At 53.2% G+C, this 117,593-nt stretch overlaps 1 protein-coding gene across 7 annotated transcripts; it reads left to right on the forward strand.

The window, feature by feature from the left end:
• The first annotated feature begins 1,626 nt into the window (after positions 1–1,626).
• Positions 1,627–113,146, forward strand: TBC1D14 (TBC1 domain family member 14). 7 transcript variants are annotated; one of them, XM_043573031.1, is made up of 14 exons: positions 1,629–1,710; positions 13,197–13,935; positions 51,308–51,428; positions 78,395–78,513; positions 80,275–80,357; positions 81,524–81,641; positions 83,620–83,726; positions 86,738–86,818; positions 87,744–87,838; positions 90,638–90,709; positions 91,428–91,556; positions 95,475–95,584; positions 106,492–106,750; positions 110,522–113,146. In XM_043573031.1, the coding sequence occupies exons 2-14, from the start codon at positions 13,214–13,216 to the stop codon at positions 110,585–110,587; spliced, it is 2,082 nt and encodes a 693-aa protein (XP_043428966.1). In that variant the 5' UTR covers positions 1,629–1,710; positions 13,197–13,213; the 3' UTR covers positions 110,588–113,146. The 7 variants fall into 7 exon arrangements, with proteins under 7 accessions (XP_043428969.1, XP_043428968.1, XP_043428966.1 ...); XM_043573035.1 differs by lacking the exon at positions 1,629–1,710 and adding an exon at positions 2,049–2,178; XM_043573033.1 differs by lacking the exon at positions 90,638–90,709 and having other exon boundaries at positions 1,628–1,710.
• The last annotated feature ends 4,447 nt before the right edge of the window (positions 113,147–117,593 follow it).

Consider the following 117,593-nt stretch of genomic DNA (forward strand, 5'->3'; position numbering starts at 1 on the left):
TCCGGGGTCCAGCCTGCACGGGGGAGCCTGGATGGCTTCGCCAAGGCAGTCAGCAGTGAGGCGGCAGAGGTGGGACACCCTACATAATTGTGTCCGTATCACAGATGGGGGCTGGGAGATGCTAGGGTTCCGGGAGGAGTGCGGACGCCCACGCAGCTTATCTAGTTCCTTGTACTTTTAATTTTGTTAGACTCCCTGAGGGTGTCAATGACTGGGGCGGGGGGGCCCAGGGAGGGACTCTGGGCTTGGGCAGGGAGCTGGGGGTGGGCAGCAGGATGGGGGAAAGGGTGAGGAAAAGGCAGACAGAGGGCGCCAAAGGCAAGTCTGTGGGTCATACATTTTTTTGGTTCTGGATTCAGAACAATGGTTCCCAGTCATTGTGGGGTTTTAAAACCCTAAGACTCAGAATGAGGGCTGGAAGGGATTTGGGGAGTTGCAAGGAACACTGTAAAAGCAGACGTTAATCCTGTTTATTAAATTGCTAATTAAGTCAGGTCAGAAGCAAGTCTGTACTTTCCTGTTAGTGGGGGTTTTTTTTTTGTTGTTGTTTCTTTAATAAGCTGGGGAAGGCATGTTGGGGTTTGAAGGAGACCTGGCATTATTTTTCCTTAATACCACCCAGAAATGTAGGCATTTGTAAAACTTCTGTTATGCACCAAGCACTGTAAGAGGCCCCTCCTGCCATTGTAACTAACAGTTGCTGAGTTTTTAGACCTAGCACGCAGGCAGGAGAAACAAGCTAGGGGTTCCTTGGCCAACACTAATGACCACAGCTCCGGGCGGAGTAATCCTCCAATGCAGGCTTCCAGATGCTTTCCGTGAAGGAGAGATTACCCTTCCTGTCCCTGACCCTCTGCCAGTTCAAATCCTCCTTTAGATTTAGCTGATCGCCTGAGGTTTCCGCTCTGGTAATTCTGCTAGTGACAGCCCTCAGGGCTCCTGGGTCCCAGCCACTTAAGTCTGTCTTCTGCTCTCCGTGTCCCCAGAATGTAACAATTCAACAAATATTTAAGTGCCCCAGCTATGTGCCAGGCCCAGGGAATCTAGCAGTACACCGGATAAGCCCGCTTTGGCCCCGGGAGCCTAGATTCCGGAAGGGGGACGAGCTAGGATCAGTTAACCAGCTAAGGAGAGCGTTCTCATTCAGGGCTTGGCAGGTCCTGGAAGACTGTCCGGGCCCAGCATCTGGCTTCTGACCTCTCTCCCTGCCTGTCCCTCCTGGGACCTGCGGCCTGCGACCTCCTCTCCCACTCTGTATGATCACAGACCCTGTCTCTGGAGTTTCTGCAATGCTGATGCCAAATAACGCACATACACGCCAGGCCAGCGGTTCCCAAACTATCTTGCCTCTGGAGACTGTGATTTAATCGGCGTGGGGCGCGGCACGGGCGTCGGAATTTTGAAAATCCTCAGGCGATCCTAAGGTGCAGCCAAGTCTGGGAACAACGGCGCTAAGTACCGTGTCACAGCTCGACAAAGGAGAACTACCAGAAAAGCCCGTTTAACAGACCGAGAGACTAAGGCCAGGCAGGCCCGGATGACCGGGGCCTGGCCTGGAGCCGCCCGCCTCGCACACCTGCCCCAGGGCAGGGGAGCCCATCGATGCGCTCCGCCGCTCGGCTCCTCAGGCCTTGGTCCCTGCCCGCTCGTGCCCCTTCCCCCTCCCGGCCGCTTCCCACTTCCAAGATGGCCGCGGGTGGAGCCGACCAGGTACGGAGGCCCCTGGCGGGTGTCCACCGGCGCTGTGCGGACACGAAGATCCTCTCGGGCCGCCCCTCGAGGCTCCGCTGGGCCCTCGGGAGAGAAAAGGGTCGGCGACGCCGCTCCGGGGCCCGCAGGGGGCGGGCGAGCGGCCGAGGAGTGGCAGCAGGGCGAGCGTCGAGCTCGAGGAGCGGCGGCGGCGCGGCGGGGGGCGGCAGCCGGGCGGAAGAGCGGCGGCGGCCGGCAGGGGGCGGGGCGAGGGCTCGCGGGGCGGAGCGGATCAGGGGGCGGACCGGATCAGGGGGCGGGGCGAGGGCGCGCGCCGCTGTTGGCCCCGGGCAGCTCGCGCGCACCTGCCTGCCCGGCCCACAGCCTGCCGCGCGCCCAGCGTCCTCGCCGCACAAGTCGCGGGTCCCGGGGGTCCTGGGCTGCGGGCCCGCGGGCCCCGGAGATGGCGTCGGAGCCGCGCTAACTCCGGTACTGAGGGCCTCCGGCGGGGGCCGCGCCGCGCGGGAGGGTGGGGGACGGGACGCGCGGGGCTGCTGCCACCTGCTGCTGCGTCGGCGGGAGCGGGAGGCGGGCCGGGCCCGGGCGCGCGGGTTCGGGTCCTGCACCGGCGGCCCCCTTGCCGCCTGGCCGCCGCCGCCCCCCGCACCGGGGGAGAGCGTGGGGCCCGGGCGACGTTGCGGGGCCCGGCGGCTCCCGGCTCGTCAGCCTCTCCGAGAGACGCGCGCGCGACACGCTCCTTTTCCGGAACTTGACGAAAAGTTTTGTCCTTCAGACGCGCGGGGCTCCCCGGGCCGGAGGGGAGCTGGCTTGACGCGCGCATGCTGCCCTGCAGGGACCCCTCCACCTTGCGGGTCCCTGACCGCCGACCTCCAGGAACCTGTGCACCATCGGGGGGCCATCGACCCCCGGGAGACCCCTCCACTTCGGGACCCTCTCCACCTCGGGGCCTCCTAACCCCGGGTCCCCCTCCACTTCGGGGTCCCCGACCCCTGTGCGCCTTCCACTTCGGGAACCACCGAAACCCGGGGCCCCTCCACCTGGGGGCCACTGGCGTCTGGGGGTTCCCCCCCACCCCGGCTCTTGGGACGGAGCTCCCGACCTCCTTCTTTTTCGGACCTGCTGTCGCTAGACCGCGGAACCCCCTCATCCTCAGATACCCCGTCCCTGTCCAGGAACTCCTTCGGCCTCAGAGACCCCCTTTCCTGGGCCACAGACTCCCTGTGTGCGGGAGACCCCGAGCCCCGGGCCCCTTCCCGGCCGAAGGGGCGGGAGCTGGTGTGGAGCTGGCGTTCGGGGCGCTCCGCAGGCGGCCCTCTCTGGGCGGGGAGCTGCGGTGAAGAAGCAGGGGTGAGGCCTTGAGGAGTTAGCTTCCGCAGGAAGCGGGAGGACTGGCCCCCCGCAGACCCCAGGCCGCAGACCCCAGGCTGGGCGGTGCGCATTTTAGTGGCCAGAGCCTTACCTGGCCAGAACCATCCCCCGCCCCTGTTTTTCGTCTTAAAATTGCACAGCACCATTTTCTCCAGGACGGAATTGAAAGCTTTGCTTTGGAAAGTTCTCTGTGCAGGAGGCTCCTGCGCATCGCCTTCACTTTATTTACTGACGCTAGTTGAGGCTGGCGTGTTGGGACCCTACCAGCAGGATGTTGGCACCTCGTTGTCTTGGCTTCCTTTATAGAAGGGTTGCATCGGCACACTGTTAAGTGCTTTGCTACGCCTTGCAAAGGGCTGGTCCTTAGAGGAGTTCTGGAACGCTGCCCCTTGCCCAGTTTATCTGGCCAGTACCAACCCATGTCTCAGTTCTGGAACGCTGCCCCTTGCCCAGTTTATCTGGCCAGTACCAACCCATGTCTCAGGTTTGCATATGATTTCTTCCCGACTTCTTAACCACCTGCCCGCCCCTCCCCCCCAGGCTTAGTTGTGTGTGTGTGTGTGTGTGTGTGTGTGTGTGTGTGTATGTGTGTATATATATATATATATACTAATGCTTATTTATTTTTGACAGAGAGAGAGAGAGATAGAGCATGAGGGGGGAGGGGCAGAGAGAGAGGGAGACAGAATCCGAAGCAGACTCCAGGCTCCAAGCTGTCAGCACAGAGCCCGACGCGGGGCTCCAACTCACAGACTGTGAGATCATGACCTGAGCCAAAGTTGGACACTCAACCGACTGAGCCCCCCAGGCGCCCCCAATTGTATATATTTGACCCCTTTGGATTGTGGGCTCCAGCTGATCCCCAACCCTAATGAGCACCTGGCATGTACTTGGGCCTCAGGGTTATTGAGTGACTACATCCTTTGGGAGACATTAAAGAAGTGAAGTAAGTGGTCGAGCCACCCAGCTGGCGGGCCGGGTCACTGGGCCTTGGTGTCCTCCACGGTCCCAGCAGGTTCCCGCTGAGCACTTTGCTTCGTGCTTGTGAAACTGAGTTTTCAAAATCTGCCTCCAGCCCACCCTCTCACATTTAGCCTCAGTGCTGCCCCACCTGGCTTCTGTTGACCCTGCCATTCCTCTCCACCCCTCCGCCCCTCCACCCCTCCACCCCACTGCCCTCCTCCCCTCTGTCCAGTGTGTGAAGGCCTGTCTTTCGTGCCCACGCGTCCCCTCGCTTGTGTTCTGTTGAAGTTCTCGCTGACACTGAGGACCTGCTTCTCAGGGCAGCTTGTTTCAGAATATGTCTCCCCTGTTGGTCAAAGCTCCTGATCATCGTGTCCCCAGCCTCAACACAGGGGACACCTGCCCAGCACATTGTGGGTGCTCACAGAGCTTTGAGACCTTGGAGAAGATGTGCCATCAAAATAGGTATTCACATGTAACACGAAAAGAAGGTTTTAGGAAAATGAGAGTGTGTTATCTGTTAATGCTTCAGGGCGGTTATGAAGTTTCTAGGGCCTGAATTGTTAAGAATTCTCGATTGCCAAGCCAGAAGATAAGCTGGGCTAATCACCTCAGTTTACAAATGGGAAGTGGAGGCCCAGAGCTTAGTGCCACAGAGCAGGTGTGAGATATTAGTGACAGGAAGGAACTATACAGTACGGCTTGGAGACACAAAGTGGCCGAGTCTGGGCTTTATGCAAATACGTTACTTAAATAGCAGGCCTAAGCAGACTGGCCCCGTCTAGTACCCAGGAAGAAGTAACACCATCCAACATCTGAGGTTCAGCCCATGCCAGGCTTGATTCTAAAGGCTTTATGTAGATTTCTTGCCCAATCTGGCCCATTGCCTGAGGAGATACGGTCTATTATCGTTCCCATTGTACTACTGGAAATTGGGGTGCAGGGGAAGTTAAACTATTCCAAGGTCACACAACTTGTAAGCGGGGGAGCCACGATTTGAACCTGCGCAGTCTGCCTCCAGAACCTGCATTATTTTGCCCTCTTGTGCATTTCATTTTTTTTTAACGTTTATTTATTTAAAAAAAAATCTTTTTTTTAACGTTTATTTATTTTTGAGACAGGGAGAGACAGAGCATGAACTGGGGGAGGGTCAGAGAGAGTGAGACACAGAATCTGAAACAGGCTCCAGGCTCTGAGCTATCAGCACAGAGCCCGATGCGGGGCTTGAACTCACGAACCGCGAAATCACGACCTGAGCCGAAGTCGTGACCTACTTAACCGACTGAGCCACCCAGGCGCCCCAATGTTTATTTATTTTTGAGACAGAGAGAGACAGAGCATGAACGGGGGAGGGTCAGAGAGAGAGAGAGGGAGACACAGAATCTGAAACAGGCTCCAGGCTCTGAGCTGTCAGCACAGAGCCCGATGTGGGGCTTGAACTCACGAACCGCGAGATCATGACCTGAGCCGAAGTCGGACGCTTAACCGACTGAGCCACCCAGGCGCCCCTCATTTGTTTAAAAAAAAAACCCTTTTTCTTGCAGTCTAACCTACAGAGAAGTGTAAAAATTGTTCAACATGTAGCGTATCGATTGTCACAAGGTTTAGGGTCTGAATCTTTAAACGTTCCAGCAAGTCCTGCGTGGGCTTTGATGTCAGACCTGGTTTGCATCCGGTTCCTGTTGCTGTGTGACCTTACGTGATGTACTCACCCTTTCTGAATCTCATAGTTTCTTCAGTGTGCTTGGCAGGCTTGCGATGATTAGAGCGTGTGATAGCACCTAGCGTGTGTTTGGTGCATGGTAAGTGTTCAGTGAATGGTTTCTCTTACCAGCAATCGAGATTATAAATTGCACTGGTTTGGTTAAGTGGTCTGAGTATCTTCCTAATCTGTCAGTTGCCCGTCAGTCACTTTATAGGTACTTACGATGAGTCACTTTGGTAAATCACTCTGTGTAACTGAAATACTTTAGGGAAGGGGGGCACCCCGGCCCCCACTGCCCGTGCAGTGAAAGTCCTTAATTTACAATGTCCCACCTATGCCTTTTTAATATAACTACTTTTGGGCAGTGAAAGTTAAATGTCTTTTCCTTAGGGTTGTGAAGGAGCCTTTGGGGACCCTCAACAGTTTACCCCCAGTTTCTACCTGGTTTGCTGATGGGCCAAAACTCGCTTAAACAAGGGTGTCAAGTTCCAGGCACCTGCCAGTGGCCATTCACCTTCCAGAGGAGTATATTGAGCTCTCAGGAAAGTCTGTCTTAGGGTTATTTTTATCCTGAAGAATAACCCACGTAAAAACCAACTTACTTTTGTAGTCGACTTTCCCATTCTGCATAGTGCAAATTAACCCACCATCGTAGGCTGCTTGCGTGGCCGCAGGAAGAGGAAGGCTTAGTCGGCCCTCGCACAGCTACTTCGTGACCTGTGCCCCTTGTGCCTTGTCTCCTTGTGTGTGAGCTGGCCGTGAGGGTGCCTTGAACTCTCGGGGTTGCTGAGGAGGTTACAAAGATTGCGGGTGTGAAGTCTGAACGCTGTGCCTAACGTCTAAAGCTCACTTGGTGAGCAGAGGCGGCTCATGTTAATTGTTAATGCCAAGGAACACGAGTTCCAAAACATCCTGTGCCTTTCTTTCCAGGGTCCTTTCTGTGTAAGCCATGACATTAAAGAGAGAAAGGGACTCTCAGTGGTTGGTGTTTGTGGGGCCCTGTACAAAGCAGGCTCATTTACATGGGAGATACCACCTAGATCAGGGGGTTCACCTTGGTGTTGGAACCTCCTTTCAGGGGTGCCTGGCTGGCTCAGTCGGAGGAGCGTGACTCTTAATCTCAGGGTCGAGAGTTTGAACCCCACGTTGGGTGTAGAGATTACTTAAAAAAAAAAAAAAAAAGGGGACCTCACTTCAGAGGCTTAACTAGCCTGTTTCTCCTGACTGGTCGTGTCCTCCAGGGTCAAGGTGAAAGCTTGGTGGGTGTGTGTGTGTGTGCACCAGTCCTGCCAGGAGGCTGGCGGTCTCACCAGACTTCTTCCCAGGAAGCATGAAGGACCCGGAGGGGACTTGTACAGAATGACGTGGGTGTTGGAAAGAGAAGACTCAGGTAGGGCCTCGCCTACCCAGCCGCAGCTCAAGCCTGGCTTCGTTCCCATCTGGGAAACGGCGGAAGGCAGTCTGCTCTTTTCACGGGAGGGATGAGGATTTGGGGAGGTTCCTGACGTCTGCGTTAGAGCTGTGTAAGTAGCAAAGGAGACCGAGGGGCCTGGGAGTCACAGATTTGGGTTCAGGCCCCAGCTGCTGCCACATAAAAGTGGAGCTCTTGGGTGAGCCACGAGCCTCAGTTTCCTCCTCTGTACGGGGGGGGGGGGGGGTAATACGTAGCACGTAGGGCTATGAGGGCTATGAAAACAGAATGGTGATGTTAGGCGCTTAGAACAGAACCTGGTACTTGTTAAGTTGTAGTTTTAGTGATGCTCTGGGGGTGTTGGGTGCTGTAGACCTGGTCCTCCCCTCTTGAAACTTTGACCCTGTGACAGGTGTATTCCTAGGCCATGGTTGACGGAAAGGAGCCAGAACCTGTCTCCTCTCAAGATTAAGGGTACGGAGGGGCCTCTTGGCGGCTCGGTCGGTTGGGCATCTGACTCTTGACTTTGGCTCAGGTCATGACCCAGGGTCGGGGGATTGAGTCGCCCCCCACTCCAGCCCCCGCCCAACTGAGTGAGGAGGCTGCTTGGGATTCTCCCTCTGCCCCGTCCCCCACTCGTGCTCTATGGAAAAAAAAAAAAAGATTTAAGGATATGGAACTCAGTGGTGGAGCAGGGCTGATGGGACGTCCGGCAGCAAGGGCAGGTGTGCCCTCCTTGGAGGGTCAGGGAGAGCAGAAGTGTCCCGGGTGCTGACGGGGTGTGAGAAAGCAGCATCCAGGGAAGAGCTGGGACAGGGAGGGCGGTGGCGAGCAAAGGCCTGTGGACAGGAGGGAGCCTCCGAGTGGGTGGGCAGTATTATTTCTGCCCCAGGCCACCGACGAGTGGAGGTGTTTCTGCCGGGGACGTAATTGAGTCATTTGGGTTTGGCCTTGTAAACTGCTTATTGACGAAGACTCGGTCAAGACTTTGTGCCTCTGCTTTTTTTTTTTTAAATTTTTTTAAACATTTATTTATTTTTGAGAGACAGAGAGACAGAGAGTGAGTGGCAGGGGAGCAGAGAGAGAGGGAGACACAGAATCCAAAGGAGGCTCCAGGCTGTGAGCTGTCAGCACAGAGCCTGACGGGGAGGCTTGAACCCACGAACTGTGAGATCATGACCTGAGCCGAAGTCGGACGCTCAACTGACTGAGCCACGCGGGTGCCCCACCACCGCTTTTTAAAGAGAAGAAAATTAGGGGAGCTTGGCTGGCTCAGTCAGTAGAGAGAGCAACGTTGGATCTCAGGGTCGTGAGTTCAATCCCCACTTTGGGCACGGAGCCTACTTTAAAAAATATATATAAAATGTATATACGCAGTAAAGAGAAGAAAGTTAAACTTCTGTTCAAGATGGAATTGTGTTCCAGAACCTCATTCAGAGTCACTGCCGTCTGCTTCCTGACTTGTGTTGCAGACCTACCCCCGTGGGGAGAAGGGCATTCGAATGTCTCGGGCCCCTTCCCTCTTTGCTCGCTACAGAACTCAGTTTTGTGACTGGTAAATAAAATGCGGGTGGTCTTGTTGCCTGGGATAAAAGCCTTCCTCATGTCTGCACTTGACGTTTTGTGTGTTTTTCCAGGTCTGGGAGGTGATGACGGCTGGTCATCATTAACCTTGTATCGCGTGCCTGTGGCTGGCCGCCTGGGCCCGGAAGAAGTGGGGAGGGAGCCTGCTGCCACGGCCACTGCTGCGGGCGAGGGGTTTTGTCTGAGGCTCTGGGGAGCAAGTGCAGAGGGAGGAAGTCTCTTACTTTCCGAACCATCACGTGCCCGCTGGTGCTCACCGGGTGGCGCGGTAGCCCATCGTCACTCCTCGTCACTCGCTTGCTGTGTCTCTTGTCCGCACACGATGCCTGGACTTGACGGTGGGGATTTTCTTCCTCATCTTGTGACCTCCGCTGCTCACCACGTTCTTGAAGCGTAGCCCAGCTCTCAGCAGAGGTTTCTTGGATGGACTGTCCCAGAAACCTGCCCTCTTAGGACATCGTTGTTAATAATGATTAACTCCGCAAATGGATTTTTGAGTCCTCAGTCCCTGCCAGGCAGTGGCATCTGGAACCCGTTAGCTTAGCGCTGTACCTGCCCGAAGCCTAGAAACCAGCAGAGAGACATGGGGACAGCTGTAAATACAGTTGTGTGAGGGGTGTGGCCAAAAAGAGCCTAAGAGGAAGGGGGATCCGCAGCTTCCCGGGGGGGAGTAGGGGAAGGCTTCTCAGAGGAGGTGGTCTCGCAGGTGGGCTGGGTCTCCTTGCGGCGTACGTACCAGATCCCCAGGGGCGCCCGTGGCCAAGCTGGGGAGAGCATCCGGGCAGTGGGGCCGCGCGGCTGGGTTTGGAGAGGCGCGAGGGTGACAGCACGAGGCTGCTGAGGCTGGCAAGGATGGGCTCGGGGGGGCCCCGTGCCGGCTCGGGGAATTCAGGCTGATCCGGTCTTTAGAGAACGTGTGACTTGGAGGCCGGCATCTGCAGCTGGCCTCCTGGCAGGCTTCCAGAGTCCACCCTGCAGCCTCTCTGAGAAGCGGGCGCTTTGTGTGCGCAGCCTCGGAAGGCAGGTGCTCTGGACCGCGGCTTCTGGCTTCATTGTACTGGTGGCCCCAGGCGGAAGGGCTTGAGGACAGGTGGCCTTGGCCCTTGCGGGGTTTGGTTTAAGAGTGTGTTGCAAATGGAAGTACGTTCTTGCTTTTCCGTTTATTTCCCTGAAGGCTGCCACCTTGTTTGTGAGGCTTAAGGAACTTAAGTTGGACTTGGAAGCAGTGGAGCCTTCAAAGGTCATTCGTTTTCTCCTCAGAAGAGGCCCTCGTCCCGCTGTCCTGGCCCCCAGGGCTCTGCCAGACCTGCTTCGTTCTCCTTCCGCATGCTTTCACCTGGGCGATTCGGAGCAGGGGTCCTAGTGTTCACTGAGCACGCTTGTTTTATGTTCCCGTTTTAGTGTCAGAAGCTCAGTCTGAACACAGTTTTTGCAGGTACTCAGCTCTTTATGTGGCTGAAGGAGAGGAAATTCGCATTTACCGGGCACCTGCTGTGGTCAGACGTGGGGCGTGCCCACGTGCCCATAAACGAAATGCCTCATTTCATTTATCCTCAGAGCAGCCGTGAGTTTCGTGCTGTTGCCCCATTTAACTGCCGGGCACCAGGAAGGTTCAGCTTCTCCCCGTGGTAAGTGGCAGGGCCAGAATTTCATTTCAGCTGGCCAGGTCACCAGGCTTTCGGCTCCGCTCACGGTGAAGATTTCCTCTTGTGTTGCTGGCTTTTTGCCAGCCTGACCTGTCAGAGTGTTGATGGTGTTTTGATAATTCTAGGAACTTTTGACATTGCCAGACGTTAGCTCTTAACTACGTGCTAAAAATGTTTCTTACCGTATTCTCCTTTTGATTAAAAAAAGAAAAGCGTACAATTCTCCAGTCCGGGTACCTGTGACTCTCTCTGCGTCTCGCCGTTGTGAATCCTGTTGCTACAGAGAGGGGTTGAGTTCGGGCACTTTCCTAGAGCAAGGTCTCAGGGTCTCAGAGTTTGCCGTGGCTTTGCCTGGAGGAGCTCGGGGCTGGGGACGCAGAGTGGAGGCTCCAGCCCAGGACACCGAGGGCGGCGGGCACCGCGAGACACCGAAACTGTGTTCACGTGTGCCGAGGTGATGCGAGATTCTTTCGGAGAATAAACCGAGTTTTTGCGCTGCAGGTTAGAGAAGCACTTCAGGTGACACATTTATAGTTTTATATTTGCATTAGAGACTAATTTGGTATTTTTGTTTTGGTGCAGTGCGGTGCGGTTCTGCCTTCTAAGAAAAATTGATAATTGATCAGTACAACATCATGATTAAATAATCCTTACTCACTCGGTCATATTTCAAGTTTTTATACATAGTTCAGTCTATTTTTGAATTCTGCATTTTGATTCATTCCTTCACGTTTCTATTTTGGCTCCAGTGCTGCACGGTCGGTCTGGCTGGTTCCTTCGATTTCTGGGAGGGAGGGAGATCACCCCCGCCCTCTGGTTCGCTTCTAGTGAATTTGCTTTTGCTGTGTTGACGTGGTGGAGGGGCCAGGCTTCCTGAAGGGGTTTAGGAAGGCCCAGTGACCCCCAAAAGGGGGTGGTTACCGTTGTTGCCGCCACGCTTCAGAACCTTCCACCGCTGCCTCTTTGATGACGGCTGTTGCCAAGAGAGTGCCTTTGGAATGCTTTTCTCCTGCTCCCTTTCTTAATTCTGCCCAGGCAGTCCAGCGCAGCTGGGGTTAGAGCCCAGGAAGAGTCCCATTGGAACCCAAGAAAGTACCATTCTTTATCTTGTCTTATGCCACGGATCAGATTTCAGTAACCCCATCAAGGTTCTTTAGTTTTGACATTTTATTTATTTTATTTTTAAAATTTATTTTTGAGAGAGAGGGAGAGAGAGCATGAGTGGGACAAGGGCAGAGAGAGGGAGACAGAAGGTCCGAAGCGAGCTCTATGTTGACAGCACCGAGCCCAATGAGGGGCTCCAACTCAACACACCGTGAGATCATGACCTGAACCGAAGTCAGATGCGTACCCGACTGAGCCACCCAGGCGCCCCAGTTAGTTGTGGCATTCTAAAGGTCAGTAGAAGGTCGCATCACCTCCACCTGGGTTCTCAGTCTCCCAGGGGCTCTGCTGTCCAGGCCTGTGCACCTGCCACCCCGTCATTCCCACCCCAGCCTTAGGCCAGAGCGCTGTAGGCAGGGGTGTGTGTCACCAACAGCTTTGACTTGTCACTCAAATCTCTATTGTGGGTCCGCGGTCTGTTTTTCCTATATTGATTATGTGTCTTCCCCGAAGCAACCTTCTACCTGGGTTTTGACAACCCCACACTAGGCTTTTCATCCACTAGGTTTGGCCCGTTTTGGGGTCAGTCCAAGCTCTGCCACCAAGTAACACTATGATCTCGAACCCGTTTATTACCCTTGGAGCCTTGGTTTCCTCCATGGTCATGGGGGTGATATGCCCTGCCTTGCAGACGCAAGTAAGGCGACCGCAGCATCATGGGGGCCGCGGCCGACTTGGGTGTGCTTGGGGTCATCTTACCGTACACGGCATACCTGCTTTATCTTGGTTCCTGTCTTGATGGCAACATCTTGATTTTTATGCTGTCTCAGAATAAGTAGAACTTGACTTATATACGGGTTATGAATTCATGTACTTTTTTTTGAATGTTTGAGAGAGAGGGAGAGAGAGAGCAGGGAGGGGCGGGGAGAGAGAGAAGCCCAAGCATACTCTGTCCTCCCAGCGCAGAGCTTGACATAGGGCAGGCTCACAAACCAGGAGATCGTGACCTGAGCCGAAACTGAGAGTCAGATGCTCAACCGACTGAGCCACCCAGGTGCCCCATGAATTCACGTATTTTTGATGGAGGTATTCTGTTTATCGTTAAACAAAACATAACGTGAAAAACAACTCTCTCTCCCTGCCTGGCCTGGTCCTCATGCCCCCAGTATTGTCCTGGGGGCCAGACATGTGACCGGTGTGGTGCTGGTGATGAGGAGGAAGGGGATGGTTTAAGTATTTTTACCTTAGACGTATGTAGCCTTTAGGTTATTGCCCTATCATTTTTTTTTTTTTTTCAACGTTTATTTATTTTTGGGACAGAGAGAGACAGAGCATGAACGGGCGAGGGGCAGAGAGAGAGGGAGACACAGAATCGGAAACAGGCTCCAGGCTCTGAGCCATCAGCCCAGAGCCCGACGCGGGGCTCGAACTCCCGGACCGCGAGATCGTGACCTGGCTGAAGTCGGACGCTTAACCGACTGCGCCACCCAGGCGCCCCTGTCCTATCATTTTATATCGTGGTAATATATGCCAAAACTCTAGCTTCTGGTCCCAAATGAAAACTCGAGTACGTGGGACTTTTTCAAGGATTCCTCTGTAAAAAGGGCATCAGAACATTCGAGCTGTGCACTAGCAGAGTGGTGTCTTAGGATTTTGTAGCCACGATCTTACTTTCCATTTTTGTATTTTTTTTTTTTTTTCCTAGTTTCTCCTTGGACCAAGATGACTGATGGAAACCTCTCCACCTCTACAAATGGCATAGCCTTGATGGGCATTCTGGACGGTCGGCCAGGAAATCATATTCAGAATCTACAACACTTGAATCTCAAGGCACCCAGATCCCTCTCGTTGCCAGAGTACGGGCCCAAGCTGAAGCTTGGGCCTTTAGAAGATCAGCACAGCCTTAAGTCCGTGGACTCGGGCATTCCCACCCTAGAGATCGGTAACCCGGAACCTGTCCCCTGCAGCGTGGCCCACGTGAAGAGGAAGCCATCTGAGTCGGGGACCGTCCCGGAGCGAGCCTGCCAGAGCGCGTGCCCGCTACCGTCCTACACGCCACCGGCTCCCGGCAGTGCCGAGTGGGAGCGGGGCGTGCGGAAGTCGTCCACGTTCCCCCGGACGGGCTATGACGCGGCCGAGCTCTACAGCCCCGCCTCCAAGGCCCTGAACCGCAGCGACGATGTCTCCGTTTGCAGCGTGTCCAGCCTCGGCACGGAGCTGTCAGCCACGCTTTCCGTCAGCAATGAGGACATCTTGGACCTTGTGGTCACGAGCAGCTCCAGTGCCATCGTGACCCTGGAGAATGATGACGACCCTCAGTTCACTGACGTCACCTTGAGCTCCGCCAAGGAAACCCGGGAGCTGCGCCGGCAGGACTGTGTCGATGGAACGGAGGATGGGAGTAAATCGAAAATACTGGGACCGTTTAGTAACTTCTTTACCAGGTAACACCATCTTTGTCTCTGCAGGGGTTAGGTGACCGGGCCAGCCGCATGTCCTCATCGAAAACGGGGGTTTCCTGCCTTGCTGAGCAGGCCCTGTGTCACGCAGGCAATCGCGTCTTTTCCCGGTGGCCCAGGGTCCTGTGGAGCTGTGTTGGTGATTCTGCTGTCTGAGTCCTCACCGCTGTCACTTCTGTGTCCCTCCCTGGCGCACTTGCACAGTTTGTTGTCCCTTCCCGGCCTCTGACCTGCTGCTGTGCCTGAGGGTGATCCACAAGGGGCCGGTGCCACCAAATCAACCTTGTCCCCTGAAGGGCGTTTTATGCTAATAACTTGAGCCTCTTGGGCCAAGCACAGCGTGCCAACCTGGGTGGTCTCGGCATTAATAACCCACATTTCCACCTCCGGCCCCCGTGCCCTGCGTGGCTGTGCTGTGGCGTCCGTGCTGTGGCCCAGGCCCTGCTGCTGGGGTGTGTGCTCTCACGGCCCCACAGCCGCCGCTCTCCCACTTGCGTCAGGACCAGGCCACGCAGGCGCCAAGCCGGGGCCGCTGGGGCCCTGGGGGCCCTGGCTCGCAGAGGACCTGCCTCTAACCTGTGCTCTCGTGGTTTTGTTCAGCAAGCGTGTATGTCCCCTGCTCTGCTCTTGGCAGGTAAGACGGGAGTAGCAGGACGATGGAAGTGGTGACAGGTGATGACTTTGGGGAGGGCTCACGGGCCGGGGGCGGTGGGTGGGGACACGTCAGTCTGTCACACAGCCGCTGTGAACCCCCACGCCGTGCAGCGCCGTGAGGAAGGGCACGGGGGCTGTGCGAGAGGGGGTGCGGGGGAGTGGCCACCTCCCCAGCTGCTCGTCGTGTGGGCTCCGGGCCTGTTTCCGTGGTCCGCTGCAGCTCCCCCCGAGCGTGTGTACCGTAGCAAAGCCCGTGTGGGACACTTTGTGGCGCTGGGGGTCCCCGTGAGGTGGTGTGCCGTGCTGGCAGAGTCAGCTGGAGACTCCGTGACTGCGGGCGCCGATGGTGACTCCCCGCCGCGTCCGCTGCTTCGTCCTCTGCGTGTGCGGCGTCTCGAGTGAGCCTGGGACCAGACTCGAGGGAGAAGATCTTTGGCACAGCTGCGGTTCCTGAGGCACCTCTTCTCCCCGATGTGCCGACAGACAGGCGGCAAGCTACCCCAAGTGGCATCCCTAGTCCCAGAACTCAGCAGAACTCAGGACCGCCTCAGGGGGAGGAGCCCAGGAGCTGTGGAGGAGACGGTCGCCGTCCCTTCTGAGATCAGAGCCCTAAAGCAGGTGGTGGTTCAGATGTGTGTGGCCGAGCTGTTCTCTTTACTCAGGTCGTTGTTTTCAGCGTTTCCTGGTTACAGGTACCACCTGGGTGCCTGGTACACGTGGCTTCTCAGGATCCACCCCAGAGCTCCAGAATCAGAATCTCAAGGGAAGGGCTTGCGAGGCAGGTTTTCAGAGCCACGTGGGGTTCTTGGCAAACTTGGGAAGCCTGGTTCGCAATGGGGGTGGCTGGGAAGCAGCCCGGAGGGAAGAGCTAAGCTTTGGATTTAACAGACCTGCGCCCACATCCTAGCCGTGTGACCTTGAACAAGTTGCCTCACCTCTGCGAGTTCACTTTCTCATCTCTAAACGAGCATTAGAAAGCGCCCAGCACAAAATGTGTTGTTGACACACAAGGTACTCTTCTGAGACCTGCTTCACGTGTGGTCACGGGGCCGAAGTGGGTTCACACGTGGGAACCTGGATGGACCCAGACAGAGTAAGCTCTCAGGTGTCAGTTGCCCCCTGGGATTGTCAGGACCCTGCCTTGCTCCGCTGCCTCGCCTCGCGTCTGTGTTGGAGCCTCTTCTCCTTTGGAAGGAAACACCGTCGATCACTGTGGATCATTGCTGAAGCTGCCTTTTTTTTTTTTTTTTTTTTTAATTGAAGTGTTGTTGACACAGTGTGATGTTCATTTCAGGTGTACAGCAGAGTGATTGGACATTTACGTATGTCACCGAGTGGTCATTGAGGCAGATCTCACTGGCATCTGTCACCATGCAAAGTTGTTTCCTGTTACTGTGTCGTGTCCCCCAGGTTGTGCACTGCACCCTGCATCTGACTTGTGTTATAACTGGACGTGTGTTCCTTTTAATCCCCCTCCCCTGTTTTGCCGTCTCCACCTCCTTCCCACCAGGCTGTTCTTTGTCTCTGAGCCTCTTCCTGTTTTGCTTTGTTGTTCAGAGTCCATGTATAAGTGAGATTATATAGTACGGTAAAGCTGCCGTTTCTTGAAAATCTTTCATAACTTGGTGCCATGGAAATTGAATGTCCCACGTCTGTGTTTTATTCTTTGCTTCTTGTCCCCATGCCGCTTAAAATTTTTCTTTTAAAGTGTATGTACGTATGTGTGTATGGATGTAATCTCTACACCCAATGTGGGGCTTGAACTCCCAACCCCAGGATCAGGAGTCACACGCTCCACTGATTGAGCCAGCCAGGTGCCCCGTCCCTTACCCTTTGGATGGCTATCATATTATTGTGAGCCAGTGTTAAGTACGTTTGGGAAGCAGGTGGAATATTAATGACACATGGATCAAAATATGTGATACCATGTGCTAAGTCTAGTGAGTTTTTTGTCCTAGAATCTTAAAGTGTTGGAGAAGAGTTTCAACCTAGGATTCCTTTGAGGGGAAAAGGGTTCTGTGCCAAAAATGTTTGGAACCCACAAAACATTTTACAGGTGGGTTACAGAGAGGGCCTGGTACACAGTTAGGACCATATGAGTTGCGTTGAGGGCAGGGCTGAGGCCGGAGCTGGTCCTCTGGGGTTTCCAGCCCAAGCTTCTGAGTCCTGTTTCTCCATTGTATCCCCTGCCCCCAGGCAACTTCCTTTACCCTAGCCTCTGTCTGTTAGTCCTTGTCCTCACGGAGCCGATTTCTAGGAAATCATAGGAGGAAACGTAGACAGTATTGTGGAAGGCTGGTCTCGAGAACGAGGTTCCCAGGAAGGGGTGGAGACAGTCATGGGACTTGTGGCCTGAGGCAGCAGACCTGTTGGTGGCCCTGACTGCTTAATGAGGGCGGCTTGGGTAAGACAGGAGCAGAGAAGTGACAGGGACCCGGCTCCCTTCGTTCTTTTGATCCGTTCTTCACCCAGCCTGCAGTAGGTGCCTCTGTTGCAGATTCCACCCTGAGCGGAGAGGTCCCGGGCCTCACGGAGCTCACAGCTGCTGGGGCACACAGACACATGGGGGCGGGGTGTGAGGGCTGTGTGAGTTCGTGAGCCTGTGAGGGTACTGAAGTCGAGTGCTGGTGGCAGGAGTCAGACTGGCTGGGTCCAGTGTGAGCTCTCGCCCTTAAAAGCTGTGTGACCTTGAGGAAGTTATTTTACTCTACTCTTTTTTTTTTTTTTTTAATGTTTACTTATTTTTGAGAGAGAGAGAGACAGTGTCAGCAGGGGGAGGGGCAGAGAGAGAGGGAGACACAGAATCCGAAGCAGGCTCCGGGCTCAGAGCTGTCAGCACAGAGCCCGATGCGGGGCTCGAACTCACGGACCGTGAGATCATGACCTGAGCTGAAGCCGGACGAGTAACTGACTGAGCCACCCAGGAGCCCCATAAATATTGTCATTTCTAAAATACGTTTTTCTAAAGTTTTCTTTAGTTCTTCTCTTAACGTTGTGCTTACTTTAATCAGAAGTTATTCAGAAAGTTAAATCGGGATTTCTCCACTGTTGACGCTTTGAGATGGATGGCTCTCCCTGGCCTCTGCCCTCTAGGTTGCCAGGAGCGCTTCCCGGTTACGACAGTCAGACATAGCCGTATGTCCTGGGGAGGCGCGGGGTGGGGGGGGGGGGTGGGCAAAGTTACCCAGCCGTTGAGAACCACTGGGCTAACAGGTTGTGAGTGTTGGTGTTCGTCTCCTTGAAGGAAATTCACTAATACAATACAACTTCAGGAGGATCCTCATCTCGTTTGGAGGGAGGGACTGTTGTGGGATTCCGAGGGCCTGCTGTGTTTTAACAGTACTTATCTAGACACCTGGGCGGACAAGGGGAGAGGAAGTCAGTAACACACTTGTCTGCAGGAGAAGGGTTCTTTCTGTGAAGCCAGGGGTTCAAGGCTGCTAATCTGCGCCGGCCCGGAAGGTGGTAATCAGCTTTGAGCACTTGCAGCTGCTTTGGGGCGGCCCTTTACGAAGCTGTCCGAGGAGGTGATCTGGGGGAGATGCTCGGGCCGCACCGGAGGCAGGGGAAGCAGAGGGCGTGGGGAGGAGGGGCGGCTGGGGCGGTGCCGCCTCGGGGTGCCCGTAAAGAACCATAGTGGTGCCTTTTTCCGGTCTGCCTCCCGACCTGGCTGCGGGCCGCTTAGGGGCGAGGTCTGCGCCCGGCTCGCCCTGGCACCCCTTGAGTTGTAACAGAGGCGAGGGGACCCAGGTTTGACCTGTGTGATCTCACGAGCTCCCCTCGCCTCCGCGGTCCCCGTGTGTGCCGGGGGGCTCATCACACCTGTCTTAAAGAGCGGTTGTTAAGAATTCAGTGAGGCCGTGCGAGAGAAGCTCTGGACAGAGCAGAAGCCCAGTGTGCAGATCACATCTCTGGCCCTGCTCTCTGCTTCTGTCGGAGTTTCGCGTAAGGTCTCACCTTTTTTAGGGACCTGCCATGTGGAAAAATGTGAAACCCTTGTTTTAAGAAAAACAAATCTTTAAGGCATCTTGACTTGGGGTGGGTGCGTTGAACTAAACTTTTAGTTCTGTACTGACCCGGGCTTTGGGGATCTGATCATTTGGGAGCCGCGCTGAGGAAGGAGTGGGGTCGTTGCTTTCTCTCTTGAGAGGTGAGTTTCCCAGCAGGGCGGCCGTACTTGAGAAACCTGTGCCGGCCGGCACCCCCTGTGCGGGAGTAGCAGGCAGCGTCTGGAGCTTGCGCGGTACCGTTCTCAGCCTTGTGGCACATCACGGGAGAGAGCACGGTGGGGGGCGGGGCGGTAGGCAGATCCCGCCGGTGGGCTTGTTCCTCCTGCAGGCCACCTTCAGTCTAGGCCGCCTTCCTTCCTGTGGCGGCCAGGGTTAGAAGTGTGCGTCTTGGGCCTGGGGTTCTGGGCAGGAATCGGGTCCCAGCGTCAGCCGAGTATTCATTTCCTGGCCGCTGAGAGGCAGCCGCGGTGGAAGGGGTGGCCGTGGTGGTGGCTTCCTGATCCTGCTGCATTCTTGAATCCCGTGGTTCTTTGGCACCTCCGACGCAGGCGCGGTGTGGGGAGCTGTTCCTGGGGGCCCAGCTTAGAGCCAACTACTTGAGGCCTCACGAGGATTTTGAAATCACCCAAGTCCTTGAGTTAGATCCCTTTCTGCTCGAAATTTGTAGAGTAGTTTTTGTATCCTGCACTGAAAGCTGATAGATTTAGGTAAGTAATTCTTCGTCATGGGTGAGGAAACCGAGGCAACGGGTAGTTAAGTAGCTTAACATAGCGGGGATGCAGGGCTTGGGTTTCTGGACTTAGGTTTCTTGTCTGGAAAACAGAAAGAAGTTCGCGTGTCACAGGGAGGAAGTGTACGTGGATGTGAAGCCCCGGGCATCTAGGAGGCATATCGCTGTCTTATTTGTTTATTTTTGCCTGACTTGACTTTGACCGCTTTAGGATTAGCATGTTCCCTTGCTGATGTTCTGGTGGCTTTGACCTGATGTCAGGGTTTACAGAAAACAGCCGCTGGTGTGTACGTGCACGCACGCCCGCTCATGCGTGTGCACGCACTACTGAGATACTTGGGCGGGAGCGCTGGTTGGCGTTCCCTTGACCTGCTATTTGCTGGCATGTGGTCTCGGGTAAGGCAGGCACTCAGCCTCTCCCGGGCCTTAGTGTCCTTGTTTGCACAATGAGCTGAGGGCCCCTCACTTACGGAGCCGTGAACAGGAAAGTGATCCCGGTGCTGAGCTCAGAGTGCTAGGGGGCCAGGGAAGCCAGAAGATACGAGGCTGGGCTGACTAGTGCTGGAGGCCACCGGGTAAATCCGCGTGCGGTGTGATGATGGCTTGAAGAGAGATGGGAACACGGCAGCAAGCCCCTGGGGAGGTCCAGAAAGAAATACAGGGGGCAGCGGGTCTTTGAAAGTATGCACGAGGTCGGGACAGTGTTCCTTAGGCAGAAGGATCGGCGTGGGTAGAGTCATGGCAGCAGGAGAAAGCTCAGCATTGCTGGGAAAGCGCAGAGGTAGGAGAGGTGACCAGAAAGGTGTGTGGGAGCCCAGATGGGGCAGGGCTTTCAGGACCGCATTCAGACCCAAGACCCAGCATGTGAGAGTGGACAGTGAGATAAAGGTCGGCACCGGTGCTGGTGAACTGCCTTGGGGACAAGGCCGGGGGCGGGGGGCGGGCTCTGCAATGCCTTCCGAGCAGCTCCCAGGGGAGGCAGTAGCTGTCCTGCTCCGAGTGCGTGTTCTGCACCGGGCACTTGACCTGTTCTCAGGCACTGCACAGCCGTGAGGTGGGGCCTGTCTGCCCACCGGAGACCACATGGCCGAGCTGGGACCTGAACGTTCACTGGCCCAACTCCAAAGTCCCTGCTCTTTCTATAAGAGACACACGACCTCTTTTGAAAAATTTACTTCTTTATTCTTAAATAATCTCTGTGCCCATCATGGGGTTCAAATCCACCACCCCGAGATCTGGAGTCGTATGCTCTCCTGACTGAGCCTGCCCCCACGCTGCCTCTGGTAACATGGGGGTGCGGACCTGGGGCCGGGAGGGCAGGAGGAGATGAGCTGTGGTTAGAGGTGCAGTGCAGAGCCTGCAAGCATGTCCCTGGAGCAGACAGGGGCACTGTGCAAGGGCAGGCTGGAGGAGACTGCAGCAGGTCGGGGAGGTCACTCTGTGGGTCTCCGTCAGGGCACGGCATTCCCTGAGTAGGAAGAGGGCGTCGTGTGTGAGCGGATTAAAAGGCCTTTCCCTCTCGCAGTGTTGGAGTTATCTGGGTGTTCCGCCGGGTGTGAGTGAGGCTGCGGTCAGCCCTGTGTCCCGAGGCCTTCCGGGGCGGGCTGTGGGGAAGGGCAGGGTCCATGACAGGCCCGGGAGGCTGTGAGTGGGAGAAGCAGAGAAGATTTTACCAAGGCCCCCTAGTCGGGTGGTTGACATTGTAGTAACCAAACGTCTGTGAGGCGTCTGGGCTACTCGGACTGTTGTCCTCTGTGCTGTGAGTGTCTGCACGGGCACACGCTTAGCCTGGGTCCTCTGACCCCACCCCGGGTTTTCCATTCCTCTGTGCGACTTCCTGTGCCAGGCGGGTTGTCAGCAGCCCAACCCCTTGATTATGGAATGCCTGCCTTTCTTCTCCAGCCGCTGATTTACGCAGCGAAGCTGTTACACCCACCGCTGCAGCACCCGGGAGGTCACTGGAGCCCCGACTGGAGAGGTTTCTCTGGCTCCAGGTAAACTTCATGTCGAGGTGGTTCTTCCAGCGTGGAGAGGGTGTCCCTCTGCAGACGTGGCTGCCGGGAGCCACAGGAGGCCAGCTGTCCGGGCGGGACACACGGGAGGTTGTCTGGTTGCTGCTGCAGGAGCCGTTTGGAGAGCCTGTCCGTCAGCAGGAGGCTGTGCTCAGAAAGAGCCGCGGAGATCATCGGGGGTGGGCTGCCTCCCCGTGCCGGGCTGTGCTTCGTTTGCTTCCTTTTGGCAACAAATCGCAGCCATAATTTATTGAGTGCCTGCAGTGTACCAGGCACTGTGCTAGGCCCTTCAACACGTTTCTCATCATACGTTTTTCCCAAGAAATACTTACTGAGCACCTGCCGTATGCCAGGGTGCTGTTCTAGGTGCTCGGGATTCGTCTGTGAACAAGACAAAGACACTTGTCTTTGAGGAGCTTCTGTTCTAGTGGAGGGAGGTGGGTGGTAGCCCGTGAGTAGGGGAGCACAGATGTCGGTGCCGATCTGGGAGAGACGAGGCAGCAGAGCCTGGAGGGGCCGGGCCATAGAATAGGCTGGTCCGCGTGGCCCACCGACGCGGTGCCCGTCAGGTGCATGAGGGGGAGAGACTCGCGCAAAGACGAAGCAGGGGAGGAAGTTGACCAAGCAGACGCCGGGCAGAGCAGAGTCCCAGGCCGGCCCGGTGCAGTGGAGGGACAGCACAGAGGCCCGTGAAGGGCTGAGTGAACGATGAGGAGGGTGGAGGTCAGGGCGGTCCCACCTCCGGGCCTGTAGGCCAGCGTAGCGCTGCCCTCGGCTCAGAGTGAGGGGGGCAGCTGCAGAATTTTGAGTGGAGGAGACCTACTGGTCGTCTGCTAGTTTGCTACATGACAAATGGCAAACAGATATGTAGTGGATTAAAACAGCATCAGTGGGCCATCATCGTGTGGGTGGGTTCTCTTTCGATGCCCTACAAGGAGGTAATGGCCTTGTAACCGAGGTAATGGCCAGCTCACAGGGATCTAGAGGCTGGGGTGAGGAACGAACCACGTCCAGGTTCAAGTCCGGTTACTGGCAGAACTCGGCTCCTTGTGGTTTTAGGACTGAGTCCTCAGATCCCTGATGGCTGTCCGCTGGTGGCTGTTCTCAGCGACTAGATGCTTCTCCTATTCCTTGCCGTTGTCCCCTGTGTCCTCAAAGCCAGGGACAGAGAATCTCCCTTGTGTAGAATCCTCCTCGCGCTTCGAATCTCTTTTGCCCGGGGAGAGCCCCCGTCGGTTTTTATGGGCTCACTGATGACACAAGGCCAGCCTAGTGACTGTCCTATCAGTTTCATAGTTTATGCCCACACTAAGGGGGGAGGAGGGGGTGAGGTGGGGGGCAGCGTGGAGGGACTTTGAAAAGGAGCAAGAGGAGAGAAGGTGCCAACAGCAACACAGATGGGAGTAAACACACGGGGTGACAGCTGGAGGAAGTGCTGTGAGGTCTCCTTCTTTGAGGTTGGAGGTGTAGGTGTTTTTGTTTACTGGTAAGAACAACCTCGTAGCGGAGTAGGAATGGAACGTACTGGAGACAGTGGGACACACAGGGACTTGTGCAATGCAGTGTCCTTCAGCGGCATCTGAAGGGGTGGGAACTGGTGCTCGTGTAGGGAAACTGGCTTTGGCTGGGTGGAATCATCTAGATTAACGAGTGGTAAAGCAGGGGCTGTGGGCAAGGGTGCTGGAGGATGGTTGTGGCCGTAGGGGTCTGTGGAAGTCTGCTTCCTTTTTTTTTTTAGTGCATTTGGACTACTTTATTATTTTCAGTGTTGCTCTGTTGTTTTGCTGTGTGTGTGAATATAGATTTGTCATTTCAATGTATTTCCTTTTTTTTTTTTTTTTTTGCCAGACAGCCTCCTTTTTTTTAATAGACTTGATTTGTTAGAGCAATTTTACATTCACAGCAAAATTAAGCAGCAACTGCAGAGTTGGGGTGCTTGGCTGGCTCATTCGGTACAGCATGTGACTCTTGATCTCAGGGTCATGAGTTCAAGCCCCATGTTGGGTGTGGAGCCTACTTAAAAAAAAAAAGAAGAAGAAAAAATACAGAGTTCCCATATAATCCCCATCTGCGAACACAGGCAGGGCCTCCCCCATTATCCACATCCTGACCAGAGAAGTACCTTGTTACAGTCAGTGAACCTGCACAGACACATCACCATCACCCAGAGTCCGCAGTTCGCATCAAGGTCGCTCTCGTGTTGTGCTTTCCGTGGGTGTGGGTGGATGCATAGTGACACGTATCCATCACTGTCATAACACACAGAGTGGTTCCACTGCCCTAAACACCCTGCACGCTCCACCGTCCACCTCCCTCCCCCTCCCCACACGCCCTTGGCAACCGCTCATCTTCCCGTGTCCACGGTTTCGTCTTTCCCAGAATGTCACATAGCTGGAATCCTAACAGTGTCGCCTTTTCAGATTGGTTTCTTTCACTTAGGAGTGTGCATTTCAGGTTCCTCCCGGTCTTTTCATGCCTTGATGAAGCTCATTGCTTTTTAGCACTAAATAACATTTCATTGTCTGGAACGGACCCACTTGGTTTTCCATTCGTTTGCTGCGGGATATCTCGGTTGCTTCCGAGGTTTAGCCGTTACGAATAAAGCTGCTGTAAATACGCGTGTGCGCTTTCTGTGTGGACATGAGTTTTCAGCTCCCTTGGGTAAATACAAGGAGCCTGATTGCTGGATCGAATTTAAGAGCATGTTTGACTTCGTGAGAAACCACCAAACTGCCGGCAGCCGGCCGCCCCGTTTTGCATCCCCACCCCCGGTGAGCAAGATTCCTGCTGCTGCCGGCAGTGGGTTTTCTTGTGAAGTAGGAAGCAGGGTCCTCTGCTGACCGTGAGGATGAGGATGAGGATGGGCCGATGGGGTGAAGGAGGAGGTGTGATGAAGGAGGAGGTGAGGAAGTCACAGTCGTAGTGGCACGTGGGGAAGTATGATGGGGGAGCGAGGTGGCAGGGGGCGGGCAGGGTCTGGCTGCGCGGTGGGAGAGCTAGGTGTGCGGGGCACAGGCATGCGTGCGGGGCGTGGGTGTGCTTGGCTGAGTGAGTAGGGTGACCCGAGAGGCGGCAGGGGAGGGGAGGCAGCGGGTAAGAGTGGGACTGGCCTTCGAGCTGGGTAGGGGTGGGGGGATGTCCGGAGGGTGAGCGGCAGCTGGAGGGAAGGACCGCTGGGGGCCTGGGCGGGTGGGGGACTTGGAGGAGCAAGATGTGAGGGCCCAGGCTTGAGGGTGCGGGGGTGCCTTTACCGTGCGGATGAGTGGGCTTAGGTCCTTCCATCTGGCAGTGCAGCCTGGAGGGGTCACCTCCGCCTCAGCCCCGCCCTGGTCTGTCTGACGGTGAAGCTCTGCCCTGGTTGGTCACGTGCTGTTCCAGCTGCGTCTGGTCGGTCCGTCAGGGGGTCCGTCAGGGAGAGCGGAAGAAGGGAGGCAGTGCACCCTCAGTTACCCGCTCCGGGGCTGGATGGGCGAAGGGGGACGGCGGTTTTGTCCCGGGGGCGTTGTGATGACGGGCGCCCTGCTTTGGTGGGCGGGTGCGGGTTCAAGAAGAGGCCCATTCACGAATGGCACCTTGTTCTGGGGGACGGGTTGGCCTGGGGCGTCCTGCTCTGGGCACTGGGCCTTGGCATACATGCAGCCCCACGTGACCCTCTGCAGAGGCCCAGGCCGGGACAGCAGGAGGGGGAGGAATGTGGACCAGCATCGTGCAGGGTGTGGGGTGTGGAGCGCCACTTCCTCATCTGCTGTCCTTGGCCTTCTCCGGCCCTCCTCCCCATCCTCACTTCAGCTGGCAGCTTACAGTCAGTGTTCCTTTGGCCTTCCCCACCGGCCGCCAGCCCAGACATCTTCCCTGCCCAGGACCAAGCCTGGGGACAGTGGGGGCCTCTCACTCAGGAACACCTTCTCTGTGCTTCTCTGAGGATCTGTGTCCTTGAATCGTTTCTGCAGATGCTTGATTACTGTCAGGAGGGTCCTCTGCAAGGCCGTTGTGTGCTCGGCTGCAGACACGGGGGAGGAGCTGTAGAAGCCGCAGGAAACCTCGCAGAAGTCGGCAGGGGTGGCTGTTGTCCCCGCTCTGCCGCTTACTCCCCGTGTGTCAAATGGAGACTTGGGTAGGTGGCCTTCTCCAGCAGGAGGCACCTTCCTGATTCAGGGCCTCATCTGTCTGCAGCCCTTCCTCTCCCAGGCTCGGCGAGCCCCTTCTGGAGCAGGTTGCGTTGCTGCACACACTACACGAGAAGAACCCGCCAGAGAGTCCCAGAAGAGCGGAGAGCGGTTTGCTGCCGTTCCCTGGTTCCCGCCCAAGCAGCCACCATTGTTGAGTGCCATCCGGCGGGTCCCCCAGACTCGGTGCCTCGTGAGGGCCTGCTTCGAGCTCGAACCATGCCAGTTAGAGCTCAGTAGACGTTTGTCAGACGGTCGAACGGGATGCCCCCCCGGGACCCAGTGCTGAGGATGCAGCGGCCAATGACCCCGTCCCCCAAGTAGAAGTAACACACGGCGCGCGTAGTCCGCCGCGGGCGAGAGCTGCGCCGTGTCAGGCTCTGAGTGCTGGGGAGAAATAAAAAGCAGGGTGTCAGGAGAGGAATGAGGGGTGCTGGAGGAGGTCCCAGCCTCCTTGAGAAGCAGAAGCCAGTGGGCTCTGTGTCCCAAGCCCCACAGGATCTCGTGCACGCTTTGGCCTTGCCTCTTGGGTCGTCTGGGGTGTTGCGCTGGGCGTGCTTGCTGCTCGTGCTGGAGTCCAGACCCGTGCTGTCTGGTCTGTTAGCCACTGGTCACACGCAGCTACTTAGATTGGGTTGAAGTTGGCAGTCTGATTCCTCAGTTCCACAAGCCACACCCAGTGCTTAGTAGCCACATGTGGCCAGTGGCTACCTCACTGGCTCAGACTCGTGCTTTTCCATTAGTATTTTTTAAATGTGTATTTATTTTGGAGAGATAGAATGTGAGCGGGGGAGGGGCAGAGAGAGAGGGAGACACGGAATCGGAAGCAGGCTCCGGGCTCTGAGCTGTCGGCACAGAGCCCGACGCGGGGCTTGGACTCAGGAACCGCGAAATCACGACCTGAGCGGAAGTTGGACACTTAGCCGACTGAACCACCCAGGTGCCCCCGTGCTTTTCCATCACTGTGGAAAGTTTTGTTGTTCAGCGTGTCTGGATAGTCTAGGTGACCAACTGTGACTTGACTTTTAGCCTTTGTTCTCGTTGACATATAAAAGCAGCACACAGTGGTTGGGAAACAGGTGAATCAGAAGTGAAGTTTATGGAACCAAAGGAAGCCTGCAGAAGAACCTTCCGCTAGGGTCCGGGGGGAGGGGAGGAAGCCGAGGCAGGGTGGCCTGCTGGTGAAGCAGGCCGGGTGGGGAGGAACGGCCTGCTCTCTCCCCTGGACTGGGGAGACGGCCGCCGTGCAGTGTTGAGAATCTCACATGAGGTCCTGTTTGACACTCTCTGAGCTCCAGTGCACACTTAGTATCTGGGGAGTTTCACATGGCGGAGGGGCGGGGCGCTCACGTCTCAGACGTGTTCTGTCGTGCCTCCAGCGTGGGGACAGGGAACTCGGAGGGCATTCAGAGAGTCCAGTCGTAGAGCCAGGTTGTGAATATCTGTTCTGCCCTTCTGGTGGGTGGCTGGGCACATTGCTTTATGTCCCTGAACCTTGGGTTCTTATCTCCAGCATGGCGATAACCAGGCAAAGCATATAAAGTGCTTGGCATGGTGCCGTGCCCTCACTAGAGTTTATGAGGGGGTTCTTGCCTGCTTCTCACTTGAACGAGCGAGCGAGTGAATGCTAGTAAGTGCCGGCTTGCCCAGGAGACGAGCAGCAGAAAGGGAAAGCCTAGAAACCAAGGATTCCATCAGGCCTGGAGGGTGAACAGGGTTGACTTCTTTGTGTCACTGCTGACTTGCGTCAAAGTGGGCTACCGTCGCTTTCCCACGATGCACCCCACCCTCTACTAGATGTTGAAGTCAAGGGAATGGGAAAATAATTCTGTGTCTCAGTGGGTCTGATGATCTATTTTCCTTGCCTCGGATGGGTTAGGAAACTTCTCTGTACCTGTGGAAAGAAGTTTTTAAGGAGACTTCATGGAGCCCAGCTCAGGGCTTGAACTCCCTACTGTGAGATCAAGACCCAAGCTGAGACCAAGAGCCGGATGCTCAACTGACTGAGCCACCCAAGCGCCCCTGAGGAAAGAAATCTTTAAAGTTCAGCCACTTTTTGTTGGGTGTGGACATTGAAATTGCTGTTCATCTCTGGTGGGGAGGGCAGGCACCTTCACTCTGGAGTGTCAGGGACAGTAGCGTTCAGGAGTGGCAGGAACTGAACCAGGAAGGAACTTATGCCTGCACATCTGTTTATTTGTCCTCAGTAGCCATATTGTGTTCCTGATAAACCTTTCAGGCTACACTGATTTCTCGGTAGTGTTTCTGCCTGGCTTCTGGGAGGTGCTGAGGTCCTTAGAAATTTCACATCTGGGGCGCTGGGTGGCTCAGTTGGATAAGCATCTGACTTTGGCTCAGGTCATGATCTCACGATTCGTGGGTTCGAGCCCCACGTCGGGCTCTGTGCCGACAGCTCAGAGCCTGGATCCTGCTTCTGATTCTGTGTCTCCCCCCTCTCATTTCCTCTTTCTCTCTCTCTGCCCCTCCCCCACTTGTTCTCTGTCTCTCTCTCTCTCTCTCTCTCTCTCTCTCTCTCTGCTTCTCTCTCTCTCTCTCTCTCTGAAAAATAAACATTACAAAAATTTTTCTTAAAGAAATTTCACATCTGTAAGCAAGGGGGCTTTGGGGAGTGGGGGAAAGGAGAATGTATTTGTGCCAGACTCATTGGGCTCTGAGTTTACGGAACACCCTCGGTGTGCTCTCACTATTGGGAAATCGAACCCTGTGTCCTTACGGGAACTCCCAGATTTCTGTGTTTCGGTACTTTGCCAGTCGGCTGCCAGTCTGCCTTCCTTCTGCCCTTGGTGAGGTTGTGGCCAGCCTGGGAGGGGTGATTCCATAACAAATGCAGGCCACTTTGTGGGAGGATAGGGGGTTGGGGGTTTGGAGAGACCCCACGGGCAGCCCCATTCCTGCAAAGCAGCTCTTGGGCCACCAGCCGCTTGCTGCTCACAAATCAATTTCCCTTTGCCCAGGTGGGCATTAAACTCTGTTCTACTTAAAACATATTCGTGGAATAACGCAAACATTTAAACGACGTTTAGTTAAAGCCATTTGGTTCTATTTTGTACCCAGCACTGCGACACTGAATATTTGGCACAGGTGACATTAAATTCTGTTATGCCTTCTGTATTTTCCGTGAGCACACACATCTCACTCGATTGCCACATCGCATCAGCTAGTTCCTGTTGATGTTAAGTGAGCTGAGTTTGTAACCGAGACTTGTTTTGTTTCCAGTTTTGCTGATTCTCTGTTGTGAGTAGTTGTGGTTTATCTCAGGATTCCTGTAAGGTTCTATAAATGGAAGAGTGATGAGTCATCCAGATTTGCCTAATACCCGTTTGGGGCCCGAAAAGGTCCAGTTTCCCCGTTAATTCCCCTTTGCTTCCAGCCAGAGCCTTTTCTTTTCTTTTTTTCTTTTTTTCTTTTTTTTTTTTAACGTTTATTTATTTTTGAGACAGAGAGAGACAGAGCATGAATGCGGGAGGGGCAGAGAGAGGGAGACACAGAATCGGAAACAGGCTCCAGGCTCTGAGCCGTCAGCACAGAGCCTGACGCGGGGCTCGAACCCACGGACCGCGAGATCATGACCTGAGCCGAAGTCGGCCGCTTAACCGACTGAGCCACCCAGGCGCCCCAAGCCAGAGCCTTTTCAAACGTAGGCTCTGTGCACCCAGCGTTACAGGAATAGAAAACGTTTGCAGGAGTCTGAAAACTAGGGTTTGGATTTAGGTCCTGATTTCCTTTAGATTTCAGATTTGGGTGTGAAACACACTCCCCACCTGAAGGGGTAAGAGGTCCAGAGGGTGTGGCCTCTGCCACAGCAGGCAAGTTGTGCAGGGAGGGAAGGGAGCCTGGCCCGGGGAAGAAGAAACCCGAGGGAGGCCAGGTGGATGAGGACACGTGTGCCCAGGATCAGCCCTTGTCCCGGCACCTGATAAGTCCGTATCCTGGATTGAGCAAGTTTTATTCCTCTTAGAAGTTCCTCGGAACAGTTATTTTTTAAAACAGAAGAAACTGAGTGGTGGTCAGAGTTGGTGGGGAGGACACATGAGTATGTGTCGACTTGTGTGGATGTCAGCTGCTGTAGAAGCCTGAAGTTAGCACAGTGGAAGTTCATTTCTAGCACGTGCTCTCCCAAGGTCTTGCTGGCCTGTGGCTCCGGCGATGGCTGCCCGAGGTCTGCGGGCTCCTCTGCATCAGGTCAAAGAAGGGGAAAGCTCAGGATGGGGCTGGGGGGCAGGTTCCTGGGCCAGGCAGACATCCCTCCCCTGGAGGTTTGTCGGTCCGAACTTGGTCACGTGGCCAAACCTACCTGTGAGGGAGGTTGGGGAATGGGGCCAGTGCCCAGGACAGTGAGGAAGTGGGTTTGGCGAATAGCTGGGAGCCTCGGCCGTTTTTTAGGATCGTTTTCCTGACCCCCTGCCCCCTCCTTCTTCATGAGGATTAAATGCCTAGAGTTGAGGAGTCGAATGCATTGTTATGCTCTTGCCTTTAAAAATGGTAGTTCCCACCACTTGTGGGAGAAACTCCAAACCACTTGGCGTGGCACAAGGAGCCTTCTGGCTCCACCCTTGCCCGCCTCTCAGACGTCCAGCTCCCATTTTGTGCTTAGAGTCCTCTGAACCAGCTTTGTCTTGTCTCTGCACCTCTGCCCCTTCTCCCTCTGCCTGACAAGTCTTGTTTGTCCTTTAGGATTCGGCTTAAGTGACACCTTCTCCAGGAAGCCTTCTCTGATCACCACAACCCCTTCCAGGGCCTTCATTTGGATCCCACAGCCCCTGGACTTCTGAGACAGCACTGACCCCCCTCCCACCCCCGTGACCGTGAGCTTCTGGAAGGCAAGGCCTCATCTCGTTCCTTGTTTTCCTAGCCGGTGCAGACACTTAGTAGCTGTTCAGTAAATAATCTGAAGCGAATGATAGGGAGACTATAAGTTTTAAAAAGTCATGAATCTGGTATACTTTTATGTATCTTCCTTTTCGATTTCATTATTGTTCGAGATACTGGGAGAAGACTCATCCCAACAGTTTGATTTCCCACATCCGGTTGCACAGCTGTGTGGGTTTCACACCTGCAGTGTGTGGTGTTTGCAGAGGTGGAACATTCTTCTGAGAGGCTTCTGGTGTTTTTTTTTTTTTGTTTTGTTTTTTGATTTTAGAGAGAGCACGAGTTGGGGAAGGAGCAGAGGGACCGAGAGAATCTTTTTTAGAAAGTATTTATTTATTTATTTATTTCATTTTTAGTGAGAGAGAGAGAGAGAGAGAGAGGCGCACACGTGCACTTGGGGTCAGTGGGGAGGGACAGAGGAAGAGGGAGAGAATCCCAAGCAGGCTCCACACTCAGCATGGAGCCTGACACGGGGCTCGATCCCATGGCTCTGGATCATGACCTGAGCCGAAATCGAGAGTCGGATGCTTAACCGACCAAGCCACCCAGGCGCCCCAGAAAATTTTATTTTATTTTTTTTTACGCTCACTATTTTATTTTTGTCCTTTACACTTTTATACCTGCTACCAATTTTTCCTTTCTACCGTATTTCCTTAAAGACTTTTTATGAATTTTAAACCTGAAAACGCGTGCTATTTGTGAGTTTGGTATCCTGCCTTTTACATTTCCCCACCTAATTAGAAATTTTCATGCATTTATTAACGTCTTGGTGGTATTCCTTCTTGTGAATCGTTTACTTGTCCGACAATGAGGAAATGATTCTGTTCCTGCTTTGGGGTGGTCGAATTACCTGTGTGCAGGTCAGTGTGCGTTTTCTGCGATTCCCATGATTGCCTGGGACAGAATCCCAGAAGTGCTTCCTGTTTCCTTGACCACCGTCCCCGCCCCGGTCGGCTCTGATGTGCTCCGGCCCGAGGTGATGGTGGAGAGCCCCCAGGAGCTCTTTGTCCATGGTCTCCGTGAAGGCTGGTGGACCGTTAGAATTTGTCCTAGCTCTGGCCGCAGGCTACTTGCTGTAAGTGGGAGGGTTTGCCCTGCTGGGTACTGCAGTCTACAGATGCCTGTGGTTTATCTCCTCTCCTCCTGCTGGGCCCTTGCTTGTGCTCAGGAGACTGACCCCGAGCCCAGCCCCGCTGGCTCACACTTCCCTGCCTTTGCCCGCGATGCTCCCCTCCCCTCTGCCCTGTGTCTCCTATGCCCATTTCTGTACATCTTTAACACGGACACCTCTGAAGCCTTCCTGGCATCCCCAGGACAGAGGGGACCTCCTCCAGACACATGGTCTCTGGACCTGCTCTCCTGGGCCTTCGCTGTAGTCTGGTCTAGTTTTGTATGCCTTGCTGCTACTATGAGCCCCTCAAGGACAGGGTGCGGGTCTTACTCAGCCCTGATCTCCGGCTCATGCCCCGTCCATGTTCCTGATTGGCACCAGGGCAGCAGAGCGTGACGTGGTTCTGTGTAGTTGCGCAGCATGGACCCTCATTCCTGGAGCCGCGGGGAAGAGCGTTGTTTGTTTGTTTGTTGGTTGGTTTTTTTTTAATTTTTTTTTTTTAACGTTTATTTTTATTTTTGAGACAGAGAGAGACAAAGCATGAACGGGGGAGGGTCAGAGAGAGAGGGAGACACAGAATCTGAAACAGGCTCCAGGCTCTGAGCTGTCAGCCCAGAGCCCGACGCGGGGCTCGAACTCACGGACCGCGAGATCATGACCTGAGCCGAAGTCGGCTGCCCAACCGACTGAGCCACCCAGGCGCCCCTGTTTTTTTGTTTTTTAAACGCACATGGGTGGGGCCTGCTTTGCGCCCTTCTCTATACGAGAGAAGACAGGGATCTGTTGGCTTCTGGGAGCATGGCCTGGATTTGCCGCCGTTGAGGGAGAGGGCACACTCAGGTGAGCTCCGAAAGCCACCTGGGTGAGGAGTCTTCCCACTGCCTGGTTCTGTGGAGGCAGGAGACTGGAAGAGACTAGAAGAGCTCACGCCTTACGGCAGGTGTTGACAGTTTGGTTTCGCTTTAGTGAGTACAGTTGTTGGAGTAGCTCAAAGCAGAATCTAAAAGATAGTAATTCATTGTTCATAGAAGCTGCTGGAAAGGAGTTAATCTTGAATTCATATAGATTAAAGTATCAACTAAGGAAAGAAGATAGCATGGGAAGGGAAACATTTATTCGTTAAAGAGCAAAGTTCTCTGCCCTTTTGCTGCACGACAGAATTGTCCAGGAAACAAAAAAGAAATTGGTGTCCAGGCCCCACCCACAGAGGTGAGTTTTACTTTCCTTATTGGGGTGGCATTTGGGCATTATTTTTTTTTAATTTTTTTTTTTTTATATTTACTTATTTCTGAGAGACAGAGACAGAGCATGAGTAGGGGAGGGGCAGAGAGAGAGAGGGAGACAGAATCCGAAGCAGGCTCCAGGCTCTGAGCGGTCAGCACAGAGCCCCGTGTGGGGCTCGAACTCACAGACTGCCAGATTATGACCTGGGCCGAAGTCGGACACCCAACTGACTGAGCCAGCCGGGTGCCCCGCATGGGGATTTTTTAAAAGCTCTCTAGGTGGCTCTGCTGTGCAGCCAGGATGGAGGACCACCGGTGAAAGGTATGGAGTGAGTCCAAATCCAAGCCCTTTCAGTTGACCGTGTGACCTCAGGCAAGGTGATAGCTCTGAATTTCCCCGTCCTTAAGACAAGGAGAATCATACATAAGCCCCTCGAGGTTGAGGGCCTGTGTCCCTGGTCACCAGTGATTGTATTCCGTGCACTCGATGCAGGACCCGGGACGTGCGTAGTTGGCGCTCGCCGTGTATTTGTTGAATGAAAAAGAATTCCCTGTGTGGTGAACAAGCTGCCCTTAGCGTGACGGGCAAGCGCAGGTGACAGTCCCGAACCTGGAAAGCGAGGGGGGTGACTCCGTTCTGCAGGTGGGAAACTGCGACGTGGTTCATGTCTTACCCGGAGCCAGCGTGTGCTGAAGCTGGCACGTGAGCCCAGGTCTGCCTGGCACGGAATCCCGTGCATGCTACGCGCGCCTTAGGTCAGCTCTTCCTCCTTAAGGTTCCTAAAATCGGAAGACCGGGGCCGTTCATCCCACCTCTCAACTGTCGGCCTTGCCCAGACGGCTCCTGCCTCGTGACGCTACAGGCTGTCCTTAACTAGCAGCGCGTCTTTCTTTCCTTACTTCTCAGAGCTTAATAAAAATAAATTCGTACTTGTGCCCTTAGTCGAGTAATGTTCCCTACTGCATTATACAGGATTTTCGCCCTGCCCTCTCCCTCCTCGTGAAAACCTAAGCTGATGTCAGAGAGGGCCTCCCCGTGTAACTTGTGCCCTGTGTCTAACTGCTGGGGCATGTTTGAAGGAGATCTCAAGGAGGCCGTGTGACGCAGGCACGCACGGGTCTTGTGCACCCCCGGTGACTTCTCAGGGAGAGGCACACAGCCGGGGCGCGTGTCAGCGTTAGTTAATGACTGACCTGTGCTGCAGACTGTCCCGCAGGTTTTATGCCGGGCCCTGGGGGGTGCAAAGGCCAAGTAGGACGTGCCTTCCCTGCCCCCAGGGCGGCGGGAAGTGACGCGTGACGTGGAAATAACTGAAATACACCCCCAGCCCTCTGCCAGAGAGAAGTGCGCACAGGGCCTGCGGGGAGCACGGGAGGGGTGAGGTGGGGAGGGGCCCGTCGGCCAGGAAGGCTCCCGAGGAGAGGAGCGGGGTTTGAGCTGAGCTGGTGATGACCAAAGTGGACGAAGGAAGCCCATTCACACGTGTGCCCTGTGGAGAGTGTGACCAGCACCCCCTGCCCCCCACATCTCCATCCTCACTCCCCAAGGGCAACCGCTGTTGTGACTTGTGACTTCTATCACTGTAGATTAGTTGTCCCTTTTTTTTTTTTTTTTTTTTTTTTTTTTTGACTTTGGCTAGCTGGAGTCATATGGCACATACTCTGTGTCTGGCTTTCTTCGCTCAACCTTGTGTGACGTTCACCTGGGTTGTTATGTGTGGCAGCGTTCATTTTCTCTCATTGTGGATGGTTTCGGGGTGTACAGATGTACCGCTGAATGTTCTCTGCAGGGGGGACGTTGGATCTGGTCCGTTTTTGACAAGTAGGGAGAACGCTGGTCACAGTGTTCTCGCTCATGTGTTTCGGTGCATCTGTACCGGGGTGCTTTAGCGGACGCTGCTGCGTGCTCTTCCAGGGCGGTGGTACCTCAGTGCCCTTGCACATACTTGGACTAGGGTGCAGGAGTTCTGGGCGCCACACGGCCTCTCCAGAATTTGGTGTTGTCGGCTTTTTGGTTTTGCCATTCTGGCGATAGAAGTTTAGGTAAAGGGTATTGTGTTTGGCTTTAACTTGGATTTTCCTGACGACTAAGGGTTGGGTGCATCTTTTCAAATTTTACTGACCATTTGGAATCTTCTTTTGTGAAGTGCCTACAGTTGTCTTTTGTATTGTTGTTGTTAATTTTTTTTAATGTTTGTTTATTTATGAGAGAGGCAGAGTGCGAGCGTGGGGGGGGGGGGGTGTGCAGAGAGAGAGGGAGACGGAGAATCCAAGGCAGGCTCCAGGCTCCGAGCTGTCAGCACAGAGCCCGATGCGAGGCTCGAGCTCACAAACTGCGAGATCATGACCTGGGCCGAAGTCAGCCGCTCAACCAAATGAGCCACCCAGGCGCCCCCTGCAGTTGTCTTATTGACTTGTAGGCATACTTGATATATTCAGGATAACAGTCTTTTGTGAGATGTGTTGCAGATATATTCTACACTCTCGCTTACCTTTTCATTCTCTTAATGTTTTTTTTTCTTTTTTTTTTTTTTAATTTTTTTTTTCAACATTTATTTATTTTTGGGACAGAGAGAGACAGAGCATGAACGGGGGAGGGGCAGAGAGAGAGGGAGACACAGAATCGGAAACAGGCTCCAGGCTCCGAGCCATCCGCCCAGAGCCCGACGCGGGGCTCGAACTCACGGACTGCGAGATCGTGACCTGGCTGAAGTCGGACGCTTAACTGACTGCGCCACCCAGGCGCCCCATAATGGTTTTTTTTTCTTAGCGAACAGAAGTTCTTAATGAATTCTAATTGACAGAATCTTTCATTTAATGGTTAATTTGTATTTGTTTAAGAGATTTTTTTGTTCTCTTCCAGAAGCCTTGTTTTGCCGTTTCCATGATCCATCAGAATTAATTTTCTGTAATGTGAGGTATTGGTTATTTGCTATAAAGATCATCTTTCTCATTGAACCTTTGAAATAAATCAGGTGACCATATATGTTCCATTTCTCACTAATAAGAACTATGTAATAGGTCTCGCTGTCTGATAGAACGAGTCCTCTACTTCTTTGTTCTTTAAGATTGTTTTGACTCAGGGCGCCGAGGGGGGTGGGGGGGGTGGCGCTCAGCTGATTGAGAGTCTGGCTCTTGGTTCCAGCTCAGGTCCTGATCTCACGGTTTGTGAGATTGAGCCCCGTGTCGGCCTCTGTGCTGACAGTGTGGAGCCTGCTTGGGATTCTCTGTCTCCCTGTCTCTCTTCCCCTACCCAGCTTACGCTGTCTCTGTCTCTCTCAAAATAAATAAATAAATAAACTTTTAAAAAGAAATTTAAAAAGTAAAAGATTATTTTCAGTCTTCTACATACTTTTCATTTCCATATAAATTTTAAAATCAGCTTGGCAATTACCACCAAAAAATCTGCAGTTAGAAAAAATTTTTCTAAAAGGTTATTTACTGAGAAAGAGAGGAGGGATTGGGGGAGGGGTAGAGAGAGAGGGAGAGAGAGAATCCCAAGCAGGTCTGGAGCGGTCAACACAGAGCCCGACTCAGGGCTCAGTCTCACAAACTGTGAGGTCATGTGACCTGCGCTGAAATCAAGAGTTGGATGGTTAACCGACTGAGCCCCCCAGGCTCCCCAAAAGCTGCAGTTTTGTTTGCGATTACATTGAATCTGTTGATCATTTTTTCCTGTGTGCAAGCTTCTTATCTCTGAATGTGATATTTTCTCCATTTATTTTGATTTCCTGTAATTTTTCCACAATATTTTATAGTTTTTTTTTAAAATGTAAAGGTCTTGCATTTCTTTCATTCAATTTATTCCAAGATCTGTGTAAATTTTTGATGGTTTTATGGATGCCATTTTAGAAGTGCTGGAAATGCAGTTAATTTTGTATATAGAACTTGAATCCTGCAGTCTTGCTATGTTGAGTGATTCTAAGAGTTTATCTGTGGATTCTTTTGGATCTTCTTTGTAGAAAATGATGTGGTCTGTGGATGAGCTTCACTTCTTCCAATTCTTACGCCTTTCCCTTTGTTTTCTCCATACCGCGTGAGTAGGAACTCCAACACGGTGCCGCACTGGAGTGGTGGAGTGGCAGAAACCCCGTGTGGGTCCTGGTCTCTGGGAGAGCTCTCGCCATCTCCCCGTGGAGTGTGATGTTTGCTGTTAGGACACCTCTTATCAGACACCGTACTTTTTATTAGATACCTTTTATCAGGTTAAGGAAGTTTCCTTTTTATTCCTGGTTTTAGGATTTAAAAAAAAGTCATGAATGTGTTGCATTATTTAGCAAATGCTTTTTTTCCTGCATCTGTTGATGATTATACGTGTTTTCTCCTTTATTTTGTTTGGGATAAGTAACATTGTATTTTTCTAACGTTAAGTAAGCTAAATTTGCATTCTTGGAAAAAAATCCCAACTTATTTATGGCATATCATCCTTTCATATCTGTCCCGGGATTTGATTTGCTAATATTTTATGATTTTTCTGTCTATATTCATTAGAGCGTGACCTGTAACTTTTCCTTTCTTTCAATGCCCTCGTCAGGTTTTGGTATCAGGATTATGCTGGCTTTCTAAAATGGGTTGAGTGTTTGTTTCTCAAAGTTGCTAGAAGAGTTTTCTCTGGTAGTTGGATGAACCTACCGATGTGTTACAACTCATAGAAGTGTACACCAAAAAGCTTGCTTTTATTGTGTATGAGTTTTAAAAAATAATAAAAAGGGCACCTGGGTGGCTCAGTTAAGTGTCCAGCTCTTGATTTCGGCTCAGGTCATGATCCCATGCTTCATGAGATCGAGCCCCACATCGGGCTTTGTGCTGACAGCACGGAGCCTGATTGGGATTCTCTCTCTGTCTCAAAACAAATAAATAAACTTAAAAAAAAAAAGGGCCTTCATGGGGGAAGTTTTTAAATACACACACACGCACGCACTCTCTTTATGTCAAATGATCCTCTAGGGGCATCAGAAAGTGTAGTTGAATACATTTTTTCTTGGCTAATAATGCTTACAAATGTGTTTATTGAATGACCTAGTTAATACATTTCTTTTGGGGGTTGGGGGTGGAATAAAAGTTTTGTTCTCTGAAAGAGTTCGTGTATTTCTTCTTAAACATTTGGAAGAATTCACTAGTGAGGCCATTTCGACCTGAGTTTTCTTTGTGGGTTTTTAAAATGTAGGTATTTTTGGATTTTGTTTGTTTTGCTGAGGTGTAGTGGGTAAAGCCTGAGTGGTGCAGGTGGGGGAAGAATTAGGAGGGATGTGGGCAGGTGCAGCTGTAGGATGCTGGTGCAGGGGAGCGCAGAGAGTCCTGGGAGTGAACCTGAGGGAAGGAAGGAAGGGGAGGGACTTCGACTATCGTGTCCCTCTGGCAGCGGGATGAGTGATCGGTAACTCCCGAGCCGGACCAGCAGATGTGGACCCCACTCCTGTGGTAGGGAGGAATGGACCAGAAGTTTCCAGCAAGGTAGCAGGAGTTTTAAGTGTTTAAACATAGTCCGAACAGTCCTTCTCAAACGCGTGAGCATCGGAGCCACACGGGGGGCTCATTCAAACAGGGCTTGCTGGGCTTCAACCCAGAGTGTGATTCAGTTGGTGCAGGGGGCAGGGGGCTCAAGAATTTGTTTCCAGCTCATTCCCAGGCCTGCCTCTGGTCCAGGTCCCCGCTGTGGCATCCATGGCTAGAGTCCATTCCTTAGCCAGCACCTCCCCGCCACCAGCTGCGCTGGGGCAGGGCTTTCGTTCCCGGAGCCCAGCAGACTCAGCACTCAGGACCACTCCAGCGCCGGGTTGCCTCTCAGATTCGATCGTCTGTCTTCTTTTCTTTTTGATTGCAAAAGTAACACATGCTCACTTGGGATTTTTAAAGCAGTAACAGAAATTGATGTTTCGTGTGTTTGTTTTTGAGGAAGGCGGAGAGAAGGTGCAAGTGAGCAAGGGGCAGAGAGAGAGAGAGAAACGGGGCTCGCCCAAAGTGGGGCTCATGTTCGCCCGAAGCAGGGCTCGAGTGCATCCGAAGTGGGGCTCGAACTCATGACCCGTGAGATCGTGATGTGAGCCCAGCCAAGTCAGATGCTTAATGACTGAGCCGCCCAGCAATAACGGAAGTTCGCAAAGTGAGAGTAAAATTTCTCTCTTTGCCCCTCACCACCTCCTCTTGCTGGAGATGGCCATCTACTGACTCTCTCTAGTCAGACATTTCTTGTGCAGTTGTGAACACACCAACACACTGGCAGGGCTGATCATTAGACGGAGGACCCTGGCTGGGGCGTGTGGAGGACTTTTTGCCATGGGTTAACGTTGGCACATGACTGAGGAGGCTTAATGATGCCCCAAGGGAGAGCCTACCTGTGTCACTTCTTGTGGGTTTAGAGTAGATCATTTTTGTTGACCTTGAAGTTGTTAGTTAGAGCTTGTCCTTTTTTTATACCTAATGGTATTTGGAGTCATGAAGGTGGGAGAATACTCTAGTGATGGCACTTTTTTTTTCTTTAAGATTTTTTTTTAAGTAATGTCCACACCCAACATGGGGCTCCAACTTAGAACCCCGAGATCAAGAGTCCCAGGCTCTACTGACCGAGCAGCCAGGTGCCCCCATCTAGTGATGGTGCTTTTAAAAAAACTTTTTTTGGGGCGCCTGGGTGGCGCAGTCGGTTAAGCATCCGACTTCAGCCAGGTCACGATCTCGCGGTCCGTGAGTTCGAGCCCCGCGTCAGGCTCTGGGCTGATGGCTCAGAGCCTGGAGCCTGCTTCCGATTCTGTGTCTCCCTCTCTCTCTGCCCCTCCCCCGTCCATGCTCTGTCTCTCTCTGTCCCAAAAATAAATAAACGTTGAAAAAAAAATTAAAAAAAAAAAAAACAAAAAAAAAAAAACTTTTTTTAAAAATGTTTTTATTTTCGACAGAGCGTGAGCGGGAGAGAGGCAGAGAGAGAGGGAGACACAGAATCCGAAGCAGGCTCCGGGCTCTGAGCTGTCAGCACGGCGGGGCTCGAGCTCACGCGAGATCACGCGAGATCTCGCGAGATCGTGACCTGAGCTGAAGTCGGACACTTAACCGACTGAGCCACCCGGGCGCCCCTAGTGATGGTTCTAATGCAAGTTTTTGACAGGAACTTATGTGACAGTGTTGGAACTCACCTGAATACCCGATGGCTTCTTCCACAAAGTACCGTGTCGGGCCCACAGGAGACGCTCGCGGTTGTTCCAAATGGGGATTTCGCTTTATTTCTCAGGCCAACTGGCCTGTGGGTCCTGTGGCCAGTTGGCCTCCCCTGGCAGGGGTGGCTGTGGTCTCTGCAGAGATGCGAGGGCCCCCCGGGAACCCACCTGGTCACGCGGGCTTTCCTTCCCCCGACTGCCCGCCCTCCTCCCTCCCTGTGACTAGTTCGGAGTCAGAGCCCTGCCCGCCCCCGCCCCCGCCCTCTGCCCTCCCAGCTGGTCCGCCCCGTCCGTCCTGCCCTGCGTGCCTTAACCTTCCAGACTGTGCTGCAGGGCCCGGAAGGGCGCCCAGGGTGCCTGCCTGGGACTGTGGCTCCGGCTCCCGGCTCCGGGAATGTCGCCCGGGAGCAGTCTGCACTTGTGGGGCTGGCCTTTCGGAGGCGTGTGGCTCCAGTAGACGCGATGGCTGTCTCCCCCGCGCTGCTGTTCGTGGACAGGTTTGTGGTTGCACTCTCGCCCCTCTTGCTTTTGCTTTTGCTTTTGTCATCGGAGGCCTACCTGGAGCTCGGATTTTGCCACGTCTGTAGGTTTTGGTGTGATTCAGCACCCCTGCCCCCGTCGGGCAGAGTCGTTTCTCACTTTTCGAAGGGGTGTGGTCCCCAGGCGCCAGCGAGGGCCTGCGTGCCCCGGGAGCCAGGGGCCCGGGTGTGTGCGCGCGTGCTGTCTGATGCTCGCTGCACTCCCGTGTTGGCTGTTCCCTCCGGATTTAGGGATCAACTTTATAACATCAGAGGCTCCTTGGCTAACCTTTTCTGAAGGAAGAGAGACGCTGAATATTTCTGGCTCCCGGGTACTTGTGACTGTGTGTGCGACCAGTAAGAACACCTCAGTGTCTGTCTCAGTCGCCTCATATTTCCTGTAGGGTAGATGGGGTTTTATCGCACAGGAGGTTGGGTTTGTAGGATGCGGTTTTGTGTCCTGTGTGCCTGTGACAGTTGAGCGGGCTGGCCTTTTCCCCTCGTGTTTTCAGAGCGGAGTCAGAGGCCCAATGTAAATAGATGTGGCAGTGGGGCATGTTGATTTCTGATGGTGGAGATCTGGAAAAAAAAAAAAAGAAAGAAAGAAATAGGCTTTGGAGGAATCATTTACCGTTTTTGCCTTCTCTACCCGGAGGAGTACCAGGATTTAGATGTCCCTTCAGGAGCAAATTCCTCAGCCTCGCCGAGACTCTGTTTCCTGTCTGTGCCATGTGGGTGGACTGTGATCCCTTGCTGGGTCGTGCCTCCATGTGAGGACCCTCCAGCAAGGGCTTCCCTCCAGAGTTCCATCTCTCACGCAGAATATGTGGGACGTGCCAGGCGCGGTACGGGGCACCTGACAGGTGATCTGTGAAGGGTGGTCGTGATTCAGGAAATGGTGGAGAAGATACCCGTCTGTTCTGGGAACAGAACGTGACGGTGTTTTAGCGGATTTCTGAGGACTTTGGAACAAGCTTTGGTTATGTCTTGTCAATGACACAAAGGAAGGAGAAAGCAAGAAGCCCCAGGGAACCGTCGAATCACAACCTGGAGTTCACATGCACAGTATCTTGAAGGAGGAGGACTTTGGAGGTTTATTTCCCAAGATTCCGAGGAGTTTGAGCAGTCCCTGCTGAGTGTCTGTGGCCCGTGGAACCTGCTCCTCCAGGTCGGGCAGGGCTGTGGCCTTCTACCCCCGCCGTCCTCCACCCTCTGGGGCAGTGTGGACAGCTGCCGGGCAGCAGCCGTGGATGTTCGGATCCAAGTCGGGGCTCCGTGTTGCTCTGTGTGTCTCTGGGCATGACTCCCCAACCTCTCTGAATGCTGGCTTCCTCTGTTTTCATTTCATTTCATTTTATTTTTTTAAGGTTCGTTCATTTTTCAGAGACAGAGCGGGAGCCGGGGAGGGGCAGAGGGAGACCCAGAATCTGAGACAGACTCCAGGCTCTGAGCTGTCCGCACAGAGCCCGATGCGGGGCCTGAACTCACAGACAGGTGAGATCGTGACCTGAGCCAAAGTCGGATGCTTAAGTGACTGAGCCACCCAGGCGCCCCCTGGCTTGCTCTGTTTTAAATGGGCAGGTATAATTCTTGTGTGTGCTTTCTGAAAAGTCCTCCAAAAAGCGTGTGTTCGATAAACACGTTTTCCTGTATGCCAGGAACTGTTCTAGGCCATAAAGGCACCACAGTAAACACAAGAGACGGGACTCACCCTCGTGGACTTTACATTCTGTGATGAAGGCACATAAAGGAACAAGTTGGTAACTCTCGTGCAAGACATTTGAGTGCTTACACCAGGTAGGGCCCTGGCTCTGGGTGCTGCCCTCAGCACACACTTCACGTGCTCTGAAATACACTGGTCCAGGGACCCAGATCCAGCACCTAATCTTGTCTGTCAGCTAGCGTTCTAGATTGTTCCTGGAATCACCTTATTTTGACTTCAGTAATGTCTGAAAGTTAGTGGGGGCGGGGCTGAAAGGCACCACCTCAGCCCCACACCATTTAAGAAGAAAGGGGGGGTCTGTCCTTAGACGATACGGTCTCTTGTCAAAAAATGGAGAGGTGGAACTTTGGATGGAAGTCCTTGCTGGGGGGGCACCTGAGTGGCTCAGTCAGGTAAGTGTCGGACTTCGGCTCAGGTCATGATCTCAGGGTTTGTGAGTTCGAGCCCCGTGTCGGGCTCTCTGCTGTCAGTGCAGAGCCCGCTTCGGATCCTCTGTCCCTCCTCCCATCCCCCTTCCTGCTTGTGCGCCCTCTCTCAAAAATAAATTAACGTTAAAAAAGTCCTCGCTGGAGTGTCCTCACATGGAAGCACGTCCCAGGTTTCCAAAGCCAAAAGGACAGTGTTAGAATTATGATGTTATGATGCTTGACCTTCAGGACTCCTCATGTCTGCCTAATTTTGTGTTCATAACTAAACATTTTTTTTTAATGTCTAGAAGATTCCCCCAAATGAATAAGCTTCAAAGCCCCTTAAAACTGGGATCTGGCCCTGCAGGTGGCTGAGAGGGGGGACACTGCAGTGGCAGGTGTCCTGACGTGTGGGCAGTGGAGGACCAGGTGGAGCACGGCCCAGATGAACCCACAGCTTAGCTCTGGCTGGTTGTGGTGCGGGAACACGTGCCCGTGTGGCCAGCTCTTACGGTATGTCAGGAGAAGCCAGAAGCCCAGGTTTTTCTTTGATTTCTCCATATTTAAAAATGCTGATAAATATTTCCAGCTGGAAAACTCTGTGCAGGCAGAAGACACAGGCTCCCAGCGTGTCACCTCTCCTTGTGGCCCCTGCACACACACCTGCCCCGATGAGTTGTGTGTTATTTCACTTAGTTCTCCCGAGACTTGTTATCTCCATTTACAGATGAAAACCGTGAGGCCCTGGGCCTTTGCTGCTTTGGTGGGGGGTGTGGTCCTGAGGGTAGGGGGTGGGGGTGGAGGGTGGGGTGGGCAGTGGGGTGGGAGGTGGGGCCCTGAGGCTGGGGGGGTTGGGTGGGGTGGGGAGCCCCGATTGGAGCCACAGCTAGGCCCCTTGTAGCCTCCTGTGCATCACTTCTCAGCCAGGAATAGGTGATAACAAAGTTATGTCCCATCTTCCAGTTTTCTTGGAGCAGATAAGCACCTGAGCTGCCTGTGCTGGGAACCTGGGGTTCAGATTTAGGGGCCTCTCACCAGGAAGGCCCCCGTTCTGCCTCTGCCTGAAGTTGCTGGAGCAGGGTGGTCAGGTCAGCGTGACGGGACCGCGAGTACGCCTGTGGCCCCTTGGTGACAGTTGCCTTTCAGCCGTTCTGTCGTGTTCCTGCGCGCATGTCCCTGCAGCCTTGCTGGTCTGTATGAGGTCTGGGAGGGGACGGCAGTGTGTGCGCACGGCCGTGCTGACCACAGGGCTGGCTCTGTGCCCTTGCAGAGCTCTCGGCTGTGTGGTCGGAGGCTGCGCCGGACTGCGGAGGCCTGGAAGGGCGGGGGTCTGAGTCCCTGGTGGGCGACCTTAGGAACTTACCTAACTTGTAGGAGGTAGGCCGTTCTCCTTGGGACGCTTGTGTCGTGCTCACTGCTCCGGCTCACGGCTGGGGTCGTGAGGCACAGGGCAGAGCGGGTGCATGAGCCACGCGGGCTGAGCCGCCAGTGCCTTCCCAGGTGCGGCTCCGTACGGTTTCACTTCTCTTTTCTAAGTGTTTATTTGTACCAGTGCAGCATCACTGGCCGTTTCACTTGCTCTCCAGCTTTTTGTTGGTTAGGGCACTTGCCACCCGACACAGCAGGGGCTCCTGGCACTCGCCACCTAGCCTTACTAGGGACGGGCAGAAAAATCGGGCACTGTTTTGGGGTTTGATAAAACCTTCCTGATTTGGAAGATGGGGGTGGGGGTGGTGCAGAAGCACTAATTTTCTCTTTTTCTGTTTTTTAGTCATCTCTACACCCGGCATGGGGTTGGAACATACCACCCCCGAGATAAGAGTTGCACGCCCCACCGACTGAGCCAGCCAGGCACCCCTCGCTTCCTTTCTTATGGGCAGAAATCCCTAATTTAGCAACGGCCTCTTTATATATGAACTTTTTTCTTCCTTTTTTTTTTTTTTTTTAAAGTTCATTTATTTTTGAGAGAGGGAGTGTGTGTGAGCAGGGGAGGGGCAGAGACAGAGGGAGAAAGAGAGAACTCCAAGCAGGTTCCACACCGTCAGTGCAGAGCCCGACATGGGGCTCAGACTCACAAACTGTGAGATCACGACCTGAGCCAAAACCCGAGTTGGATGCTTAACCGTCTGAGCCACCCAGGCGCCCCTGTTAACTTTCTCCAATAGGCGATGCGCTTGCACGGTACAAAATCCAGAAAGTGCAGTAGAGTGTGTGGTGAAGAGTTTTGTTTCTGCACCGTGCCACCGGGTAAGCCGTCGCAGGAGCACAGAATGCCATTGCCGTCTTCTCCCAGAGGTAGTCTGTGCTGGTACAAGCAACGCAGGTGCACGTACTGTGCGGCCTGCTTTACGCTGTTACGCGCTTCGCTTTTTGCCTTTAACGACGAATAGTTGTTGGTCCTTCAAAAAAAAATGGCCCTGACCCCCTTTTTTTAAAAAAAGGCTTGATTTATTTAAGTAATCTCTACACCCAGTGTGGGCTCGAACTCATGACCCCCAAGATCGGGAATCACATGCTCTACCGACAGAGCCAGCCAGGCTATCCCCTGACCCTTCTTACTGATGTATATGGACACGTCGTGAACCCCTGGGTAGTTTTCGGTCTTTTTTGACACTTTGAAGAACACTCCGTCCCAGCTGGCGCATTTCGGCGCAATGACACGCACATTTGTCATGTGTTCAGCAGCCTGTGTGGCTGGTGGCCCGTCCTGGGCGGTGAGGGCCTGACCCCTCTGTCAGGAGGCGTGGGGCGTTCAGGTCTCCAGGTTGTATGTTTCCCCACTCGCCCCGCTTTGGCCCTTGTCACATGTCCTGCCTGGGAAGTATAAGCACTATAAGCCACATGATAAGGCACTGGACAAGCCTGGCGAAGGAAGGATCCTGTGGCTTATAGTGTGGGGGAGTCGGAGGAAAGGGAGCACCGGTCAGAGACTGCATAAAGCCGTGCCCGACTGGTCTTGGTGATGAGCAGTCCTGATAGTCCATTTCGTCCCAGTTACCTGTGTCCGTGCCTGATCTTGCCCCTGCTACTGATGGTGCCCCTCACTTGTGGGTGGCACTCCACAGCAGGCAGGAGAGCTGGCAGGCAGAAATTAACACGCCATTGTTTTTAGCGTTACTTTGTCATGGGTGTCCCATGTCTCTTCCTCTGAGTTGTTAACCTATTGAAATGAAAAGAATGATTGTTCCAGCCAGGGGGAGATGCCCCATTCAAACCCTGGCTCCCTTTTCCTGCCCAAGGGTCTTTTCTTTTGCTTCCTGCAGGCTCTTAGGATTATTCTTTTCCCTTGTAGTTGGGCGTGGCTTAGTCACGGACAGCCCCAAAGTGTATTTCCGGAGGCCTCTTCAGCATTGTTGGAAAATGTGTCCGGATAGGATAGGCATTATCAACAGATCCCTGGTGGGGCCAGCCCCTGCTGGGTCACCTTCCCTCAACCCACCATTCCTGTAAACCTCGCCTCTCATCTGCCCCCCTGTCTAATGCCTTTAGGGTGCAGAGCGTTAGCTCAGCTGAAGGGGATTGAGCTGGAGGACAGTGCTGTCAGTCCCCTAATGGAGAAACGCCACGTGGTGATGATGGTGACAACAGCTGCTGTTGTCGTGAACGTGAACCGAGTGTGTGTGATACAGTAGGCCAGGCCTGTGAGGTCCTCGCCTTGTTTGACCCTTGAAACGCGCCTGGGGGGCAAGCCCTCACGTCTCCTCTTTCAGGAGCACTTTGAGGGTTGGGGGAACAACATGTGTGCCATGGTGCCACAAACAGGTGGAAGCCATTGAAGGGATTTGGGGGACAGGGCTGGTGCCATCCATCTGTGCCCACTGTGTGGCGGAGAGATTTCTGGAGCATCATGGTAGATGCAGCGGGAGTTCTGCAGGGGCCCAGGGCTTGATGGATCCTGGTCCTGCGCTCCAGGGACACCTGAAGAAAGGGTGGGGCAAGCACACTGGGGGGTGGGGGTGGGGTGGGGTGACAGGCTGTGTGCCTGCCCGGATGTGTGCGCGGCCCCGAATGACCCGAAGAGGGGCCAGACCCTTGCCAAATCAGGTGAGAGCTTTGGAGCTAACCTGGGGAGAGACTGAGGGTTTCCGAGCAAGTAAGACCGCCTCCTGTGGTGCCGCCCTCAGAAAAATTCAGTGCATGAATGAGAGATCTCCGCTCGGGCCGCCTGCCTGCGGGGGTGCTCCTGGGACGAGGCTCAGGAGGGATTGTGAGGCTCAGGAGGGATTATAAGGCCCTCGTCAGCCTCTTAGAAGTGGGGTTCACCTCGTTTGTGGACAAGTCCTCAGTGCTTCCCCTTCAGCCATTACTCCTCCCGCCGGCTGCAGGATGTGAGCGGGCATCCTGGAGGAAGGGGGCTGGTCAGGAGGAAAGCCGTGCCCGCCCCCACGTGGGTGCCTGTGGGTGAGAGGTGCGGGTGGGTGGGGCAGGCTTCAGCATCCGGAGCCCGGGTGGCTCTCAGGGAACCCCGATGCCAACAGCTTTGGTTAGACCGTGTCATTGTGCCCTGCGGATTGAGGACCCACTGGTGGTTTATTGGCCCTTGCTGATTTGATTCCCTTCCGGCTCAGGTGAGAGTCTGGCCCATTTTGGTGCTGTTTCTGCCCTTCAGAGACTGGATTGAGGTCGACAGCTGAGGTCCTTGATGCTGCCAGTAGAGTGAATGCTTCTTCCTTCGCAAAGGATTCTAGCCCTGGGGCAAAGGGCCCTCTACTGGGGATGCAAAACAAAGGGAGTCTCCATGACTGGTTCTGCGTCCGGCTTGGAACAGTGCTCCGGGCACTGCCCTCAGCCTTCGTGCACAGCCGCTGGCTGCCCCCCAGGAGGGCTCTGGCCTGGGAGCAGATTGTGGTGTTCTGTTCCGCCCCTCCTCCCTCCTCTCCCAGCAACCCCTCACCGCGTCCCCCCCACCCCCATCTTCCATGGCCCCTTCTTTCAGGGCATTCTCTTAACCCTGCTCAGAGCTTATCTCTGTTTAGTTCTTAGTCCTGGGCCTTGATTTGTCTGGACTTGCCCTTCACCTGGAGCGTGTGTGGAAGCTTGCACTTAGGCATCACTGCCGCCCTCGGAGGTGGTTCACTCCACGGGCCCCAGGTTGGAGGGTGATGGGCTGAGGTCCCATTCTGCCTCCTCATAGCTCTGCACCTGCCTCCCCTGCACATGCGGCTGCCCCGTTTGTATAGAGCGCCTCCTGCGTGCTGGATAGAATTCTGGAGATGCAGAGGTGACTCTGCCCTGCCCCCCCAGCAGCCCGCACCCCTAGAGACAGGTGTGTGGAGAGAGGGTGTGCACCCGACAGGCACAGAGCAGCAGGGTGGGTGCTGTGGAAATAGCTTCCGTGGGAGCCCAGGCCTGGGGGTTGGACGGGCGGCAGCCGGTCTGGGTCGGCTTTGCAGAGTGAGTCCAGAGGTTCTGCAGAACCAGGACGGACGGGAGTACTTCCCGAAGATGGTGGTGGGACAGGTGGATTTGAGGAAGCTTGAATCAAGCAGTCCCTGTGTTCTGCCCCCTGGTGAGGTGTCACAGATACTGGCTATGGCCACTGTCTACTCCACTACATGAGAGCGCTTAGGCTGTCTGAGGGCCAGGGCTTCTGCTAACTCGCTATGGCACAGGGCTCGTGAAGGGACAGCCTGAGGGATCCACGGCTGTGTCTTCCCAAGGGTGCCTCTGGGTTAGGAGGACTGCACAGGGTTAAAGGGAACCGTCAGGGCTACTGGGCTCTCCCTGCCCCATCTGAGTTCTCTCACTGCACCTGCCCGGGAGTGGGGTTTGGTCACATGATGGGAGGAGGCAGGTCCTCGGTTCCATCTGGCCTCCTGGGCCCAACAGCCAGATCCATGCCAGCCTTCCGATGACCCACCGACCTGAAAGGGGAGCAAGAGGCACCTGTTACCTGTGCCAGTGACACACACAGCTGAAGCTAGGGAGGGATTCCTGTTCGTTCCGAGGTCCTCAGCTCTCATCCACAAAAAATAATACAGCCAAAGATGCCTTTGATAAGTCATGGTCTGTCATGAGTCATGATTTTGGTAAGTTTCATCTGCACTACATTTGTACAGATTTACATCGTTGTCCAGTGGACGGAAAAACCAATGTTTCTGTTCCTCTTGCCCCTGCTGGCCCCGTCTCTGTGACCAGGACCACATTTACATTCCGCCTCCCGGAGCACAGATGCCCAGTCGCTTCTGTGGGATTCTCTATTCTGTTCCTTGTCCCTCTAGACCCTCACTGACACGCATCCCTCCACAATAGGGTTGAGGTTCATCAGGAGGTGTAGCCCTCACTCCTGTCCCCTCCCCTTCCAGGTGCATTGGGGTTCCTCACCGTTAGTCCCAGTCCCCTTCTCCAGAGGCAACTCCTCTTTAGCAAAATGTCAGCTGTTAGTGAACCGAATTCTGGATGCCCCAGCTCTTAGTATCCTTCTGGGTGCCTGACATTTTAGCTCGGTTTGAACCGTGTGTGTTTCACCAATGGCTGTCTTAGGTGGTACACAGGCTGGGCCTGGGGATAGCCCAGAGTTTCTTTCTTTTTTTTTAACCAAAGTTTCTTTCTTATAAAGGTATGTATAGAATTGCCTTGGGCTATGAAACGGTTTCTGAAATGGATTCTATTGTAACCACAACAGAAGAGAATACAGCGAGACCATTTGTTTCCTTTTCTGACAGTTTTCATAACTTTATTTTTTTAATGCTTTATTTATTTTTGAGAGCGAGTGCGTGTGCACAAGTAGGGGAGGGGCAGAGAGAGAGGGAGACTTCACGTTGACCGCAGGGAGCCTGACATGGGACTCCCACGAACTGCGAGATCATGACCTGAGCCGAAGCTGGACGCTCACCTGATGAGCCACCCAGGCGCCCCATGACTCTATTTTGATATGATCTTAAATGTATTGAAAAGTTTCAAGAAAAACACAGGGAACTTCCATGCATTCTTTACTTCGATACGCTCTGTGTTTCACTCACTGTCCTGTGAGTGTGGAATATGTGCCATATAAGCAAGTAAGTATTTCTTCGAAGCATTAAGAGAATCAGCTGGAGATACCATGCCTGTCTCCCCCTCAATATATCTGTATATCCCCTAAGAACAAGAGCATTCTCTCACATAACCACCGACCGTGCAGTTGTAAGGTTGGGAAATGCAACATCAACCCTGTGCTGTTTCTCAGTCCGCGGTCCGCATTCACATTTTGTTGGTTGTTTCAGGGATCTTCTCTGATTGATTGTCTGCCTGCCTCCCTCCATCCATATGGTGTGCTGTTCTGGGCACATCGGAGCCACGGGCCTGTGCTGTCTCCTCTGACATTGGGAATGCGGCTTTGAGCACTTGCCCCAGGAGGGTTGCCTTTGTAATTAACACGTAATCTGTGGGAGATACTTTCAAGCCCTGTGGAAACCCTCTTCCTCCTGCAGCTGTCAGCTACCAGGTTCCCCCCCATCCCTCCTCTCCTGCCTCGTCAGTCTTCCTGTGCTTGTTCAGGACATTTTTCCCTCCTCCTCCTCTTGTTTGTATCCATGTGGGTGCTTGGATTTTTGTTTCATTGAAGCGACTATAGTCCCTTGCTCTCATCATTTATCTTGATGGTTAGATTGCTCCAGATGTAGCCAGTGGGAGCCCTTGTTTCAAGCTGGCTGCCGTTCCCTTCAGATGTGTCCCCCTATATTTCTTTCAGCACTTTCTTACTTTCTAGCACATGAGCTAGATGCGGGTTCATCTTCTACTATCCAGTGAGCCCTGGAAACCATTTGTTTTGAATGAATGGGCCTTCCAGAACGTGGTTTATTTTGTACTACCGTTTGGGATTTATTTGTGTTATTTGGGACCTGTTCACATGTTGTTGGGACGGAAGACCTTGGACTCTCTCTTGAGTGGCTTTCTTTTCATTATATGTGGAGACTATAAATAGGCAATATAAATTTACCTTATAGATAATTAATTTTAAGTAGGCTCCGTGCGCAAGGTGGGGCTCAAACTCACAACCCCAATATTGAGAGGTGTGTGCTCCACCAACTGAGCCAACCAGGTGCCCCCCATAGGTAATTTAAACTGAGCTAGAGGTTAATTATTAAAGCAGCTCTGACTTAATATAATTTCTTTTTTATTTTTTTAAAGGTTATTTATTTTGAGAGACAGAGAGAGGAAGGGGCATGAGCAGGAGAGGGTCAGAGAAAGGAAGAGAGAATCCCAAGCAGGCTCCATGCTGTTAGCACAGAGCCCAACATGGGGCTCTGTCTCACGAACCGTGAGATCGTGACCTGAGCCAAAATCCAGAGTTGGACACTGAGCTGACTGAGCCCCCCTGGGCGCCCCTAGCAGCTCTTATTTCTTAAGCACTGATTGTGTACCTGTAATTCTAATTCCCGCAAAGACCCTTGTTAAACATAAGGAAACAAGCTTAGAAAGGTTAATGTACTGGTCAGAGTTACACAGCTAGTGTTGAGGCCAAGTTTCAATTCAGTTCGGTCTGACTTTAAAGGTCACTTTTGTTACAGACTTTGTTATAGTATGAGGTGTTTCCTTACTTTAAGTTATAGAATTTGTACCTGTAACTGTGGAACAACAAAAAACTTATTTGTGGCTTAAGGGCTTTTTCCTTGCTGCGTAATTCTGTGTCTTACGTGAAAAATCACATCTGAAGAATTAAAGCTTGTGGTTCATCACATTGTTGTCTCAAAGGAAAGTCTATTTGTGTTCATTCAAGAGTGACTCGTTGTCCTGGTATTTTTGTAAATGCCCAGAAGTTTCCTAACCCTCTTATTTTCTTCCTGTAGGAATTTGCTTGCTAGAAAACAGAATGCAAGACTTGACAGACAGAATGACTTGGGATGGAAGTTATTTGGAAAAGTACCACTCCGAGAGAATGCTCAGAAAGATTCAAAGAAAATACAAAAGGTATACAAGATACAAAAACACAGAAACATGTTATTAGCATGTATTTATGAACCTTGTAAAAATGGCCTTTATTGAGGCTTTGAAATTGGAAAACTGTGTTAATCTGCATGCCAAGTTCCTAAAATGTAAGTCTGTCTTCAGAATGTTGATGACTTTAACCTTTTTCATTTCCTGTAGCTCACAGCATGCGTATAGGAAAGAGATAGCGGGGCTCTAGATCTTTATAACCCAATTTGATCAGTTTTTCCAGCAAGAGTTGTAAATGTGTTTGTTGTCAGAGGTGTGTCAATGATGTTTGATACTAAAGCGTTCTTGCCCTCTGATCCCATGGGTTTCTTGGAGCTCAATCCTTCCGGTGCTGATTTGGCCAGGAATGCGAGGGCCATTGTTCACCCAGGCCGTAGGATGATCCCCTTCCCCTTGCTGGCTCACAGGCTGCCTACTTGTCTGAGGTGGGGAGGGCACGGGGTTCAGAGGCCAGGCCAGGCCTGTGGCGTCTCATCACCGCCAGGCTGCCTCCGTCCCCGAGCAGGGGGCGATGCCAGCGGCTGGAGACATGTGCTTGTCTTTGCAAAGAAGGTTCGTGCCCAGACTCAGCGGGGCCAGGGGCCTCTGTGGCCTTGGAAGCTCTGACTGTGACAGCCCGCGTCTTCTCCAGGGCTCCGAGTCCCAGCCATCCTCACCTCTGCCGTTTGCCGGTGCTGTGACACTGTCCCCGGCAGGCCGACCCCTCCAGCCTCGGTTTTGTATCCATTGGCAGTTGCTTAGTAAATACTTTTTTTCTCTAAACGTTTATTTATTTTTGAGAGCGAGAGAGACTGAGCGCGCAGGGCGGGGGCAGAGAGAGAGGGAGACATAGAATCCGAAGCAGGCTCCAGGCTCTGAGCTGTCAGCACAGAGCCTGACAAGGGGCTCGAACCCACGAACCATGAGTTCATGACCTGAGCCGAAGTCAGACGCTTCACCGACAGACCCCCCCCCCCCCCCGCCCCAGGCGCCCCTGCTAAATATTTTGGAGGACCTAGTGAGTGCCGGGCCTCGTGCGTGGCCCTGGGCTTACAGAGCTCACACAGCACCGTGCTGGAGAGCACCCCTCTGGTGAGGAGAGGACTCCAGGGCGGGTATGGAAAGGAACAGGACGGGTGTGCGTGGGGGCAGGGGCGCGGCCTGCTGGGCAAGGCTGCACACGAGGTTGAGGTCAAAGGTGTGACGGAGTTATTAACAACAGGGATCACGAGCGATTGTTGTGTGCTGGTTTCAGATGAGTCAGCACTTGGGTGTCTGGTTCATTTAAAACTCGTAACAGGCTTCTCAAGAAGGTACTATTACCGTCCTCATTTCACGGAAGGAGCACTTAGACAGGCTCAGTGACTTGGGCAGGGCCGGAACCCAGCCCCAGGGCCCTCGCTGCTCCTCTGCCTCGGCAGGGAAGGGGCCGCAGGCGGTGGGGGCGGCCTGTGCTAAGGGGCAGTGGCAGCCCGGGCCCAGGGAGCAGCGAGAGGGGCTGTCTGTGGGGCCTGCGTGAGGTGATGTCCCTGGAGGGTTTTACGCGTGTGAGCCGTGATGGCGTCACCCTGGCAAGAATGTGGCTCCTGGACTGGTCCAGAGGAGGGGAAGTGGGGCTGGCCCGGAGTGGCGCTTGCGCGGTTGCAGAGGACGGCCCCTTTGAGTATTAAACGTGTTAGGTACAGCGGTGCGGCGTGTGGGGCGAGGCGGGGAGCACATCCCGGGGCTCTGGCCCCAGCCACGCGGTGGATGCGCGCCTATTTCATTTTGTGAAAGCCTCGGCAAACTAAATTTGTTCTGAATGTCGTCTGACGTTCCCCAGAGCAGTCGTCTGGACCCAGGAGGCTCGCAAAGTACTTCGGTGTTGGAATTCATTTTTATGGGTTGTTACATTTGGATTCTGAAGCGCTCCTTGCGTAGGCTTATTACAATAGCACACAATTAAAAATTCGAGGAGTCTGTGTGCAAAGCTCTGCCGTAAATTTCTTAGAAACGAAATGGCCAAGCTGTTTAAGAATTTTTAAAGAGATCCACACTTTGAAAAAAGTAACCATTATCCTAGGGAGATTTTCCCGTGACTCTTCCTGTCACTCACATCATGTTTGAATTTCTTTGTTTTCTTTGTCGTACTTTTTTTTTTTTTTTTAAAGGTGGACATGGATTATGTTTTGAACCTAAAGGATTTCTGTGAACTGGAGTGACTAGGTCCACTAATTATGTGGCAACCCAATACCGCAGGGACGAGGACCGTCTGGCTTCAACCATCAATAATAAAGGATGTAATTGTACCGGCAAGGGTCATACAATCCTGCCCGTGTCCTGTGTGCTCGTGCTTTGTGTCTCTGGCCCTCCCGCCCCGGGCTGGCCAGGCCTCACAGGGATCCAGGGCCGGGTACCTGCTGTCGTGGGGGTACAGCAGCTGGCGGCTGCCACAGATGTCCACCCACACGCTTTGTCGCGGCCTTCAAAGCTCAGCCTGGTCCGGCTCTCCGCCCACACGCTTTAGAGAGCCCAGAGCCGGCGCCGACTGCCGAGGCCCGTGATGCCAGACGGTGCCAGGTGTAGGAAACTCCGGTTCCTCCTCCCCTTCTCTTTGGAATGTTTTTATTACCGGAGAGAAGCGCCACCGCGTAGTGCTGTAAGACCATAGACTTTGGAGGCAGACTGTCAGAGTCCGTATCCCAGCCCGGCCACTGTTTGGCTGTGTGGGCAAGTCCCTTAACCTCCTGAGCCCCATTTTCGTCCTCTCGGAAATTTGGAGAATAACCGGACCAGCCTCGGAGGGGTGAGGACGAAATGTGTGAATGTACCTCCGGTGCTCAGAACGGTATTGAATGTCGTAGGTGCTGGAGAGCGTTTACTGTTATTGTCGTCTCTTTCCTGGGACAAGTCCACCTTGAACAACAGGAAACAGGACACCGTGTGGGAGGGTGAGCCTGAGGCCTCCGCAGGTCCCTTCACTCGCGTGCGTAGACACCGCACCGTGTTGAGGCCAGGTCTTGCGCCGGGAGCACACAAGCCCTTGGGCCGGCGTGCCTCAAGGCATCCTGGTGGAGCCCGGGGGACAGGTGTGTACGCCCACCAAGATCGCTGCGCTTGCAGACTTGGGTCTGATTTCCAGCATCCCCTCTTCTTATCCGTATAACTGTGGGCAGTTACTTCTTGGTTTTCTCATCTGCAGAATGGGCACTGTGGTTCCTCCTCACGGGGTTGTTATAAATTAAGAGATGATGTACGTGGACCGTTTTTGTCCCAGGAGTGGCCCAGAGTGAGCACTTGAGGAGTGGCTGTTGTGACGTTTAATTCAGAAAGAGGTCCAGCGAGTGGTCAGGGCTGCTTGTGGTTTGCCCCGGGGCACGTGGGACACACGTGACTTCGTTGTAACTGGGCCAAATTCCCTTCGCTAGAGCCTGACACAGACATAGCTGCCATTTTTAGGAAATGTTGAAATGTTACTTTCAGTTATCTTTTCAAACTTCAGAAGGATTTTGAAAAGTCATTGTCTCTCAGCTTACATTATGATTTCTAAGTAGGGGAACAAAAATGACCAAGGATAGCTACGAGAATCACACTAAACCAGTGTTTCTCAAAGCATGGTGCCCGGGGGGGACATGATCATCATCTGGGCGTTTGTTAGAAACACGAGTTCTCCGGCCTTCCCCCCACAGACCCGCTGAAGAAACTGGGGCTGGGGCACAGCAAGTGCCCACCAGCTGTGGCAACCGCCGGAGAACTGGAGAGGCCCCGAGAATAAAGCCAGGAGAAGGGATCCGAAGATAGCTGCCTTCGGGCCTCCCGTCATTGGGTGTGTGCCCGGCCAGATTGGCCCCCTGGGCAGTGCTGGGCCAGTGTATCCTTTGCTTTGCGGATAAAGAGGGACCTTCCTCCTTGGCTTCCATGGTCCTTTGTTCCACATGTTTGAGCCACCGTGGGGGTCCTTCCTGGAATTACAGTGAAGGGCAAGACTTCCTTGGCCTCCGCCTTGCTTGGAACTCGCTTGCCTTAGATCAGGCAAAAACAGATTGGAGCAGAGTAACTGTAGGTAGTCGCAGCTGTGATAAGCGTCGTGCAATTTCTGCACCACTGGTTTTTCAAGTGACTGCCGGTTCCCCGGTCCAAGGGGCGTTCCTCAGCCCTTGTCTCATCTGCCTCTCCCCTGCTCCTTGGGAGCCTTTCTGACCTTGACTTCAAGGTCACCACATTCTCCCTCCTTTGCAGTTTTCCCCACTGGCTGCCCACCAGATAGTAGAGTCCCCCTCAGGTGCTGCTCTGTCCATGGCCACCCAGGAGGAGATCTCAGCAGGACTCCAGGCTTTAAATATCGTGCCTCCACTGACAGCTCCCACCTTCGTTCCCTGCGGGGCCTCTTCCCTGAACTTCCGAGTCTAGCTGCCTGCTGGGTGCTCCACTGGATGTCTGACAGCCACCTGGCTAACAAGTCCGGGCTATACTCTTTCTGTGTCCTGTCTTGTTGGGCCTCTTCTCCTTGCATCTTGCCCCATTTTGGAAAATGATAGACTTCGCCTTCTTTTTCAGGTCTAAACTTGACAGTTGTTCTTGACCTCTCTCCTCTCTCTCCTCTCACCCCTCCTCCCGTCTGACTGCCGTTTTGCTGATGTTGGCGCTCTGTTGGCGCGGCCGGCTTTGAGGGCTGTGACCTGCTGGGGGTTCAGATGATCTGGTGCAGTCAGCCTGGTGCGACACGGATGTGCTTTACTGTCCCCCAGTTGCTTGAGCTGTTGGAAATGGGGACTGCACACATCTGGGGACGCTTTAGAGCAAAGTTTGTGAGTCTTTTAGACGTAACAGTGGGGATACAGACTTGAGGCATCAGCACCATTGTCGGGAAATGTCCTGTCTGGGCTCCGAGGCAGCTACTGACAGGCAGGGATTACAGTGAGGGGTACGGTGTGTGGGCTTTAGCGTCCTGGATAAAAGATGTCATGTGAGCAAAGAAGCATACACGTATTTGGGCTTGTATCACCTGGAACATCTTGGATGGCCTTCTGGAATTTCAAGTCAGCTCTTAGATGTTAAAGAGAGAATCCCAGAAGAAGGCAGATCCAGAACGGCTTAAAGTGATATCCCTTCTCCTCTCCTCTGGGTTCTGTGAAGTCTGGGTAGTCAGAAAAACCTACATCATCCCAAACTGCAGAGAAGATAAGGCTGGATGGTCCGTGCAGGTGACGGGTGATGGGCCTACAGATCAGTCTAAAACGACAGTGAGAAAACCTCCTTCATTTGCAGCATCCCTTATGCCCTTGGAAAGTAGGTTCGAGGCAGTTTGCAAACGTGAGCAGGTCTCAGTTCTGCGTACGGAGGAAGTGTGCTCTAACCTGTCTCTTCTGACGAATGCAGCTGTGAAACTTGAACATATACATAGAGCAGCCTTTTCAGCATTCTGAAAAGTAAACCGTGGCAGGTGGATCGGGGAAGAGGGCCACAATTCACAGTACTGCTGAATTGATTGACTTTACCCCCGCTGAGATTGATTTTCCCCCCTCGGAGATTCCCCACCCTGAACTCAAGGTATCCTAAAACCCAGAGACGAGTGTTAATGTGGACAGAGAGAGCACTAAGAAAGGCTGTCTAGTTCTGGATGAGGAGTGGGTACTCTAACACTCAGAGTGCAGAGACCCTACTTTTCATTTTTTCCTTTTCTCTGCTTTCTCACATCCCATCCCCCACTCAGTTTCTTGGCAGTAGAAACTGGCCGGCAGGCGCCTGAAACTCTCAGTAAGGGAACCTGATTACAGGAAACTGTTCCCAGGAGGTGGGGCAAACCCCTGATGCCCTGTTCTCTCTCCTCCTACCCTTGGCCCAAGGTGCACACAGATGTGGGAGGTGTGTGGTTAGAGAACCCAGAAAAGGGGCCACCCAGGGAATTAGCAAGTTCTAGGGACATCGTAGAGAGGAGGAGTTCGGGAAAGTGACCTTTGAGGTTGTTATGAACTCCTGGGCTGACCCCCAAGTTGTAGATGCATGGATCCGACTCTACCTGGCAACTGTGGACTTTGAGAACTGAACTTTGGAATAGACCAGCACACAGGTCCCACACTGGCCACTGGGCGGTGCACGTGTGGGGTATAGCCAACAGGCGCTGGAAAGGCTTTGGCAAGTCAGCTGACTCTGGATCCGGTTGGAATGTGGGAGTGGAATCCAACCAGGTCAACTGCCTATTAAAACAGAAATACGAACATTCTCCAGAGGGTTTGGACAAGACCCAGAGTCTTGTAATGCAATAGTCAAGATGTCTAGAATGCCATTCCGACGTCCTCAGCATATCAACAACTAGGAAAATCTGCTCCCCCTTTGGAAAGACAGTTAATACACATTACTGCCAAGGTAGCACACTTGTTGGGATTATCCAGCAAAGACTTTAAAGTAGCCATTGTGAAAATACTCCAATCAATCAATCAATCAATCAATAAGAGGGGAACATTCTTGAAATAGGAAGGTAGAAAGTGTCAGTAAAGAATTTGAAAATAGAAGGAGGAACTGTGTAGAACTTTTGAATGAAAAATACAGGAACTGAAATGAACTAACTGGATAGGCTCAGTAGCAGGATGAAGGTAGTAAAGGAAAGAGGAGTAAACGCTGAGATAGATCCACAGACTTGATTCCATCTGAACAGTACAGAGGAAAAAGGGGGAAAAGAAGAGAGTCTTAGAGGCACGTGGGGTGGTACTAAAGGGTCTAACCTTTGTGCTGTTGGTGTTTCAGAAGGAGAGGAGAAACATGGGGTGCAGAGAAAAATTTTGGACTAAATAATGGCTTAGGGTGTCCTAAATCTGACAAAAGAGATAAACCTACAGATTTGGGGAGAGGGGGGTTCAGTGAACTCCAGACAGGAGAAAGCCACGGAAGCCCGTGCCCAGGCATGTCGTAACCAAATTGCTGAAAAATAAAGGCAAAAAGTCTGGGGGCGCCTGGGTGGCTCAGTCAGTTGAGCATCCGACTTCGGCTCAGGTCATGATCTCACGGTTCATGAGTTCGAGCCCCGCATCGGGCTCTGTGCTGACAGCTCAGAGCCTGGAGCCTGCTTTGGATTCTGTGTCTCCTTTCCTCTCTGCCCATTCTGTGCTCACGCTCTCTGTCTCTCTCTCTCAAAATAAATAAATATTAAAGAAAAAAAAAGATAAAAAAGTCTTACAAGCAGCCAGAGGAAATGTAGTACCGGAGAAGAAGAGCCATCGGTCCCAAATCCCATACTGGGCACAAATACCCTGCGGGAATGAGGGTGGGATAAAGCAAATGAAGGCAAAGTAGGGGATTTGTTGCCGGCAGATCTAAGTGAATTGCTACAGGAAGTTTTTCAGATGGGAGGGTCATTGCACCGGAAGGAGACTTGGAACATCCCTTGGAACGTTCAGAAGAAGAGCTGGATGTGGGGGTCTAGGTAGGCGCGATAGACCGCCGTTCTCCTAGTGAGCTCTTTGAAATGTGTTTGAGTGAGAGCAAGAACTATAACGTTGTCTGGGTTTTCAGTGTCTGTAGATACAGTAGGGGATACGGTGGTAAGATTGTAAAAAATGAGATATGCATGATAATCCCTAGATCAACCACCAAGCTATACAGAGAGTTAAAAACACCATAAATTAAAATGGAGTTCTAAAAAGAGTTTAAAAAATGAAATCAAGGCAGGAAAGAGGAAATAGAGGTAGGAAAAATCTAGATAAGATGATAAATGGAAGCATGTCAGTCATTATGTTCCTATAAATGGTTTGAATGCACCAGTTGTATGTCTGAATACCCAATCCTGACAGGTTGTCAGGACGGATGAAAAAAAGTGAAAAGGACCCAAATATGTGTTGTCCACGGGAAAGTCACTTCAAATATAAAATACGTAGGCTAAACTGAATGGATGGGAAAGGTATACCGTGAAAACACTAATCAGAACGAAGACGGAGTAGAGAGACTAACATCAGAAAAAGTACACTTCAGAGCAAAGAAGGTTCCCAGCGACCAGGCAGGACGTTCCCCAGTGAAGACAGAATGATTCCGAACGTGTGTGCACCGGCGGCAGCTGCAGAATGCGTGATGCAGAGACAGGCAGATCTGAGACAGGTGCACAAATCCTCTGTCATTACTGGCACGTCGACCCTCCTGTCTAGACAGTGATTGATAGGCCGTTGAGAGAATCAGCCAGGACACTGAAGGACTGACCGACGTTTGTTGAACACGCCAGCCCCCCGTGAGAGCACAGCGCACATTTTTGACAAGCGTGCACACGACATTCACCAAGAGAGACCGTAACCTGGGTTGAAAAAGAAACCATAAATCTGAAAGGATTACAGTTATACAAAACGTGTTCTCTAACCACAGTGGAATCAGATCGTAAAGCAGTGACACACAGATAGCAAGAACCTTCCCAAAAGCTTGGAAATTAAATAAGAAACACACCTAAACAAATCATGGGACAATGAGGAAGTCACAAAGAGTTAGAAGAAGAAGAAAAAAAAAGGAAATGTTTTGAACGAAAATAGAACATCTAAAACTTTGTGGGATATGATGCTTAGAGGGAAATTTATAGCACTAAAACGCTTATTAGAAAAGAAAGTTCTCGCATCAGTAATCTGATTTTCTACTTTAAAAACCGTAAAAGGAGCAAATAAACTCAAAGCAAGCAAAAGGGAGGAAGTAATAAACATAAGAATAGAAATCAGTGAAATCGAAAACCAAAAAATAATAGTGAAACCAAAAGGAGGTTCTTTGAAATGATGAACAAAATTGATCAAACTGATAAAATTGACAGGTGAAGCAAATCACCACAACAAGTGAGAAAGGGGACATGACTACAGACCCTCCCTTGCAGAGATTAAAACGATAATGAGAATGCATGGATGATTCCACACTCATAAACTTGGTAACTTAGACGAAATGGGCCATTTCTTTGAAAATCACAAATTGCCAGAACTCATCTAGGATGAATAGATGACCTGAATCATCCCCTGATTATTAAAGAAATGGAAATTGTAGTGAAAAACCTTCTAAACAAGAAATCTCCAAGCCCAGAGAGTTTCATCGGTGAATTCTACCGATATTTAAAGAAAAATAACACCAATTTTAGAGAGACTACCTCCTGACTCCCGTTTATGAGGCTAGTATTACCCTGATACCAAAACCAGACAAGTGCAGTACAAAAAAAGCGAATTGGTGACCAGTATCCCTCATGCAGACACACGTAATCCTCAACATAGCATTAGCACGTTGCATTCGCTAAGACTTTAAAAAAAGAAAGAAAGGGCAATACACGTAAGCAGCATTTGTGCCAGGAATGCAGGGCTGGTTTAGCATTTGAAAATCAGCCGCCGTGTGGCGCCTGGTGGCTCAGTCGGTCAAGCCTCTGACTTCGGCTCGGGTCGTGATCTCACTGTTTGTGGGTTCAGGCCCCGCGTCGGGCTCTGTGCTGACAGCTCAGAGCCTGGAGCCTGCTTCGGATTCTCTGTCTCCTTCTCTCTGCCCTTCCCTTGCTCATGCTCGAGCGCACGTGCGCGCTCTCTCTCTCTCTCTCTCTCAAAAGTAAATAAATAAACACGCTAAAAAAAAAAATCAGTCGGTGTAATCTACTGTGCCAACAGTCTTGGGGGAATGTCAGGAGTATTATCTGAGTGTAGGAATTTAGTCTCAAAAGTTTACGTGCTGTAGGACTCTAGGTGTGACAAACATAAAAGCTTAGTGCCAGGGATGGCATAGGGGATGACTACCAGGGAGGAGCAGGGAGAAGGTTTTGGGGTTAATGGAATGGTTCTGCATTTCGGTTGTGGCAGTGGTGGCTGGAAGATGTCACGTCTTGAAACTGATAGAGCTGTAAGGGGTGCCTGGGTGGCTCCGTCGGTTAAGCATCTGACTCGACATTGGCTCGGGTTATGATCTCACGGTCTTGGGATCGAACTCTGTGCCGGGCTCAGTGCAGAGCTCAGAGCCTGCTTGGGATTCTCTCTCCCTCTCTTTCTGCCCCCCCCCCCCAAATAAATAAATCAACTTAAAAAAATTGATAGAACTGTATACATCAAAAAAGCTAACTAACTGTATGTTGATTTTAATTTTTTTTTCAATGTTTTTTTATTTATTTTTGGGACAGAGAGAGACAGAGCATGAACGGGGGAGGGGCAGAGAGAGAGGGAGACACAGAATCGGAAGCAGGCTCCAGGCTCCGAGCCATCAGCCCAGAGCCCGACGCGGGGCTCGAACTCACGCGAGATCACTCGAGATCTCGCGAGATCGTGAACTCACGGACCGCGAGATCGTGACCTGGCTGAAGTCGGACGCTTAACCGACTGCGCCACCCAGGCGCCCCTGTATGTTGATTTTAAAAATAAAACTAACGATGAATGAATCAGCCAGGGCACCTTTGACCCATGTTTCCATTTCTAGGGATTTATCCTAGAAATAAATCAGTACGTGAGTAAAATGATGGTTGTATAAGGGTTTGGATGGCAGCACAAAACATTGGAAGCAGTCAAGCTAAATGCCTGGCAGTAGGGGGTCGGTTAAATCTCTAAGTGACGTAAAGTGCAGATCGTAAGAAGCTAAGTGAAAAACCGTTATATCAGCGTGCTCTATATGTATGAAGGTATTTGCGTATCTTTGTAAATGCACAGTCTGTATCTGGTAGGATACTTACAAAACTGGTCACGATAAAATTGTTATGGAGCGGGGAATGACCTGACTGTGTATGTGGGAGACAGGGAAGAGGGTGACCTATTTTCTCTGCATCTTTTTTTAAATTTATTTTTATTTATTTTTAACATTTATTCATTTTTTGATAGAGACAGAGCATGAGTGGGGGAGGGGCAGAGAAAGAGGGAGACACAAAATTCGAAGCAGGCTCCAGGCTGTCAGCACAGAGCCCGATGTAGGGCTCGAACTCATGGACCGCGAGATCATGACCTGAGCTGAAGTCTGATGCTCAACCGACTGAGCCACCCAGGCGCCCCTCTGCATCTCTTTTCATACCTTTTGAATTTTGTTTTATGTGCATGTCGGCTTGAAAAAAAATTTTTAAATGTGCAAAGAATGATAGAAAAAAAATTTGAGGAATTTTGGTCAAAGGATAGCAAGAGGAAGCCAAAGGTAAGTGGATATCCCAAAATACAACCTACAAGTTCTCATGTAACTGTTAGAGGCAAAGTACACATTTGACATTGAGCTTCCTAGTGGCCAGAGCAAAGAGGGATATGTTAAACGTTAAGGAATCCCATGCAGGAAGCTGCACCTGATCGGGAGTTTGGGCTTGCTGAAGTGCTGGATGTAATGTTTGTGTGCAACAGCGACTTTTTGTGGAGGGTGAGTCTCAGTGTCCAGTTCCCCTAATATGGGTTTTAGAGAAGCAGCATGTTAGTTTTTTTTTTTTAATTTTTTAAGCTTTATTTATTTTTGAGAGAGAGAGAGAGAGAGAGAGAGAGAGAGAGAGAGAGAGAGAGAGAGACAGCGTGAGTGGGGGAGGAGCGGAGAGAGGGAGACACAGAATCCGAAGCAGTCCCAGGCTCCAAGCTGTGAGCACAGAGCCCGATGCGGGGCTCGAAGCCATGAACTGTGAGATCACGACATGAGCCGAAGTCAGCAGCAGGTTAATTCTTTATCAAACTTGTACATGATGCCTTTCTGGACAAGAAGCAAAAAAGGGAGAGTTGCGAAGTTTCTACGGGGGAAATGGCAGTGTGGTCGGTTACTTTGCACTTTGTTTTTATTCCGTGGATGGATGGTCTCCCATCTATTGTGGTGATGGTCACTTCATTCTGAGAAGTATGTGCCTTTGAACAACGTAAACTGAAATTCCGGTGAATAGTGCCTCTTAAGGTTTGCTTATTTTTCCTAATGTGCAAGTGGTAAGTTCCCCGTCGGTCTCCTGCTCTGTGGCTCCAGGAAGAGAGGGGGGGTTCGGGAATAGGGGCTGCGTGTGTTAGTTCTCCGTAGATCTCCACTGGGGCCTCCGACAGTGCAGGAGTCAGAGGTCTGGGGTTTGGGAAGGCGCCCCTCCCCGCCCCCCCCCAGAGGACTCTGATTGGGATCGGAGGGCCCCGCCTCTGGTCTTGGTCCTGTCGTTCACAGTCAGTTTTGCGGCGTTGGGCCAGCGACTTCGCCTTTTCCTCGTCTGCAGAGATAATGTCCACCTTGCCCATGCTTGTGAGGGTCGAGTAGGATGAGCGTGGGGACGCCGATGGCGTCCAGTGGGGGCTCAGTGAAGGTCAGTGGCTTCTCCTGTTCCGGCCCTCCCTCACGGCCGCACCTTCACTCTGGTGGGTGGGTAAAGCGAAAAAACAAAACAACAGAAAAACACTTTGCTGCAGGTGGTCCCTGTGGCTTGGAAATGGCGAGCGGCAAAAGCCTCGGATTCCATCCAAAGTGGCTTTAAAAGTATTTTTTCAAATTATAAAAATAACTCACGAAAAAATACCCAAATGGTAGACGTCACAGTCTCTCGTGGCGAGGGCCTCTGACACTTTAGTGCCCACCCTCCCAGGCCTTCCTCTGAGCAGACCACCTGCAAACAGATGTCACCCACATCGATACGGTTATCACAGAGTCACAGGCCGTGCGAGCTGTGCAAATTCTCGCTGGTGCGCACACCCCAGCTACTCAGGAAATCCGAGCAAGTAACTCAAAGGCACAGTAGGCTGTGCTTTGTCAGAGAGCACCGCCCGCGTCCTGAAGCCAGTGTCCCACTGACCCTGGGCTCTGGCGGTGGCGTCTGCAGTCTGGTGGCCTGTGTGTGTGTGTGACCTGAACGCGTTTCGTGGTCCTGGCCGAACCGAGGCGGCTTCCTAGGAAGACCCAGAGGGGTGGCCCTTGGGAACTTTCAAATGCTCCTGCCCTTCTCTGGGCAGTTTAGGGTGTTGACACAAAGACAGTGGCAGCCGAAAGGGCACTCCTCTTCCCACTGACCTAATCCCCAGGGGAAGACTGAGGTGGTTTGTTGTTGTTGTTGTTGTTGTTGTTGTTGTTGTTGTTAAGCATTTTATAATCCCTTTAACACTGTCGGAGCAGCATGGGAGAGCCTTCCTCTGGCCTTTTCCAGGTCTGGCTGGCTTGTCTTATGCTGCCAGTGGGCCTGAGGAGGCAGAATCAGCAGGTGCAGGGGCGGAAAACATCTTCCCTTCTTCCCTTCTGGGTGCTCTTTCTGGTCTAGTAATTAAATAGACATAAGACAGATGAACAGGAGAAAAACTAATGTTGTACGTACGGGGGACTCCAAGAAGTGACCAAAGCAGGTGGCTTTTATACCTTTTAGGCAGAGAGGCAAGAAAACTGTGAAGAATTGACGAGACGAGGGGGGGTTTGGACTTGGGGCCGAAAGTTAGTGAAAAGGAGTAAGGTTTGTTTTTACAGCCCTGTCGGCCCTAAATTCCCCGTCTCTGGTGATAAGGCAAACGTCTGTCCTCCTGGTGCAGGGAGGGTGTCTCTCACACAGGAGACTCATTTCCTGCTTTCAGGGGGACAGGCAGGGCCACGGCGTCCTTGCTGCTTCTGAGAGACTTTAATTCATGATCGTCCGTGTGCCAAAGTGGCATGTTTGCAGGCGGCATTTTCTGTGCTCCTTCACAGACGACTGCAGAGGACTCCAACAAACCTCAGATTGGAGGACAGTAAGGCTGTTCTTTTTTTTTTTTTTCTTTAAAAGTTTTCTCCAGTGCTTATTTAATTTTGACAGAGAGACAGAGAGACAGAGCAGGAGTGGGGGGTCGGGGGAGCAGAGATTGGGAGACACAGAATCCGAAGCAGGCTCCGGGCTCTGAGCTGTCAGCGCAGAGCCCGATGGGGACTGGCACCCACCGACTGCAAGATCATGACCTGAGCCGAGGTCGGCTGCTTAACACACTGAGCCACCCAGGCACCCTGAGAGTAAGGCTGTTTCAAACCTCCCTGTAAGAGACTTGTCTAACTTGAGCTCACAGTGTTACTCGTCAGTGTGGAAGCACTTTGGATGGGACCTTCACGTTGGCACTAGAAACTACCCCTTGGTATTCCCGGAAGCAATAGGCAAGCGCTGCCTTTGTTCCTTGGGCTCATGCCGGCGTCTGACGGTCAGTGTGACCTCAGCCCTGTGAAGGGAGCGCTGTGGTAGGAAACTGAGATCTTAGTTGAGAGGCAGCACGTCAGAGAAGTTGGCAGTAAGGGGCTGTGGAGTCAGACTGCCTGAGTTCGGATCTGCCCTGCCACCTGCCACGTGCCTCTCACCCGAGGAGGCCACTCGGAGCCTCAGGTGCCGTGTCTGGGGACAGAGAGGCAGGGGAGGTGACGCTGGCCTTGCCTGTGTCGTGGGGCCGCTGTAACACAGTGCACACGCTGACCACAGCACACGCGTATTCCCCTACGGCTTTGGAGGTCAGAAGCGTGAGATGAGTTTTCTGGGCTAAAATCAAGGTGTTGGCCAGGTCGGTCTTTCTAGAGGCTCCGGCGGGGGAGTCTGTTCTTTACCTTCCAGCTTCTAGAGGCCGCGGGCGTTCTTTGGCGTGCGGCCGCCTCACTCCAACCGCTTTCTCCGTGGACGTGTGGCCTCCCTTCCAGTCATGCCTCCCTGTGTCCATCGTTTAAGGATACCTGTGGTTATTTTGGGCCCACCCAGATAATCCAGGATCATCTCTGCCGTCTCAAGGTCCATAACCGTAATCCCATCTGCAAAGCACCTTCTGCCGTTGACAGGTGCTGGGGATTCCGACACGGGCACACATGGGGGCCACCATTCAGCCTAGCACCGTCCCTGCCTTGTGGGATTGCTAGGACTGAATGAGACGCACCGGGTGTCGGCCCAGTGCCCCCTCCAAGGTGGTGTTCTGGGCCGTCTTCCCTCCCCCCCCCCCCGTCTGACCACCCAGAATGCCGTCGGTCATCACCGTCACAGGACTCTGGTATTTTCTGTGCAGCACTCTACCCCATGCTACGTTCTTGCTCGTTTGTTTCTTCACTGCTTGCTTCTCAACCCCTGCTAGACCAGAAGCTCACGAGAGCAAGGCCTAGGCTCAACGATTGCTCTAGCTCCAGGGCCTGGCACGGCGCCAAGCTTTAGTGGGTAGTTAATACATATTTGTTAAATGGATGAATGAGCATCCAGATTCCGAAACACTCCACCGTGGAGCTGTTTTTCTTGCTGTTTTTATGACAACGTAAGCATTTTCCCATGGTCTTAAATATTCTTTCACGATCTCATTCTTACCCCTTAAGTAATGGTCTTCTGTGTAGCGCGATTTACTTCACCAGTCCCCAGGATCGGGAGGTTGTTCCTTCGGTGACCTTTCCATCCCCGGGAGATGTAGTGGTCTGGAGCAAGTTTGCCGGCCTGCCTGCTGGGGTGTGGCCCTGAACGAGTGAATCAGTCTGACCTCCTTGACCGCAAAGGGTAAAGACAACGATGTTACAGATGAATCAAAGAAGCAAATCCACTGTGCCGGTAGACACGCAGGAAGCCTGGGAATGAGCTCTGGTTAACTCAGAAGACTTCAGGAGGAGGAGTTCTTTACAGGTGGATGTGGGCTTTAAAGCCACGCTGAGATGGAGAGAAGGCTCTTTCAACTTCTGATTTTTGCTTTACGTTTCAAAATTTAGTAAAGTCAACTTGTTATCACGTGCTATGACATGTAGTTAAAACTTTGTAAGTGGTCCTCAATTCTAAAATAACGTGATAGAACCTTCTTAAAGTAACTTGCAGGCTACAATCTGCCAGAAGAGATAAGCAATGTGTTTGGGTAAGCATATCTGAATGCATATTTAACGCACGCTTAACACATATCTCTGTCATATTTGAATTGGGTGAGACTGTGGGCTCAGGTTGTATGACTTTCAGTGGATGTGGCTCTAGGTGTCGGTAGGAAGCCGGGGGCGGCCGAGGACCCACTCCTGTGTGTGAGAACGGAGCTTTACCACGTTAGCCCTCTTTGGCTCCAGGAACTGAAAGCCAGCAGCAACCCCACAGGCCACTCAGCTGCCTCCTGGGGCTCTTGGGAATCTTGGAGGCTTCTCGAGTTCTCCTGCAGTATACCGGTTGTCTGCTCGCTGGTCTATGAGTGAGGCGAGGGCAGGGACTTTGTGCGTCTTTGTTCCTGGGGCCAAGCACCATTAGTGCTGGGTGGATGGGTGGATGGGTGGATGGGTGGATGGGTGGATGGGTGGGAGGAAGGAAGAAAGGAAGATGGAAGGATGGATGAATGGATGGAAGGAAGGAAAGATGGAAGGATAGGTGGATGGATGGATGCATGGATGGAAGGGAGGGAGGGAGGGAGGGAGGGAGGGAGGGAGGGAGGGAAAATGGCTTCACAGCTGCTGGGTGTCTCCACTGTGCTGTGTACTTTGTTAGCCTTCAGTGGCGAAAAGACTACCAGAATCCCCAGTCTCAGAGGTTTCATGGTCCCTTGAGGGAAATAAATCTCAATCAAACAGTCATGTACTTATGAGTGTGACTAGTGCTGTGTTAGGAGAGAATGATGGGGCCTTGGTCTAGCTCAGGTGGGCAGGGCAGGGGTGCTTCCATGGGGGTGGCTACTTATGACAGGACCTGAAGGATGTGTCACCAGCCATCTGTCCCTCCTGTCTGTCCTGTGAATAAAAACTTTGCATCTACGGAAGGGTTCCAGGAACAATTTAGTAAACACCCGTATCACATTCATTTTATTGTGCCTCTATTTTTTAAAAATGGAATCATTTGAGGGTCCCTGGGTAGCTCAATCAGTTAAGCACTGACTTCAGCTCAGGTCACGATCCCGCGGTCTGTGAGTTCGAGCCCCGCGTCGGGCTCTGTGCTGACAGCTCGGAGCCTGGAGCCTGCTTCGGATTCTGTGTCTCCCTCTCTCTGCCCCTTCCTGGCTCTCTCTATCAAAAATGAATAAACATTTAAAAAAATGGAATCATTTGAAAGTAAGTTGCAGATACCGTGTCATCTAACCCCTAACTACGTCAGCGTACAGATCTTCAGAGTAAAGACGTGCGCCTACGTAACCGTGAGCTGTCACCGCACCTGCAAGAGTGATCAGTCATTCCATTGGACCGTGACCACGTTCATGAGCAGACCCCGTTCTTTTCCCCAGCTGCACCAGCCTGTTCTTCGTGAACTGGCATCCCGTGAGGCTTGTATGCTGCCCTTAGTTATTTGTCCTGTGATTCTCTTGGTATAAAACAGTAATTCTGCCAGTTTTTCCGGGCATTTATCTTTTTTTTTTTTTTAATGACTATGGGTCAAAGATGCGTTGAACACATGGAGATGAGTGAGATGGCAAAATTGATTCTAAAGGCATTTGAAGAACTAGGTGTTTATTGGCATAAAAATAAAAGAATTAAAATAAGATTGTTAGGTTAGATTTAAACCAACAGACTGGTAGGGGCACGAAAACAAAACCTTCTGAGTTGTTTTTTCCATTGGACATAAATCTACCAGTTCATATGTCACTTCACATTTTCTGGGCTCTGATAAAGTAATAAAAAGCACAGGCATAGTCTCCTGGAAAACTGAATCATCTCCAGGCAGGTATGTTAACAATGCCCAAGTATGAATGGAAGGTATACCCCACCCCCCCAGGGCTTTGTCTTCCAAATTTTGACTAATTTCTCTTAAGGCTTTCCCTAATCCTTTTTTTTTTTATGTTTATTATTTATTTTAGAGGGAGAGACAGCCAGTGTGAGTTGAGGAGGGGCAGAGAGAGAGAGAGAGAGAGAGAGAGAGAGAGAGAGAGAGAGACAGAGGATCCCAGTCTCTGCTGACAGCAGACAGCCCGACACGGGGCTCAAACTCCAGATCGTGACCCGAGCCAAAGTCAGCCGCTTAACTGACTCAGCCACCCAGGTGCCCCGCAGTCCTTGTATCCGAAATCAACCTCTCCTCGTTTATCCTATTACTTTTTGAAAACCGCTTTGCCTAAGTATAATTCCATAAAATTCCTCATTGTGCGCACTGAGTGATTTTTTACTAAGTTTATGCAGTTGTGCAACTCCCAGTGCAATCTAGTATTCGGGTATTTTCCTCACTGGATGAAGTTCCTGTTGGCAGTGGGTCTCTACTCCCCCCTCCAGCTCCAGGCAGACACTAACTTGCCTTCCGTCTAGAGATTTGCCTTGTAAAGAAATGTCATAGAAATGGATCGGGCAGATTAGCCTTTGCGTGGCTTCTTCCACTCTGTCCCGCTCTGGGGTTTGCCTGCATCGTAGCCTGTGTCCACGGCTCCTTCCTCTCCATCCCCATGCTCAGTTAACGTGTGCTCACGTTGTGAAGATTTGCCTCAAGTCTCTCTCTGGACGCCTGTTTTCTTTGCCTTGGGCAGATCCCCAGGAGTGCGGTAGGTACACATCCAACGGTGTAAGAAACCGCCAGACGCTTTCCCAAAATGGCTGCACCTGCCAATGACTTATGCAAACTCATCTCTCCATGTATTCTCCTGTTCCTCCTCATTGCCTTGTCGTTCTGAGTGTGGCCCCGTGGATATCATGGACTTCTTTCTGAGTGAAGAAGTTTCTGGTGGCAGTTTGGGAATGCGGTTATCCAGAAAATCAGCCTGGGAAAGCCTGGTACTCATAGTCTGGGGACTTGTGAATTTCCATCACAGAGGAGTCTTGCATTGTCTCAGACCGAATTTGTTCAGCCCTTGGACATTGGACCCATGGGCTGACCAGAAATAACGTTTGACCCCATGCAGATTTTAAAGATTTTTGTAAATTGAGGTATAATTTATAAGCAGTGGGATGCTCTCATCTGAAGGGTGCTCTCCAGTTAGTTTTGATGAGTGCATGTAAAGATGCCATTTCTGACACCCGGCACAGATTCTAATGCCCCTTCCCAGCCAATCCCCCAGAAGCAGTCGTTGGTCAGATTGCTATCAGGATGTGTTTGGGTGTGTACCCTGACCTTCGGATTGAACTAATCTTACTGCAGAAAAAAATGAGCAACGGTGTAGAGAATAAAAATTGCTCATCATAAGCCCACGACCCAGAGGTTAGTAGTGTAGGTATTTTACATAGTTCCTTTTGGTAATGCACATTTTTTTATTTTAAAAAACCTTACAGAGCAGAGCTTTGCCCTGTGCTCGGTGTTGTGCTGCCTCCTTTTAAGAGTGTCCCATTTCCCAGCATGATGTTGCTGCGCTGAGATGCCGCGTCGCCCACCCCTTCGTGTCGGCCTGCGTCGGCTCCAGCGGGCGCGGGGAGCCGCGGCGGGACGGAGGGGTCGGGACCGGGGGACTCGGACCGGGGGACCCGGGACACGGGAGCCGCCCCGCCGCCCACACCGCTCTCGGCTCCCCGCCTCCCCGCGTCCGCGCGCCAGGCCTGACGCGCCGAGACGGAGCGCGCGATCGGCAGCGCGGCATCTGCGCGCGACTGCGCGGCCTGCCGCCCCCGCCCCCGCCCCCGCCCGCCGAGCCGCCGCCCGAGGTCCCCGGAGCCGGCCGCCGGAGCCCGCCCGGGCATGGAGCCGCCGGCCGCGCGCCCCTGAGCCCCGCGGCGTTCATGGTGAGTGGGGCCGCCCCCCCCTCCCCCGAGGGCCACCGCCGGTCACCGGCCGGGGCGCCTGCGTGGGTGCGCCCGGTGCGTGCGTGTGTGTTGCACACGACTGCTCCAGCGAGCCGAGGCTTGCAAGTGGCCGCCGTGCGCCCCGCGCGCCTCCCTGCATTCTTTGTGTGTGCGGTTCCGCGTGATTTTCTAACAGGCCTCGGTTTTAATGGTGCAGTGAGAGGCTGAGCGAGCGAGTCGGCGCCTCCTGATTGTTAACCACCCCCCATGAGATTGCAGCCTGTTCTCGGATTCGGGTCAGGCCGGGCTCCCCTCTCAGAGGCGAGAGTGGCCTGTGCCTGTGAGCCTGGGGGAAGCCTTTGTGTGAAGATGAGCCCGTACCCTGCTTGCGCCGGGTCCCAGTAGGGTGGTCAGATTGCAGCATCTTGTTGAAACCCACAGCTCATTCGCGAGACCGCAGATTAACTTTTGTGTTGTAGACCTTTTGTAAGGGACACGACAATTAGAAACGGCTCCGGAGAGTTGCTCTCCCGAGTGCCGTTTCCGGTAACTTGGCGAATGCTCTTTGGGAAAGTACTGCCTGGTGAGTAGACTGGAGGCTCTGAGGGGGCCTTCTTCCAGTGAGGTCAAGCCTCGGTGGTCACCAGGACTGCCCTCTGGCAGACTGAGCACTCGTGAGACCTGGACAGGCCACTCTTCCCCGCTAAAAATGTCAAAACCAAAGCGGTGTCGTCTCAGATTCCAAAGCCGTGCCCCTCTCCCCCCAGAACTGCTTGTTACAAATGGCAAAGTGTGAAACCAGTGCAGTGTTCCTTCCAGGCACTTCACTGCCCTTCACTTTTCCCTTCGGCCCTGTTAAGTACCCCTCCTGGCGGGAGATGCCAAGAAGAGTCGTTTTTAGTAACACGACAAGGTAAGAATTCCCTGCCATTTTCTGGGTACCTGCTGTGCCTGTGTGCCTTAGGTTAACCCATTCTCAGTCCATCGACGAGGAAACAGGCTTGGAAGGGTGAAGGGATGCGCTCAAGGTCACGCTGCGGTGGCGATAGTTGAGGAGGTGCTGGTCGAGACCCAAGCCTGCTTCCTTCCTGGTGCTTCCCCTGCAGGCTGCCTGGGTCCCCGGCGCTGCAGATGTGGCGGCTGTGCTGCCATCGACACTGGCTCACGTCAGTCGTACGGGTGCCACGTGTGGTGACCCGCCATGCTTTGTTGGAGCCATACCCCCAGCACGTCCGTCGTCCTTTGAGAAGGCTGATCTTGGTACCCTATACAGTTGAGTCAAGGACTGGAGTGCAGGTGTGGCCTGATGGCCCGTTCTCCTTCCGGCAAGTGTAGATTTCCAGGCAGCCGGGGGCTTCCGTTCCTGGCCGCACTCTTCCCAGGGCTGTAAGTGGCGTTGACAGCCCCTCCTGCCGTCCCGCCAGGAATACTTCCTGTTCATCATTCGAGAGAGAAGCTTGATCCTTTCTTCGTCCTCTTAAAACAGATGCCTATTGAGGTCATCTTTTTTTCCCTTCCTAACGGCAGGTTGTACGCCCTAGGAGTGTGTCCCCCTTCTCCTCGCCCTTCACGTCGTTCAGATCACACCCACGATGGGGATCCTTCCATGGGATGCGTCTCACAGGCTCGCCACGCCTCACTCAGTTTGCTTTCCGGCTCTGTGCCAGTGCAGCTCCTCTCCGGCGAGGCTTGTCCAGGCAGCTCTAGGCGGCTTGTTGAGACTGTAAAACCTCAAGCAACACAGCTTTGCCTCGGCGTCATTCCCCACGTAACACGCTCGTCCTACCCCACGAATAAGCCAGCTCTCGTGCGTGTCTCTTGGCCGCCGCCTGTGCTGTCGCAGGCCTCTCCCTCATGGCTTCCGGGCCAATCACCCTGGTCCTCTGTCCACTCATACGGACCCTTTCTGAGATGCTTTCCTTGATTTCCCCCAGCTGTAGGCATCCTGTCCTCCGGGCTTGCTCTCCCGTGGCATTTTTCATTACCTGGTTTCGTAGCCTCTGCCAGCATCTTACTGCCCCTCCCAGAGCCCTTCAGGGCTGTGGCCTGGGTCTCCTCGAGGGCCGGGCCCCCTGTAGTTCCTTCGCAGATAAGGTCCCTTTCCATCTTCCTCCTGCCTGCTGACTCTGTTTTGCTCATGGCCCCTGCGTGGAGCTGAGGCCCTGCTCAGATGCCCTGACATTTTTCTGGACCCTTTGCTAGGTCATCGGACCACACCCACCTCTCAGCCCCTGGTTAAGTGCAGTAGGTTCTGTTTGCTGCTCTAGCTGGTGCCGGTCTTGTCTTCCCAGCAGGATGCATGGTAAGCCACTCAGGGCAGAGACTTCCAAATTAGTGGCTTGTAAGCTTTTTTGACCTGACACCACCATCCCCCCTGCCCCGGCTTAGACAGTTTGAGACTGCACATTGGCATAACTAGGTATAGAAGTGAAACCAACTGTCCTTACTGTGTGGATTCTGTATTTTTTATCGTTTGGTTTAAAAGAAAGAAAATGTTGCAGGGGCACCTGGGTGGCTCAGTTGGTTAGGTGTCCCCCGACTCTTGATTTTAGCTCAGGTCATGATCTCACAGTTCGTGAGTGTGAGCCCCGTGTCAGGCTCTGCACTGATAGCACAGAGCCTGCTTGGGATTCTCAAAATAAATAAACTTTAAAAAAAAAAAAAGAAAGAAAAAAAATGTTACCATGACCACTCAAACTGATTTGTCACCAGAACTTTGAAGAACTCTGTTCTCATTTCCCGCTGGGGCCGTGCAGGGCGTTGCACTCTAGCTGTCGCTGGAACAGGTGATTTATACTGCGTAGTCTGCAGGCTCATCAAAATTTGATCCCATAAGGGTCCCAAGAAGGGAAGGGACTTTATGGTGATAAATTGGCCTGAGGCTGGGCCTGGCCCAAAGAAAGGGCTCGTGCTTCGTGGCAGCCACTGAACGGACCTCATCTCACCTCCTCCTCCCAGGAGCCTTCACACTTGATGTCTTTTCACAGGTGAGGAAGCAGGCTGAGCGAGGAGAGAGAGGACTCGCCTCAGGTCAGAGCCAGGCTTCCAACTCACTCTTTTTGCTTCCAGAGACCTAGCTCTTGCCCCATCACGTGCCGACCCTAACGCTGATCATTCATGGCTGAAAGTTGTTTTTCCAGGGACGTTTTATTCACTGCCCTCCCCCCACACCCCCCCGAAGGATCCTTAGAGTGAATAGTCCTCTCTTTTTTCCTAGTTAAACAATGATCTTATTTGCTCGAGTGCGCAGACAAATTTATGCCATGAGGGCAGAGGCTGTGAGTGACTCATATTTCCAACTGGGGGAAGGACTTGCTAGGTCTTAACGATTATTGAGCCAACTGGTAAATACGGCTCTTGGTCAGAATGAGTAGGGATTTAGGGGCGCCTGGGCGGCTCAGTCGGTTAAGCGTCCGACTTCAGCTCAGGTCATGATCTCACGGTTCGTGGGTTCGAGCCCCGCGTCGGCCTCTGTGCTGACAGCTCAGAGCCTGGAGCCTGCTTTGGATTCCGTGTCTCTCTCTCTACCCCTCTCCTGCTCATGCTCGCTCTCTCTCTCTCTCTCTTTCTCTCTCAGATAAATAAAACACTTAAAATTTTTTTAAAAAAGAATCAGTAGGAATTTAGCATCCTTATCCTTTCTGTTCCTCTCGAGACGCCTTCAGACAGCAACAGCCTTCTTAATTAAATGGTGGACATCCTCAGGTAGATCCAGAGCAAGTCCTTTGGACTTAGGAATTCTTGGGATATTCCTGACTGTCACAGAATGTACCTGGGCAGTGCCTCCTGAGTCTGTTGGGATCACACCAATTTGTGAGGGAGCCAGGCCCGTCCTGGCCCGTGTGCGCGTCTGCTCCTTCACATCCTTAGATGCCAGCCTCGGCCAGATGGGGGCGCTGGGCCCTGAGGCGGAGCCCACTGAGACGGGCCCTTCTCGGGACCTTGCATGTGCCCCACGGTGGCGGTGGTCAGGCAGCAAAAAAGAGCAGTAGTCCTCAGTTTCTCAAATCGGTTCGTCTCGTTTGGAAAATGAGCTGCTTGTAGACACCTCTGTGTGAACTTCTGGAGGAACAGGGCGTAGCATGTGACCTGTAAACCGTTGCTGACGCCATTTATATCCTTCTAGAAAGGCTTTCCCTGGGATTTCAAGTATGGGCAGGACAGTCCTCTTCAATTTTTTTTTTTTTTTTTAATCATGCAGTGCTCTATGTGACTAAAACAGAAAAGTGTTTGCCCTGTACCTGCCCTTAATTCGGTATTACAGGTTGCTGTCATGGTTGGAGGCTTTGTTTGGACGGGATGTGAATGATTAAATTACTTCTGCATCATGTCCGTGAGTGGCTCGCCTGATTTCCGGAGAGTGGTGGCAAGTGTGACTGCAGAACCAGAGGCTTGACTTCTGACCCCAGCTCCTCTGCTCTGGCTGGGCCGGTCCTTGACGGCTCTGGGTCTCCACCTTCCCTTCTGTGGCCTGGGGACAGAGGCGGCTCCTCAGAGGGCTGGCGTGAAGGCCAGGTTCTGCTCACTGTGTGTGCAAAATCCTCACCAAGCGTTTGGCTCATTAACGTCTGTTTCTACTTGCTGTAAAGAGCTTCTGAACGCTAACTGAAGAGATCTGATATTTTTTGGTTATGCATCAAGGCGTTTGGTTAATTCAGATACTGCTTTTTGTATCTGTGCTGTTTGTAGACTTGGTTGCTTGGCCCTAGAGGTGGGGTGTGTGTGTGTGTGTGTGTGTGTGTGTGTGTGTGTGCGCGTGCGCATTATGCACTTGTTTCAAGGCTAAGGATAATGGTACTCAGCAACCAGGGCTGCCCTTTATCGAGAACTTTCTCTGCACCAAGCCCCTCCTTGTTCCTTAGCGCTGTCTGGTCAGTACGGTTTCCCTTTTTGCACATGTGGACACGAAGCTCAGGGATCCTAAGTTCTGCCTGAAGCCACGGCTGGGTATTGGTGGTGAATTTGCTGCCGTACCTGTCTGCCTCCAGAGGCCACACTTAACCCAAGTAGCCTTTTCCCTCTAAAGCTGCACACCGGTTTAAGTATAGTCAAAAAGAGATTGGGCTGGCACAGAGTGGCGGAGTGGCCAGCCCCAGCCCCTTGCCGGCTGCGTGTTTGGGGGTAAGTCACTTCACCTTGAGCCTCAGTTAACCCTATCTATAAAATGGGGGGGAGCCTTGCCACAGAGATTGTTACCGAGATAAAGTGACACAGTGTGTGTAAAGCACACACAGCAATGGAAACGGGTGTCCACGTTCTGGGACATTTAACTTGGGGCTTGTCGTTTTTGGCCTTGGCATATAGGTCACTAGACCATGGTCACCAGATAGGACCTTACAGGGCATTCGTTACTAATTCTTGTTAAAATGCAGCATGCCTCAGAATCTTTCTTAACATACAACTTCTGGTAGATTGTCTACGGAACTCAAGATCTGGGCATCCAGGTGCTAGATTTGAAGCTTCCAGTGCCTGGCGTCATGTTAGATTGCAGCCGAGTGCCCGAAACCGCATGTGATCAGATGTGGAATCGATGAAAAAGTGAGTCTGTTTTCTCGGTCTGGGCAGGCAGAAGTCGTTTTAGTATTTTCATGGAACCATTTTAAGTTAGAGTAGACAGTGATGTCATCTAATCTTGTCCATCCAGACGTACAGAACAGCCCCACCCACCTGCTTCTCCGTGCACTCTCTTCTCATAGCTTACGTAGTTCGAGGAAAGACATTTTCCTCTCCACTTTTTAGAAGCCTCTATAGGCTTCTCTAGCTGAGAGAAGAATCTTTTGCCAAATAATTTTACCAGTAACACCCTCCTTGGCAGCTGTTAATAAAATTCATTTAGCAGTTAATTGCGTTCCACTTGGGATACTGCTTCTGTTATCTGGAATGGGTGTTAAGTCTTAGGTTAACTATTCATTTGTTTGTCCTGTCTTACCAATTAGATTGTCTTCCCTTAAGTGAGGGTCCCGGGAGCCTCGTCTATAATAGGCAATCAGAAAGTATTGGTTCTTTTTTTTTTTTTTTTTTTTTTTTTTTTTTTTGCTGTTCTGTGGAGGGCTAAGGGTACCCACGCGCGTGCGCGTGCGCACACACACACGCTATGTCAGAAACCGGACTCCTTGGTGCCAACTTGCTTGACTGTCCTGAACTCTCCTGTTTGGGCATTTGGAATGTGGGTCACCAGATGTGACTAAGCTTTTGTGGTTGCAGTCTGTGGGACAGATTAGTTACCCAGGGGTTGAGAGGCTGTTCATGGCACAAATATTTATGTAACAACTTGCAGTGATGGCTTCATACAAAGATGTTAAAGAATTTTTTTATGTTTCTGCTTTTAAGAAAATGAAACAGGGGCGCCTGGGTGGCTCAGTCGGTTAAGCGTCCGACTTCGGCTTAGGTCATGATTTCACGGTTCATGAGTTCGAGCCCCGCGTCAGGCTCTGTGCTGACAGCTTGGAGCCTGGAGCTTGCTTCGGATTCTGTGTCTCCCTCTCCCTCTGTTCCTCCCCCACTCGCACTCTGTCTCTCTCTCTCAAAAAATAAATATTTTAAAAAATTTTAAAAAAAGAAAACGAAACAGCATTTGCAACAACATGGATAGACCTAGGGTGTTATGCTAAGTGAAATGAGTCAGACAGATGCCAGATGAGTTCACTCATGTGTGGAATGTGAAGAGCAAAACAAATGAATAAACAACAAGCAGAAACATCTGTAAATACAGAGGACACGCTGGTGGTGGCCAGAGGGGAGGGGTGGGGGTGGGAAAATGGGTGCGGGGGAGAGGGAGATACAGGCTTCCAGCTGTGGAGCGAGTAAGTCATGGGGACAAAGTGCGCAGCACGGGGAATAGAGTCAGCGATCCTGTCCTAGTGCTGTGTGGGGACAGGCGGTAGCTGCACGCGAGGTGAGCACAGCATAACACAGAGTTGTCTGTGGAATTGGTACGTTGTACACCTTAAACTAATATAACATTGTGTCACCTGGATTTCAGTTAAAAAACCATGTATGTAAAGTGAAACAGCTTTTTCATCTTCGGCAAAAAATTTTTAACCTCTTCCATCGCAGAAGCGATTTAAAGCCAACAAAAATACATAAAATGAGATGAGACAAAAGAAAGTGGGTTTGAGGTTTCGGTCGGGAGTGGGTATATGAGATGAAGCCGGGGGGATCAGATGGGTGCCGGGATTGGCTGTTGCTCTGGCTCTGAGCTTCCCAGCGGCCACTGCAATCATCAGTAAAACTTAACGTTGTTCAGAAGCCGGAAGATACGCCTCTTGTGGGCCCTTCTAAAGGGGCTGCTGGGATGGCGGTCCTCGGCGGCTCCCCCACCGGCGCGGGGGAGGGGCACGGTTCTCCCCACGGGTCTGTGGGACCCCTTTAGTGGGTGGCTCTTCCTTCTGAAAAGGAAGTGGTTTCAGTGCATTATCCTCAAAATCACGTGAAAGACTTGATTACAAAACCGCTTTCTCGCCTTCGTAAGGGCGTCATAACACCTGAGCTGGCCAGGCCCACAGGTATGCCTTGTTTCTTTGTCCCAGGAATATGAAGACAAGGCTGGACGACCTAGCAAGCCGCCCTCTCCGAAGCAGAATGTGAGGAAGAATCTTGATTTTGAGCCACTTTCTACCACCGCACTCATCCTGGAAGACAGACCAGCGTGAGTCTTTTTCTTTTTCTTTTTTTTTTTTTTTTTTTCTCATGTTTACTTACTTTTGAGAGAGAGCATGAGCAGGGGAGGGGCAGAGAGCCAGGCAGACACAGAATCTGAAGCAGGCTCTAGGCTGTCAGCACAGAGCCTGACATGGGGCTTGAACTTGAACTCAGGAACGGGTGAGATCGTGACCTGAGCTGAATTCGGACGCTCAACCGACTGAGCCAGCCAGGCGCCCCGAGACCAGCGTGAGTCTTAAAAGACTCTCTAGAATGTTTGCTTTTAGTAGATAAGTACAGTTTACACTAGAAAAGGGCTGGGGGCACCAGAGGGGAGAAGAGTAAGCCATATTTCATATTAGAAATGCTCATTTCCTCTTTATTCCCTACATTGACATGTGTTCTCTGATAATAATAATAATAATAATAATAAAAGAACTTATCTGGACTCCTTTAACACAGAAATTCTGACTCCGGGTTTTCCATTCAAGTGGTTTTTCATTTTAATTCAGCGTTTAGAAATACTTAAGTAGCTATTGTAAATTATGGACCGGCTTGTAACTGCCAGAACCCCGGGAAGTGTATGTAGCTCACAGGCGGTGTTGCAGGGGCGCCCCAGTCCTGTAGGACAGGTCCTGGACTGGCCTGCTGGGTTCTGTGGGATCTGCAGCACACGGGCTGCAGCGATCTCACCAGGCCCGCCTCTCTCTGGGCCTCTCGTGTCCCTGCACGGATGAGATCGGTTTTGAGGACGGGTTTACAGACCACACTTGGAGACCTTAGGGAGGTACAGGCCGCAGCTCGCCTCGCTTCAGTATCGAGCTTCCATAGAACGCTGCGCTTGAACAGAAAGATCCCTCGGCTGTGAAAAGAGGGAGAAAGAGAGATTGTAGAGCAGCGGTCCCTTGGGTCCCCGCCCATTCTGAAATTTAAAACTGATAAAGCCCAAAGAAGAAATGCGTCTTCTGATGTTAACTCGTGGTCCTTGGAATTGGTGGGTATGTCGTGGACGGGGAGAGAATCCCTGAAGTGCCGGATTAGGAAGGTGGACAGAGACGTGGAAAGAGCCCACTTGCTCCCGCAGTGCTCCCAGAACGGTGGCCTCCAGGAGACAGCACCGTGCCCTCCTGCAGCAGGGCGGTGGCTCATTCCGAGTGTGCCCCAACGCGGGGTGCACCAGCCAGACCTTGCCGCCTCCCACTTGTCAAGGGCCAGCAGATTCTCCCGCGCTTTCCTGAAGGAGCCTGCGTTTTAGTGTTTTTACCCAGGATTTGAAGTTGCACACCCCATGCAGGTGCTCAGAACTGTGGTGCACATTTGTGTATAAGAAACCAAACAGATGAGCCAGTAGCGGATACGAACAGACCTTGTGCCCCTGAGAAACTGGCCCAGGAACGTGTTCGTACACGTGTGCCACCCTTCCGGAGGGCCCCCGGTTCAGTGACCGTGACAGTTAACTAGTGCGTTGTCCGCTCACAGTTGCTTTGGAGACTGGGGTGAAAAATTCCAAAAGGTGAAGTGTTTATTGGGACCGTGGGCAATCGTTCTTTTCTTTCTAGTTATCTTTGTACTTCAGGTTGTTTACAGTGAGCTTGTTTTAGCGTCTGTAAGTATGTTTAGTTTGTGAAGTTGTTGTGTCTTTGTAACAAATGTAGTTTTTTGGTCTTTGAGTGTGTCATTTTTTTTAGTAAGTCATTCTGAAAGTTTAGTTTTTCAACGACTTTTGTTTGCTATTTAAAATGGTGAAAATTGTTTATTTTCTATCAAGAAATCTCCCAGCGAAGCCAGCTGAAGAAGCCCAGAAACACAGGCAGCAGTATGAAGAAATGGTGGTTCAGGCCAAAAAACGAGGTAACGGGATTCTTGCGTGTCGGTTGTGTAAGACAGCACGAGATTTTTGTCTCTTTCTGGAGAGTTTTTTACCTTCTGGAGCCCTACATCCTGAACCTTGGGGAATGTCTTAATGTTTTGAAGTTTATCATGTTCCATCAAAAGTGTATGTTTCTACTAACCGTTCGTTCCCGGTAGCTTTATTCAAGGTAATAGAATTTACACAAGAAAAGAGACCGTGCAGGGTGAAAGTGCTGGTTTGGAGAAAGCTTCAGCCAGTGGTGATGTGCAGACTTCCTCCCCTCCCTGGGCTCTCTTTTCCTTATTTACAAGAAGATGTGATTGGATTTGATAAAATCCCTTGCAACACTTAAAATCCCTAGGAGTCTAGCATGTTTGAAAAGTATACGTAATCAACAAAATGTGGCCCATCCTTACAGTGGAATATTAATTCAGCCGTAAGAAGGAAGGACATTCTGAGGCGTGCTACCACAGGAACGAACCTGGAGGGCCTTACACTCAGTGAAAGAGGCTACTCACTGAAGGACACACAGATGGAAGTAGAAACGTGGGGGCCGGGGGAGGAGGGCACGGGAGTCCGTGTCTAACGGGTGTGGCGTTTCATTTTGGGAAGGCGGGAAAGTTCTGGAGACGGACGATGGCGATGGCTGCGTAACAGCGTGAACGTACTTACTCAATGCCACTGATCCCACATTTAAAATGGTTAAGATGTAAATTTTGTTTTGGGTGTTTTACCACTATAAAAAAATACAAGAAAGGATGTGTCAGTTAAGATGCAGGGTATTTCTCAGGGGGGCTGCTTACACACCAGGAGGGGGGCGAGGCTGGGGCTTCTGTTGGGAAGGGCATCGGGCAGGGGCCACGGGCTTCTGGTGGTCCGGTAATGTTCCTGTTTTTGACCAGGCGGTGGATTTCACGGGTTTCTTTTTTTGATCGGTGAACTGTGTTCTTACGTGAGTACCGCCTCCGTACGTGTGCTCTGCTTGAAAAGCTTCCCGAGAGATGGGTGACACCTGAGCTTTTGAAACTCCGTGAGCCTGAAATGGGTCTAGAGAGAGAGGCCTGTGGCGGCTTCGCAGCGTGACCCTGAGGAAAGTCACGCGGCGTGAACAGGGTGGGTGTCAGTTAACAGGTGCTCTGTTCTTGCTTCCGGTCGCGGTCGGCAGAGCTGAAGGAGGCGCAGCGGAGAAGGAGGCAGCTGGAGGAGAGGTGCCGCCTGGAGGAGAGCATCGGGAACGCCGTCCTCACCTGGAACAACGAGGTTTTGCCTAACTGGGAGACAATGTAAGCCGCGGTGTAGTCGGGCTGCTAGGCCACCAGGCGCTCCTCTCTGACACCTGTAGCTGGCGGTGCTGTTCACTGTAGCTCCCGTCACAGCCCTCGGCGAATTTACCTAATATGTTTGCGTGGCCTGCAGTCTCCCTCCCCGCCTCGGTTGCGTCCTGTCGATCCTTGCCTAGACCCCGTGACAGCCCCCATCTAACCCCCAGTTTGTCTTGTGCTCAGTAGCCAGAGGGATCTTCTAAAGCCCAGGTCTGTGTCCCTCCCTGTATAGAGTGTCCGTGACTTCCTGCTACTCCGTGAACAGTGTGAATTCCTCTGTGAGATAGCCCGCTGCTTTATCTGTAGGCTCACCTTCCAGCTCTCCTTCCTTGATGAGCCCTTTTCTTAGGGAGCCGCAGGGCCTTTGCATGTTCCATGTCCTTTGCCTGGAGTGCTCTTGCCCTGTAACTCCTCATCCAGCTACTTCTTCATTCTTTAAAGCTGAGACTTCCCTGGGGAAAACCTTCCTGCCCAGGTGATTGAAGACCCCTGGGTCTGCTGCATCCGTGTGCTCACGTGTCTATAGTCCTCTTTCTGAAGATGGGGACTGGGTCTTCTTTGACGACACCCCTCACTGGCCAGTACCCAGCAGAGTCTGGCGGCTGCAGTCATCTTAACGGCAGAGGGGCAGCTGTAGATCTTTTCTTCCTGCGTGTTCAGAACGGAGAGGGGACAGCAGTCCCAGGGCCACACACAGAGGCCGGTGCCTCCTTTCGGGCCTCAGCCCGTTAGCCGGGATGCCGGGGAGCTTGGATGCGAATTTCCCTTCAGCTCTTGTCCCTTCCCACTGAACCGTGTGGCAGGATGTTGGGGACTTGCTTCTGGCACTTGCCCGGCTGTTACTCGCTCTCGTCACAGGGTCAGATGGCCGTTGAGCATGTCTACTAGGTAAACAAGCTGTTCCCAGAGCCTGCTTTTCTGGGCTGGACATGGCTGGGAAACCCTTTTTGTCAGTTGGGACCCAGTAACAAGGGTTGAGGTGCTCAGAGCCCTGGGGCTGCAGAACCGCCCCTCCCCGTCCGCGCTGCGCTGTCCGATGCTTGATGTGGTCTAGATGCGTGCGTTTATATGACAGCTGCCATTCAGTTCGCCGGCGGGGCTCCAGGCACTGTGCCGGGTACCTCTGTGCTCCGTCCCCCTTAATCTTCAGTACGGCCCCTGGAGGGGAGGGTTTCACCGTCTGGGTGTTAGCGGGGACGTCACGGGGTCAGAGGGGGGCGATCTGCTCTGGGCTCCGAGGGTGTGGGTAGAGCGGGATGCAGACCCGGTTCCTGCAGCACCAGCCGGCGCTGCATTGAGAGGCGCCTGGGGAGTCTTTGGCACTTTACGTTTGTCCGGTGTGTTGGCAGAGCGTGTCCGTCGCGGCCAGCAGACCTCAGCACCTTTGTGCAGTTCCGAACGTTCTGGGTTAGCAGAGTCTCCTCTGCCAGTGGAGTTTGGCAGCTCATTACCCAGGTGGCCGGTGCGCAGCAGTGCGGTGGCCGGCCACGGGGCTCTTGGGATCCCCTCCCCTGCGGCTCTGCGGCCGTGCCTCCCGGCACCCCCACACCGTGCCCAGCTGTCGGCAGTTCCTGCAGCCGGCCAGGCTATTTCTTGTCGCTGTGCCTTCCACTCAGAAAGCCCTTCCCAGCCTCTGTTTGCTTCACCTGCTACTGGTCACTCGGGGTTCAGCTCCAGAATAGCACCCCAGGGCCCCTGAGCTGCAGCGCCCTCCCTGCTCATGCGGGGCCCCTGGCACACCTGTCACAGCCATTGCCCAGTGGAAGCCAGTTGTTGATCTCCTGGCCTCTGGAACCCTGGGCTGCAGGCTCCCTGAGGGCAGGGGCTGTACCACGTGACTGTGTATCCCCCGCTCTCGTGGTCTGGGGCTCGGCACACGGGCAAACAGATTTCTTCATTGAGAACAAACTCATAATTTCATGCTTCCATTTTTGTCCAGGTGGTGCTCTAGAAAAGTTCGAGATTTATGGTGGCAGGGAATCCCTCCCAGTGTGAGAGGCAAAGTCTGGAGCTTAGCCATTGGCAACGAGTTAAACATCACCCATGGTGAGTAGCTTGCGTGGTCCTAGGCTTGGAGAATCCGTTCGTCATACCCCCGCCAGCCTCCACCCCCAGCCTTCTGGCTTCTCCTGTCCCCTTTGGCCCGTTCGGAAGAAAGGCAGCCGTTGCCGTGAAGCCGTGTCTTGTGAGAGGCCTGGTGACCGTCCTCCGGGAGGCCGGGGTCACTCCTAGCTGCTTCAGTTACCTGGTAGTTCAGAGCAAACAACTGCCTTCTTCCCGATACCGGTCCTCCTCCCTGGACAGACAGGGTGTCAGAGCATCGGCGGGCTGGGGCGTGTCGGAGTCCTGTGGACAGCACGTCTTGATGGGCACATGACAGGGTTTCTGTGGAGGCATCCTATTTGGGGGATTGTTGGTTTTTTGCAGCATTTTGTTCCAGGCACCTTAGAGGGACGGCTGCTGTGCGCAGGGGCCCCTGAGGCACCGGTAGCTTGTGTCAGAGGAGACCTCGAGATGCGTACTCCCCTCTCTTCGGGCTGTTTGTCTCGCTGGATGCCCTGTGGGGTGCACTGGCCCTTGTCCTCCTTCAGCGGCGCCCAGTGGGCTCCCTTCCGCTCTGAGCCCATCGCCCAGTGAGCCTGTGCGCGCAGCGGGCCACGGACGCCAGGAGCTCAGAGACTTACGATTACGTGCTTGATAGATGGTGGTCTCTATTTCTTCCTTTTCTCCCTGGCTGCGGTCTCAGCTGCTGAGCCCGGAGCTGCTTCCTCGTTGTCTTTGTATTGGTGCCCAGGAAGCGGGCAATTGATGGTGGCGGTTTTTACCCTGTTGAAGACATTGGAGTTGAAAACAGATTAATTTGGATCTTCTCTGTGTAGCTAGGGCTCATGTTATTTACTTACTACTTTTTTTTTTTTAATCTTACAAGACTTTCGTCTTCTCTCCATGATCGTGGCCTTGGCCAGGCAGTGGATGGTTACTGGTTTCTATATATAGTGGTGTCCTCAAGGCTCCCTTTTTGGCCAACCCATGCCAACCAAAACTCTACCTTCTTCATGTGAGACGACGATGTGTAACATTTAACCTGTAGCAACTGATTTGTTAAGAGCTTCCCCAGAGGTAGAGGTGTGGAGGAACCGCTGAGCGATTATCCGGGTCCTTATTCTTGAAAACTTTCTAAACTCTTTCAACGGCCGATTGTGGTACAGAGTACTGTGTGTGTGTCTGGTTTTCGTTGATGCCCGGGTAGATTTTATTTGAATTAGAGTCTTCTGTGGACCATATCAGAACAGATTAGGCTACACAGCTAATTAATCAGTTACATACCTTGAAAGTTTATCTAAATGCTGATATTGGCTCATTTTACTTAAATTGCATCTTTCTTGAGCTGCCTAGTGTCCGTGGCCCCCGCCAGAGCTGGTGCTCAGGAAGCTGGGGTCCCGCCTGTCATGCTCTCCACTGTGTCACCTGTGCCCAGCCCAGTGCTCTGCACACGACAGGTGCATTGAATGAACGAATGCCAACTATTGGGCTCTACCTGATCTTCGTTTTACTGAATATTTAAGCCAGTGTAAGAACACAGATGGTCATGAATTCCAGTTGTCCAGGCCGGACATCACACTAGACTCTTTGCTTGCACGTCTTACAGAGCATTGACGGCCATCCTGTGCCCCAGACGCTCATGTGTGGTGGAGGCTGTCCCCTGCCTGACTCTGAAGCCCGCATTCCCAAGTTGGGAAGGCCTGGAGTTTTGCTCTTAAAGGTTGTGGTTGTGAGACTGGACACTTAACTGGAAGTCAGTGTGATACTAGTTATTAGGGAAGTAATCCGCTGTTAGGGAAGTCAGGCTTGTGCTCTGAAATTGGATTTGGGAAGAAGGTGTCCCCGTAGACACAGGAGTAAAGCCACGGAGATCATATTTTTTAAAACCCTGACCCTTTGACCCATCCTCCCGTGAGCCTGCTGGCGTCTGTGCTTTAACTGTCCCATACCTCATTTGGGAAGGGGCTCCCTGTGCTCAGGGGCCACGCGGCCGTTCTCTTCCGTCTTCTGCTACCGTGACCGAAGCTGGGCCCATCTCCTGGAAAGTGAGAGCAGGCCGAGGCTTCCCACACCCTCCTGTCTAACGATGATAGGGTGAGGTTACATTTCACAGTCATACCCTTTTCTGCCCCGGCCCACTAGCATGCTGGCTCTCAGATCTTTGACGAGGCTGGAGAAAGGTCATTAATCAAGATTTCACCTGTTGGAGCATCATACTGTTAACTGGAACTCTCGGCTTATATTTTAAAAAATAGCATGTGCTGTCTGGAAGGCAGAGGTGGTGTTCTGCCTTATTTTCTGCAGGTAATGGTGGGGAAAATAAGGTCACAGAAGTTCTCTGGGTAGCTGCAGGTAAAGTCTTAGTGATCCGTTGGGGCCCGTCCGTGATCCGGACGTGGATGGCCGGGCAGCACTGGGACCGGGCGATTTGGAGCCTGCCTTGTGGGGACTCATCCTGGTGGTGCCCCGCCAGCAAGAACCTGTAGGTTTTGAAGCCTCTGCCCATTTTGCTTGCCCCCCCCCCCCCCCGCCCGCTTCAGGCAGCAAGATTAGGAAGGCTGGGCCGGGGAGGGTAGCGGTTTCATCTTGTTCTTGTCTGAAACCAGATGGGTTTCCCGTGGTCTCTGCCTCCCTCCATCGGTCAGATACCCATTGACTGTATTGATCTGTGTCTGTCCCGGCGCCGTTTGCTCTGGACGCATAATGAGCGAAAGACCTTTGTGGTCTCGCCCCCGAGGAGCTCACCCTGCTAGAGGCATTAGACCCACAAACAAGTCCGACACGAAAGCATTGTATGGGTGGGTTGTGTAATTTAAGTAGACGCCAGGCAAGTGGTCTGTCGTGTGTTCTTTCTTAGTCCCTGGTGGTGTCGTTGGCCGCATTGGGGGGACTTGTGTACGTGGCTGAATGGGTGTGCAGTCTGTGGTTGAACAGGCAGCAGCGTCCTCTCTGGTTCCTGTGAGGAGACATACTCCCATGTGCATGTGACACTTACCCGGAGGCTTCTCTTCCAGAGCTCTTTGACATCTGTCTTGCCCGAGCCAAGGAGAGGTGGCGGTCCTTCAGCACAGGAGGCTCCGAGGCGGAGAACGAAGGTATACGTGGCTCTGAGTCCCGCGGGCCACCTTGGTCAATTACGTGTGTCTTTATTTGTTACATAGCCAACAGAGTTTACTTAACAGGCATGGTGGTTGGTGCAAATTTACAAAAAAACTTCACAGGAAAAGGGATTTTTTTAGAGCAAACAAGTTGAAGAAACAACGTTTAGGAGAAAGCATTTACCAGTTCCTGCGGGGTGTTTGTGTCCAGACGTGCAAGAGGGCCGGTCCTAACCGGGGGGTTTCCTTTATTCACTGTTCACATGATTTCCGGCAGGCTGGCCCCTAGGGCTGGGCCAGGGTTGCCTCATGCAGGATTATGGGAACTACCCCAGGGAGATGGGGCGCTGCACGTTTGCCACATGAGCTTCTGGAATTTCCGTGATGGACAGGAATGATGACTTCGGTTGGTTAACTAGTACCTTGTCGTGGTTTTTTGTGTACTATGAGTGCTGGAGTTCAAAAAATACGAAACTAGTCATCCGTAAACATTTCTTAGAAACGGAACACGAGAGTGTCCCCCGCGGTAACTTCCGCACAGGCTGAGTTCCCACCAGCGATGCTGGAGACCGTGTAAACGTGTGTTGTTGTTTCCCGGGCCTGGAGCCATTGGTGTATCGTCCTTCATTTGTCCCTCCCACTTGTTGACGTAAGGTAACATCAAGTCAGGTTTTGATTTCAGACCCTGGAAGATACCTAACGATGACCTAGCATCAGACGGGGCTGTGAGACGTTGCTTTTCAGTAAGAAACCCCACAAACTGTTGGAAGCCCAGAGTGGAGTCTGTTGGCTCACGCTGCATTTGGGCCCCTGTCCCTGTGCAGAGCAGCTCCCCTGTTTGATCCCTGTAAAGCTTCAGAGCCTTCTGATTCTCGCGCTTGCTTGCCCCTGACAGGTGTCGTGACTCTTGATCTTTTGATAGATGCCGGGTTTTCAGCAGCAGACCGAGAAGCCAGTTTGGAGCTTATTAAACTGGACATTTCTAGAACGTTTCCGAATCTCTGCATTTTCCAGCAAGTAAGTGGTGGTAATTTGTTGCTTTGAGTATGTTTCATCTAAACGTCATAGACGCCAAACCGTACATGTTTGTAATCAAGTTTGAAAATACTAGGGGATTTTGGGGGGAGTGGGGGGAGGGCAGTGTCATGTCAATACGTTTCGACTTCACCAATGAGGGGAACTGGTTCTTTCCAACAGACGTTTAGCATGGCCACGCCTCTGCTTTTAAAGGCCGTTCTGGCCTCCTTTGGAAATGTATTATGGAAGCCTCGGTAGGTGTGGCACGAGACGGGCCCCGTGTGCTGTTCCGTCCGACAGCTTCCCTTGGTGCTGCTTCGGTTCTGGGGCCGCACGCAGCACCACTCAGGACGTGATCCGGTGTGGTCGAGCCTGGGGTGTGGGCCGGGGCAGGGTGGCTGCAGAAGTCCTTGGCAGCCGCGGGTTGCAGTGAGGGTGGGCTTCTGAGCAGATGGCCCGGGACAGTGTGACACCAGTGGGTATAGAAGCCAGCCACGGGAGCCAGGATGCAGTATTCTCTTGGATGGCAGGAAAGAGACCCGTGGGGCTTTCCCGTGGGCTTCTGAATTTGCAAAGACGGGGCGCAGGGCTGCCAGCAGTGGATTCTGGAACGGAAGGCCTCTTCTTCTGACAGCAGACATTTACCTGGGGGGCTTGTTGGACCCTCCCGTATCCAGTCTGTTACGGTTTTTGCCAGTTCTGCTTCTGAAATATCCTCGAATTTGTCCTTTCTGTGTTCCTGCCACCCTTACTTGGCGCAGATGCCCATCCTTCGTGGGTCGCCGCACCAGCTTCCACACGGGTCCCCGGCCTCCTCCATGCACTCCCCTTGGGGCCTGCCGAGCAACCTGGGAATCCCCGGTCCCCTTCTGCCAGGCCCATTTCTAGGATCGTGCCATGCACACGCTAGGGAACCAGAACACACTGTTCCCCGGCCACCTGGAGTGAGCCCGGCATGCAGGTGCAGACATTAGAGACCCATGGGCTTTGCAGAAACCTGGGTGTGTCCCAGCACGGGGGGAGCTGCAGCCAGGGCGTGGGGGAGGTGTCGGGAACCGGGTCACTGAGGAAGGGCTCTCAGACTGTGCTTGGGGTAGGGACCAGAGAATGGGAAAAACATTCCAGGCAGGAGGAGGAGTAGAGGGGAAGCATCAGAGAGCGGATGGTGCAGGGGATCTCTGCTTCCTCCGGGAGAGAACCTCGCTGAAGGACCAAACAGAGAGCGTGGAGTTCGGTGCTGCGGCCCCTGCTTACTGCCTCCTGGCCACTGTGGCCGATCCGCGAGCCCACACCCCGGAGGAAGGGGAGTGTCAGGGCAGTGCTGAGACGCACTTGCAGCGTAGCCGCACCGCTGAGAAGGGCGGTGGGCGCGCCGGGACGGGGCCCGGGAGGTGCTGGCGCCTTGCCGAGGCGGACGGCCGGCGTTCCCGGGGCCGGCGGCCCAGAGTGATCTCCCAGAGTCTTTCTCGGGGACTCGGCCTTCTCAACGGATCCACTGGGCGATTATCATGGTGCAGGGAGATGTGTCCCGAAGAAGACGAGCTTTAGGGATCTCTCTCTCGGATGAGGTCGGGGCAGATGGCAGAGAAGTTGGCCTTTTTCTTTCCTCCGGGTTCCTCTGGGTGTGTCCTCAGTCTGTGGTTCCCTCAGCTCCGAATTTTATAACACGTAATATTACAAAAGCAAAGGGCAGTGGGAGGGGGAGAGTGTGGGGAGATGGCCAAAGCACAGGCTTCTAAAATCAGGAGCTGTTATCTTTGTCAGAGAAAGGACACGTAGCATTCGGCAGGGCAGGAAGTCCTTTAAGTGAGAACCGATTTACCTTTAAGGAAAGTTCGCCGTAGCACTCTGGTGTTTCTCAGGTGGTGACCGTCCACACCCGTGTTCAGGGGGGCATTTGGTGCCACCACAGGAGCTCCTGCCCGTCCCCCTTCTCTCATTTACCCTCCTGTCGTGGGCATTCCTCCCTTCGTTCCCCTGTGGTTTGGCAGTGTCTCTTTCGCCTGACATCTTCTGTGTGCCACAATGTGATGGTCGAGGCCACGGCGTTCTTTCTGAGTCACATGCAGTCGCCTGTAGAGTGACTTCCTCGTCACACGCACCGTGTACGCTTTTTATTCCTCGAGTTAACTGAGGCCGCATGGTGGATGCGGGCAGGGAGAGCGGGATGCGGGCCGGGCCGGTGCTTTCACGGCGTCTTCGGACACACGGACTCCGGCGGACGCGGCTCTGTACTGGCTTCTGCGCTCACTTAGAAGCTGGGAAGCCCCAGCACACGTCTGGGAGGGATGGCCGAACCGGGAGGGTGTCTGGAATACCACGGTCGCTCGCGGGCCTGGACGCTTGGAGGGTAGTTCTTAAGGCTGCCGTGCTGAGAAACACGAAAGAATCCAGGGAAGGGAGGCAGAGAGGCCGGTCGGGACGGCGGGTGGCGCTCACTCCCGAAGAACCCTGGGGCGGGGAGCGGGCAGGCCCGCTGAACGGGGCAGGGGAGATGGTCACCCAGCGGGAGCCCGCGAAGGGTGGTTTCCTCGGGAGGCGTTCACGCCTGAGCTGCCCGCTTTCTTCCAAGCAGCTTTGCGGGTTGAGTCTGCGGCCTCTCTTGTCAACCGCGGGTTGGTAGTCCGCTTGTTGAATTGCGCTGTGCGTGGAGAGCTGCTAGCCCCGTGCTTGGCCGCTGCTTGGTCGTCTGTAAACGGCCGGCGTGACCGGCGGCAGGAGCAGCAGCACCGTCACACGCCGTCGTGAGTACTAACCAGACTTACGCACGTGTTGTTTTTGGTGTGTTGATCCTTTTAGGGCGGTCCGTACCATGACACGTTGCACAGTATTTTGGGCGCTTATACTTGTTACCGACCGGATGTGGGTTATGTAAGTGAACTGTTTCAATACCTTATACCGTTCTCCTCTACAAAGAAAGTCAGAACGTTGCCCAGCCCACCTTGGCTGCAAACGTCAGGTTGCGTGCCTTCAGATTTTTTTTTGGTTGTGGTCGAGGGGGTCGGAGAGCCTCGTGGTAAATGGAGTCGCCTCCGTTTTCTTGTAAAGGGATCGAGCTGACACGGCCGCTCTGTGGCATTCATCACGTTTTAATTGGGTTTGATTTTCATTTTTTGCACGTGATTTTTTTTTTTTTCTAGCACTAAATTAAAAAGATCCTAAGCAGTAACCATTTAAAAGCCATTGCTGCCGTTTTTGTGGCTTAGCAAGTGTGCGTGCGCATGGTCTTAGATTTAACACGCTAAGTTAGATGCACGTTCCCACGGCACCGGGACGCTGCATTCGGGAGGGCGGTACTTCAGATGCCAGATGTGTAGCGGGGGGAGGTCCATTTATCGTTCTCTGTGGGGACGGAGGCGGGGACTGAAGGGGCGTGGGCCAGGCGGCTGATGTGACAGAGCCGTCCGAGGAGGGACAGGTCAGGGTCCAGGAGGCTCTCAGTTCAGCTTTGGACGGGTGGGGGGGGGGGGGGTGGCTGTGTGGGTCTTTCTAGCACGAGGGTGGGTGTTGATGGTTCCTCTTTCGAATGAAAGAGCAGCTCAGACTGTGGGGCTACCGTGAGTTTAACCCCCTTCTCTGCTTCCCTCAGGTCCAGGGCATGTCCTTTATAGCGGCAGTGTTGATCTTGAACCTAGATACTGCAGATGCCTTCATTGCTTTTTCTAACCTTTTGAATAAACCCTGTCAAATGGCGTTTTTCCGAGTGGACCATGGCCTTGTGAGTATCTTCAGCGTATACGCCCTGGGTACCCTGTCCTCACACAACCCGCTATTGCTAACCATTGCGTCAGAGGGGAAGGGAATGTGTTTTCCGGACGCACGGTTAATAGTCATTCGTATGTATTTCTTGTTCGTATGTGTTTCTGAATACATTCTTTCAGAAGTATTTCTGAAAATATGTTCTTTAAACAAGGGAGGAGGGGTGGCTCCTGCCCGCATGCACGCACTTTGTGGCACAGCAGAAGGCCGGGCGCGGGCTCCGCATCCGGGTCTGTCAAACGGAACGTCGCCTCATTCACCTCCGTTGCCGCCCCCTGTCACGCCGGGGCCCCGCTTCGTGCGGTGCGCTCACCACGGAGAGGAGACGTGGTTAAAACCAGCTCCTTGATTCGACAGAGGCCGCGCTGTGTAGACGCTGCTGTAGGCGCAGAATAGGTGGAAGGGGAGCTGACAGGAGTCGCCCTCACCTGCTCCTGGGGGCGGGTCCCCTGCGTGGCACAGATGAACCAAGGCTCGGAAACGACATGCCCCATCGGGTCACGCAGCTGGTGAGTGGAAGGGGCATGAGCTCAACCCGTTCTGCTTCCTAAGCCTGTGGGCTTTCTACGGCCCGGAAGAAGAATCGCCCGTTCAACAAGCCCACTGGCCTTTTTAATGGGCGCTGTCTGGATTGGCTGATAATTTGCTGATGATTGACACCAGTACTTCTAGACCGAAACGATCCGATAGTTTAGATCAGCTGGAGAATATTTCTTCCTGAATGTCCTAAGGACTCTGAGGATTTCTTGCTCAGGCAGCACGTACGTTTAAAAAAAGAAGTATCTCAAAACTGCTGCACAAATGGCGGCCCGCGGGACGTTGACGAGTCCTTGTGGAGGGCAGTTCGGTCCTGAGCGTCAGTAGTGGTAAGTGGCAGGGGTGTCTAATTCTGCTCGTGAGAACCGTTCAAAGAAAGTCCCGTTCCGAGAAAAGTCCCAAGCATGGACAAAGCATGACGCACAGGGATGGTCTGACGTCATTATTTATAACTGTAATAATTTTAAATTATCGTGAAAATGGAAACAGTTTAAAAGGGAGTTTAGGGGGAGACAGAAAGTTACTTAAAATCTGGCAGTAGAAACAACAGGTGTTGGCCAGGATGTGGAGAAGAAGGGCAACTCTCTTACCCATTTCAGAAGTATTTCTGAAAATATGTTCTTTAAACAAGAACATATTTCCCCATTGTGGGAACGCAAACTGGTGTAGCCACTGTGGAAGCAGGTTAGAGGTTCCTCAGAAAATGAGAAACAGAATTACCGTATGCTCCAGCAATTGGACTACTAGGTATATGAACGTGGAAGACGAAAACACTAACTTGAAAGGATACACGCACCCCTGTGTTCATAGTGGCGTTGTTTATGGTAGCCAAACTATGGAAGCGGCCCGAGTGTCCGTCGACAGAGGAACGGGGAAAGAAAACGAGGTGTGCGCAGTGGACTATCACTCGGCCATGGAAAATGAAACCTTGCTACTCGCGAAGACACGGATGGAACTTGAGAGTGCGATGCTGAGTGAAACAAGTCAGAGAAAGAGAAGGACCATGTGATCTCACTTGTAGGTGGACTTTGAGAAGCAAAACAAGTGAACAAAGGGAAAAAGACCAACCACGAAACAGACTCTCCACCATAGAGAACAAAGTGGTGGTCACTAGCGGGGCGGGGCCTGGGGAGGTGGGTGGAGAAGAGGTTCTGGGGGTGCAGAGTGAACTTAGCACCGAGTAATGTGCGGAATCGTGGGATCGCTCACTGTGTGTACGTCTGAAACTAATCCAGCACAGTGTGGTTGTGATCAGATACCGGAATTACAATAAATGAATGGAAAGTAACGAAATCTGGCCGCGAACCAGTGCGGTACCAATGTTTGCAGAAAAGATTGTACCGTGGAAGAGGTATTGAAGATAAAAAGCTAGTTTTCTTCAAAAGTATCTGAGATAGAACATGTGCCGTAATAGCTACCATAGTTAACAATAGAAGGAAATGAACCCCAACATTGATAGTATTTACAGATGGTCCTCTTTTGTTTCCTTACTTCTTAAGTTTTTTTTTTTTTTACAGACTTTCACCGTCAGGAAAAAGCTTTTTATGTATAATAAAATGATTTATATTTAAATTTCCTAGTTTTGAAGATAAGACCCCAGGTGTCTGTTTAGAAACCTGTAATAAAAACCGTACTTCAGAATTTTAATTTAGGGGGGCAACCGGGCAACTCAGTCATTCGGGCATCTGACTCTTGATCTCTAGTCAGATCACGATCTCAAGGTTTGTGGGGTCAAGACCCGTGCCGGGCTCTGTGCTGGTTGTGGAGCCTGCTTGGGGTTCTCTCTCTCCCTCTTTCTCTGCCCCTCCTCTGCTCACATGTGCTCTCTTTCTCTCTCTCTCAAAATAAAAAACTTAAAAGAGAATGTTTTTAAGAAAATTTTTTTAGCTTAGGGGCTCCTGGGTGGCTCAGTCAGTTAAGCATTTGACTCTTGATTTCAGCTCAGGTCATGATCTCCTGGTTCGTGAGTTCAAGCCCCGTCTTGGGCTCTATGCTGAGTGTAGAGCCTGCTTGGGATCCTCCCTCCCTCCCTCCCTCCCTCTTTTTCCCTTTTTCTCTCTCTTTGTCTCTCTTTCTCTCTCTCCCTCCCTCCCTCCCTCCCACACACATGTATACACTCTTTCTTAATATAAATAAACTTGAGAATTTTAGCTTGTATTTTTAAGGAAAGATTATGGAATCGTAGTGTTGAATGGGGTCTCCCAAAAGTAGCCCTGTGGACCTTGGGGCCCGATAGCTGTGGGGGGTGGGGGGCGTCCTGTGCCTCAGGGGAGACAGGCAGCATCCCTGCCAGTCGCACCTCCCGCTACTGTGACATCAGAAATGTCCTCAGACATCGTCAGATGTCCCCCTGGGAGGCTGGGTCCTCCCCCGCCCCCGTTGGGGCCCACTGGTTTACAGTGCGTCCTTCCCTTGGGTCTCAGGGTGCCGTCGCCCTCATGCATCCTGCTGCTAAACGGGACAGAACTGGGCCACCAGGCTCTGGTGTGTAGGGTTTCTCATCCAGCTCTAGCTGTTCTGTTCCTGTGCTGCTCCCCTGCTCGGTGCGCTTTGCTTTCGTACCAACCTGCTAGGGGCCGGGAGGCACATGCCAGCGGGGTACGGGGCCGTGGCTGCCTCCTGCTGCGTGACAAGGGCGGCGCTTCTAAGCCAAGGCGTTGGCCTGTGCCACATGTTAGTCTTCTGTCCCCTCTGGATGCGCTGGGGTTGAGAGTGAGGGACGCACGCCGCCTCCGGTTCTTTTAGACGGTTAACCGGTCCTGCTTCTTCGAGAAGAACAGTGAGCCCACAAAGACTCCACCTTCGCAGCACAGTTCAAGGCCAGCCTTGCCGCACACCGATGGCAAGTTAGTGACCGCTCTGGGCGTCCGTTCTCTTCTCTGTAAGTTGAGGAGATGCTACAGTGTAGCTAGTGATGCCCCTGTGACGACTAGAGAAGGCGCTGATGTAGAAATTGCCCGAGCCCGGCGATGAGTTCGCCGTCAAGACGGGGTAGCAACTGCGCAAGAAGACCATTGTATCCTGAAAGCGTTAAGAATGTTGATTTTAGGGGCGCCTGGGTGACTTGGTCGGTTAAGCGTCCGACTTCGGCTCAGGTCATGATCTCAAGGGCCGTGAGTTCGAGCCCCGCGTCGGGCTCTGTGCTGACAGCTCAGAGCCTGGAGCCTGTTTCAGATTCTGTGTCTCCCTCTCTCTCTCTGCCCCTCCCCTGTTCATGCTCTGTCTCTGTCTGTCTCAAAAATAAATAAACGTTTAAAAAAAAAAAAAAAAGAATGTTGACTTTCCTCTGTAGATTGCAAACCTGTGCTGATAATTGGTATATTTCACATTATTTCCCCAGATGTTGACCTATTTTGCTGCATTTGAGGTATTCTTTGAAGAAAATTTGCCGAAATTGTTTGCTCATTTCAAGAAAAACAACTTAACTCCAGACATCTACCTAATTGATTGGTAAGACTGAATTTCCTATGTGTTTTCTCACCTTATTACTACCTATGACTCTGAGTGTCTTCCTTTATTCCCTCAAGGGGAGAAGTGGTTTCCTGGACCTATTTGTTTTCAGAGCGCCATGTGTCCATTCATCAAGCGAGGTGTCACTAAACCCCAGGTCTGTGCTGGGCTCTCTGCTGGGACCTAGTGACGAGTGGGGCGCAAGACACAGTGCTCTCCTGTCAGGAGCCCTGTCTGGAGGGAAGGCATGTGTCCGTGGGCGGCTGTGCCGCGTGAGGTGCATGCTGTCTGTTAGGAGGGTGAGATGGACAGAGCCCCGGACCCAGGCTTGGGGGTCACAGCGCACAGAGGTGTCCCATGAGTTGGAGCCCAGGCACGATGTGGGCACGCGGTGGTCCAGAATTAGCAGGGCCATGGCCGTCCATTTGGTGATGCTGGAGCCTAGAGCCGAGGGTGAGGGGGGCAGGTGAGAGAGGTGGGGAGGCCAGGTCGCGTGGGTCTTAGGTGCAGGACTATGGAGCCGGCGGGAACGCTTGCGGGCTTTTGCTTGGGGTGAGGACGGAGGTGGGTTATATTCGGAAGTGAGGCTTAGGTTATTGGGGAGCCTGGGGGCAGGGACAAATAAAGACGAAAAGACCAGTGCTCGAACTGAGGCTTTAGAAGCTGGGGGACGGTGGGGAACGGAGAGACCGGGAGTGGAAAGCTTTGGGTCCCCGAGAGAGTTGGTGTGCGTGTGTGAGAGAAGACCGAGAGTTGTCCATCTGGTGAGGGGCACGACTGTTCCACCCGCTGAGGTCCGAGTCGGGTCAAATTGGGCAGTGAGGCTAACGGATTTTGCTTGGCCGCAGTGATTTTGAGGTACCCCCTGCACCTCTGAGTAGACACAGAGAAGATAGCAGGTGTTAGAGAGTTCTGGGGTTCACACGGGTGGATGTGGCTGCCTGAGGAGGGGGTGGCATGTCACCCCAGAGAGCCCGGTGTCTGGTGGCAGACTTGTGGAGCAGAGGTGGGAGGAGTGTGGTTCTGGAACACTCAGCCCCGGTCCAGCCTCTCCTGTTACTTGCCTCGTGGCCGTGTGCTGGGCATTAACCCTCTCCGAGCCCGTTGTCTCATCTTTCGCCTGCAGCGATGAGCCTTGGAGGGCCTTCGAAGGTGACGCCACTGCCCGGCTTACAGAGGGGCTCTGCAGACGAAAACGATGTCACTCGGCCCAAAGGCCCATTTGGGCTTCAGCACCACTCGCATAGTGAATCTAAAACTGTTGGTAACGGATTTGGAGCTGGTTTGATTTTTGGTCATCTGAAACGAGGCTCAGGCCCTGAGAGAAAGCAGACTTGCCTGCACCCTTGGGAATGAGCCTTTGGGATTCTTGGCATTTGTTGCCTCCACCCTAAACCCCGAGACTGTTATTATGACTCTGCTGAATACTCGCTGGAAACCAGGGTTTGGGGGTTGGAGCTTGTAGCTGGTGTCGCTTTGGAGTAGTGAGCATCAGGCCGTGAAGTGACCCCTGGGGCGGGGGCGCTCTGGGCTGGCCTATCTGGCATATCTCACAGGTCACCCGTATTTAGCAAATGACCTCTTAGATAGGCTCCCCTCTGCACCCCCACTGGTGCTGCCGTGGTGCTAACCGTGACTTCGCCCTGGGAGGGGGTGGGGGTGTGTTGGGAGACAGTCAGACCAGACCGGAGTCTTCAACTTCTGCCTTACCTGTTTTAGGGCCCCAACTCAGATTCTTAGGATTTCAGGCTGAAAGCGAAGTTTGGAGAACACTGTCCTGGAATAGTGTCTTTCAGACTTTTTCACCCTGACTCGCAAACAGGAATTATTTCTGTGTTGTGATGCAGTGTGTGGCCACGTGCCCAGAAATTCGCTCTGTATACAGGACTGAAACCAGTTTCAGACAATACCTAGCCCTTGTTTTGTGTAAAGCATCCTGAAATTTCCTGTTCTGTTCTATTTATTTAAAAAAGTGTTGGGGCGCCTGGGGGGCTCAGTCGGTTGGGCGTCCGACTTCGGCTCAGGTCATGATCTCCCAGTTCATTAGTTCGAGCCCCGCATCGGGCTCTGTGCCGACAGCTCACAGCCCGGAGCCTGCTTCGGATTCTGTGTCTCCCTCTCTCTCTGCCCCTCCCCTGCTCATGCTGTCTCTCTCTGTCTCAAAAATAAATAAAAACATTAAAAAAAATTAAAAATAATAAAACAATAAAAAAAGTACTGGAGGTCACCCACTCTGATTGATTTTACAGTGCACTAATCTTTTTTTTTTTCTTACTGTTTATTTTTGGGAGACAGAAAGCGCAAGTCGGGGAGGGACAGAGAGAGAGGGAGACACGGAATCGGAAGCAGGCTCCAGGCTCCGAGCTGTCAGCACAGAGCCCTACGCGGGGCTCGAACTCACAAATCACAAGACCATGACCTGAGCCGAAGTCAGACACTTGACCGACTGAGCCGCCCAGGTGCCCCCACAGCGCACTAATCTTGACGGGGTCAGCAGGGGCAGCGTAGAGAACACCGTCCTTTCCGAACAGGACCCGTTCGTTTCCCCTCTGTCTGGAGGCGGTTATGATCCAGGTGGGGGCAAAGGTCAGGGGTACCATGTTGACCGGCGGCAGGGCTTCCCACACAGGGTTTCCCTTAACTCTCAGAACAAGCTCTTGGAGCGAATTGTGACACGTCCGTTTTATAGATGAGAAAAGCGAGGCTCGGAGAGGCAGCGTGGCCTGCCCGAGGCCACTGCTGGCTGGCGTTCAAACTCAGGTTCCCGCTCCAGACCTCGTGCGCTGTCCCACGAGTCCTTCTGAGGGACTTGGTGGGAAGGCAGTGTCACCCGAGCGCTGGGTCCCGTAGCTCAGGCTCCGGAGATCGCGTCCGCGCGCTGATGATGCGCCTGCGGAGAGGAACGCCTGGACCGGACCGTCCGTGACGAAAACTGAAGCCGGTGCAGGCTGTCTAGGTGCAGAGGTAGCTCAGGGAGTGGCGATGGGTCCTGGTGGCGCCCGATGCCTCGTGAACGCCGCCCCCGGTGCCCCGGTGAGGCCCCTGCTTAACTGCTTTCTAGAGTAAGGACCAGGTAGGACGTTGTGTCTGCGGCTGCAGCAGGGGCTGGGAGATAGGTTGACTTGAGCACAGGAAAAGCCACGTTTTCCGGACTTCCCCCTCGCCGTCCACGGTTACTGATGGTCTGCGGGGAGTCAGGGTCTTGGCCGGGCGCTCACAGGTAGGAGCTCAGGTGGGGGACAGGGCAGGCGGCGAGGAGGAAGCCAGGGGAAGAGCACGTCTTGTTCAGGACCTGCCCTCGAAGCTGACGCTGCGGAGACGCTTGTTTTGTCCTCACGGTGTCCGCGCCAGGCGTAAGCACATCTTAGCCCAGAGGAGGCCCCTGAGGCCCCTGCCCGGGGTCACACCTGTAGTGAGCGGTCCAGGCTGGTCGCGCTCAGCTTTTGCCTTTTCAGTGTGTCCTGCCACCTCCCCAGAGCCACATGCGCACCCATAGCGGTGGGGCCGCACCTGACGTGTGCTGTAAACCGGGGTGGACCTAGGCTTCCGGTTACTAACTGCCGGAGGACGAAGGCTCTCTGGCCTGTTCTGTGTCCCAGGGTCGAGGGCCCCATCTGGGTTGGCCGGCCGAGTGTCCTGGGTGAGCTGTGTGGGCACTAAGGGGACCAACTCTTTCCTGCCATGCTGTCCACCCACTGGAGGCCAGCTGGGAATTGTTCCTGCTTTATTCCCAGGATGGTGTCTCTGCACTGCGATGATCACATTCTAGCTTAGAGGCCGTTAGCCTGGCGCAGTTGGAGAGTCATTCCTCCGGAACGTTCTTTTCTCTCCTTCCACCCCTGCAGTGCATGCCTCCTTCCATCACAGCCCTGACCCACTCTGAGGGCATCTTTTGTTTCTTGCTGTTCCTGCCACGGACCGAGCTTAGTCACCTCCGTGTGGCCAGCGCCGGGCCCCGTGTGGGAGGACGGACACGCGGCCGTTGAACTCTTCAGACTGTTCCCTGTCGCTGTCGAGTGGCAGAATTCTCCAGAGATGTGAGTGGGTTTTGCGGTAACCTCGGATTAGTAAAAGAATCCGCGGCACGGTCCGCGTCATGATTAGCGTCCGGGGGTCCTTGCTCTACCTTGAGGGACAGGCTCAGGGTGAAGTTAAAGTTGGCAGATTTTAGTTTCTGTTGCAGCTTGTACTCGTTTATTTGTGGATGTTGACTTTTGGGTGACAGGTCAACCTACGAGCGCCCCAAGAGGAAGGCTTGCGTCGCTGAGCTCCCAAGTGCCCGGGCTAGCGTCTGGCGTGCACCGGGGCCTTCATTGGTGTGTGTGTGTGTGTGTGTGTGTGTGTGTGTGTGTGTGTGTGTATGTGTGTGCGTGCGCGTGCATGGACGGGGAGGGTCTGAGCCTGCAGTGAGAAGCCTGTCGCAGGAAGGGCCTGCGCAGCCCGTGTGTCACCGGCACGCCCCCAGCCTGGCCGCACACGGCGCCTGCGGTACAGTGCGGGGCTCCCGTGGTTTGCCCGGTGCCTGCCCGGCCCTGCTGGGGGCTGGGACGTGAGGGCCCAGTTAGAAAGTGCTCTGGGGGCACTGAGATGGACGTGACTGCTTCCAGGATCGGGCCGGGGATCGGGCTGGTTAACTGAGTTGGAACAGAGCCTTAAGTAACTGCCTCCCAGTGTTTAATGAATGCACGTTATGTTTGGCATGTTAATGTATTTAATCCTCACAAAATCTAATCAGGCTAAGTGGTAGCTCCTCATTTCTCAGCATCTGTTCTAGCTGCTCGGCCGAGTCTGTTACGAACACGGGGAGTGCGTGGTGAGGTAGGGGGTTGGGGGCAGAGGCTCGTAGGCCTACGAGAATCTGGGCACAGCTGGGAGTTGGGGCCTTGAGGGTCTCTGGTTGTGGCTTCCCTGCAGCAAAGACCGCTGGTGGCTCTTGTGCCTCGGGCTGAGATACACTTCTCCACAGCCGCCCTTTATCTGCAGTTTCCTCGTCTGGAAAGTGGGGGTGAGGATTGTACGTCCTTGTGGAGTTGCAGCGAGGATAAATCGGATAAGCCGTGTAGACCGTAGGAAGCAGCACTCAGAACAGAAGTCCGCACTCCCCGCCAGCTCTTGCCTGCGCCGGGCCCTTGGGGGTGGACCAGGGTCGGGTTGGTTTCTGAGAGTGAGCCAGGCTTTGGAAGTAGTAGAACCCCTTCTCCCCCTTCGGAACCCCCTTGCTTTCCTGCAGGCTCAGACGAACAGTTAGAACAGACATTGCAGGGAAGGATGTTTTCTGGAAGTTGGGAGGCCTCAGAAGCTGGCCTGTTCCTTCCGCACGTCATGGGGGAGACGGATGCACAGAAGCTGTGTTTGGTGTCCTTTATAAGCCTGCAGCCACTTGTTTAGTTCAGCAACACAGAAATAACTTTAATTTGCGTTCGTTGAATTTATACCTGAAGTTAATCGTTTTTCTGTAAGTTTATTTATTTTGAGAGAGAAACAGAGAGAGAGAGAAAGAATCCCAAGCAGGCTCCATGCTGTCAGGGCAGAGCCTGACTTGGGGCTCGATCTCATGAACTGTGAGACCCCGACCTGAGCCAAAATCCAGAGTCGGACACTTAACCGACTGAGCCATCCAGGCGCCCCTGAAGTTACCATTTTTGGTATAAAGTGCCGTCATACTCGGTGGTCCGGAGGAGAAGAAGCCTTGAATGCTCTCTTGCTACCACGGGGAGAACCCTGCAGCCGTCCTGGGCAGGCCTCGGGGCCCTGTCCCTCGTGCCCTCCCGGGTCGGTGCAGGATTGGAGCAAGAGGAAGCCGAGCACACTGGGCACAGTGAGAGCCCACGAAAGGCTGGAGACGGGAAGGGCGGGAGGGCCCTGTGCAAACAGCAGCCCCCCTGTTCCCGCTGCTCCGACCCCGACCCCGACCCTGACCCCGACCCCGACCCCTCTGTGGGGCCAGGGCAGAGCCTGGTGGAGCGGGAGCTGAGCGCGTGCGCTCTTGAGCTGCGTGAGCGGTGCCTGCTTAAACGCCCTCTGCTGAGAGGCAATCAGGGGAGGACCGTTTCAGTGTCTTACTCACAGTAGGTGTTTGAAGCTAAGTATGGTTTCAGATCCAGGCAAGCGTCTGCGGGTGTGGGGTCAGAAGTGGTCTTGGTGGAGCAGGCGGTCGACACTGGCATGAGGCCCCTCTCCGTGGGAGCCGTGCTCCTGCAGGAGGGGTGGGAAGAGGGTGAGTGGACAGAGGTGTCTGCCCTGGAGCCCGAGGGGACGGAGCCACGTGACCCTGGGCTTGAGGGGCGAGGGGCTGAGCCCTGGTTGCTGAAAGCCTCAGAATCCACCAGGCTCAGGGGAGGCATAGGGAAGACCAGGGGGCCATCTCGGGGCTGAGTGTGATGAAGGAGTGTGTGGCTTTCTGCCCGGACCGTGCCGTCCCCGAGACTCTGCCGGCCGAGGTTGGTGGCTGTTGGGAAAGATACGGGGCTCAGCGCCAGCACCGGGCAAGAAACCAGGCCAAGACCACGGTCCCGGAAGCGGGCCTCTAAGAGTGAGAGGGGATTTACAAGATGTTGTCTTTAAAAGGCGCATTTTATTTAAGGTGTGACGTTCGGGGCCCTGACGATTCTGTGTCTGCACATAAAACGGTGAATGATGTGCAGTGTGGCTCAGCCCACTTTCCTGCATGGGAACGTGTTGGGGATCAGTTCAACGTTTGTCATTCTTCCCTGTCTGATGCTGGGACGCTGCCTCTGTTTGGTACCATCTCTGCACCGACTGTCGCCAGCCCAGAGCCCTCCTGAACTCCAGGTCCTAAATAAAGGATGAACTCATTTGGCCACTCGGACGTCTGACACTCAGACCGCGTGTCCTCACACTCACCTCTTGACGTTTTTTTTTTTTTTATTTAAAAAAAATTTTTTTTTCAACGTTTATTTATTTTTGGGACAGAGAGAGACAGAGCATGAACGGGGGAGGGGCAGAGAGAGAGGGAGACACAGAATCGGAAACAGGCTCCAGGCTCTGAGCCATCAGCCCAGAGCCCGACGCGGGGCTCGAACTCCCGGACCGCGAGATCGTGACCTGGCTGAAGTCGGACGCTTAACCGACTGCGCCACCCAGGCGCCCCATCACCTCTTGACGTTGTTGACGCAGCCAGAGACCCCACGTCTCCTTAAGCGACAGCTCCATCCTTCAGGTTGCACGGCTGAAACCCAGCGTCCTTGACTCCTCTGTTGCATTTATCCACCGCGGAGACCAGAGTTCCTCCGCTTTGGCCGCCTCCACTGCGGCCTGCCTCCTCTGACCTCGCCTGGGTGGTTTCAGCGGCTGCCCAGGGAGGCCCATGTCTGCGACGGGCACGTCTCAGCACCGTGGACAGGGGCCTCGTCTGGTCAGACCCTCCGCCGGTTTTGCCTTGCACGTAGAATAAAACCCAAAGACCTCGTAGCCGCCTGTAAGGCCCGCCCGTGCCGCGCCCGGGTCTGCACGGGCTTCTCCGTGGAATTCTCTCCTCTGCTCTTTTTGCCTTCGGCCCAGCGGCCTCCTTGTTCCTCCTCGACTGTGAGGTGTCCTCACAGCTGGGGACACCTTCCTTTGGCTGGACACCGTCCAGACCCCCTCCCTTGGCTCGTGGCCTCTTTTTCAGGGCTTTATGGACACGCCGCTTCCTCGGCCATCCCGTTGAGAAGTGTGTGTGTGCATTCACACATGTGTGCGCATCCAGGCCGGCAGTCCGTGTCTCCTACCCCTGCTTGTGTTTGTTCAGCGTCTGACACGCTGGGTACTTTATCCCCTTTGCTCCAGAGGGCGGGGAACTTTGTCCCTTTGTCTGATGCCACGTAGCCTCGTCACCAAAACGCAGAGATTAGCGTTATAGCAGTAGGCTCAGAGGTACTTACCTTCACGGACGGACCCATCTGCTCAGCGTCAGAAGGGCTCGGGTGTGGGCAGTTTCCGCATGCAGCAGCGGAAGGGCCTGGTACGGATGGACGCGAGGCCTCAGCAGGGGTGCGTGGCGGGTACTGGCCGTGGCGTTCCTGATCATTCAGATGTTTACTTTTACAAAGCTCAGGACGTCTAAAGTAGTTTGTGGAGATGCGCACGTGAATCTGAACCCAGGGAGGTCACATCAGACGCGTTTTTCTCCTTGTTACTCTGCCCTTTGCCTGTTGCTTTGTCTGTTTTCCGATAATTTTTTATTAAGACGCTGCTTTTAAGATGTCAAGGGTTTGCTTTCCAGGAATGAACTGGCAGGTGAGAGAGTATCTTGGAGGAGGTCAGTTCTGCACTTTTTTTTATAGCGTTAATAATGTGCATTTTGTAGGTAGAACTGAGAATGTTCTCTAGGTTCAGACTAGAAACAAAAAAATCTCTTGGATCTCATGAATAAATAAACTTTTAAAAAAAAGTGGGGCGCCTGGCTGGCTCCGTCGATGGAACGTGTGGTCTTGATCTCTGTAGATTAATCTCTATAGAGATTACTAACAATAAATAAATAAACGTAAAAAAGTCTCTTGGATCTTTCTTTAACTGTGTTTTCTTGACCGAATGATAAAATGGTTTCCCGTTTTTGAGATGTTAACAATTCAGGCTTAAGTCTTGTTGTGACTTTAAAAAACAAAGTGTCCTGGGGCACCCAGCTGGCTCAGTCCGTGGATGATGTCAGGGTGGTGGGCTTTCAGATCCACATTGGGCATAGAGATTACTTAAGAATGAAATCTTTAAAAATAAGTAACCAGATAGATAGATAAACGTGTCTCGCCCGGTACCGTGTAGAGCAAGCAGTCCGGTCGTTTAGGGCATGGGCTTTGGAGTCCGGTTCGCAGCCTGGCTGTGTCACTTACCGGTGGCAGGACCTGGGACTCAGTTCCCTGTGGTCAAATGAGCTAACAGAACCCGTCTCCCAGGGTGGTTCTGGCTGTTGAGTGGGGGGTGCTTGTGATGTGCCCGCTGTAGTGCCCGGCACATAGTAGGTCCTCAGTTTATTTTATTTTATTTTATTTTTAATTTTTTTTAATGTTTATTTATTTTTGAGACAGGGAGAGACAGAGCATGAACGGGGGAGGGTCAGAGAGAGAGGGAGACACAGAATCTGAAACAGGCTCCAGGCTCTGAGCTGTCAGCCCAGAGCCCAACGCGGGGCTTAAACTCACGGACCGCGAGATCATGACCTGAGCCGAAGTCGGACGCTTAACGGACTGAGCCACCCAGGCGCCCCAATAGGTCCTCAGTTTAAACTTAGCTCTTGTGGTTTGTATGAGGTAGGGCCTTCCTGTGACACTTGTCTGCCTGTTCCATCGTCTGGGCCGAATGAAATCTAAATTGTTATGCCTTCCTTAAAACTCTTGTTAGAGTTTGGTAGCCTTGGATATTTTGGGGTCTTAATTAGCATGCTCTTTTGCATGCACGCCCCGGACTGCCTGAAGTGTTCCTCTGGGCTCTGGGGGAAAGGCTGTTTCTGGGGCTGAGCACGCTGCCACGTGAGAGTTTGGAGTTCACTGCAGACAGGAGAGCCCGTGCGCGGGAGCCTCGTGAGCGCGTTTGCCAGGATGGCACAAACTTTCCGGTGGCATCTATCATAGGAAGCAGAGTCCTGCTGTTGGAGGCTGGACGTTACTCTCTGACCAGGGCAGCGCCGTAGTCTGAGTCCAACACTGGAGCCCAGGTGCCTTCACGGGCCCTGTGTGTGTAGAGCTGGCACGGGCACTAAGGGAAAACTGAAACCGTGGACGGGCGATTCTCCGGGAGGGACAGGGGACGTGCCCCAGCAACTGAGAAGCCCCACTTCTTTGTCACATTTTTTAAATTTTTGAGAGAGAGCGAGAGCAAGAGTGAGCGAGGGGCAGGGAGAAAGGGGGAGAGAGAGAGAGAATTCGGAGCCTGGAGTGGGGCTCGAACTCATGAACCCTGAGTTCGTGACCTGAGCCGAAGTCGGGCACTTAACTGAGCCACCCGGGCGCCCCGAGAATCCCCACTTCTGATGAACACCGCTGCTGGGGAGGAGGTGGCGAGAGCCGCTAACGTCTGGGATACTAGAGCAGGTTGGCGGAGTGCCGACTCACTTATCTACTCGGCGGAGACGGCCGGGTGCTGTGCCACATGCTCGCCTGGAGGGAATTGGCCAGGGTCCCTGCTCTTGAGCGTCTCTGTGGGGAGCAGCAGGGCAAACACGAGTTACAAGCCCCAGGGTCAGAGGGAGCATCTGGCTGGTCCTGGGGATGGCACCCGGGCTGCGTCTCCCGGCTGAGGGAGGAGGGTGGGTTCACAGACAATCCGTTTGGCCTGCGTCTCTTTGGATTCGCCTCGCTTTGTGACACGGGCACTTTCCGGGTTAGAAATGCTTAAACCCGAGGATGCAGTTGGTCACCCAAGATGGTATTTGTTGGGTAGTTTGGATGGTAATTGTCACCGTATTTTAAGAGAGTGCCTGTGCGCTTCACTTTTTCACCTGATGGTTTCCGTTAAGTACAAGATCGGTTTCTCGTGGAAGAGTTTGCTTTGTTCCTTCACAGACTCCCAGGGGGAGAAAGTACACAGCACTCTTGAGAAGTAACGTGCACATGCCTACACTGGTTACAGGGTTCTGTTGACTGTTTTGATTTCCTTGAGACTCTAAGCTCTTAACCTTGGGTCCAGCGCCTACCACAGAGTAAGCACATCGTCGATTCTCGATAAATACTTGTTGAATGGATGCCATCAGAGTCAGCAATATAGAGAAGGTACAGAGAATCTGCATGAAAGCTGATAGTGCTTTTTTAATAAAACCGGCCTTCAGAATGAATGCGGGCCTCGACCCCCACACCTTGTGTCTAAGTATGAACATCACTGACTCAGGGAGTGTTCTTAACGAATTAGGCCTGAATTCCGAACTCACTCTTTGTGCCATCCGAAACCTGAAAAACTCAAAACTTTTTTTTTTCCAGGATCTTTACCTTATATAGTAAGTCTTTGCCCCTCGACCTGGCCTGTCGCATATGGGATGTGTTCTGTCGTGACGGGGAGGAGTTTCTGTTCCGCACGGCCCTGGGCATCCTGAAGCTGTTTGAGGACATCCTGACCAAGATGGACTTCATTCACATAGCCCAGTTCCTTACGAGGCTCCCAGAGGACCTGCCCGCGGAGGAAGTTTTCGCCTCCATAGCTACAATTCAGATGCAAAGTCGAAACAAGAAGTGGGCTCAGGTAAACGGATCCTTCGTTCTCTTTTCCCTGCAGAGCAGTTTGGCTCAGTAGCATGACTGAGGAAGTTCATTGCTGCCTTTTGAGAAACCAGCCCTCCCTAAAGAAAGTCCTCCTTGGACCGGAGATGAGGAGCCTGGGTTTGAGGCTGGGCTCTGCCACGGGGGGGGGTCATCGGATGGACAGGTGGAGGGGCGGGTAACAGAAGCCTCTGAGTCATTCTGCAGTGGCGCCGGGGGGCCACTATGCTGTCCACAGGTTAGAAGGCATTTTGTAAAACCAGGCGCCGCCACCCCCCCCCCCCCCCCCCCGCCACTGCTGTGCTTGGCGCCGGGCGGAAGGGATTGTCCCCCATCGCTGATCAACAGACGAGATCCACAAAGGCGAAATGCTTGCCCTCAGCGGTCAGCGGAGGGCAGGAGGGCTGAAGGGTGGCTCCCCTGGGCTGTGTCCTCTGGCCCTCTGGTGGCTGAGTTGGGGGAGTGGCTGAGCTGCCCTGTGGGAGCGAGTCCAACCTGGGCCTCCTTCTAGATCCCTCTCACCTCCTCTGGACGTCCCGTCTAGGGTTGTCCCCTGGGCGATTAGCCGGTGTTGTCTGGTTCCAAGTCTTTATTGGGCAAAAAAGGAAAAAACAAGCCTTGCTTCTCACAGGCTTATTTGAGCCTTACAGGCTCAAAGCTTGTCTGAGCGGCAGGTCGCACTGGGAAGTTATCTGTGGACGTTTCTACTCCCCTGTGTATGCCAAACAGCACATCCCTCATTTACCCTTTGTGTTAGTGGGAGATTTCAACGATTTTTTTAACGTGTATTTGTTTTTTGAGAGACAGCATGAGCAGGGGAGGGGCAGAGAGAGAGAGAGAGAGAGAGGGAGTCACAGAATCCGAAGCAGGCTCCAGGCCCTGAGCTGTCAGCACAGAGCCCGACCCGGGGCTCGAACCCAAGAGCTATGAGATCATGACCTGAGCTGAAGTCAGACACTTAACTGACTGAGCCCCCCCCCGCCTCCCCAGGTGCCACCTTTATTTTTTTTAAGCAATTTTTTAAATGTTTATCTATTTTTTGAGAGACAGGGTGTTAGTGGGAGATTTTAAATCCATATTAAAATAGAATAAAATAGATCACAGACCCTATATCTTTGTCAGCCAGTCAGTTTTCAGATTTCTAACAGTCTCAGGTATCCGTGGCTTTACAGTTAGTTTGAATCAAGATCCAAATAAGGTTGGATCCAGCTACCACATTGCCGGTAGCTGAAAGATCTTTTTAGTCTTCTGTTTTTATTTTAATACATAGGTTACCCCACCTTTTATCTCTCCTTCTGTATTTATTGAAGAAATGAGGTCATTGGATCTACAGGGTTTCCCAGGGTCTGGATCTTGCTGGCTGTACCCTTGCAGGGGTGTTGACCGTGGTCTTCAGTACGGGCGATTTCCTGTAAAGTGACTCTTAGATCCACCGGCTTGATCGTGTTCGGGTGTTTATGTTTGGTCGTAATATTGCGAAGGTGATCAGGCTCCAGCAGCCTATTTATTTTTATAACAGTTTTATTGAGATGTAGTTTATGTACCATAAAATTCACCCTTTTGAAAGCGTACAATGGAGTACATTGATTAACCAGAGGGAAGTTCCCCTGTCACCTGGGTCTGCTGTCCTGGCCCTTGAGCCGGCCCCTTCTGTCCTTGCTGCCCCGTGATGTGCTGTTCGGTCTGGCTGGCAGACTCCCTTCCCGTCTGGCTCTTTTGGGGAGAAGCACGGCTGTTGTGACGGGACCTTGGGCAATACCATGAGGTGCTCCCCTGGTCTTAACTGGGGGCGGGGAGAGGCCCTGTTTTGTGCTGAGGGTGATGGGCTTTGCATGTCTGAAACGCTGCATACGTGCTGCCTTGCTGCATACGTGGGTGAGCCTTGAAAACCGTGTGTTGTGTGTGAGAAAGCCAGACAGACGCTGAAGGCCACGTGCCCTATGATTCCGCTCGTAGGCAAGTCCAGGGCAGGTGAGTGGTTCCCCAGGCAGTGGGCGAGATCGGGCAGGGTAGCGGGGACGGGAGTTCGCAGGGTCCTTCTTGAGGCGGTGAAGACGCTCCAAAGCGGACCGCGGTAGTGTCGCACGCGTGGATGGACACGCTACATGCCACTGAGCGAGCGGTACGCTCTCACCGGACAGATGACGCGGTAAGGAAGTACGCCTCAGTAAGACTGGGACAGAATACGCTCGGCTCGTGAGTGAGTAGGACTGGCGGTCCGCTTAACAGGGATCTGGTGACAGGCAGAGAGAGAGCCTTCCTCTGGTTAAGAAATAAGCGGACGGTGCGAAATGAAGACACGGGGCCCCAGGTTCACAATGGTTGAGAGTTGGAAGGGGGGCACTGCCTGGGCCGTGTGCCCTGCGCGGGAGGGTGTGCTGCGGTCTTCCTGACGCACCTGCTCACGGTGGTTCCCTGAAGTCGCGGCAGGACCCGAGGCCTTTCCTGGCAGCCTTCGTGCAGCTCGTGGGACTGTGCTTCCTGTCTACACGTGCAGTCATGGGTCTGCCGACCTTCCTTTGCTTGTCACTGGTACCCAGCCCACACATCCCCATGTGTCCCCCCCACCGACAGGCGCGCACGCGCGCACACACACACACACACACACACACACACACACATACGCGCAGGGAAGGAGGAAACCCAGGTCTTCTGTGTCGCTTCTTGTGTTTCAGGACAAGGTAAAAATGTTTGGTTAAAGCTAGGTCAGAGGCTCGTGAACAGTAGGACGTTTTCTAATAATGGGATCGTGATAGTCGTTGGCCTGATGCTGGGGGTGCACGTGGGCGTCGAGTTTGTACCGTTCTAAGTCCCACAGGAGTTGTGGTCTGTATACATTCTCCCAAATGCTGTGCTTCGGGTTAAGACCCTGGCGAGCTTTCCAAAACCAGTAGACGTCCGCGTCTGCTTGGCAGTCCCAAGGAGGCAGAGCTGGACAGGGGGACCTTTATCTACCGTTAGTCTTTCCGTGCGATTTATTGGAAACCTACAGAAGATGTTTCTGCTCTACCCCATGTAATTTGTGATTCAGTTGAAGTCACACAGGGCCTGGCCTCAGGAGATGAGCGCTTGGTTCTGGAATCAGGCAGATCCAGGTTGGGACGTGTGTGCTGCTTGAACAGCCGATGTCGTGAGCGCGCGTCGTTCAGGTGCCTGACTGCGGGGCTGCTTGTGTGCTAACAGCCGCTGTGCGCGAGCTGCGCCGACTTAGGGAGCCCGCGCTGTTGCCACTGCTGTGTTAAGCCGTCGCGGTGGAATGTAGTGTCTTTAAAAACGAAGGTGTTAACCAACAGCCGAGAGAGCGCAGAGTTGGGAGCCCAGTCCCTTTGGGGAAGCTCGGGAGGGCCCCAGAAGAGCCCGGGTCTGTTAGCACGGTTTGCTGCTGAAGTGGAGAGGCAGGCAGGGAGCATCCGCGCTAACGGTCCGGGGGTGCTCGTTGGCGTGCTGGCGCGGGTGGCCTGGCTTGGGGGTGGTGAGCCCAGGGGCTGGAGCCGGATGTGGGAGGAGAACCCTGTAGCCCCGTGTGGACATTGGTACCGTGGCTGCTGGGACATGGTTGTAGGACGTTAGCCGGAGGCGGCACGGTTGGATTCTCACGCCGGGAAGAGGGCCCTGGCTGCGGGTGTTGAAGGCGGACCAGGGCAGCGGCGGACGTGGGGAGGCAGAGGCCCCTGCTAGGAGGCCGTGCGTCCCGTCGCCACACCTGTGTCCAGTGTCCTTGCACATCACCCACGGGCGTCCCCTGTGCTTCCAGGTACTGACCGCGCTGCAGAAGGACAGCCGGGACGTGGAGAAAGGCAGCCCGTCGCTCAGACACTGAGGGGACAGGCGGACCCGCGCTCGGCACCGAGCAGACCTCCAGGTGGCACCTCGCGTGGCTTCGGACGCACGCACGCACGCGCTGACCGCGGACGAGAACGGGCTGTTTTCACGTGTGATCCTAACACTGGAGTTGGCCTTAAACAAAACAAACAACTTTCAAAGAACTACACCAAGGCTTAGCCTTAAGAAGCTCGGTGGAAAGAGGAGCCAGTGTTGACCAGGGCCAACACTGCATACTCTGCATGGTTTAAACCTAAGGCAGTGGCTAATCCCCCCCTCCCCCACCTTATTTCAGCGAAAGTTAATTAAATTGTCATGCTTTTATGTCAACTAATGAAAAGTACGTTACAGTCTTCCTTAGCCAAGGTGTGTGAGAAATCCTCCCGGGGTGGCCTCGGAGAGGTTATTGGCTCATTTACGTACGTGAGTAGGGAAGGGGTTGTCGATTCCGTTCTCGGGACGACCTGTCCAGAGCTGGAGGTGACGTTTTCACAGCCCACCTACCCAAGCTTGTGGGAAAGGAGAATGGGCTGTCCCAGGGCGGTCACGCACGAGTGCCCGAGGGCTCCCTGGGATTCGACGTGACCTCTGGGTTGGCGTTTCTCCATCGTGGCCTTGACAGAATCCCAGCACGAGTCCCATGCACGCTGAGGTTCCGGGGCCCCCGTGCTCTCCGAGATTGCTGCGCCCTCCAGCTCCTGAGCAGAAGAGCTGCTCACACAGACGGCCCGAGACCTGGCGGAAAGAGCCCGGGAGGACCCCCACGCCTCCCATCTGCGGAGGCCAGGCGGCTTGGGGGGGGGGGGGGGCGGGAGCCTGCTCCCTTGCTGTCACGGGCTGCTGCTCTTTCTGTTGTCACCTGAACGGCAGGACCAGTCCTGGTACCAGATGTTCCCTCCTCACGTACTCGGCTTCAAGGTAGACCGAGGTGAGGGCCGATGAGCAGGCCGCACGCTTCCAGTGGTACGGACGACGGGCCACTCGGGGCTCTCGGTGTTTGTCCTGTGCGCCTCTCCCCACGTTAGCTGGTTTCCCCCAAGTTCATCAGCCGGCAGCTTTCCTGTTCTGACTTTCCCTTGACTGACTTTTACGAATTTCGTTGTAAGAGCTTTGTTTATCCAAACTCAAAGACACGAGCGGTTTCACACGGACTAGCCCAAAGGACGGGCAGCTGTGTGGAAGCTGGCTCCCGTGTGCCAGCCGGGCTGTGCGAGTGCCCGTGGACGGGGCGAGGGCACCGTCGGTTGCGCCCGGCCCTCCGCCGCCCCCTCAGCTGCACGTCCGCCCTCGGCCCCGAGAGCAGGCATGCGGCAAGGAGACCGGCAGGGGGCCGGGGCCCGACCGTGACCTCGCCCTTACGGGTTTTCCGTGCCCGCCACGTCCGCTGCCGACACGCGCAGGTGCGACGGCCAGTTGCGGAGCCGGGGCCCCGTTCGTGCCCTTCACCCCAGCCCTCTTCCGTGTGTCCTGTTTTCTCGAACTGCCTTCGCCCCGTGTCTGCTTAACCGAGTTCTCCCAGGAGGTTGTAGATCATCTTGGATACACTTTCTGCCTCAGCCTTCAAGTGCTGACTCTCCCGACCTCTGGGGGCGGGGAGGGGGGCGTCCCGTCTTCACCGAGGCCTCGCGCTTCTAGACGCAGCCGTCCCCGGACACCGCGATGCTGAATGTAACCCACACTGAGCCGGCCCCTCGCCCGGCCCGGCCGTTCCTCCCACACGTGCTGACTTGCGTTCCGTGATGTGGGCGTTCTGTCCGGAAAGATGTATATATTTTCTTACTGTACATAAAGATGTTCCTAAATCGGGACAGGAAGCGACGCCACAGGGGCATTTGTGCCACTGCCGCGGAACGCGTTTGTGGGACGTCACGTGCATTCAGAACCCAGCCCTTAACCCTTTTTTGTCCCAACAGTTGGACGTTAAATCTCTTTCGATTTACGTCACTACTGATGCATTAAGTTTTTAAACGGGATCCCATGCCGACCGGGAGTCCTTAGCGAATCTTTAGCTCGGGAGAGGTTTTCGTGACCTGTTCAGGGACCACGTGAGGTCTTGCGGTTTGATGTGTCCCCCTCACAGGCCGGGGGTCCTGAGTCCCCACGCAGGGTCCCGTGGCCCCTTTCCGCAGAGGGCTGCAGAGGGCACCCGGCCGGGCATCTCTGTTGGACGCTACCGTTGAGGAAAACTGGAAACAAGTAGACATGCCACGCCCCTTTGGAAGTCTGCATTTTCCCCTTCCTGTGCCCGCGATTTCCAGGACTTCAGGCTCGGGACCTTGGCGCGTCTGGCACTTTAGGGTCAAAAGCTGCGTCCCCACCGGTCCCTGAAAGCTCACCTAGAAACATTGTTCACTTTAAATGGTACTTTTTAACTGCTCAGTTTTTGACTATTTTAAATAGTTTGCTGATAGAAAAATTCCTGATAATACTTGCTACATATCATGTTTTAATTGCCTGTACAGTTAACCTTTAATTTTATTTAGTAAAGTCTATCAAATTAGGACTTTTTGAACTGTAAATATGTGGTTTTATTAAATAAAAGTCATGTAAAATTGTTCCTTGTGTTCACTGTCGCTTGGTTTAAAATTGAAGTTCCCACCTTAAAGTGTGGCAACACCTGACTTGGAGCGTCGTGCTGGTTGAAGATCCACCGAGGCCCAGTTCAGTGAAGGAGTTAATTTGGTCAAGGGATTTGGGAGTTGCGTGTGCCCCCACCCCAAGCTGAAGGGGAACCTCAGACTTGCCCACCCCCGTGGCCTGGTGCCGCGTGCCGCCAGGCTCGCTGCTCACACCTCTGCGCCCGACCCAGCAGCTGGTGCACACTCACCCTGGAGCCTGCTCGGAGTGCTGGTGTCGCGGTCCGGCACCACCGCCACCCTCCAAGTGACCGTGGGCTCCTCCCGGGCTGCTGTGCACCTCCGTCCCTGTCCGTGGCTGAGAACGTAAGTGTCCGAGAGGTCACGTGTGTGCTCACGTCCGCCGGTGGGGCGCTGGGTGGTTGGAACCAAGGGCTGGAGGCCGGGGAAGGAGCCTGTCGAGTCCTGGCCAGAAAGTATGCGGCCCTTGGGGCTCCTGCCTTCTTTGTCCCCAGGCGGACTTTGCCGCCCCTCCGGTGTCCGCGCCCTGGGGACCTCCGCACCCTCCGCCCCAGGACTGGCCTCCCCGCTGACCTTCCCCAGGGACCGCGCAGCTCACTGTCACGGCGTTCGCCATCTTTGGCCCCCAGCACAAGGCTCCCATCTGTCCTCACGAGGGGGTCCCGTCCCGCAGTTCTCTTTTCTCCACTTGGCACAGGCTCTGAGGGACCATGGCCGCGAGGGTGGCCACGGTGGACGGCAGTCGTGTCCTGGGGCTCACTGCACCGCTTCACCCACCCCAGGCCCCATTTCTCTCCACAGCAGCCCTGTCAGCGTCCCCTTTCCGCGGGTGCGATGCCGAGAGCTGGTCTGCTTGGACGGGCCTGGGGTTCAGACTCCGGCCCTGTGGCTCCTGAGCCCTTGCCGGCCCCCTCCCCAGGGCACAGGCCTTCCTCCTCTGGCCCTGACCTCAACTCCCCAAGTGCGGGGTGCGGGGCGAGGCCTGGATTCACTCACCCGAATGCCTCCTGGGTGTAAGGCCCAGCCTGCCGGGAAGGAGGCAGCCATGCCAGCCAGCTCCGGGAGGACCTTGGGGACATACGAGCCTTGGGGATGGAGGTTGTGGACACTGGGGGCGGACAGTTCAAACACCAACGTGCACCTGCCGCGAGGGCCCAGAGAGGGAATGAGATACTCAGCAGCACAGGGAGGGGTCCCCGCTGGACCTTGAGGGGAGCCGCTGGCCAGCAGAGGGAGGCCTTAGAGCCAAGGCGAGTCCTCAGATGGGGCCGTGGGAGACGCCACAGCACCCAGCCGCCCACCCAGCGGCTCGCCGTGACCGCAAGTCCCCGGGTATTTCCGCGAGGCCTGGAGCGCTGGCTGGCTCAAGGCAGCTCGGGCTCCTCCGTGAGCACCACCGCGCCCGCAGCCGGCTGGCGCCAGGAGGGGGTGCTCCGCCGGGCACAGCCACGCCAGCAGAAGTATTTAAACTGTGTCAGCCTCATTTCTCTTTTAAAAAGGGTACCAGCTTCCATCCCCTGGCTCGTGAGGATTAAAAAAGATGCTGAATTACTTGTGTCATCAAAAGAAACGCATCACCATAGAGAGCTAGATTCGTGCTCTTGACACACAGACTTTCAGTGTCTGAACTCTTGGTGAACTTCCGAATTGTAAAAATCAGTGTCTTCCCTCTAATTATCGGATGCATGTTAAATGCAATTTGGAAATGGCCCAAAGCACACAAAAAATAAAAATCACAATTTCACCACCTAGGAAAGACACTTTTTTCATACGCTTGACTTTTTCTTACGTTTACCCCATCGTACCAGGGAGCACGCGGAGGTTTAGAAACGTCGAGTGTTTGTCCCAGGTCACAGAAGAGACCAGAATCCAGCTCAGCCTGATGCCAAAGCCCTCATTTGCGGGTGCGACACGGTCTTCCTCCTCGATGCATCTCTGTGCTCATTGTGGCATCGTTTGGGTGAAATATTCGAAGCCTGTATCAGGGAGAAAGCTGGGGCGGGTGGAAATGGATTCATTCAAACCTGTGCCTGTTCAGACTGTGGTTACGACAGGAGCATGCCTGGCAAGCAGGAGGTGTGGGCCTGAGCGGTGCCCAGCCTGTGTGGCCCCTGCTCCCGCCGGCCGCTCAGAGGCGGGTCCCCCCAACCCGGAGTCCTTCCCGACCATATTGCTTGTACAGTTTGTCCTCACGAAGACTGTCTTCCAAGTTGAAAACGGAAGTGCCAAAGTGGGGTGCATTAATTTTGAGTGACTTTATCCTATCAGACAGGCATCCCCGACCAGGGGCAAAAATCTAAATTATGGCTCAGACCAACTTACAAAGAAAGAAAGCGTTTGTCCACTTAGGTAATTTTATAATCTGAAATGGGTAAGTCTCCAAAAATGACTTTCACCTACTAATTCCTTTTCAGATGCCTTGGGCTCCATGTAGGTACTGCCTGATTCCCTCCTGACCCTGGGGCCACACACAGACAAAAGTGGCCTGGGGCGCTTCCGACTCAGACCCATTTATTTTTTTAATATTTGAGAGACAGAGAGTAGGGGAGGGTCAGAGAGCAGGAGAGAGAATCACAAGCAGGCTCTGTGCTGTCAGCACAGAACCTGACATGGGGCTCGAACTCACAAACAGTGAGATCATGAACTGAGCCGAAATCACGAGTTGGACGCTTAACCAGCTGAGTCAGCCAGGTGCCCCTCGACTCGGACCAATATATTTTAGAGTTTTTTTTTTTTTCAACGTTTTTTATTTATTTTGGGGACAGAGAGAGACAGAGCATGAACGGGGGAGGGGCAGAGAGAGAGGGAGACACAGAATCGGAAACAGGCTCCAGGCTCTGAGCCATCAGCCAGCCCAGAGCCTGACGCGGGGCTCGAACTCACGGACCGCGAGATCGTGACCTGGCTGAAGTCGGACGCTTAACCGACTGCGCCACCCGGGCGCCCCGACTCGGACCAATTTAAAAAGAAGTTTCACATAACATCTCAGATTTTTCTGTGCCTGCATTTTGCAGGCCCGAATTTTTGACAAGGTGACAAAATCTCTAGCCTTTGATTTTAGAGATTTCTAGTCCAGCCCCGCCCCCCCCCCCCCCCCCCCCCCCCCCCCCCGAATCTTCTAGAGGAAGGGAGGCTCTTCGGAAGTGGTCCCTGCCAGAATGGACTCAGTCTCTGGAGTGGTGTCCTTCCAAGACCCTGTCATTCTCATTGCTCCTACTTCTGGAGACATCCTCTTTCTGTGATCATTTTAGAACCTGATAGAGCACTTAGCAGTTCCTGACATACAATAGGCATTCAAGTAACTTATTTTCAGAAGAGGAGAATGGCATGATGTTGATGTATTAACCCGGCAAATTATGGAGCACTGATTATGTGTTAGGCTTTGTATTGACTACTGGGGAGGACGACCGTCTACTTACCCTGAGGGCCTCTGTCTCACTGGGGTCCAGAGAACTAAGCAGACGGTCATAAAGCAGTGGGTCAGAGGCTGGGATGGGGCTAAACACAGGCGGCCGTGGGGCACAGAGGGCACATCAGGAAGACGGGGGGTGTGGCATTCCCTCCTCTGAGGCGGTCGAAAGAAACCACGTGTGAATGCGTGGCTATTTCACGATTAAGAGCTCTCCCGTAATCTAATTAGAAGGACCCTCGCTAGGAAGTAATCAACACATTATTGGTCTTCTAATTAATTGTAACATCTCCGGCATGAGATAATGTAATTGGAGAGAACGCCGGTAACTTTGCAGCTTAAAGCAATGCCAACTTCATCAGTCTCTCTGTGCTCACGAGAGCCTGGTTCAGGGCTGGTTCAGGAGTGCTTGGTTCAGCCTGGCTAACTGCCAGTGGGTCAGAGTCAGCTGAAAATACCCCATTTCCCCCCTAGCGAACCCAAGGGGTACGCACTCTTGCAACGAAAGCTGCTTGCTCGGGGAAGGCAGGTGCCTGTTGCCAGTTGCACTTTGAAGCCTTCCCAACCACAGAAGAACCCAGTGGCCTGTGCTGCTTTTAGCCTGAGGCACGCGGAAGATGAAGTTCCATTTGCTGGTGAGTTACACCTTCTCTTTGACCTTGAGGAACCGGGTAGAGGGGAGAAAACGACCGTAGGGGAGAAGGAGGGTGGAAGCAGGAAGTGAATGCTTTTTACTCCCCCAGGTCTGGTAAGCCTGATCCTGTAAAGGAGTGTATTTAAGCTGTAGAAGTTAGAAAAGGAACTTTCACCAACCTTCATTGGCTTGAAAGGGAACGCAAGATCGCATCACCCAAAGGTAAAATAATTGTGAAGTACCCACGACCCACCGAGTCATCTGCCTAGAGCAGGCCTTTTACCATTGTGTCAAGGTGTTCAGCATCAAACAGGTCACTCCTCCTAGGACCTACTTAAGTTTGCGGATGGGAGAACACTTCTGA

Source organism: Prionailurus bengalensis, chromosome B1, assembly GCF_016509475.1.
Source record: "Prionailurus bengalensis isolate Pbe53 chromosome B1, Fcat_Pben_1.1_paternal_pri, whole genome shotgun sequence".
NCBI lineage: Eukaryota > Metazoa > Chordata > Mammalia > Carnivora > Felidae > Prionailurus > Prionailurus bengalensis.

What these genes read in the sequence shown, in the direction of transcription:
- TBC1D14 (XM_043573031.1), top strand. Translation starts at nt 13,214, where the DNA reads ATGACTGATGGAAACCTCTCCACCTCTACAAATGGCATAGCCTTGATG. An exon ending in ATTCAAAGAAAATACAAAAG is followed by an intron (nt 51,429 to 78,394) that starts GTATACAAGATA and finishes TCTTTGTCCCAG; the next exon opens with GAATATGAAGACAAGGCTGG. An exon ending in TTGCCTAACTGGGAGACAAT is followed by an intron (nt 81,642 to 83,619) that starts GTAAGCCGCGGT and finishes ATTTTTGTCCAG; the next exon opens with GTGGTGCTCTAGAAAAGTTC.